General features: G+C 37.0%; 10 protein-coding genes, 1 long non-coding RNA gene and 2 pseudogenes across 13 annotated transcripts; 5 read left to right on the forward strand and 8 right to left on the reverse strand.

Annotated features, from left to right (window-relative positions):
• The first annotated feature begins 32,139 nt into the window (after positions 1-32,139).
• LOC106437450 (protein SUPPRESSOR OF FRI 4) lies at positions 32,140-34,914 on the forward strand. 2 transcript variants are annotated; one of them, XM_013878343.3, is made up of 7 exons: positions 32,140-32,442; positions 32,741-32,841; positions 32,947-33,070; positions 33,351-33,661; positions 33,759-33,904; positions 33,980-34,033; positions 34,573-34,914. In XM_013878343.3, exons 1-7 carry the CDS (start codon positions 32,249-32,251, stop codon positions 34,642-34,644), a joined length of 1,002 nt encoding a protein of 333 aa, XP_013733797.2. In that variant the 5' UTR covers positions 32,140-32,248; the 3' UTR covers positions 34,645-34,914. The 2 variants fall into 2 exon arrangements, with proteins under 2 accessions (XP_013733797.2, XP_013733796.2); XM_013878342.3 differs by having other exon boundaries at positions 33,980-34,881.
• A 7,251-nt stretch (positions 34,915-42,165) lies between these two features.
• Positions 42,166-43,506, reverse strand: LOC106437414. Its single transcript, XM_048766783.1, has one exon. The coding sequence runs from the start codon at positions 43,504-43,506 to the stop codon at positions 42,166-42,168; it is 1,341 nt and encodes a 446-aa protein (XP_048622740.1).
• Positions 43,507-44,354: 848 nt separating this feature from the next.
• On the reverse strand, positions 44,355-49,820 carry LOC106437439 (protein UNUSUAL FLORAL ORGANS). The gene has a single exon (XM_013878334.3). The coding sequence runs from the start codon at positions 45,859-45,861 to the stop codon at positions 44,521-44,523; it is 1,341 nt and encodes a 446-aa protein (XP_013733788.2). The 5' UTR covers positions 45,862-49,820; the 3' UTR covers positions 44,355-44,520.
• Positions 49,821-59,560: 9,740 nt separating this feature from the next.
• On the forward strand, positions 59,561-62,054 carry LOC106437415 (meiosis-specific protein ASY2-like). Its single transcript, XM_013878310.2, has 5 exons — positions 59,561-59,774; positions 59,865-59,999; positions 60,069-60,343; positions 60,440-60,919; positions 60,990-62,054. Exons 1-5 carry the CDS (start codon positions 59,561-59,563, stop codon positions 62,052-62,054), a joined length of 2,169 nt encoding a protein of 722 aa, XP_013733764.2.
• A 1,000-nt stretch (positions 62,055-63,054) lies between these two features.
• On the reverse strand, positions 63,055-65,832 carry LOC106437417. Its single transcript, XM_013878311.2, has 2 exons — positions 65,626-65,832; positions 63,055-65,481 (listed from the first exon to the last, which is right to left on the reverse strand). Exons 1-2 carry the CDS (start codon positions 65,830-65,832, stop codon positions 63,055-63,057), a joined length of 2,634 nt encoding a protein of 877 aa, XP_013733765.2.
• Positions 65,833-81,371: 15,539 nt separating this feature from the next.
• Positions 81,372-85,209, reverse strand: LOC106437418 (annotated as a pseudogene).
• A 197-nt stretch (positions 85,210-85,406) lies between these two features.
• On the reverse strand, positions 85,407-87,216 carry LOC111208792. Its single transcript, XR_002660690.2, has 3 exons — positions 86,529-87,216; positions 86,339-86,417; positions 85,407-86,235 (listed from the first exon to the last, which is right to left on the reverse strand). It is a non-coding gene; the product is annotated as an uncharacterized LOC111208792 (long non-coding RNA).
• Positions 87,217-87,368: 152 nt separating this feature from the next.
• On the reverse strand, positions 87,369-89,059 carry LOC106416166 (protein YIF1B). 2 transcript variants are annotated; one of them, XM_013857001.3, is made up of 5 exons: positions 88,938-89,059; positions 88,468-88,643; positions 88,283-88,381; positions 88,049-88,200; positions 87,369-87,968 (listed from the first exon to the last, which is right to left on the reverse strand). In XM_013857001.3, exons 2-5 carry the CDS (start codon positions 88,639-88,641, stop codon positions 87,581-87,583), a joined length of 813 nt encoding a protein of 270 aa, XP_013712455.1. In that variant the 5' UTR covers positions 88,642-88,643; positions 88,938-89,059; the 3' UTR covers positions 87,369-87,580. The 2 variants fall into 2 exon arrangements, with proteins under 2 accessions (XP_013712455.1, XP_013712454.1); XM_013857000.2 differs by having other exon boundaries at positions 88,468-88,647; positions 88,938-89,054.
• Positions 89,060-89,135: 76 nt separating this feature from the next.
• Positions 89,136-90,198, forward strand: BNAC08G09400D. Its single transcript, XM_013857003.3, has 2 exons — positions 89,136-89,444; positions 89,893-90,198. The coding sequence occupies exons 1-2, from the start codon at positions 89,219-89,221 to the stop codon at positions 90,018-90,020; spliced, it is 354 nt and encodes a 117-aa protein (XP_013712457.1). The 5' UTR covers positions 89,136-89,218; the 3' UTR covers positions 90,021-90,198.
• Positions 90,199-90,475: 277 nt separating this feature from the next.
• LOC106412365 (uncharacterized protein At3g43530-like) lies at positions 90,476-94,506 on the forward strand. The gene is made up of 6 exons (XM_013853289.3): positions 90,476-91,260; positions 92,078-92,833; positions 92,908-93,069; positions 93,157-93,622; positions 93,697-94,056; positions 94,122-94,506. Exons 1-6 carry the CDS (start codon positions 90,751-90,753, stop codon positions 94,331-94,333), a joined length of 2,466 nt encoding a protein of 821 aa, XP_013708743.2. The 5' UTR covers positions 90,476-90,750; the 3' UTR covers positions 94,334-94,506.
• A 4,110-nt stretch (positions 94,507-98,616) lies between these two features.
• Positions 98,617-101,584, reverse strand: LOC106414500 (annotated as a pseudogene).
• Positions 101,585-103,255: 1,671 nt separating this feature from the next.
• Positions 103,256-106,422, forward strand: LOC106412392. Its single transcript, XM_013853311.3, has 5 exons — positions 103,256-104,473; positions 104,591-104,715; positions 104,783-105,385; positions 105,470-105,791; positions 105,890-106,422. The coding sequence occupies exons 1-5, from the start codon at positions 103,694-103,696 to the stop codon at positions 106,193-106,195; spliced, it is 2,136 nt and encodes a 711-aa protein (XP_013708765.2). The 5' UTR covers positions 103,256-103,693; the 3' UTR covers positions 106,196-106,422.
• A 5,488-nt stretch (positions 106,423-111,910) lies between these two features.
• On the reverse strand, positions 111,911-112,762 carry LOC125591781. Its single transcript, XM_048766626.1, is given in 1 exon segment — positions 111,911-112,762. A coding segment is annotated over 1 exon segment (852 nt).
• Between the last annotated feature and the right edge of the window lie 9,134 nt (positions 112,763-121,896).

Genomic DNA, 121,896 nt, shown 5'->3' on the forward strand with positions numbered 1-121,896 from the left:
CTTTTAAAATTAATGCACCAGAAGATTTCCTGGTAGTCTTCTAGCAAAGTCTTTTCTCATGTCAAGTGGAGTCCAAGCTTGTTTTTGTGGAGGAATGATCATAATCGTTTTGTTTATGGTCTATTTGTGATTTGTGGGTATACTCTTTTAGTTATGAATTCTTTTGTAAATTTGAAAACATATTAATGAAAATTTTTGGTAAACATGTTCATGTCTACAATATTATCTTTCCAAAAGTATTTGACATTATTGAAGTTATTGATACAACTTCAATAGCAAAACACAGTAACACAAAAAATTAGTCAAATTTACTACAATTAAGAGAGAAAAATTCTCAAGAAAACTTAGTCAAATTCACAAAAGATCAAACATTGCATTAGTTCAAACATATAAAAATATCACTATAAATCTTCTCAGAAGTTTTCCGGAAGACTTCTGGGATTTCTTCTGGAAGAATTCTTCTCAGAAGACTTCTCGTAAGACTTAAATTCCAATTGAAAAATTAAAATATAAGGGAGAAATTTAATCGGGAAATTAAAATTTAAGCGAAAAACTCAAATTTTAAGTGAAAATTAAAATTTTAAATCTCATGAAAGTTAAAAAAGTTTATCTTATGATCTAAGAAAACACATTAAACCATATGACTTGATATTCTTGAAGTTACTTAACACTTTTGAAAGTTAGAAAATATATCTTAAAGTTGAAAATACAAGTTTTACAAAAACTAACGTATAAGACTTCTGGGGAAGTCTTCTCCCATTAGCTAGAAACATTAATAAGTATGAATATTTTTAACCTCATAATTATCACCAATTAAGTTGTGAATTTTATTTCAGGAGCCCTAATATTGACTTATATACATGAATTAACAAGAAAATATTTAAAAAGCTTTATAATTTTAGAGAAAATGAAAGTTTATTAAACAATGACGTAGAAGACTTCCATAGAAGCCGTCCACCAGACGATTTCTAGGAAGTCGTCCGCCAGATGACTTCTAGGAAGTTTTCCATTTAGGTCATTTTTGCAATTGAAAACTTACAAAGGAATGCATCCAGAGAAGTATACTCTACAGCAGACTTCTTTGTAAATCTTTCTTTCTAAATATGGCTTACTTTTGTATTTGAAAAAATCTCGAAAATACCAGAAAAGACTTCCCGGTAATTCGTCTACGATAAACATGTTAGTTTTGCAATAGATTGGATTATGTTAGAAATTTGACTTTGTCTATACGACTTACAAAGAAGTCTTCTACCAGAAAAATAAAACTTAAATATTTAATTTTAATTAGACGACTTTCATGTAAGTCGTCTCAAGTTAATTTTGCAATTAAAAACAAAACTTAAATATTTAATATTAATTAGACGACTTCCATTTAAGTCTTCCGGTAGACGACTTCCATGTAAGTCTTCCGGTAGACAACTTACACGAAAGTCTTCTGTGATAAACAAGGTTTGACCAGAATCTCGGAAGAAAATTCTGGAAGATTTTCAGGTAAGTCATCTCCCGGAAACTTACATGGAAGTCATCTAATTAAAACTAAATATTTAAGTTTTATTTTTCAGTTGCAAAAGTAACCTGAGACAACTTTCATCGACAGTGAGACGACTTGCACCGAGAGTTCGGAAGACTTACATGGAAGTCTTCTGGCAGACGACTTTCCTGTAAGTCGTCTAGAGAAAGTCAAATTTCTGACACAATCCGGTCAATTACAAAACTAACATGTTTATCATAGACGACTTACCTGGAAGTCTTCTTTGGTATTTTCGATATTTTTTGTTAACACAGAAAAGTAGGAAGACTTCCAGCAAAGTCTTCTCTAAAAACACACAGAAATTCAATTGCAAAACTAACATATGCATTGACCAAAAGATTTCTGTGTAAATCTTCTCGTCGGAAAAGGCTTACATGGAAGTCTTCTGACGGACAGATCTGGAAAAAAAAATTGATTTTATAGCTTCAACGAGTGAGATAACTTTCTTAGCTTCTCCAACCACACAAAACTTCACCACCAAAGGGACCCACTTATTAATGATCTAGAATCATGAGCTTGATTGGCTCTATGAACCTTTAAAAGTTTAGAATCAAAATCTTGAAGTTTTTGGATGAGTATAAAAAGAAAGTGAACGAGATGTTGTTTTAGTGCATAAGAATATGAGATAGGAGGAGTGAAAAATGATTTTTAGGTGCACTAAGAGCTTCAAATTGGTTGTTCATGGTAGTTGTGTATTCATGGCAATGTTAATATTGTAAATACTTGATGAAGATGAGGATGATAAAGTAAAATAATTATTTTCGGAAAAAATAAAAAAATAATGATATTTTCGTGAATAATCCAAAATATTAGAGTGAATACGGCAAATGAAAATTTCTGAAAAATCAAGGGTTAGTTTTGTATTTTACTTTGAGTTTTGAGTCATATTTACAAAAAAACCTTTAAAACTTTTAGGATCTAGATGAATAATTAACTTATTTTTAAAAGATGGTTTATGAATAATTAACTCTCGTTATTTATTAATGAGTGAGGCATAAGGGACAAGGCAGAGAGATGGGTTCCCATTCAGACTCTCTCAAGTCCATGCCACTTCACTCATCACGTTTCCTTTTTTAAAATAAAATATTGTAGAATATAAAATTTTTTCTATTCCCAATAGATAAATATTTTTTAAAACTGTTTTCAAATGTAATTTTGAGAATTTTGATGTGTTATATTTTTGATGATAAAATATTGTAAGAGCTTTAAAATTGAGTTTATTTAATTATTATTAGTTTATAATTTTAAAAGTGATTAATCATAAAATTATTTATAGTCACGTTTTAATTATTTATTTTAGTATATGAAAATCTAAATATATATTAATTTATATTAAGAGAATATAACTTATTATATAATATTTTACGCCAACATTCATAGCTTATCATATTTTTATTGAAGATATCATTTTATCATGTAGTTGGTATGCTATTTGGTAAAATGCAAAATATTTTCTATTCTAAAAATCACTAGAAATATTTCAAATATATTATCTTTATTTATGCGGTGTTAAAACCATTTTTAATAAATTAAATATTATTAAATTGTTTTGTTTAGGTGTTTAGTTAGAAAATTATGTCAGACGTAATTAAAATATCAGTTTTAATAACATATCTAATTAAATTACCTATTTTATGTTTTCCATATATACCACAGTTTTGTAGAAACTAGGGTATTATATATATATGTTTTTAACGTATATTTTTATTTATTTCCGAGAAGATATTATAACCGACTTGTCTCCTTAATGATCGATGAGGCCTACTCACCTTTTTTTGAATGGCTGCAGATCCTTTCATGAAACTCAAAATGAGGAAAATCATATCGGATCTGGACTCAAGACTAGTCTCTGGTGTGAACCTTGGATCCTCAACACTCACGTCCATCCAGCAACACCTTCTACCCAAATAGATTTAGACACCCCAACTGCTTGTCGATTTCTTCATCAAACAGGGTATAAATGAGTAAAACATTCCACTCGTTAGTGAATACTTCTAACCAGAGGATATCCCTGTTCCTCGAGTTGAAACCTAGTTAAAAATTATTACTGGATGGATAAGGTTTAAACTATATTAAATCAGGAAAATATACTATTAAATAAACTGGTTGTGATTTGATTACATATTCAAACTAGATTCAAGAGTTTGCCATTGTCGACGAATGAAGTATTACATGTATAAAGAGCCAAGTAGCCTAGGGTGGATCCACCAAAGATCATTTGGGAGAAGAACTATTCAGTATCCAAGGCTATCGCATGAATCTCTCGGCATTCTACACAAATGAAGGGTCTAGTATGGGTTATGACATGTCTAAGATCGATAGATGTCCTCTCAATACATATTGAGACTGTATATATTAATTTAGTGGATATAATTAAGAATTTGATAGACAAGCTAGTTTTTTCTTAAACATTAGATAATTTCATCTTTTATAAGTAAGTTTTGAAAGTTATAATTTATTACATATATCTCGTGGGTTAAATATCTGTGTTAGGGCAACGTGCAAGCCCGCCCAGTACTTTCTATTTTATTTGACGTATACTTGATATTTGATTTGCTTTATGCGAGTAATGAGTTTTTGAATTTGTACTTGACTTGTCGAAACAAATACATGTTATTTCGAGTATTTATCAAAAAATATGTTACTTGCAAATTACTTGTCTCACTCGATTACTTGTTTCTTGCGAGTTCTTGTGAATTATTTGAAAATATTTCTAAGTTTATAAAAATTAATGCTAGATGATATTTTATCAGAGAGAGATAGAAAAGCTGATTTTGCTTATTCGGCTTGGAAAAAACAAGAGAGTTACTCCAAACATAATATTTTTACCTCTTATAAAAAAGAAATTATGATATGAAAATATTATCTACTTCTTATAGAAATATCATTTTTATAAAAAAGAAATTATGATATGAAAATATTATCTACTTCTTATAGAAATATCATTTTTATTTTAAGGTTTCCGGTCTTATAGTCTAATTATTAACTGCAATTTTGTTTAACTTAATGGATAGTTGAAAAAAGTTAGTGTTGAATGAAAATTTAACAAATATATATATATATATATATATATATATATATATATATATATATATATATATATATATAATATGTTTCCATACACTAATACATTTCTACATATTTATATGACCTTGGATAAGCATCACCTGGACAGTCTGTACTTAAGGCAGAAGAGGTTCGAGGTAGTCGATCAGATTGGAAACAGTAAGGTGTGGGTGTTAGTCATATAGCCTTTAGCTGCAGTCCACTAAGATACCTTTCTCTATCGTCGAAAATATCTATATAAAACGTTATTTAGTTATGCGATAATGTATATATAAGATTCCGTTCGGCCCTCGTCCTACTCTGTACCATACCATCTCCATCCAACGTAACATTAATATTAACGCCAAATTCTTTGTCTTTTCATTTCTTATTGTTGGCATTAACGTCGGACTATTGTAAATAAAATATGCCAAAAGAGGAGAAAATGCAAGAGATAGCAGTTATATTAAGCTTAGGAAAGAATAAAATAAAAAAAATATTAGTTATAAAGCACCGGTTTCCAGGAAGCATACTAAGGCCATGATTAACCCTAATGGGTTTCTTACTTTAAAAAAAAAAAAAAAAAAAAATTAAAAAACAAACTAATCGCGGGCCGCCACGTGTCAGTGGGATCCGCGAACAGTGTAAGAAACTCACTAAGATCGGTTCTTAATTAGTAGTTTTTGTAACCGATCCTTAAAGGTTTTGTAGGGACCCACGTACTAAGAAACCCACTAAGAACCCTGGATAATCATGGTCTAAGGCTTTGATTGTATTGTACTTTTAGAGTAAATATTTATTCTAAATTTACATTTACTCTATGTTCACCCAAAAACATACCAATCAGGTTAACTACTAACTTTTACCTTTTCAGCTACTCTCTGTGCATTCAGTAAAATGCTCTCTAATTTTTACTCTAGAATTTATAAAAGAAAATATGATTTGTGCTGGATTTTATTCTCTCTCCACTTTCCACTTTTTTTTATATTACTCTCTTTTCAACCATTTCATTTACTCTATTTTACTCTCACTTTTACCATTCACTCTCTAAGTAAACAATTTGGTTTGATCTCCAAGTTATATTCCTTGGATATTATTCGAGAAATGATTTGTCATTTGTCATCAGAACAATGATTTTGAAACAAAATTAATGACATGACATACTAACAATAATGATATGACTTGAATCTAATTGTAATATGAATATTTACATTTAATAAATATTTATATTTTTGGCAATTTTTTAAAAATATGATCATAACTCATAAATCATCATTAATATAATAATAAATAATATAATAGTAGAAATAGAAATATAATAATATCTTACAATTTTCGAAATATTATTTAATTCTATTTTATAATTTTATTACTAAAAAAATCTTTAAAATTTTATGAATTTTTTTTAAAAAATTGTAATTTTTAGTACCAATACCATTAGTTTTATTTTAATATCTACAAATTTTAGAAATATTATTTGTTTTGGGTATTGGTAGTTATATACCTAACAAAATTTTCTCTTATTTTTACAGATTTTTTTAACAAAAAAATAGAAACAAAATCTTTCCAAGATTATAATTTTAAATATATAGATATATACTATACATATAAATTTAAATATAAATTATTTTTATCTTGACTTTTACATATAATTAAAATAAAATAAAATATTGTAAGGAAATAATAAAATCTAATTAAAAAATATTTTCAAATATAATTAAAATTCTAAAAAATTATTTCTGCACATGGTGCATGAAAACATCTAGTTAAGCATTAGTTGTAAAGTTTAATTTCCGTTGGAAATAATATATTTTTCTACAAAGAGTTAATTTAACATGCTTTAGATTCTTTTTTATGTAGAATTTTCAGTACATTTTCTAAAATCAATGATTTAGTAATTCTTCAACACTATATAATGTAATCAACGAATGCAAAACTTTCCTATAAAAGCGTAAGTACTAAGAATTATTGCAGTGGAATGCATGAATAAAAATGTATACACAATAAAATGTTATAAAGGTAAAATTTAAAAATGTTGGTCGCACTTGAAAACATCAAAGATTTCAAAAAAATTTGACAACAAAAATCAAGATAAAAGTAGCCTGATTCCACCTAGACACCATTTTAAAAACTTATGTAGGTGTTATAAAACCCACAAAGTACACAATTGAGTGGGAACACCGACTACTATGTACAAGTTTGTCCTCCATTGTATTTGTCGCTATTGAAATATGTTGGATAGTGAACTGAGGAATGAACGTCTTGAATCATGGGATTTCTTCTATATTAGACGCAAAAGCTAACCCTTCTTTCGTCGTTGACACCTTCTTCACTAATTGACAATAGTAAGTTGCAAACATAACATCCGTTAATTGTAGGGTTATCATGCACTATATGGCTCAAATTAAAGTTTCACATTCTGTATGTAAAGGCGATTGATTCCGTTGTATATTCATCGATTACATGATCTTGGGAGTTGAATTCTTTGTGAATAAAAACCATCATTGTCCAGAAAACTTATCACTTTACACCACACAATCTGTTTATTATTGTCCATTTGGCGCCACATTCCCCTCACCTATTAACAAGATAAATGTTTGCTTGTTGAGGAATTTTGTATCAACCTGCTTAAATCAAATCTTTATAACGGTAATAGGGTTTTGATTATAAACAACTATAGCTATGAGTTTCATTTTGGAATATTTGTTCCACAAGAAAGTGAGATAGAGTTAAGGCATATGATATGATATAAGGTTTTGACCATTTACTCAATCATTAATGTAAATGGAACCTACATGATGTCGATATGATGTCGATTTTTGTAATGTGTAGGCTTCACTCTCTTACAGACCCACGTAATTATATAGGCTATGAATGGGGTGCAGAACGTACACAGATAAAATGCAAATATTTAGTTTGCAGATAAAACTGCATTTTATTGTCCATTCATGATTTTTATTTAATGCAGAACTAAAAAAAAATAATAATAATGACTGAACTGCTCACAGATTATCTTTGGTCTTCAAAATGATGTGTCCTTCGAGTGCAAGAGAAAAGGTGCGGGAGGGAGTAAAGGCCCAATAAATACTTTGTTCTTTTTTTCGACAATGCTTTGTTTTCTTTTAAAATTTATTTGCAATGAATAGTCTTATGTCATGTGACTTTATTAATTCAAGCATCTCTCGAAACTAAAGTTAGTACTTTTTCATTTTGTAATAGTTTTAGATGATTTTTATATTTTTATACAATAGTATGTATCTTGTGTTTAATTAGTTTTTATATTTTAAAAAGTATTATTTAATATTTTCATTTCTTATTTTTATGTAACTATTATTTTAGATCAATTAATTTCTAATAAGTGATATATATATATAATTGTATCCTTTAAAAATAATATTAGTAAGAATCATGTATAACATTTTTAAAGAGTTATTGATATTTTTATATAAATTAGTTTAATTAATTCATGCATATACTTTCATATTATTACTTATACTTATATATATTTAACGGTTATTTATAAAGCTGACAAAAAAACGGCTATTTATAATTACGTATTTATAATCAGTTGTATTCTGTTTAGATATTTAATTTTTATTGAAAAAATCATCATTTATTTAAATATAATAATTTATTAAAATAGTTTGATCTGCATTTGTTTTGCATTATCTGCATTTGTTCCGTTTGATCTGCATTTCTGTTTGATCTGCATTTTGTTGAACTACTTTGCCCATTCCAAACCATAGAGAAAAATAGTAAATCAATGAGCAATTCAAAATATTTTTATTTATTTTATCGAGGTTTTTGATTTTATCGAGTTTTCTTAGGATGTCCCCTCTATGCGCATGACACTGACTATCCACCTTAGTTATAAATGTGAAAAACCCCTGTTTTTGAGATACAATAAGATATACAAAAAGCTCCGATGAAGAAAGCAAACTTACTTCAAGGAGATAACAATTGCAAACGGAAATAAAGGGATTTATGTCAACAAGGGAAACATGCATATACAAGACTTAAAAATTCACTTCTGAAATCTCTTTCCGTAAATTTAATCAATATTATATTTTGATGTATATAAAAAAGAACTCCGGAAGCATATAATTCATGAGACTTAAAAAGAATCTAATAGTCATTTTCTCTATATATACGTATGATATGTTTGAGCTTATATGTAAAATATACTCTTATAATATGTACAAAATCTTGTTGATGTTTTAATTTTCTAGAATAGTGCTGAAAAGTTCATTTCCATACTAATTTTAAAGAAATGTATGGTTTTATAAATTTCCCATAGGTAATTGCAAGGAGTAGTTCCTCTTTTTTAATAATTTTTATAGAGGCAAATAGTAATATAAGGAAGAAAAATGTGGTGGCGCAGAGAGGCCATAGAAAGAAAAATTAGCTGGCCATTTACTCCCTGCAGAATCTGGCAATCTATTAGCCTTTCTTTTCTAGATGGGACCTTCTGAGAGAGAGAGAGAGAGAGAGAGAGAGAGAGAGAGAGAGAGAGAGAGAGAGAGAGAGAGAGAGAGAGAGAGAGAGAGAGAGAGAGAGAGAGAGAGAGAGAGAGAGAGAGAGAGAGAGAGAGAGAGAGAGAGAGAGAGAGAGAGAGAGAGAGAGAGAGAGAGAGAGTAGTGTTATGCATTTGATGGATCTGACTCACTGCTCTAAAAGATCACTCTCATTATTGATAACACTTGTCAGTCCTTTTGGCCTTTTACCGATCTTGTTTTGTCTTCTTGATTATAGAGTTCAAAGGTTTAAATGGTGATAGTGTTCTTGATTTAATTATCAGAAAGTTTATAGAGATTCATCTACATATCTGTTAAATTTATCAGACTGAGGACAGTTAATTTCGAAGGATTATTGAAACAGTTAGTTTCGGAGGATTATTAAGAACCTTCACAATAAATCATCACAATCAAGTAGAAGACAAACTGAGTGTATAATTATTTTATCAAATATATTTGTGGAATGACATAATCTTATGTGATATGACAACACATAGGATGGTATCTTCAATCTTAATTGCTATAAGAGTATAATGTAATTGTGTGAAAATGACATAGAAATATATATATATATATATATAATATGTAACGGAAACAAATATAACATTATTGACGCATGTAGGTTACTTTCTTTATTTGTTTCGATTCAAACTGAATCTGAATTTTCGTAGCTTTACGAATTAAATCAAATAATAATATACAACATCCGTAAAAAAATGAATCAGATTATAAATACTAATATTTAAAAAAAAATATTCCAATCCGATCTGTTATATAAAATAAAAATTATATATACATATAAATGTTATAAATGTTATATTTTATATAATTTTATAATTTGTTTATTTATTATATTTATTATATTACTATTAGAATTTTTAAAAGTAAATATTTTAATTTTTGTAGTAAAATATTATTATTTTATATTATCTTTAGATTTTTTATTTATTTTTAATTTCAATTTTATTTGTATGAATCAAATCGAATATCTAATTCAAACATAAAAATATTCGGATATCGAGAACACCGAATATCCAAATGGTTACGAATAGATTCAGATAATAATTAATTATTCGGACCAAATCTAGTCATAAATACTTCCAACAATCTCTATATTTGATTCATGTTTGTTTACCCCTCTAATTGCCAACTTTTCTTTTACCATATGTGATACAACTCATCCGCAATTCCACCAATAGAAGGAGCATTGCAAATTCACATGATATCTATATGACTATAACTTTAGCAAAAAAAAAGAAGAAAATCTATAACAAACATAGAACTACTCAGAAGTTAAGAAAGCCATCCTGAATTATTATTATTTTGCGTTTCATAAATAGTTACATAACGGTATACAATTTATCACATAATTTATCATTTAGATATCAAGTTCATATGTAAGCATAACTATGGATCCTGTTTTTGCTATGAATAGCAAAAAAAAATGAAAAAAAAAAAGAGAGATGAGATTTGGAAAATTAAAAGAGACTGAGATAAAAAAAAAGTACTGAAGGAACAAAAGAGGGCCGAATCATTGTCCTTCTCCATTGACCATTCCCCACCTTCTTCTTATCGCTCTCAACCCATTTATTTTCATTTTTATTGTTTAAGATAATAATAATGCAATTTTTTACACCATCTTCAATGTTTTAGCTATTTTTTTTCCAAAAGAAAATATAATAATTCTATAATATAGGTTTACTCCAATATTTATTTCTCTTTTTAAATATACACAAATGGTAATGATTAGTTTCATAAACTGTTGTAAGTTGACATATGGTTTCCGACTTTCCTTTATATAATGTTTTACCAGAAACTTGAAAACCACACACTAAGCAAAACGTGAAAAATAGTGATGCAAGGGCTTTTTTTTTTGTTTTTTAGCAATGGGCATTTTTTGTTTAAGAAGAAATATTTGATAATCAAATGCTAAGAAATACTATATAAGTTTTTTTATTTAAAAAGAATAAGACACTATTCCTAATTTCCTTTTATCTATCAGTCAATAATTCAATAATATTTTTTGTCAAAAAAAAAAATAATTCAATAATATTAATATCACTATTAATCTAAAATTTGCATTTTTTTTTTGTTTTCCTTAATTTGGTACTCTCCAATCATAAGTGTTACGATACAAAGATAGCCCGGACAAAAGAATAAAACAGAAACATGAGTTTGCATATAAAATATATGTTCTCATTGATGAATGATTGTTAGTCTCTGTATGAAGCTGTAAAAACCGTGTGTACAATACCGGTCAAATCCTGTCCTACTCGTTATCTAACTCCCTTTGTAGTTTGTTGTATATACATATTTGTTTTCTTCACTTCAGTACTAATTTTTATGAAGTGTCCTTTTCGGTTAAACCTTGATTCGGTTCAGCCAAATGCGAGGCCCCCACTTGTTGATGAGCAGCCCGACTCTGTTACTTTGGGCCATTCTAATTTGGTCCAGTGCTTTCATATTTTCCATAAACCAAAGAAACTCGAACACTGAATTGCAAAAGAGAACAAGGATTCTCTTTGTGATGTTAGACATTTTAGAGATACGAGGGTGTTTTTGGTGATGTTGAGCACCAGAGCCGATTCGGCTGTAGTTGATGACTCTATTAGCAATTATCGAGAGAAAGAAAAGGTATTTTGAGAAGACAGATGTAAACTGTGTATTTCCTTGGTAGTCAATATACATATTTATACAAGAGTTTGTTACAGATTATCCAACTATAACTACATAGGATAATTACAACATAGTTATAATCATCCTAGATAGGTATAATTTAGAGATAATCATTATCTACTCCAATAGATGGATGAGTTTAATAATATACAACATAAAATCATGTAAGATTGATTGATAAATAAGTGCTACGAGTCTCCTGTAGATATGTTCCATGATACTCCTCAGCTTTATTACATCTGTGCCTACAGCTCTGCTTTCTTCGTGCCACCTTTGAAGAACTGAATTGTTGGCTCCATTAATATCAATCACCATACTGCTCCATTAGATGGATCTCATATACAATATTGATAATTCGAGCTCGTACCAAATTCAAAATTTAGTTTCATGCTTGAGTAGAACAGAAGTTTTTTACAACAACGTAGATATTTAACTCCCCAATCGCATTTAAAAGACCGTCCTACAAATACGCAAGAAGAGATATCTTCATCAACGAAGCTTACAATGACACTCAGAGGAAGATGAGATACAAAGAAAAAGCTTATTTTATGCTTGGCTCAACCACAAAAAAACAAGACTTATGCCGCTTCAAAGGATGTAACATGAGTAAACCAGTTACAACAAGTAGGAGTGTATCAATATTTTTTTATGCCAGACTTTTCATCAGTTGAGACATCCCTTTGGTATACCCGATAACAGAAGGATTTCTTCATTAAAAGTTTCCAATCACAAAACAGAAAAAAAACCATAATAGTGGCATAGGCCGCATGTCTGCCATAACCCTAGGTAGGATGCTGACTGATGCTCCTGTGTCGCACAAAGCATGTGGAAACTCAATACTCTTCACCGTGCATGGTATTGCGAATTGCCCAGGATCACTCTTCTTCTTCAATGTAACCCTCTTCCTCATTTTTTCTCTAGCTTCACGGAACATTCTCTTGATGTCTTCTTCTTTCTCCCTTGTCTCTCTGAAGAACATCCACAATCTGTGAGTATAATAAGCCTCCTCGAACGGCTTATCTATAGGAATCATGAAGACTCTTTTTCGGAAACTTTCCTTTTCATTATCATTGGTCCCCCTCTTCAGATGCTTCTCCACTTTTTCCTTTCTTTTCCTTAGGGTTCTTCCCATAGAAACCCTATCGACGTCCATCGAATCTTCTCCATCATCTGAAGGTATCCTGACGGTCTCTAGTGGGTTGTCTGAAGGTTTAGGTTTGGCCCTAAGTGCATTAAGATGTGCAACATCTATCTTTGACATCTGCACTCGGTACGTAATAGGTGCTCGTCGATCGATGGACGATGTCGGTTGTCGATCGATGTCGACATCTGTTTGTCGATCGATGGGGGTAGCGGCATGTCGAGCGATTCTTACGTTATCAGGGTTGGGCGGATGTGGGTGTTTTGTTGCGAACTCCTCGTGAGTTAGAATCCTCACGATATTGCAAGATGCGGTTGACTTCGTAGGTGTCATCGATCGATGCTCTGGAGATCCTATCGATCGATTTGGATTGGGGACTGTCGATCGATGTTCATGGTCTGGCGTCGATCGACACCAGTGCGATCCGCCGAAGCTCATCAGACTTTCTACTTCGAAATCTCCTTCTTGCAGCTTCTCTTCTTCACCACTTGCCATAAATCATCCTTAATGATGGCATTCACGTGGTATTTCATCACATCATCTCCTACCCCTCTTGTCAAGGCTTCCTGCCACTTAACAACTTCTCTTGTCTGAACAACCTGCATCTCCAGCTTCTTCAGATGAGTGCTCAAAGTTTCAAGCTTTGTGTTCAGGTTGGTGTAGACAGAATCAATCTTCCCATTGAAGTCCACTGTCATGCACTTCTGTGCCTCAAGAACCCTATCAAGTATCTCTTCAATCTTGCTCTCTTTAGTAGGCGGCGGCTTTTGGTAGTAGGAATTTTTATAACTCCTGTTGTTGCTGTAGGGTTTCTGGTACTGCGAACTCTGGTTGAAATTACCCCTATTTCCATAAGAATTTCTGTTTCCACCCTGATTTCCAGAACCTTGGAATCCAGTTCCACCAATGAAGTTCACATCTTCTTCTTCCTCTGCTCTACCCTCTGTGTCTACAGCTTCTGCATCTTCAACCAAGCAGACCTGCTTCCTAAGAAGCTTGTGAACACTGTTCAGCTTTGCCTTGACCTCATCCATCTGATCATTCCCAAGGATGGTGGCAGACTTTTCCTCTAAAAATCAGTGTTTTTGGTGATGTTGTTAGATGCTAGGTTTTCAATGACCTTCACTGCCTCCTCTGGATTCCTGGTGTTGAAGTTCCCATTGCTGGAAGCATCAAGAGCCATCTGGTACTGCACCGTGATGCCTCTGTAAAAAGTACTGAGCAGTTGTACTTTATTGAATCAATGGTGTGGACATCTCTGATAAGACTTGAATCTGATCCAAGAGCCTCTGGATGATTCTGCAGGCTCCTGAGTGAATGTAGCAATCTTGCTCCTCAAATCTTCAGCACGTGCTTCATCAAAGAAATTGCATAAGAATGCATTCTTGATGTCGCTCCAGGATGTGAGAGATCCTGGTGGTAACTGCTTAAGCCAATGCGAAGCTTCTCCATCAAGTGAGAACTTGAAGAGCTTGCATAGGAGATAATCCTCAGGGACTCCCTTGACTTTAATAGCAGATATCAGATCCTCGAACCTCTCAAGATGGTCCATTGGATGCTCGTGAGATAATCCATGGTAGGGTATCTGTCCCACGAGTGTGTAGTACTGCGCCTTCAACTCGAAATCCCTCTGAATAGTGGGAGGATGAATGGCTGATCTGTTGGTGTAGAACTGATCTGGATGGTTGTAGTCAGCCAATGTTTTGGGTCGCGCAGCCTCATCTACAGGTAGAGTAGTTCCTGTAGCATTAGCATCAGACTCAGGGATTGCAGCCCCCTGAGAATCTATCCTCTGACCTGCTGCATTACGCAGATGACCTTCCTGGTCATGCAGGTTTCCTCTCTCATCTCGTACAAGTATCAAAGTCGCAACCATGTCTCGTGGCTCAGTATCGGTCGATGTCCGGGATGGAGTATCGATCGATGTCGGATGGACGATGTCGGTTGATGGAAGATGAGTGTCTTCGGTCGACGGTTGTGAGCGAGTATCGGTCGACGGGACTAGTGTCTGGTTCAACGGTGATTGAACGAAATCGAGCGACAAACAGCTGTTGTTGTCGATCGATGAGGAGCGCGCTTCTTTGCGGATTGAACGCTCCAAACTTGCAGGATCTGGTGAGAATAGCAGTTGAGTTTCCTTGTTACTTCTAGTATTGCTGGGCATGTACCTGAAAGTCCAAGAAAAGATTTTGTGTCAGAAACTTAACAAAAATTAGATTGAATAGGCGATCAAAGCTCCCCGGCAACGGCGCCAAATTTGACACCACTCAAATTACCCTAAGGAGTGATTTATACTCTCTCAAATAAGAGGTCGAGTTTTAGTACTTAGGGATCAAATTAACAGGGAGCTAGAGAACCTAAGAAATTTAATATGATTTGTTAAGCAGGATGTTTTAATGATTTAAATGTAAATTGCAGTTTTTATCAAGCAAGTGTTTGCTCAATTGATTGGTTGAGGTTTTGGTGCTTAAAAAGTAATAGCTAGACTTAGGGGTTTTATTCAGGAAACTTGAGATTATAATCCTACAGATGCCTAATGAGTTGCATGCATGATAATGTAAAGCTCAACTACTTAGTCAACAATTCTACCAGCTTTCGCATGTTTGGACTTGTCTATTAACTAGATCTAATGATCTCAACTATCGTTTTTCGATCAATTAGAAAGTGTCGATCGATGATCCTTTAGGGATATCGATCGATTCACCATTCGCTCCGTCGATCGATTATTCAATAATGATATCGATCGACGCGCCTCTAGTTAAGCTTTATGCATGGGTTGAATGGTAGCTTACTAAGCTCACTAGATCAGCTCTCGCCTTACTCATAGCAAGAAACTTAGCTCAGTTAGAATGTTTTCAGGATGAGAATGAAGCTCTCGCTTTTATCTATCAATCCTAGGGCAAGTTCTAGGTAGCTAATTTAGAAACATGCATTAATGAACAATCCTAATGACAATTACCACAACTCAGTAATCTATAGTTGAGACTAATCCCTCCTAACCTATTTAAACCCTAAAATCTAACAATAAAACTACTCAGACATGGCTAAGCAATTCATAACAGCAATTAGGTAAGAAAACTTCATTAGAATAGTAAATAGATATTAATGGAGTTCCAATCACAAATTATAACTTTAGATCTTCTCTCCAATCAATCAAAATCCTAGAAAACCTTGCTGTAAAAGTAATAAAACAAGAAAGCACACTTTGCCTCTAACATGGTGGCAAAGCTTATATAATTTGGTTAAAACTCGTCAGGGGTAATCTTGTAAATTGGTGAAGACTTGGGCTTCAAGTCGGTTGTGACCAAAAAGACTTTCTGCGCGCTTCGCTGTCGATCGATGTCAAGACATGAACATCGATCGATTATTCCTCTTCAATATCGACCGATGGTCGAGCTCGATGGTCGAGCTCGATGGTCATCTCGGGTGCTTACTCCAAATATTTCCAAAATGCTCCAAAATCGTCAATTATCTCCAAATCACTTCTGATCCTATAAATATTCTAAATAGACTCTATAATATAATAATTAGTAGTTAAACCACTTATAAACCATGGATAAAAGTGGATCAAATCCATGGTTTATCCGGCGGAGCTACACTACCGAAGAAACCATGAACACTATCACCACCGTTTGATGGAAGGGAAGAAGTGGAGCCCGCCAAAAGCTCGAGAGCTAATAGGTAGACACCTCTCCATAAGTTGACTTCTCTACTTTTCAAAGAAGAAAAGCACTAGCTGTTAAAGACCATTATCATTATATTTATATAATGATAAAACGGTTCTCCACCATGGATATGTTCAACGAGAACAAGAAATGTCATTTGTTTATGATTAATTCCTAAAACGATTGGGTCTTTTCATTGGTCAAAACCGAGGATCTTCCCCACTTTCCAGAAAAGAAGAACTTGTACCCACGAGCTCTAAACCACGACTATCTCGACCGACATGCGATTAACCAAATTGGTTAACGTATTTTGATATGAGGATAATTATTCTTCCGTCGACCAAATCACGAACATGATCAAGCCGCCAAGGAGCTCCAGATGCTCCCAAATTTACCATTTCCAGATCCGAACGTTTCAAGACCGGAGAGACATCCAAGAACCACCTTGATCAGGATCAATCAACTGCAGCCTGAGTATCGGCGGACTGGACAAAGTTGGACCAGGCAACTCAAACGCGAAAACCCCTCGAGCTTTAGAGCTCCCAATAACGAGATTCCAAAGACCTTTAGGATGTTCCTTGCAATCTTCTAGCCTGAACCCAGAAGCAATCAAGTTACAAAATATTATCGATGTGAAATTTTCAAGAGTTACGCTGAAAAGAATGAACTCTAAAGGAAGATATCGGTGAATATGATGTTTATAAGACACATATTCCGCCGGCAATAGACAACAACAGACCGCACATCTGTACTAAGCGAAAGGAAAAAAACAAACAAACTCATATTTGGAGAGCTCGAGAAATGCAAAAGGTCGGTAAGTCGTCCTTCTCATGGAACTAAGTTCGATCTCCATCGATCTCGAATAGCTCAAGGAACACACTGAGAATATGTATTCCAGTAAGCGACGAGTCCGATCCCCACATAGCTCGATCTTTGCATCGAATTCAATCTCCAATGAGCTCTAGAAACTCGAGGAGCCAACACCGCATCTTCTCCCTAAAAACGATGTGCCATATCTCCAAAGAGCCTTAGAAGCTCAGTTACCGATAGAGCTTCATGCTTCAGAACGATAGCAAGCCCGATATCAAGAAGATCAAGAGGAAAATACCGAAGAGGCACAAAGAAAGCTCAAACACTGTTTTCCGCACTCCTTAAGCAATAGTCTGCGCACTTCGTTATGAAAAAGAACCATTCGCTGCAGAAGTAGCCCGACCTCAAACAATGTCAACCTACTTCGATCCCTTCCTTAGAAGAAGTGAATAGATTTATCTATATCATATCAAAGAAGCTCACGACCATGGAATCATTTCCTGAAAAAGAAAATAGCAAATCTGGACAAGCCATGCAGAAGTATTTAGAGATTGCTAATGATATTTCCAAGATAAAAAACAAAACTGAAAAGGACGGGAAGCGCGATGTGCTTCGCGACGGCGAACTACGAGTTGTACACGGATATCAAGTCAATAATTCACACCCACCTCAACCTCTCATCAACTACACAAAGTACACATGATCAAACATGTGTGTGTGAATGAATGTGAGAGTTGGCTAAAGAAGTTGTTAGTTGAATGGCAATGTAACTTGTGTAGAGATAAAAGACTCTTTATAGGTCTTGAAAAGCTAGAATGCACTAAAAAAGTTGCTCATGCTATTTGCTATGTTTTTTTTTAGGATGTTAGATATAATTCTAGAAATTATTTCTTTTGGTTAATAAGTTCCATTTTTAAACTTCTCCAACTTGAGTTCTTGAAAGTTTACTTGTGGACAAGTAAAGGACTAGTGTAGTGGAGTTGATATCTCAAGATTTTAATAGATTTTAGATTCATATTTTAGCTTATTATGATCATTTTAGATTGCATCTAGGTGTATATATTGCATATTTTTAAACTTCTCCAACTTGAGTTCTTGAAAGTTTACTTGTGGACAAGTAAATGACTAGTGTAGGGGAGTTGATATCTCAAGATTTTAATAGATTTTAGATTCATATTTTAGCTTATTATGATCATTTTAGATTGCATCTAGGTGTATATATTGCATATGTTTATTCATTCATGTGCATTAAGGTTTGGAATGTCAAATTGGAAGTTTTGGGCTACACCGGAAGGTTATTGTTGCAAATCAGATACTTATGGGGCAAAAACGAAAGGCCACGAGAATGCAGGGACCAAGATTGCAAATCCTGAATATTTGTTGGGTTTTGATTGCACAATCTGAAGTCTATGGGTCAATTCGTGAGGTCATTTCTACACATTCCAAAGTATTGGGCCGAATTGTAAGCAACTAGAAATTGAGGGACCTGTTCTGCAAATACTTCAAAATACACCATTGGAGAGATCGATTGTTTCTCGATCCTTCTCCTCGCCGGTTCTGGTTGCTGACGACGGCGAGCCTGTTTGGTTGCGAGCACGGCACGGACGGAGCAGAGAAGCGACGACCCCGGAGCTTCAGGACATGCTTTCACGGCTCGAGCTGAGGTCACGGCGGCGACTCTGAGCACAGCCGCGATTTATTGATGACGACGACGGCGTGAATCGGGGAGGAGAGACTACGGCACGAGCTATCACGGTTCGTCGGAGCTTAATCAAATGGCCGGAGCTTCGTGGTTCGAGCTTGGCTGATTCCGGTGACCACGAGAACGGAACAAGACGGAGATGCCGGTTGCAAAGCAAGAACGCACCGAAGAAGCTTCATATGGAGCAAATGCTATCGTGTTGTGGTCTGGTCACGAACTCAGCGATGGATTTTGATGGATGAGAGCTCCGACGTGACGACGATGGCGAGACCGGGAGCCACTTTGGAGAGCCTTCACGGGTCACTGGAATCTCGATGTGGAGAAGTCAAGCTTGGATTTTGTGCAGGTTCGGAGCGGTTCGATGTTGCGGGAAGACGTACCCGCTCGGTAACTTCGAAGTGCTGGAGCGAGTTCATAAGAGCGAGGTTCTTTGGTCGCTGCATCTTGGGCGCACTCTAGAGCGAGCTTGTAGAGCGACTTCATCAACCCGTTCGCACCATCGCTTGAACCTTAGACCATCACAAGTACCGCAGCGGGTGAGTCAGAGCGAGACGTCAAGACCGCTGCGCTTCACACGACCATGGAGCGGCTTGGTGGATCGGGGTGCAAAGGCCGCTCGCTTTGTGATCGTTCTGTGAAACCAAAATGTTGATCCGGTTTAGTTCGGTTTGACTTTGGTTTATTGGGTTAAACCAATTTGAGTTTTAGCTTTCTATAAATAGTTTTAAACCTAAAATTTGGGGAGATCTTGTTTCTATCTAATCAAAAACCACTTTTTGGGTGAAAGATCTAATCTTGATCATAATTTCTTATTTTTGCTTGATTACTTTGATCATTAATCATGTTTAGATTTGGATCAACTAATGATCTAGTGTCTACCATGATTATAAGTGATTAGTCATATTTGGATTCATGGGCTAGGGTGATTTAGGATGATTAAGTGATGATCTAGAATGTTTAGAGTAGATTAATGTGTTTCCTTGCTTGATTGAGTGATCTTAATGCTAAGCTTGAGTTGGTCATTCTGGTTTAGAACTCTAGACATTTCATTGCCCGGAAGGTGTTCGATAAAATGTCTGAGCCAACTCATCAAGCTCTTAGGTTACCCTACCAAAAGGATTTGATGTTAGGGGAGTTAGGAAAGTTGAATGATCTATCCTTATTGATTGCTTGATTGACACAAACCAAAGGAATTTGATGTTTGATCATGAGAGTAAATGAGCTTTTATCTTTGAAGAGAACTTGCTTAGAATTGATATCTAGATTTAGGGGAATGTGTTGATTGAAACCTTGCCATTTTAGATTTAATCTTAGTCATCTGAAATCAAAATCCTATGCCCATGATTCCTCCTTATTCCAATTGATTGAAAGTTGCTGTTTAGTTGCTTTAGAAACCTGTTAGTCTAATCAAACCACTTCATTGAACTGAATGCACCTAGATTAAGTTTGAACCTGCATTCTCTTTGATTCAAAACTCTTAGAAATGGATTGACATCTTAATTACTATGATGATCTGATTATTGGACCCTTGAAAAGTCCATTTCATATCACTTCATAAATAAACTTATACAACCGCAAAATGTTTTATACACTCTTCTTGCTCGAGCTCGAACTCTTAGCGAGTTTTACCACGCGGTCTCAAACGACCCAAGCCCTTATCGACCTAAATCACCCTCCATATCAAAAATAACATCAATAAACAGCGCCCTTAGGCCACTACTGGTCCGCGAGTTGGATTCCTGATCAGCTTCCATCTCGCAAAACATTTTGAGGACGAGCGATATAAATTGCTCCTATAGCCGAACCTAAATAAACGTCTGCTCTCTATGTGTACCCAATCATTTTGCATTGACTTAATGATTCGTTGGGACTATATACATCTCCAACACCTTTGCACAAATACAAAAGTATTAACACAAACCCGAGTCGATGTGGAATAAGCGACTAGACGCACATCAAAATTTCTTAAGCAGAAACAGACTCTATAAACATGTTTGTCATTCGAGTCCAACCTACCACGAGAGGTCAAGGGAACTCCTCATATTGCTCAAATCAGCGACTCTGTTGACGAGCTCGACCCATATCTGTAAAACCCCGAGCTCGATCCAACCATCATCCTCGGCGCAAGATTTACTACAGGCTACCTTGAACTCTTCTTTTAGCCTACAAACATGAACGACACTGATCACTAAATGATCAAACGAACCTTGAAGAGACTTAAAATGATTCATCAACCGGCGCAGGATTAACTCACACTCCGATCATGAAGAAACCAAGATCGAACACTCAATGCAATTGTTTTTGCACGATCTCGCCGTCGAATGGCGAACGACTCTGCGAACTTATGAAAGAAGAAAATGGCTCGGAGCCATGTTGTCTCAATTGATAAACGGCTTCTCAGTTCTCCAACCTCATCGCCTCACTTGAAGAACTGGGGGGACAAATGTTGGACCAGGATTTAGTACTAAATCCTTTCCGCCAAAAAGATAAGAAATCGATTAACGACTACCTCGGGTTAAGCTTAAACGGACCGAGGAGAACTCATAACACGAGGTCGGCCCATAGAGCCCGATGTCCTTCGGATAATTAACGAGTCCGAAATCAAGAGGATTATTGTCCGCATATCTTGGAACCAATAATTATAAAGAATGAGTAAAAGCTAAACAAGAGCAGCATGTGCAAGAGCTTCTTGCAACAGCCTTAATTATTCTCATATAAAAGAAGCCTTGAGGCTAACAAGAAAAGGGGATCCTTCGATCTGGAAAGGGACAAAAAGTATGTAAATAAAATAATACAAGAGCACATGACCTAAAAGACGAAGAAGGGGACACGTAGCATCGTCCATGATGATCCCACTTCTTCAACAGAGCACGATTATCACTTTTCTATATACCCATCACTACGTCATTGGAATAAATCACACACGCACACAGCGATCACTCATGCTCTTTGAGTAGAAGAGGAGATATTCATTTATCTATGTTTATTACGTGGAGTGGAGACAACATCTCCGTATGTGACGAGGATGAGCTCGTACTTCAGTTACGACGAGAAATAAGGACACTGCCTCTCCTACATACAGTGTTCGACCTAACGAGGTCACGATGTCTATTAACAAGTCTACGGACTTAGTTATCTGAACCCGAGCCGATGTCTTACTTGAGACCGATGAAACTGACGTCTCTTTCGAGATGTTGATAACCGAACTACATTTAGACTTGATCTCTTGACGGGTACGTAGGCAGCTCGATCCCGAGTTCAGTAACGATCCTTCCTATCGATATTCGACCTGCGAATATAGACCATTTTCGCCGACTCAGACCTGATTACATCGTTGTGTTTTGAGGATATCGTTGCCTACATTCTTTTCATTCCCCAGTTTACATCTCAAACACTATCAAATACTTAGTGCAGATTTTAGGATCTACAATTAAGATCAAGTCCGATATGTTCACGAAACACCCTAACATCTACTTTCGCTAGTTAGGGATGCAAGGCTCATTCATAACAGATCTAGCAACCTATTACACAGTTAATGAATAGGTTAAACCTAGGATCTAACAATGACTAGCCAGTTTAATGCAAGCAATAAGAACAGTTATGACTGAAGACAATTGAATGATTAACTTATTTATGTTTAGCTCACCGATCTAACACCCTAACACCCTAGACTAAGCAAGCTGCCTACTCAGCCATGAAGCAAGAAAACACAGAGACAGAGACTGAATAAAACATGTGTAGATAAAAATATAATAAGGCTTCAGAGGGTTTTTCTCTATGGTGAGAGAGATGGAGTCTTCTCCCTTTACAAAGTTTCAAATCACAAATCTCTAAAAGCTCAAGTCTGGTTCATTGTCTCAAAAATAGCGTAGAATGTAAAAAGAAAGAGAAAAAGAAGATATATCAAAGCCACAGGCGGCTGGGAGAGAAAAATAGGGAGATTAGGGCAAATCCCAAAATAAGTTGTAGTTTCCTTAAAAATTTATGCCGCTGGAACAGGCACTCGGGGTGTTCCGCACGATCGGGAACAACAATCAAGACTGTTCTGCGTGAAAATCACCAAATTGCACTCTTTTCCGCCTCTTTTGTTCCAGCTGGTCCATCTTCCATCCAATGCAACTCTAGACCTGTAATGACTCGAAAAGGACTAGAAAGACTCAATAAAGACTCAAAAAACTTTACAAGACATTGTTAGAATGTGCCAAAAACACAACATATCAAAGGTTTTCAATCACATTTTGGCTATGACAATTTGGTCACAGTGGATCCAAATGGGAGAAGTGGGGGGGGGGGGGGGTTAGCCCTCTTTTATAAAACAATGAGTATCAAATTAAGATTCTTTATTCCAGTAACAAAATGATAGACGTGGAAGTGGTGGCTCTGGGGAAAAAAGTGGTTATTACTTTTGTATACTGAGATCCGGTCCAAAAGTTAAGAGAACAGGTCTGGGAACGCTTAACTCGGTTTGGGTTATGGCGATCTGAGCCATGGTGTATTATCGGAGATCTGAATGAAATTATCGGAAATCATGAGAAAGAGGGTGGAACTTTAAAAAGCGCAAAATCTTTTGTTCCTTTCAACGATATGATATAGAACAGTGGCTTAGTAGAGTTTTCGCCTCGAGGGAACAAAATGTCGTGGCAAGGAAGACGAGGTAAAGGAAAAGGGGTTGTGATGATTAGATGTCGGCTTGATCGTGCTTTAGCGAATGAAGATTGGCATACATTTTTTCTTTGTTCTTATACAGAATATTTAGGAATGGTAGGGTCAGACCACCGTCCAGTGGTGGCTTTTATGGAGGATAAGGTTCCTAAAAGGAGAGGTCAATTAAATTTTGATAAGAGATTGGGCAAGAAGGCCTTTTGGAATCCATTTCTACTGGCTGGACGGAACATAACGAATGACAATCAAGGGATATAGTTACAAAGATCATTAATTGCCGTCACGAAATAGCTACATGGAGGAAAAATAATCCACCATATGGAAAGGAAAAAATTGCAGATCTTCAGCGAGCTCTGGAAGAGGTACAAACGGATAACAACAGATCACAAGAGGATATAATTGAGGTTTCTCGGAAATTACAGGAAGCATATAAGGATGAGGAAGATTATTGGCACCAGAAAAGTCGGAATATGTGTTATTCATCTGGGGATCTAAATACCAAATTTTATCATGCGTTAACAAAGCAACGATGGGTTTGTAACAGGATTTTGGGACTTTACGATGAAGCGGGTAACTGGATAACAGAAGAAAAGGGGGTGGAAAAGGTGGCGGTGGACTATTTTGGGATTTATTTAATACGACTTCCACATCGGATTTTGATAGCTTCCAGGATGAGGTTGCTCCGGTTATTACTCCGCAGGTGAACCAACGACTACTGTGAGCAGCAATGGAAACCCAGAAAAAACCCCAGGACCAGATGGAATGACGGCTTTCTTTTTCCAACATCCTGGCATATTATTAAAATAGATGTGGTTCAGATGGTGAATAATTTTCTGGTTACAGGAAACATGGATTTAAGGTTAAATATTACCAATATTTGCATGATCCCAAAGACGGAGAGACCTACAAGGATGACTGAATTAAGGCCAATAAGTTTATGTAATGTAGGATACAAGATTATTTCGAAGGTTTTACGCCAGAGATTGAAAATTTGTCTCCTAGGACTTATATCGGAAACTCAATCGGCTTTTGTGTCGGGAAGGTTGATATCAGATAATATTCTTATTGCCCAGGAAATGTTTCATGGATTGAGGACTAATAAATCTTGTCAAAACAAGTATATGGCAATCAAGACAGATATGAGCAAATCATATGATAGAGTGGAGTGGGCATTTATACAAGCTATTCTTCACAAATTGGGGTTTGATTCTCATTAATGATGATGGATTAAATTAATGATGGAATGCATATCTTCTGTTCAGTATCAGGTATAACTAAATGGTCAACCATGAGGGCTCATCACCCCACATAGAGGTCTACGTCAAGGAGATCCATTATCTTCCTATTTATTCATTTTGTGCACTGAGGCTCTAATTGTAAATATTAAAAACGCTGAACGAGGAAAACAATTAACAGTAATGAAGGTAGCCAGAGCTTGCCCATCGATCTCTCATTTGCTTTTTGCGGATGATAGTCTCTTCTTTTGTAAAGCACAGAAAGATGAGTGTGAAACCATTTTTAGAATTTTAAAGGAATATAAGGCGGTATCGGGTCAACTAATTAACTTTCAAAAATCTTCCATTCAATTCAAACACAAGATTGAGAAATCTAGATGACAGGAGATGAGAGATATTTTGGGAATACAAATTTTAGGAGGGATGAGAACTTATCTGGGGCTGCCTGAGAGTTTAGGTGGGTCCAAGATACAAGTGTTTGGGTTTGTACAAAGATCGTTTGAATAATAGGGTCAATGGGTGGACTTTTAAATTTTTCACCAAAGGAGGAAAATAAGTAATTATCAAGTCAGTGGTTACGGCTTTACCAAACCATGTTATGTCTTGTTATCGTCTGCCAAAGGCGACTGCAAAAAAGTTAACGAGGGCTGTAGCGCAGTTTTGGTTGAGTCCGGGGGGGGGGGGGGAGTACAAAAGGAATGCACTGGAAATCATGGGACAAAGTATGCATACACAAAGATGAAGGAGGCATGGGTTTTAAAGATATTAATGATCTTAACACGACAATGCTTGGAAAGTAATTATGGCGGCTGATAGAAAAGCCAAATACTTTATTTTCTCGAGTTTTTAAAGGATGGTACTATATGAATACCTCACCCCTGGAACCGATCCGTTCATATTCTTCGTCATATGGCTGGAGGAGTATTGTATCAGCTAGATCTCTGGTTAGCAAAGGACTAATCAAAAGGGTGGGAACATGTTCATCTATATCTGTATGGAATGATCTATGGCTCCCAACCACTCGCCCGAGACCATCAAATAAAAATCAACATAACTTATTATCGGAACTTACAGTGGACGCTCTTATTAATCCTGATTTGAGATCTTGGAACTCGTAGGCAATTCGGGCTCTAGTGGATCCCTAGGATGCAAAAATTATTGAAAGTATACCACTGAGTATGATACAAATGGTAGATAGGGACATATGGCATTTTACTAATAATGGGAAATACTCAGTTAAATCAGGGTATCAGGTCTAAAGGGTATACCCGGAGAAAGACAAACCACAAGAGTTTTTTGGACCCACAGTGGATAGTCTGAAAGCGTTTTGCTGGAAGGTATGGTGTCCCCCGAAGATAAAACATTTTTTATGGCAGCTGGTATCAGGGTGCATAGCTGTAAAGAAAAATTTGCAAGCGAGAGGGCTCCAATGGTATATATGTTGTGCCAAATGTGGAGACTCAGAGGAATCAATCAACCATGTGTTTTTTAAATGTCCTCCAGCGCGTCAAGTGTGGGCACTTTCAAAAATACCATCGAATTCCGATACTTTTCCAACCGGTTCACTTTATACAAACATGGATCAATTTGCATGTATATTATGGTACATCTGGAAAGGGAGAGATAACAAAGTGTTTAGTAATTTGGATGTGGACCCTAGGGATACACTCAAACTAGCAGAGATAGAATCAACACTTTGGGCCGAGGCACACAATCTGAACGTACAGAGGACATCACACCAAGTAGGGATCAGGACCCTTCCGACAATTCCAGGAAGATGGTGCTTCATAGATGGTTTGTGGAAAGATAAGGATATTCGTTCAGGACAAGGTTGGTATAGCACTTTGGAGGGTTTCGATGGATTGATGGGGGCAAGGAATACTATAGCAAGTCTTTCACCTCTCCATGCGGAGGTGGAAGCTTTAATATGGGTAATGGAGTGTATGAGGAATTTACGTCAGTTTCAGGTTAAATTTGCAATGGATTGTTCTCAGTTGGTGAAGATGGTTTCGGAACCAGAGGAATGGCCAGCGTTTGCAAATTATTTAGAAGATATCAAGTTCTTACAAGGAAGTTTTCTGAATTCAGAAATTATTCATGTACCTCAGACGGAAAATAAAAGGACGGATAGTCTAGCACGCAGTGTCAGGCAACTATTGTCTTTCGTCGTTCACATGGATGCAGAGTTACCAGGTTGGTTTACAGAGTCTATATGAGTCTGTATATGTTGCTGACAAAAAAAAGAGACTAAAACTGATGTTTGACAGCCTTTCTAAAATGGATTGGGCCACAAACCAAAAAAAACCATTTTCTCTCTAAAAAATTACTTCCATCCATCTCTAAAACCAAGTGATGGAACCTAACTCCGGCTTGGCGGCCACCGATGCCGGAGACTTTCCTTACTCTGATCATCTTTTCCTTTTTCTCTCTCCTCCACTGACTTCCCTTTAGTTTCTAGTTCTGGTTGGATTTATCGATGAAAAATCGGCGCTTTGTTCTCGATGTCAACCTTTGCCTCTATCTGGAACGGCGGCGAGACTCATGTGGTCACAAAAGAGGAGAAAGTCGGCTTTTAAAGCTAGAAGAGTAACATGATCTGATTTTCCCTTTACATATCTTCAGTAACTCTTCGACGGTGGTGGCGTCTGGCTTGGAGAGACGACGCCCCCATCCTGGAACTACCTTCCTTCATGTAGGTGAGAAAATCAATGGAGACCTTTGAAGATAATGAAAAGTGGGCTGACCTCCGGTTCTTGGAGACAACATGTACCAAGGTGGCGATGAAGGAGTGGTTAACTGGAGAAGCTTAACCGGCTTGATTTAGATCGGAAAAACGTACGGTTTATGAAACCATGTGCTATGGCTCGAATTTGTACTCAATCTTATTTCCGATAGGAGTAGTTGACAATTGAATCCAATTTTTTCCATTATTTTCATTTCATACCGATAATAGTGCGAAAGAAAAGCTCGACTCCAATCCAAGTTGTTCAAGAATAGTGGCCTTGAGTTTGTTGACCCTTTGACTTAGGATTAGTCAGTTCTATTTCTTGATGGGGAAAGGGAAATAACTCAGCGGTAGAGTATCACCTTGACGTGGTGGAAGTCATCAGTTCGAGCCTGATTATCCCTAAACCCAATGAATGTGAGTTTTTCAATTTTGACTTGCTCCCTCGCTGTGATCGAATAAGAATGGATAAGATGCTCATGAGATTGACGTAAGTGGATAGGGGTAGCTATATCTCTGGAAGCGAACTCCAAGCGAATATGTTGCATTGGCTCTTTCCTTAACTGATGGAAAGATCAATTAGTCTACCATATTTTTTCTTAAAAATAAAGATAAGGAATGGCTCCAAGTACTCTGATTGATTATTTTTTTAATTCTAATACAATACAGAAGAACTACCAAAGTGTTATAAACAAGGTTTGAGTTCTCTTGACGTAGGTTTGCTTTTGTGTAGATCAACTTAAGTTTCTAACATCCTGATTAAAAATCAAAATATGAAACTTGATACACCTTAAGATTCATTGGACGAAAATATCATTTTTGAGTTCCTTATACTCATTCTGCCTAGCATTAAGTAGACTGGGTACTCACCCTATCAATATCTCAAATCAATGATGAGTTCTATTAATTCCCTATCTAAATGGGATACTTTAATAGGGGCATGTATGAAAATGCGCCGCCCAGGGCCGCATAGTCGCCAAAAAAACATTCCACGGCCACCGAACGTGGCCATTTGATGCTATTCGGTTACTTAATCGGTGAAAATTTTAAATTTCATCATTTTGTATATTTGAAACTCAAAATGACATGTTCTATTGCAAATCAGTTATATTTAAGTTAAAACTAACAAGATTAAGAAGAAGAAACAGAGAAATCGCAAAAAAAAAGAAGAAGAGGAAAACGGCTATGGGATTTGCAGGCGGATTGTTAAAGACGAAGAAATTTTAGTCATTTGACTTCATTAAACCTAAAAAAATAAAATAAAGTACCAAATGGCTACAACTCACTTCGAATCGTGGTAACCAAATACAACTGCTGGAATAATTCACATATTTAATATATTTCATGTGAAATGAGATAACTGCCCTAAAACTACTCCCCGATTAATCCACGTATAATTTCCGAATAATAGATTCGGCGCTAGGCGCTACCTCACCGCACGTGTTACGCCTAGCATAATTTTGAACAGGGATAGGACATAATGTCAGGCTATCGTTCTCTTTTTTTTTCCTAAAAAAATCATAGAGTAAGACATCGATGTATTAATAAGATAAATCATTTGGTTTGATTGCATGATAGACTCCTCTGAAAACTTTTGGCGCAAGTGTAAACGAGGTGCTCTAAATTTTTTCTCTAATAAAAAGGTGGCAATTTATAATTTAGAGGGGGTAGCGGAAATCTAACCCGCATCGTTAACGTAGAAAGCTAAGGGTTATAGTCTACGTGGATTTATCAGTTGTATATTTTTAATGTCTCTAATTCAAAACCGAACATGAGACTTTGGCTTCATTCGGCTTTTTTATGATGGATGACGAAATTTCCAAATAAAAGAAGATGAGAACGAAATCAAAATTATATGTCAATTGGCTGAAAAAAATGATCAAAAAACGAACGAAAAATTAAAAGAAAAGAATGATTCACAAAAAAAATGCAAAAAGAGACAAATGACTGATCTTTGAATAGGAAAAAGACTGGATCTGCAGGGTCCCAAATGAATTGGCCTGCGACGGTACGTGGTGGAGGTTCAATATCCCATCACCAGAGAAGACTGTGTTATTTGAACCGGTGGTATGAGCCTAACACCTCTAGAAGCTTGGATATATGGTTACGGTCCGTGTCTGCAACCTGAGACACTGAGTGCCGGTGGGATGCGTCTAACATAGGAATGCGCCTCTGGTGAAGATGTTGTTGGGACAAGAAGCTCACGCCAATCATTTGGTCCCAAGAGTTTGAGTATAAACTGTATCTCGTTTTTAGAATTTTTCTCATTAGGTTAGTTAGTGTTTTCGTATCTTGAAGTCTAATTAGGTGGTTGAAAGAGACGACTGCATATCAGATTGTGGAGTACTTTCGTTCTTAGTGGGGTTGAATGTACAATGAGAGTTTAATTTGGTGACGTTGGGTCCAAGTTCGTGACTCTGAGTGATATTATAGATCAGCTCTTTATTTTTGTGGTTGATCTCTTTTGAGGTTGATTCTATTAGGGGGTTAGTGGAAAATGAATTTAGGTAGAGTTGATTGATTTTAAGAATCAAGAGATTTGTTAAATTTATAAAAAGTTTTAATGAGTTTTACATATTTAAGAAGTCTATGAAACTATTTTACTACAATGATTTTGAGAATTTGAATATATATATGCAACATTATGAGTTAAAACGTTAAGAATCCAAATTCGTATAAAACTAGATTTTGATAGAATTAAGAATCTTTAAAATCCAAATATTTTGTATAACAATGGATTATATATGTCATTAAAGAATCATCAAACCAATAACATTTGATTTTATAAGAATGTTAGTATCCATTAGCCAATAACTATAGACTTTTAAAATTCTAACAATCATTATAAACATAACTCCCACTAACACCCATAGGAGTGTCAAAATGAGCTATAGCTCATGAGCTGGCTCAGCTCAGCTCAATTTTTCACGAGCACGAGCTCTATTTTTTAGATTCATTCAATAAATGAACTTAATGATCGAGCTTAAATTAAATCATGAGTTATTTGAACGATCTTTGATGAACATGAGCTAACTCATGAGATTGATCGTTTTTATACGTTATATATATATATATATATATATATATATCAATATATGTGTGTAGATGAATTCTATTTTTCTTATGTAAGAAAAGATAGTTTTTATATTAATCATATTTATCTTCTAAAATTAAAATGTAAAACCAAAAAGTTTTAATATATATAACAATGTAAAAGAATATGATATCAATCTTCGTATCATATATCTTTAGAATTAAAATGTAAAACAAAATATTCCTCAAACTCTCATGCGGAATATATATCGTTATGATTTGAATAGATGAAGACTTTGAAGATGAATCACCTTAAGACTCGTATGTGGAATATATTTTTGGATCACTAATTTATCTTTTATTTAATTTATTATTAGGTTTTGATTTTATTCAGTATCAATACTATTAAATCAGGATCATGACCAATAGATCGAAGTTTAGTCCAACAATAACTATCTTATACATATTTATAACAACTTCTTTGATTCCAAATTAATAGGAACCCACTTCTTCCTAGCCTACTAAAAAAATGTCGACAACCTTTTAATATTAGAATCAACTTTTGCATTTTACTCAACTTTGTAACAACTACAACTGAATAATCATATTATATTCACTATTCATATTATATATTTATAAATATTAATTCCAATTTTAAAAACAAAATCAAATTATATAAGTAAATTTTAACAAATGGTATCAAAAAGGTTTAAAGCATAAAAATGATTTTAATACAAAATGGGTTATAATTTAAATATTTTATTTTAATCTATTATATTAAGACAACATCAAGATCTATTGACATAAGTGTGGTACAATTATTAAAACCTCTTATTAATCATATAATAAATATATTATACAAAGAAAAACACAAATATTAATAAAACATAAATATAAAAATTAAATTTCTAAAAAAATGTAAAACAAAAAAATAAGGACGGGTCAGAATCTAGTTTAATATTAATGTTTTGGATTTCTAATATTCAAAATTTTGAATTATATTATGAAAATTATTTTATTTTATATTATATAATTTATTTTTTTATATTTAATCGCGAGTTAGCTCATTTAACTAGATGATCTGAGTTCGAGTTTACATATGAAATTTCATATAATAAATGAACTGAGTTGAGTTAGCTCATGAAATATATGAACTCACTATGAGCTAAGCTGAGTTGAACGAGTTGTCAGCTCATTTTTGACACCCCTAAACACCACCTTGTCCTCAATTTTGGTGAATATAAAGTTTGTTGATGAGTTAAAAGAAAGAAAAAAAACTGATGTTCAAGTTAGAACTAAAATAGTAGAATTACAATTTGGCCCTACATAAAAAGGTGAAATTTCCAAATGAGCACCGTAAAAATAATCTTATCATGACACGTCTTCTAAATAAAAGAAAAGAAGAAGAATCTAGAGATCGCAGAAGCAAATAGATTGTGGGAACAGAAACCCTAGCGAGCGGAAGGAGAGGGAGGGAAGCGATCAATCGTGAGATAAACAGACAGGGTGATGGGGAAGAAGAAGAAGAGAGCGACGGAGAAGGTGTGGTGCTATTACTGCGACAGAGAGTTCGAGGACGAGAAGATACTAGTGCAGCACCAGAAAGCGAAACACTTCAAGTGCCATGCCTGCCACAAGAAGCTCTCTACAGCTAGCGGAATGGTCATTCATGTCCTTCAGGTTCATAAAGAGAACGTTACAAAGTATGTGCCTGATCATCTTTTGATTTCTATTTAAAAAATTGAATCTTTATTGCATTATCGGAAAGGACCACTCTTTTGATTGTTTGATAGGGAGATTTCAAGGGGGTTCAATGTGTTTGCATATCGAATTTTAAGTCTTGGTTTGGTTGGGTGTATTAAAAAGGGTAATTGATCCTTTTAGTAGCTGTTCTTGCTTGGGCTTGGGCTTGTAGCTAGAGATGATGCATAATGTTATAGTTCTCACATCACATCTTCTGATTTCATACACTGCTCTAACTTTGATATGTTTTCCCATTAGGGTTCCTAATGCTAAAGACGGTCGAGATTCAACTGATATTGAAATATACGGAATGCAAGGAATCCCACCTCATCTCTTGGCTGCTCACTACGGAGAAGAAGGTAAATGGACTTGACAACTTGACATGTATTATTGTTTGCATTATTGTTCATGTCATCTTCTTTATTTTGCATTAGTTAGTGTACTGACGCTGTGTTTTCTGCCAGAGGAAGAGTCTCTAGCCAAAATTGCAAAAGTTGAGATTCCTTCCGTCCCTATTGGTGCCGCAGTTCCTAGACCTTACGGAATGGTATATCAACCTCAACAAGTGCCTGGTGCTGTGCGACCTATGTATGTACACTATATTCTCTGTTTTGCTGTGACTTGTAGGATCTTAGGATGTTGTCTCTGTTTTCTTCATAATTTGATCCATAGCTACTTTTTTCGTTTCCTGGTCCTAAAATTTGACCAAATATGATCCACAAGGTTCTTTTTTTTTCCTTAGTTCGCTCTTAAGATTGTACAATATAGAACTATGGCTTAGAATAACTGTTCCACTATTGTTTTCTTATCTAAGATATTTTTTATATTTTATCACTTTTGATCATGTTATATTATTTTCTGTCAATAGGTACTATCCCGGTGCTTCTATTCGGCCTCCTGGTCCTGCATGGCCTATGCCTCCTCCACCGCAACAATGGTATCCACATAATCCAGCGGTTTCTGTTCATCCACCTGCCCATTTAGGGTATCATCCACAACAACTCTTTCCCGTTCATGGTATGGGGATGACTGTGCCAACATCATCTAATGTAGCCAATGGAGTCACTCCTTCATCATCTCCCGCAATGCCGGTTTCTCAACCTCTGTTCCCTGTTGTGAATAGCATCACTCCTTCCCAAGCTTCAGTGAATGCATATCCGCCTAATAACTCTTTTCCAGGTTTAGTCTTTTGTTCTCAGAATCGATTGCTTAGATTTAGCTCAGCTTGTTTTGGTTTTGAAACTTAATCTCTCTCTCTCTTATGTTTTTTTTGCAGTGGGTGGGACTAATCCTCATTCGTATGCTTCTGGTCCAGACACTAGTGGTCCTTCAATCGGTCCACCTCCTGTGATTGCAAACAAAGCTCCTACCTCTCAGCCTAATGAGGTCTATCTTGTATGGGATGATGAAGCAATGTCGATGGTTAGCTTCCTCCTGTACGTGTTGTATTGATGTCATTTAACGAATCAATTTGATCTGACTCGACTGTATTTGCAGGAGGAAAGAAGAATGTTCTTACCGAAATACAAGGTGCATGATGAAACTAGCCAGGTAAGTTCTGAAATTTCCCTTTTAAAGTTAAAGGTGCGTTTGCTTTGCACGTCTAACCCATTCGGTAGGCTTTATTTATGCCTTTTTCTTTAACTCCAGAGGCTATTGATTCTGTGCTAAGAGGTACCTTTACTATTTCAGTTTATTGTTTCTTCGCTTAGAATAAGAGAATTAAGGACATAGACAACAATAGTAAAGCATGTTTGATCATTGGTTTCTTTAGTAGCTTGCGATAGTACTTGCAAAAAGTAGTAAAGAAAAATGTGTTTGTATCTGCTTGCTCTCTTCATTGTGTATCCTCTTTCCTCTTGTATTGTATTAAAAAATAATTGGTGATTTGGTCCACAAGATCATACTCAACAGGTTTGGTTTCAAACCAGGTCAGCTCCTTTTTTTTTTATTTCATTAAAGTATGCAAAGTTTGGTACCTTTGCACAATCACTGTCTCGAGGAACAAGAAAAGAAAACTCTTTTTAGCCTTTCGACGAACTTTTTTATTTACTGAGAACCGGGCTTTGCTGTTTCTGAAATGGTTGCAGATGAACTCGATAAATGAAGCCATAGACAGACGAATCTCAGAGAGTAGGCTTGCTGGGCGGATGGCATTTTAAAAGTTTTGGCACCAAACCTGTGAGTCGAAGAAACCATCCAAGAAGATGATGATGGGCTTTTGTTACAACTCATCACTCACATTTATTCAGGTTTTTCAGAGGCTGAACTTGTATTCTGAATTTAAGTTATTACAATCTATATATGATGTAGTCTTTAGACTGGTGAGTTAGTTACCATTTCATTACTTTAGAGATCTCAGGGATTTTTTTCGAAGGTTTTTTTTTTTGTTTTGACTATCGTTTACTATATAAAAACAGATTCGCTCGAAATGTTTGCATCATGTTTATAGTATTTAGGCCAAAGTAAAAAAAGTGACATCCTTTACATCAACCATACATGCAGCAGCTATTACTCTGTCTCAACTAAAGTGAATTTTATTTGTGTATCCTACTCATTGGAACCAAGAAATTGCTAATGTGGGTCAAATGGAACGAATGCAAAGTTAGATATGTAAAGTGGATTTTGTTGAAACAAACGTGGTAATCTGTAATATTTAGGTGACGATTGTTTTCATAGTTTCTAGTTTTAGTTTTTTGTTTTAAGATTTTAGTTTTGGTTTTTGGTTTTCAGCTTTTGGTTTTTGGTTTTGCTGTATTTTTTTTATTTTTCAAAACTTAATTAATACATTACTTTAAAACTAGATGTTTTGTCCGCACATGCGGACATAATTATCTTATGAATACTTATTATTTTATGTGTTATTAATCCAAAAATCGGTATTATAAAACTCTAATTGGTGAACATGTTGAAGGAAAAAAATTATGGTGAATTCTTTGTTCCTCAAAATTTATACCAGTTATGTTGAAATTTTAGTCAAATTATTGAATGGTATATCCCACTTTTTTTCTTCTAAATTTTCCATGGAAGAATGAGTTTATAAGAAAAAAATTTCCTATGCAATTTTGATAAGGAACAAATTGAACAAAAATTCATATTTATTTTATTTTTTCAATTCTTCGAATGAAATTTTATTTTTTATTTTTTTCATTCTTTCAGTGGTCACTAACCGAAGCTATAGTGTTTCACGGATTAAACTGGTTTAAAATAAAAACAAGAAAATTTGTTTTGAACTCAGTCACAAGTTAAATTATTATTTATGATTTTAAATAGTTAAATCAAACGTCAAATTATTTATATATGTCAAAAAACGTTCATCAAACTATGTACTTATTATTGTGTTAAAAGTTTTAAAACACTCATATATTAGAAATAGTTTAGAAAATATTTTTATATAAATATTTTTGTTTGACTAATATTTAATTATAAACTGTTTTATATCTTATTTTTTTAACTTTATAATAAAAATATTGTTTTCAGATAGCAACACAATATATATAAGAATTCTCTTAATTTTTAAATATATTTTCACAATTTTATTATATTAGTTTATAATTAATTATTTAATATAACATATAAATTTAATATTATTAAAATAAAATACGTGTTTTTTTATATATAAAATTAATTACGGGTTTTGTGAAAATTAATAAATACTCAGTTAAAACCTAATAATAAATCAATGACCTATATAAAAGCTTAAAACCTAATAAAATACGACAAATAAGAAAATAAGAATTTTAATATAACATATAAATTTAAATATTATTAAATCAGAATTTGTTTTAGTTATATATAATACTCATTACGGATATTATTTTAAATTAATAAATTAGTGATTCAGCTAAAAATTATTAATAAATCAATGACTAAGCTAGAATCTAATAAAAACATGACAAATAAGCAAAATTGACTAAAATTATGGAAAACATGACAAATAAGCAAAATCAAAATAATTATATATCTAATTACATATTTTATAGTTATATTATTTAAATTAATAAATTATGGACTCAACTAAAAACTATTGATAAATTAATGACTCAGCTTAAACCTAATTAAAACATGACAAATAAGCAAAACTACCTAAAATCATGGAAATTATAGATAATAAGCTAAATCACTTCGTAAATAATAATATAGATATATATGGACTCAACTAAAAACTATTAATAAATTAATGACTCAGCTTAAACCTAATTAAAACATGACAAATAACTAAAATTACCTAAAGTCATGGATTCATGACAAATAAGCTAAATCACTTCATAAATAATAGTATAGATAATACAATAAAATAGCAATAAATATTTATATTTACAATTAAAATTTATCAAAATATTGTGATTATTATTTAAAATAAAATACAAAAACATATTTTAGTGATTATATTAAAAATTATATTATAGAAAATATAAATAAAATATATATAAAATTACACAAAAATAAAATTACTTAAAAGTTTGAAACTACTTAGAAATTTTTCTTATATAAATTATTTATAATTTGTAAAAACTTGAATAGCAATAGTTTTCTTATATAAATATTATAAATTATACAAAAATAAAAATACTCAAATTTTGAAAATAATTATAATTTTTTAAATTATTTGTATTTTCTTAAAGATGAATGACCATTTTTATTTTTCAAGATTAATACAATATATTTTATGAATAAGCCATATTATGTTTTCTAATTTTTAGTTATTTTTAATGTGACTAATAATTATTAAAAATATTCAATTATTTTATTTATAGAAATTAATAGCTAATTTTAAAATTAATTAATATTATTTATAAAATATATAAATTTATTTTAGAGATATAAAACACAAATAAAGTATTTCAGATTATTATTTAAATGATATCTAAAGTACAAAAATTGTATGATAATTTTATCTTTATGAAAATATTAATTATTAATTATTAATTATTAATTAATTAAAATATAGTAGTTTCTTCAAAAAAAAATTCGTTTTTTTTCATAAAAGCTAACAAAAATTGGTTTTTGGTTTTTTTTCATAAATTGGTTAAATTTTTCAAAAACTATTTTCCCTAAATTTTAGGAAATCTATTTGTTAAAAAGCTTGATTAACAAATGAAATGGTTTTTACAAAAACAAAAACTAAAAGCTAAAATTTGATTGGAGAAAAAATGTTTTTTGAGAAAATAAAAACCAAAAATTAGTCTAAAAACTACAAACAATCGAATTACTTTCTCTGGCACACTCACTCCGTCACTCGTCTACCCCAAAAAATATTTGGAGTAAATCCTAAACAAATAGATTGATCGGAAAGGGTTGTAAAAATCGTGGACATGCATTTTTTCTATGAAACAATCGATTTAGCTTTTTTTTTTTTTATAACACCTGATTATTATTAATAAACTTGTTCCGAACTTACAAAGTCACTGTGTAAGTAATGAGTTACACAAGAAAGAACATAATTGTAATAATAAAATCTATCATTTCCTAGTAGCGATTGTTTGGCCAACAAGTCAGCCACTTGGTTAGCATCTCGGTGAGTCCATACAAATCTGACTTCCTCAAACTGGTTTTTCCACCAGTTGATATCACGCATCCAGTTATAGGTATCAAACTGCAGAGTTTTTTTATTTAAAATATCAATTGCCTTCTTGCAATCTCCTTCTATTATCAAAAGCTTCACTCCTCTTGTCCACGCGTGCTGCATTGCAATTAAAATACCTTGTAGTTCACTCTCAAGAGCGTTGTTAACTCTATTCCCAATGGCTTGGCCTGCGCCACAGTATTGACCTCGATGATCTCTAAAAATCCAACCAGCTTTACTTTCAATTAGATTATTGACGAAAGAGCCATCAGTATTACATTTTATCCATCATGCCCTGGGTCTCTTCCATATTTTCCTGCGAGAATGATTCACATTGCTCTGTTGTCCCGGAGTTAATTCTTGAGTATGGACATTGTTATCTCGCCATTCTTTTGCATCTTTTTTTGCTTGCTGCAGCAGAACTCTCCACGGTACGTGTTTTGTCTGAAATATAAGGAGATTTCTACTCTTCCATAGTCTCCACAGAATCCAAATGGGTAAATCGTGTAGGTGAGTCAAAGTTGTAGATGCACTACATCTGATACATTCTTCGATCTTCTCCTCAAACGAAGTCGTGGAGCTATTGATTATTAAATTTGACACTCCTGAGGCTCTCCACATGGCTTTCGCATAGGTGCAATCAAAGAAAATGTGTTGTTCTGTTTCTTCTCCCTGACAGCATCTTTTGCATTGTGCATCATTGATTATATGTCGTCTTTTGAGATTATAGCTTGTAGCTAAACTTTGTGAAGTCATTTTCCATAGAAAGTGTTGTAGCTTGGACGGGATCCTTGTCTTCCATATCTTCTGTTTGAGTAGTGTATTTCCAGGTATTAGCTGAATTATCGGATTAGTTGGTAAGTGTGTACTAAGCCAATATCCAGATTTCACCGAGTATAATCCATCTCCATTGTATTGCCATCCCAACAAGTCTAAATTTGCTCTGGAACTGACCTTGAGATTTAGAATCTTTTGAACATCTTCATCAACGATAACCATACGAAGCTTGTTTTCATCCCATCGACTTCCATCTGTTGTCAAAAGTTGATCCACTGTGGAGAATCCAAAACCATTTCCATTAGATCTCGGGGGTCGTGGTGGATGACATGGTATCCAAGGGTCAATCCAAGTGCTGACCGTTGATCCATTACCAATAATAACCCGCAACCCTTGCTTGACTAAATCTCTTCCATGTAAAAGTGATTTCCAAGCATACGATGCCTTCTTTTTGAGTACCGCAGTAAGTATGTTTCCGTCTGGAAAATACCGAGCCTTCAACACTCTAGCCATTAAACACTCAGGATGCTGCATGATCCTCCAAACTTGCTTTCCCAGTAAAGCTTGATTGAAATTTGCTAAATCGCGAAAGCCCAGCCCCCCTTCTTTCTTTGGTAGACAAATCCGATCCCAGGAGAACCAGTGAATGCTCTTCTTATCTCCTGAACTCCACCAGAAGCGAGCTAATATTCCATTAATTTCCTCACAAATTTCTTTAGTCAATCTAAAGACATTCATGGAATAGATAGGCATAGCTAGAGCGATTGCTTTAAGTAAAACTTCTTTTCCTCCATGTGATAGATATCTCTGATGCCATCCTTGTGTTACTTTCTTGACTTTGTCTATAATGTATGCAAACATTTCACTCTTTTTTCTACCAAATTGCTCAGGTAGTCCAAGATACTTGCCCATTCCACCATCATTGTGTATCCCTAGGATGTTTCTCATTTGCGTCTTGACACCTTGTGAAACCTTACTCCCAAAAGTAATAGATGACTTCGTAAGGTTAATAGCCTGACCAGATACTTGTTCATATAACTCTAATATCTTTTTAAGTTGCGTCCCTGATCTTGCATTAGCCAAAGAGAAGAACAAAGAATCATCTGCAAAGAGCAGGTGGTTGATGGCTGGCGCTTGATTTGATATTTTTACGCCTAGGAGTCTCCGACTGAACTGAGCCTGATTCATTAGGTGTGATAAAACTTCAGCACACAAAATAAACAGATACGGTGATAGAGGATCTCCTTGTCGTATGCCCCTTTGCGGTGTGATAAAACCCTCTGGTGATCCATTGATGAGCACAGAAAAAGTAACTGAACTTATACACTTCATAATCCAGGTAATCCACTTATCATGAAATCCCATTCGCCTCATTGTTTCTTCCAGGAAATTCCATTCAAGCCTATCATAAGCTTTAGTAATATCTGTTTTCACAGCCATATATGATTTAGATTGTCTCTTTCTGACCTTTAGACTGTGGAACACCTCATGAGCAAGAATGATATTATCAGTAATCATTCTTCCCGGAATGAAAGCGGCTTGATTCTCTGTAATAAGGCCAGACAGATGCTTCTTCAACCTATTCACCAGGACCTTAGAAATGATTTTATAGGCCACATTACATAATGCAATAGGCCTAAACTCAGTCATACCAGTCAGAGGATATACTTTTGGAATTAAGCAAAGATGTGTGTGATTCAGTCGACTATCAAGATTGCCATTATCAAAAAACTGAATAATCTCGGAAATTACGTCCGACTTAATCTCCTCCCAATAGTTATGGTAGAAAATAGCAGAAAAACCATCAGGCCCTGGGGCTCTATGCCCTCCAATGTCAAACATAGCAGCTTGGATCTCTTCCTCTGTCACTCTAGCAATTAGTTCTGTATTTACTTCATCTGTTACTCTTGCCTGGAAACCTTGAAACACTTTAGAAAAGTGTGTTGAAGGATCCGCTGTTGATGAATAAAGTCTCTGGAAATAGTCTTCCGCCACTTTAGCTATGTTTTTGTGGCCTCTCTGTATAACTCCATGATCATCTTGTATAAAGGTGAGATTCATTCTAATTCGCCTGGCTTTTGTAATTGAGTGAAAGTAGGACGTGTTGCGGTCACCAGCTCTTAACCACATAACTCTGCTCTTTTGTTTCCAATACATTTCTTCTTCTACATATGCTTGGTTGAGGTCTTCCATAATGAGGTTTTTCTCCTGTGCAGTTGTAGCTGCCGAGCAGACTGCTCTATCTAGTTTACCCCGAAGCAACTGTATACGTTCTTCTGCATTAACACGGTTTAATCTTTTCCATGTAGAAATTTGAGATCGACATTTAATCAGACGTTGAGCAAGAGGGAGGTTCATCAGTTGTGATTGCACGGATCCTTTCCAGCCTCTTGATATTGTCTCTTTAAACCCCTCCTTCTGACACAAACGATTATCAAAGCGAAACAGTCTCCTTGGTTCTTCTATATCATGAGAAACAAAAGTCACCAAAGACCTATGATCTGATTCTCCTATTTCCAAGAATTCAGTTTCTGATGCAGGAAAATCATTAAGCCATTCACCATTAGCCATTGTTCTGTCAAGACAACATTGCACATGATGATCTCCTCTTTTTCCTACCCAAGAAAATCTGTTTCCCACCGACTTAAGATCCACAAGATCAAGACTGCGTACTAAAGTTCGAAATGTCTGGAAAGATGCAGCCGGTCTGAGACGACCTCCAATCTTCTCATGGTTACCAAGAATTTCATTCCAATCACCAAGAAGTAACCAGGGTTTATTTCTTCTATTTATTCCCCATCGGTCAAGTCTCTCCCATGTGTAATGGCGTAGTGAGGAAACCGGATGACCATATACAAACGTGAAATAGAAAGAAGAAACTTCATTGAAACTGACTTTACAGTCGATGAGATTAGGTGATTGACTTAAAACAGAAAGCTGAACATTGGGTTCCAAAAGATAACAAGACCACCGCTACTACCATTAGGAGGAACTGAAACATAATTTTGGAAACCTAATTGTGCCCCAACATCTCGCACTAGATCGTTTCCTTGCTTTGTCTCTGAAAGGCAGATGATGTCCAAGAGATACTTTTTATGTATCTCTTTAAGGCGTCGAACTGTCGAGTCATTGCCTAGACCTCGACAGTTCCAACAGGCTGTCCTCATGGCGGCAGTGGTGGTTCAGGGCCCACTGTGCCTCCCAATATGTTGCCATCAGTCTGCGCTTCTGCAGTTCCTTCTTGTACTCTCTCCTCCGTCATAGTCTCTTTCCTTCCACCATGCGCAGCACTTGATTCCCCTTTCTCAATACGCCTGAACTTGGTGTTATTCCCATTTGCTTATTCCAACCATGTCTTTCTCTTCAGAGAAGCACGACCATCAGAGCATTCTGCAAACGGAGAAATAGAGAACATCTCTTCTGAGTTGATATCGTCGGAATACATGTTAGGCATAGCTACACCAGCCCACAGCCAATCATCATCATGTGGCTCTTCTTCTGGACTCATTACTTCTTCAGTCACTTCATCTTCAGGACTTTGAATCTCAGCAGGCTGGTGCTCTTCTTGTACTTCACGTAAATGATCTTGATCTCCCTCGTTCGCCTCCTCCTCGTTGATTTCTTCAATATGTACTCCAGGGTTGCCCTGATGTTCAGCCTCATTCATATGATCATCTGCTCCATCATCTCCATCGTCTGGCCCTTCCTCAGGTCCTCCATTCGGATTTAAGCAGCGACCCGAATCATGTGTGATAAGACCGCAAACTTCACAGAAACCTCTCAATCGCTCATACTGAAAACGAAGGAGAGTATTGATACCAGGAGTAAACTGGAAGTTTCTCTGAAACTTGAGTGGTTGTGTGATGTCCCAGTTAAGACGAAACCGCACAAACTCCATCTGTCCTCCTGTTTCTTCATTATACTCCATCTGGATATATTGATGACCCATAGCACGAGCAATATGCAGAATCACTTCCCGGTTCATGTACTGGAGCGGAATACCCCTCACTTGGATCCAGAACGGGATAAAATTGAGCAACGCCATGTCCATCAGAGGTGTCCACCGTTGAAGGACAATCATCCTATCTGCATACGCCCAAGGCCCACGTCGAACCACCGTATCCATCGCTTCCTCGGAAGGGAAAAAAAATTGGAATCTTCTCCCCTCTATAACACGACCACGAGCAAGTCCTTCCAATCCCCAAACCCGAGGCATGGTGGCAACAAGGTTGCGCAAATTTTGTCGACGAGGCATAGAGGGACGTCCAATAAGGATGAAACGGTTCTCTGCCGCTGCTTGTCTCACCACTTCAGGGGGAAGAACAAAGGGAGCGTCCTCACTTCCTAAGTCGATGTCTTGCATGGCACGTCTGAGATTGTCTGTCATCGTGTTTTGCGTATTTTGCTTGAAAAGATAATGTAGATATTCTGAAAGGAATTCATCAATAGTACGAAGAAGATAGAAGTTCCATTCTCTTTTATAGGCACTTCTACTAAATCTCTTACTTAATACGTCATCATGTTGAGAAGTTATTCTGAACATGGGGAAACAGGGCATCGTGTGGGTAGAACATGGGTTGTTGTGCCACTCATCGCCATCAGAATCATGCTCAACCAACATGATCGTGGTGAGCCATTGCATGAATTGTAACCGTTTTCCAATCGCCTCTAGAATCGCCATAACCGTTCGCTCCGGCAGTTTTCTATTAACATTTGAAGAAAGATCTCTATCGATTTAGCTTTTAAAAATGAATTTAGAGCTAAAAATTTAAAATATATTAGGAAATCAATTTTTCAAAAACATTTATTTACTAGTTTGGATATCTTTGAAAATAAATGACCAAAACAGAAAAAATTAAAGTCAGCCAAAATATCTCTGTCTAAACGAAAGCAAAAAAACTAAAGTCACAGCATTAACCAATCGAACCCAAAAACACATTTTATGTATGAATAAAGTTGATTTGGTTGAGACGGAAGATCTGTTTAAGGTTGCTGAGGAGTTCCAAAATATTCCAGGATATGAAAGGTACGTAAGAAGATAGAGTCAGTTTCAAAACAACGAACGGGGATCTCTTAAATTGCAACTAAAAACAAATTCTTTCTGCTTGGTGTTCTAGGTACTTTCATGATATTAGGACTCGAGGGATCTGGAGTTAAAGATTTCAGCCACTATTTAATGGACCAAGCAGTTAAGAAACCATGGGAGGTAGATCCAATTCACCATGAATGAAGAAGTCATGAAGAACATCTCTCTTGAGGTTGTTAGGGAGAGATTGCTAGACCATGTTAATCAGTTTAATAATAATCTAACCTCTACTTTTATGATGTTTTTTTTTAACACTCATTCAAATTTCAAAAGAGCACTAACAAACACTCACCATTGTATAAATAAGCTTAAACGAGTAAAAAGGAATTAGTTCATATTAGAAAATATTAAACTATAAGTAAACCAGATATAGGAGGTACCGTATGGTATGAAGCACCGTCTAGTGGATTGGAGGAGAGACCAGTGAGAAGTTGTCAAAGATTAGACATTAGAAATATAATCTTACTACAAGGGCTACAAACAGAGGATACAAAGCAATAAGATAAAGCAACATAGTTTTTTTAATGCAACACAATTTTCTAAAAGCAACAAGTAGTCTTAACGCTAGAAATGGAAACGGCACGTAGTTTCTTGACAAAAGCCTAAAAACTAACAGGCTCCAGGAAATGGAAGTGCTAACTGATCAAGAAGACTAACCACGGGTGTAGTAAGTACCGGGTCATAAGCAAAACCCTGCAGCACCTCTCCCTCTGAACCACCTGAGCCAACACCGCCACTGCTGCCACGGGAGTATGGACACGGTGGGACCCACAACCAACTCTTTCTCACCATATCAAACAGCAACTGAAGTGAAGCCCTTCTTAACACAATCATTACAAACTCTTGGTTTCCGACACACTCGAACCCTTTTCCGCCTTCTTCCACTGCAAACTGTGTGTAGAGCGGCTGAGGCATCCTTTCGATCTCGACCCACGTGGCGTTATCTTGCTGCAAACTCCAAAGCCTAAGGCTTTTGGGAACGTTAAGCTTGCTTTTCTCAACGGCCGCCACGAGAACGAGCCTTCCTTTGCTCTCTAACAAGCTTGGAGACCGGAGAAATCTCCTCATCGGAGCTTGGATCTTGATCCAACGGTTTCCCGTAACCTCATAGCACAAAACGCTAAAAGGGCTATAGTTCATACAATAAAACTTGCCTCCCACGTAAACCATCTTACCTGATTCCAAGCTACAAAGCCGCGGCAGAGAAGAAACCATCGCCCAAAGGGAGAAGAACCCTCCGGCGTCAACGTGGAAACTCTCCGAGGAGAGGTTTTTCACGGCGTAAGGAGATATGAGGTCGTCTCCGGCGACGGTAACATCAATGGAAGTTGGAGTTACTGAGAGACCTATCGAAGGGAACAGCCTTGGCCTTGACATTGGTGGCAACTGACTCACGGATCCAACAAGAGGGTTACATAATAGAATGGTTTTGAGACCAGCTTCTTCAGAGACCCAACTCACCAACCCTCCAGATGAACCTGAAGGATAAAACCCTGAAGGGATGTAAGGAAAAGAGAGACGATACCATCTGATTTCATTAGGGTCAAACAAGAAGCCTTCAGCTTTATTGGAACCATCATCGTTTGCTCCTCCTCCACCTCCTCTCTTGTAGATGTAGCTTTTGAGGGTTTTGTGTTTGAAGAAGAGGAAACAGTTGTGTCGGGGAGGAAGTAGTTGTAGATATATCTCGAGGAAAGTGTTGGAGAAAAGTAGACCGTAGAATCTCTTGCAGACGCAACGTGACCGGAAAAACGCTGGAGGTGGAAGAAAAGCGATGATACGGTCAAGAAGCGAAGGAGGTAGCTTGCTCCAAATCCGACCGTCCATCCACTGACCGGAGGTTGAATCTGTGGTTGTGCTAGTGGTTGTGCTACTGTTGCTGCTACTGGTGAAGGTGTAAGAGAACGGTAAGTGTGCAGATGGGTTAGTGATGAACATATTTCTTTCCATTTTGATGTTTAGGCTTTGGCATGTGAAAGATACGGTGAAAAAGGGATTTGAGATTTTCTCTGTCTGAAATGGATTTGGAGTTTTCTTCTTTGGTTGGGAAAAAAAGGAAGATTTAGCTTTTAGTGATTTTTTGGGGAAGTTTTTGTGAAAGTTATGCAAAACTCATCGTAGGTAAAAGAGGCGGAGATTGTATGTATATAGCTTTTGAAGAAGTAACAAAGAGAAGACAAAGTAGTTCTCTAGTCACTCTCTACTTCTTGCATGGGTTTTTGATATTCAACAGAGTAAAGTGGCATATATTTATATATAAAAGAATAACTTATATATAGGCAGAGTAAATGAAATATGTTAAAAGCAAAAACCAAGGTAAACTGAATTTATACAAAGCACATAACTTCTTTATATTGAAGAATAAAAAGAAAACGTGTTTCTTTATTGTTAAAAAGGTACAGTGTGACACACCAATAAGTATAGAAATAATAGGGAACTTTTTGTATCTAAATTAATATTTATTTTTTAATGTATGATGAGCTATAAATTATTTCAAATAAGTTAGTATACGTTATTTATATTTTCTAGTGTGCTAACTAAACCAGTCAAGAAGCCCATTTCCAAAAAAAAAAAAAAAAAAAACTAAACCAGTCAAATGCAGAAGACAAGAAAAATGTTAACTCCAAAACAACTAAAATTTCTCAAGGAGTTTGAATTTCTTTTATTAATAAATTGTAAAGTAGTATGTATTCAATATATATACCGGATGAATTTGGTATCATTCGAACAGTTTTAACTAGACCAAACTTCCACAAGCACAACTATCCAAAAAACCTTGTTATAACAACAGTTTGTTTATATCAATTGACTAACAAATTTTTGTTTGTATATGTGTGGGTAAACGTGAAAATGGTGGCAGAGGAAGTGATGGTTCTTAATGTTGAGAGCTACAGAGTTATCTTGTCATGCCCAGCATCGACATTATTAATTCAGAGACTACTCCAATACTTTTCACACTTGATCACATCTTCGTCTTCTTTTTCAACTCTAGTTTTATCGTAATCTACATGCACGCTCCTCTTCTTCTTTTTCTTTTTGATAATAGCCAGACAAATTGTACTCATTGAAGATCAAATCAGAGAATACTTGAAGAATATTGTGCAAGTTATTCTAGATTTAATTTTATTAACTCAAACAACCCAATTATATCATTTCCTTTCTTTTAAATGTGTTTATTCAAATTTTTAAAAGTTTTTATTTAAAGTTAGACAGTTAGTTCTCTAAATTCTTAGAAATGGAAACCAGTCAATTGCTACTAGTCTACTACAAGTTTGAAGAAGAAATATATGTATATGCCCCTTAATTTAACGACTTTTGTTGGAGGAAATCACATATATTATATTTGGATTAGAAACGAAAATTTTACATATATAATAGGATTTAATACAGTCCACTAATTAAAGTTTCATCAAGAAAAGATGGGAAACTTGTGCAACATGGAAGAACGCTTTGAGTTACTAAAAAAACAAAGAAGAACGCTTTTACCAAAAAAATACATAGAAAAACCGGATTGTAGAAGGTACACAATGAGATCAGAAATGGAAGAGCTACTTCACGTAAAGGTGAAAAATCTTTTAAAATCTACATTTTGATACAATATATTTGGTATAAAAATATAGATAAATCTGATCTAGCGTTGAAACCATGGAAACCACCATGGAAAAAACAACATTACATGATGAAAGATGTTTTCTCTTTGTTGTATGGCGACATTCTTACTGTCGTTAAAAGTTGGTCATCTTAGACCATCTGCAATCCACCTCTATTTTTATCTCTATATTTTCCCCTAAAATAGAGAAACTCTATTATAAAGGTGAAAATGCTTCAATGTATGCCTCTATAATAGAGTTCCTCTATTTATAGGAAAAAATATAGAGATATGTTATTTCCACCTCTAAATATAGAGGCAAAAAGTAACTTTCCTCTGTATTTTCATCTAAAATAAAGAAACTCTATTATAGAGACATACATTGGAGCATTTTTACCTCTATAATAGAGATCTCTATTTTAGAGAAAAATATAGAGGTGTACATTGGAGATGCTCTTAGACTTTATTCTTCACGGTTGAATCAATGCATTGAATTCTTTACCAGAGAATATTTATACCTCTAATTTGGGTCAAGGCTAACATAATACAACAAAGGAAGTTGATGTTAATGATGCGACGAAGATCTAATGTTCGTAAGAAGAATATTAGAGTTAATACTCTACAAATAAAGAAGATCGATGCTTTATATCACTTGATCTATTATTGTCTTCTAATCATTTTACTATATTTTTTGTTGTTTTTTATTTCATTTGAATTATGTATTTGTATCAAGTTCTAATAATATAATAAATTTCGGTTGTTAAAAAAAAATAAGAACGTTAGTTTTAAAAAGAAATATATGAACGTAGTTTTGGAAAAACGAAAGTAGTTTCTCTTTTTTTTGGTCAAAAGAAAGTAGTTTCTAAACAGAAGATTATAAAGAAAAAAAATAAGAAGTAGACGTTCATAAAAGTGAGAATTAGAAATAGGAAATATGTTTAGCAAATAAAAATAAATAAATATGCGAATACTTTTTTATAATCAAGATACATGTGATGTGATCGAGCGGTTTGTCATAACGTTTCTTTTTTTTGTGGACAGAAAATAAGAATTTGCGCCCATAATGTTATAGCAGAAATAGGCTATATACCTAATTGACGTTGTTAATTGTAAACGAATAAACTGTGTCACCCGTATTCAATGTTGTTTTCATGTTGTTGTATGAAACATGTCACTAATATATAGTTATCGATTTAAATCATGAATAGCAACTCGGCCTCGTTAAAACAAAACATATTCAATGTTCAAAGATGTGAGAAAATGCAACACACAAAGGGTGAAGTAGAAAGACGTTAAGGGTTAGAGAGACATGATGACTGAAAATAAAGAAATAGAAAGAGTGAAGTAGAGTCAGATCAAAAGTCCAATCAGGGTTTCTTATTTAAGGCTTTGTTTACCGTGAAAATAATATGTACATGTGAGAAGAATATCTGAAAACTGACAAGTCGCAAAAGAGTAATAATATTCTCTATTTGCAGTAACTCAAGAGGCTTCGCTTTTGATTGTGTTTTGATGCTTAAAGGAAGTCTCTGAAACCAAACAGTGTCTTGTGTTTGTCAAATCATCTCGCTTCCCATTTCCCAACTAGGTTATAACTTTTAATCACGCCTACAAGTCGTACCCATAGTAAATTGTCCATTTTAATTAACCGGGTAGAATATAGTAAATTAAAAGTTATCCTGAATAAAACTCTACTTCCTCCATTTTCTTTTATCTGACACTTTAAATTTGTGAATACAAACTAAGAAAATATTTAATTTTACATATTTCTAAATAAAACATCATAAATATATAACTAATCATAATTTAATTAATAGAACAATATTTTGTATAATTTAGAAGGACATACAACATAAAAATCAATAAATTTTACATAATAAATTAAAAACTTTATCTAATTTGAAAGAAAAAAATCTTCAAAATATCATCTACTAAAAACAGTAGAAACATTTATTTAAGATTTCAGTCCAACTACCACCATATTGTAATATTATGCAGTGTTTATATACACGTGTTTTGACAGTTTAGTCACACACAAAAAAATAGTTTGTCACAAATCTCCTGCCAAATAGAATTTTTAATACAGTAATTGCTGATTTTCTGGAGAAAATATTTTAATAATCATTCAATCGAATATTAAGACTTATTAGAAAGGTTATTGAGAGAGTGATTTATGTAGATTTTGTTGATTTCAAAAGTTGACAGATTTTTAAAAAGCTGAAAAAGATTTCCTGGCCTTTAACAAATTGTAACATCCCGAGTTGTGATATGTGAAAAGGTTCAAGAGAATTGATTTGTTAACCTATGTCACCAAAGTTGACTTATCTTTTCCGGAGCACATCCTGAAAGAACTCCAGAGTTAAGCGTGCTTGAGCTGGAGTAGTGGAAAGATGGGTGACCTATCAAGAAGTGATTCGCGATAGCGTGCGAGTGAGACCAAAGCACGGGGAAAGGTCGGGTGGTGATTGCAGGGTCAGTAAACAATGATTTCGAGCCTTAAAAAAATTAACGGACCGACCGTCAGATGGGATGGAACCCACGGACCGAGAGAGCGGACGTGGATGGCCCATTAGCCGTGGGCGGGCAGGGCGTTATAATTAGTATCAGAGCTGGTTAGCCATCTCAGTTCTGACCTGAGAGGCGTCTTGAGACCTGTCGTGGGGCGCAACGAAAACGTTGCGTTCTTTGAGAGGGGGTGAATTATAACATCCCGAGTTGTGATATGTGAAAAGACTTAAGAGAATTGATTTGTCTACCTATGTCACCAAAGTTAACTTACCTTTTCCGGAGCACGTCCTAAAAGAACTTCAGAGTTAAGTGTGCTTCAGCTGGAGTAGTGGAAGAATGGGTGACCTATCGGGAAGTGATTTGCGATAGCGTGCGAGTGAAGCCAAAGCACAGAAAAAGGTCGGGTGGTGATTGCAGGGTCAGTAAACAATGATTTCGAACCTTGAAAAAATTAACAGACCGACCGTCAGATGGGATGGAACCCACGGACCGAGAGAGCGGGCGTGGATGGCCCATTAGCCGTGGGCGGTCAGGCGTTATACAAATATCCATCCATATTTATAGAATCTATACAATTTTTATAGATTGTCATGGATTTTCATAGATTCATATTAATTTTTTTTTATTTTTTATGTAATGTATTATTCCATATAACTAGTATGTAAATGATGTGTTGGAAGGTCTATGTGAACAGTAAGATATGTCAATAAAAATATATTTCCGTGGTCTTAGCTTTTTTGAAAGACATGTTACATGTATTCGAAAAGTCTGGGCTTTGTCATTTTAGATGTGCTATAGTGTCATCGTTCAATTTGATTTCCTATATAAATATGCTTTTCCTTATTTATTTTTTTTGGCAAGAACTGATCAATGTGTATTCATCAAAAAAATATGCTAAATAGTATAACATTTCTTGTCTTGGTAGAAATTGAAAAATAAGCGTAAGAATGTTTATTTAACAAAGATTGAATTACAAAATCATTACACCAATAACAAAAAATTTAAGAAAAGTTAAAATCATCACACCAACAACAATTAAGACTTCAAGAATCATGAATGTTCTTATATGGGTAACTGTTAGGTCAAAAATTAAATGCTACTAAGTAACTAATAATAATTATGCAAATTTAAAATATTTAGAATTTGATTTTATACCAATTCAGGTAATTTCTTTCTCATATGTTTTCTATAGTAAGATAAATAGATACATATGCTTGCATGTACGTGAATGTTCATTTATTGCGTGTTCACTCAAAATTCACTTCTCTCTAGCCCTAAAATCTATGGAAAAGAGGGGATAGAAAATTGTAAATGTATGAAATTCTGGAACTCAAAGTAAATATTAACCTTCAAGAAATCGCCATTTATGGAAAATGTTAAAAACTTTTTTGAACTTCGTAATTTCGAGTTGTATTCACTTTTGAAGCAACCTTATTTTGTTTTTCACCTTTTGACACTTAAATTTAACTTTTCACATAGATCAGTAAGCCCATTGAGTCATTGACCCGTATATTTACTATGAGAGTTAAGTTATGAATGAATAATTTCTTTTTAGAATATTAAATAATAACATCCCACCAGTATATTATCTAGGAGGGGTGTGATATGTGCCCCATTCTAATATTTTCTACTAATTATTAGTACTAAGTTTATTCAAATACATCTGTACTAAACTTTGAGTTATAAGAAAATGGTTATGTGTCTTATACAAAAAACTGTTTTGGATCCGGTTTATAGATAATAAAAAAATAAATCGATTGAATAAACAAAGTTAAATATAATTTTTCTTCTTGAGCTATAATAAATGTAAGATACATTCACAAAATAACCTAATTCTGTGCAGTATTTAGATAAATGACTTGATCTTTCTATATTTATACTTACAATAGAGATTTTCTTCTATATGAATATAAGTTAATAAATTTAAATATATAATAAATATAGTTATTTATATTTAATAGTAAGATATATTAAATTATTAATATAAAACTAATCAATTAATGTTTAGTAAATTCAATGTAAAATTATATATTTAAAATTAATTAGTTCATTTATTAATAAAACTCTGATTATCAGATAACATAATTTATTTGGTCTTAACATATACAAAATTCAAACAAACATTTAAGTTTATAAATAATACTAGACAAGTAAAAACAAATTACATTTTCATGCTTTTAATGGTGAAACAAATATACAAATTCGAAGGAAATAATAAAAAGTAAAAGTTGTAGTAAGAAATAATTAATTATTTAAATTTGATAATAAATTTTAAAATATATTTATATTATTTTATTTATTTATTTATCCACCATTAGAACAATTAAGCTGTAGTACGTATATAAAAGCTTAAGTGGGTGGGTGTAAAATTAGTACTTCATTAACATAAGAACATCCTAAATTTAGTAAATAACTATCAAAACTATTTTAATATTTTTTATACAATCTATAGTGTATATGTTTATACTTTTAATTATTCACGCACTACAAAATAAAAACAATTATATACACTGTTTTAATAATATTTATTAAATTATAACCAAATTTACTATTATATGGGCATTTTCAGATTCAGAATTTAATTATTTATATTAATATTTTTATGGTAGAAAAAATATTTAAGAAAGACTTTTTTTTTTTACATTTTGTAATCATATTCCATGAAGTTATTTAGCTCTATTTAACAAGTGATCCCTGAAAAACCCTCCACATATTTTCAATACTATTTGACCATGTTATATATTCGTATTGTTTTCTTCAGTTACATTTTTCTGTTTTATGATAATTCATTCCATGGTGCTTCACTATTTTTTCTTCCTGTACTATGCAATATATATCTTCCAACACACCTTTTAATTTATAAGATAATATTATTTTGCAAATTAACCCATGAACTTATGATTTGTATTAATTAAAAATAATTACATATATTTAGACAATTAATAAAATAACCTTATATGTACCTATTTTATGCTTTAACTTTTTATATATTTGAAATTCATATCGTCTCAAAAATAATTAGCATGAATATTATCACATACATTTAATCATCATGAAAATTGTCCACGTCTCTTATTGGCCATGACTAAATCCTCTACTCGTCCACGTCTCTTATTGGCCCTCCGGCCACCGAAATCCATATTCTGCTTATCGACCATCGGAATAACGGCTTCTACGATCGTCTGCCATGGTTGTATTCTAAAATTCGATATTCGTACAGTTTCGCTCACTACAGAGTAAATATTCAGAGTTAAAGGAAAAAAATTGTATCTCGACTCCATATCCGTTTCTGAAAATGGTTGTCTTCTCGGTTTCTATTCGAGTTTTACAATCATTTATTTCCTTAATATCATTTTATTAATTATTTTTATTTCAATTCGGTTTCCGGTTTCTACAATCTTAACTCTGAATCGATTCTGTTCATAAGCTTTATCGGATTGAAAAAATAATTTTATGAAACGGTTTATTCAAGGAATTGTAAATGGTTTTGGAACGGTGTTTGCTTAATATCGCTTTATTAATTATTTTTGTTTCAATTTGGTTTCCGGCTTCTACAATCTTAACTCTGAATCGCTTCTGTTCATAAGCTTTATCAGATTGAAAAAATATTTATATGAAACGGTTTATTCAAGGAATTGTAAACGGTTTTGGAACGGTGTTTGCGATTTGCTTTATAGCACTTCCGCGAAATGTTTATTATCTATCTCATAACGATTTGAAGATTGCTCTATAGCATTATCGCAAAACGTTTTTGATACATGATTCTTAAAACGTTATTAAAATGATTCGTTTACACGAACGCTTATAAAGCGAGTTTGTGAAATAATCTAAAAGTCTACGCAAAACGGTGCATGCGAACGCTTCTAAGCGAGTTTGCAAAACGTTTTCTCAGACTGATATCGATATGATTTTGCTCAAACACCAAAAGGACCATCGATTTAGACTATTATTTTTGCTTAAAATGGAGTACTGATCCGTTTTTCATGTTTTTTCAACAGAAAAATGACAAATTCTAACAACACCCTCATTGACGCCACCATTGATTCGCAAACTCCACTCAATGTTGCAGCAACTTGTGCAACCGGTGTGACAACCGTTGGAAACATCACAGCGTCAACCGCTGCAGCTACAACAAGCACTATCCTTCCTGCGGGAAATGTTGCTGATGAAACTACTCGTTGTAGCCTCTTCGGTGCTGGTCTTTATCAAACGGGTTCGGTTCAAGGAACCACAAGTGGTCTGGTGGCAGTTCAGACTCCTCCAACTATACTTAGCATGTTCAGTCAAGGATTGATGCCATACAAGTTTGATGGCAAAGGCTTCAAAACATGGCATAAGAAGATGATGTTCTTCCTGTCAACCATGAGACTGGACAACTTCATCCAGGAGGACACACCCCTTTTTCCTTACAAGATTGATGATGTGCACACTCTCTCAAGTGTTGACATATGGGTGCATTCCGACTTCATCTGCAAAGGAAACATTTTGGGTCGCCTCATTGACCCATTGTACTGAGTCTACTGTGAGATTCCCACGGAAAAATAGCTCTGGAGATCAGTGGACAAGAAGTACAGAGGTGAGGACGCTGGCTGCCAGAAGTATGTGTTGCAAAATTCCATGACTTCAAAATGCTGGATTCAAAACCCATCATAGATCAGGTGGAAGATTTTCAGGTTATCTGCCATGAAATCGCTGCTGAAGGAATGTCCATCTGCGAGACATTCACAACTCTGGGCTTCATTGAAAAGCTTTCTCCAAACTATGTAGATTTCAAAAACTACCTGAAGCACAAGAAGAAGAAGATGGAGCTCGAGGAGCTCATCATAAGGCTTCAGATGGAATCCAGAAACCGAATTACTGACAAGGTCACTGCTAAGGAACATAGTGTCAACATGGCTGAGCACAAAAGAAAAGGAAAGGCACACGCACACTCTCCTGCCAAGCCTTCCAAAACCGATGCAGTCCTAAAGGCTTCTTGAAAAAACTTCAAGAATAAAGAATAAAGGCATTGAAATCAATGCGAATGTGGAGAGATTCAAGGGGAAATGCCATTACTGCCACAAAGTGGGACACAAGACCGCTGAGTGTCGCAGCAAGATCAGAGATGAGAAGACTCAGGCGAATCTCACAGAGGAGGATCTCGTTGCAGTGGTGACTGAGGCCAACATGGTTGAAAGAAATAATCCCAAGGAATGGTGGTATGACACTGGGGCAACCACCAACATTTGCACTGATATGGCGATGTTCAACACCTATCAGAAGAGCAAAACTCAGGAGAAGCTATTCATGGGGAACACTGCAGTCTCTAAGATTAAAGGCCGCGGCAATGTGGTTTTGAAGATGACATATGGACGTGAAGTCACTCTGACGAATGTAAAGCATGTGCCCATGTAGAAGCCGGAAACCGAATTGAAATAACAATAATTAATAAAGCGATATTAAGAAAATAAACGATTGTAAAACTCAAATAGAAACCGAGAAGGCAACCGTTTTCAGAAACAGACATGAAGTCGAGATACAATCTCTTTCCTTAACTCTGAATATTCGCTCTGTATTGAGACGAAACTATACGAATATCGATTCCCAGGATACAACCATGACAGACGATTCACGCTTCACTCTGATCTCACTCAAATTACCCTAAGGAGTGAATTACTCTCTCAGATAAGAGGTTCAGCTGTAGTACTTAGAGATCAAATTCACAGGGAGCTAGGGAACCTAATAAATCTAATCAGATTGATTAAGCTAGGTTGATTATGATTAAATGTAAAAGCAGGTTTGTGAGCAAGGCAGTTACTCGATTGATTTGATTGGGGGGGGGGGGGGTTTGGTACTTAGATGAAAATAGCTAGACTTAGGGTTTTTATTCATGTAATCAGGATTATAATCCTACAGATGCCTAACAAGTTGTATGCATGATACTATAGAGCTCAACACTTATGAACAAACCGATAGGCTCTAGCTTTCTAGGTTTGTCTATTGACCAGATATAAGTGTCGATCGATGATTCTATAGGAATATCGATCGATGCACTTGTTGAACCGTCGACCAATTATTCGATTAAAATATCGATCGACGTGTTTGGCCAAGCGTTAACGCGCGGTTTGAATGTGCTCACTAAGCTTCCTAAATCAGCTCTCGCTTTACTCTAGAAATCTTAGCTCAATTAGGATGGATTAAGGGTAAGAGATGCAAGTGATGACCTTTACCTCAAACTCCTAGATCAAGTTCTAGCTAGCTAAACTAGAAACATGCTTTAATGACAATCCTAATGATGAATATCACAACTTAGCAATCTATAGTTTGGGCTAGTCCCTCATAACCTATTTAAACCCTAAACCTAACAAGAGAACTACTCAGATATGACTAAGTAATTCATAACAGTAATTAGGTATAAAAACTGCATAGATAAATAGATAGATATCAATGGAGTTCCAATCACAAATCTCTTTGGATCTTCTCTCCAATCTACTAAAAATCCTATAAAACCTTTTGCTGTGAAAATAGTAAAACAAGAAAGCACACTTTGCCTCTAACATATTGGCAACAAAAGACCTGGGAAAATACTTGGGGATGCTGATTCTACAAAAAAGAATTAATAAAGATACATTTGGGGAGGTTCTTGAGAAAGTGGCTTCACGGTTATCAGGCTGGAAGAAGCAAACTCTAAGTCTTGCAGGAAGGGTAACACTGACGAAGGCAGTACTATCATCAATACCGGTGCATTCGATGAGCACGATCCACCTGCCTAGATAAACAGATAGATATCAATGGAGTTCCAATCACAAATCTCTTTGGATCTTCTCTCCAATCTACTAAAAATCCTATAAAACCTTTTGCTGTGAAAATAGTAAAACAAGAAAGCACACTTTTCCTCTAACATGTTGGCAACAAAAGACCTGGGAAAATACTTGGGGATGCCGATTCTACAAAAAAGAATTAATAAAGATACATTTGGGGAGGTTCTTGAGAAAGTGGCTTCACGGTTATCAGGCTGGAAGAAGCAAACTCTTAACTCTTGCAAGAAGGGTAACACTGACGAAGGCAGTACTATCATCAATACCGGTGCATTCGATGAGCACGATCCACCTGCCTGTTAGCACTCTTGATAAACTAGATAGCCTCTCGCGAAGCTTTGTGTGGGGCAGTGGCCAACACTTGGTCTCTTGGGATAAAATATGCAGACCAAAAACGGCTGGAGGTTTGGGGATCAGAGTATCGAGAGATATGAACAAAGCATTGATCGCCAAAGTGGGATGGTGTCTGTTGCACGACAAGGAGAGCTTATGGGCCAGAATCTTACGCAGCAAGTATGTGATAGGTGACATTCATGATCCATCTTGGTTGATAGCAGGCAAGAGGATTTCTTCTACTTGGAGGAGTGTGGTAATGGGGATTAGGGAAGTAATCACTGATGGGCATCAATGGGTTATTGGTAATGGGAAAAGAATAAAATTTTGGACAGATAGGTGGTTGTCAGGTCATACACTTACGGAGGTTGCGATCGCAGATCTTCTAGAGGGGTATGAGAATATAACAGCTAGAGAGTTATGGTTGGACGGTGGGGGTTGGGATCAAACCATAATCGCTCTTTTGTCACTGATGAGATAAGGCTTGACCTTGCGGCTGTGGTGGTGGATACTGTGTCTGGTGTGCAGGACCGTTTAGCTTGGGGAGAGACACCAAATGGTCAGTTTACAGTAAAAACCACATATAATCTGATCACACGTGATGACATGCCAAGGCCACATATGGGGAGTTTCTTTAGGAGTATGTGGCGTGTGGTCGCCCCAGAGAGAGTGAGAATGTTTCTCTGGCTAGTGGGAAATCAAGCAATAATGACAAATGCAGAGAGATACAGAAGACACCTGAGCGGGACTGATGTTTGTCAGGTATGTAGAGGAGGAATCGAAACGATATTGCACGTGCTTAGAGACTGTCCTGCGATGACAGGAATTTGGAATAGAGTTATCCCTCCTGCGAAAATACGTGCTTTCTTTTCGATGTCGTTGCTCGAGTGGCTTTACCAGAACTTAGGTGATATGTATGTAGGGTGTGGAGTTCCTTGGGCCACGATGTTTGCTTTGGCTGTTTGGTGGGGGTGGAAGTGGAGATGTGGGAATGTGTTTGGGGAGAATCGGCTTTGGAAAGATAGAGTAAAATTCTTAAGAAACTTGGCCAAAGAAGTGATGTTAGCGAAGGAGGCGGAGAAGGGAAGCTTGGACATTGGATAGACGCCTCCTCGGGTGGGGTGGGTGAAGCTTAATACTGACGAGGTATCGCAAGGTAACCCGGGAACGACATCTGCAGGAGGTGTGATGCGTGATGGTGATGGTGAGTGGTGTGTTGGGTTTGCAGTCAACATAGGAAGGTGCTCTGCTCCTTTGGCGGATTTGTGGGGAGTCTATTACAGACTGGTGATTTCATGGGAGAAACGTATTAGTAGACTAGAGGTGGATGTAGATTCTAAAATGGTGGTGGAGTTTCTCACAACAGGGATTGGAGATGCTCATCCGCTGTCTTTCCTGGTGCGATTGTGCCATGGCTTCTTAACGAGGGACTGGCTGGTCTGAATAGTTCATGTGTATAGGGAAGCAAACCGCTTAGCTTATGGTTTGGCTAACCTTGCATTTTCTCTTCTGTTTGGTTTTCATAGTTTTGATAATGTACCGCTTGATGTTGCTAGTGTATTGCGTGAGGATGTTGATGGACCTTTAAGGCCACGACAGATTCGTGTGTAGACTGGAGTTTGTTATTGAATAAACCTTGGGAGTCTTCTCTCCCAATTTCCTATAAAAAAAAAACACATGCTGGCAAAGCTTATATAATTAGGTTAAAACTCGTCAGGGGTAATCTTGTAAATTGGTGAAGACTTGGGCTTTAAGTCGGCTGGGACCAAACGAGCTTCTGCGCGCTTCACCGTCGATCGATGTTACAATGTGAACATCGATCGATTATTTATCTTCAATGTCGACCGATGGTCGTGCTCGATGGTCAGCTCGGGTGTTTTCTCCAAATATATCCAAAATTCTCCAAAATCATCATTTTCTTCCAAATCACTCATGATCCTACAAATATACTAAATAGACTCTAGAATATATTCCCTTTGTTCGTAAATATAAGATGTTTAGGTAGAAACACACATATTAAGGAAACTACTTTTTGTCTAGAAAGCATCATTAAAACTATAAGTTAATAGTATTCAATCAATTATAAAATAGACTATTAAAATATGATTGGGTACACAGTTTTTAATAAAGTAAAAGTTATCTAGGAAAATGAAAACATCTTATATATTGGAACATCAAAATTCTGTAAAACATCCTACATTTAGGAACAGATGGAGTAATAAATAGTAGTTAAAACACTTATAAACCATGGGTAAAAGTGGGTCAAATCCATGGTCTATCAACTCCCCCAGACTTACCATTTTGTTTGTCCTCAAGCAAAACATACAGGTAGTCTCTCTAAAAGAGGTTTGAAAACAGCAGTGAGTCAGCGATAACTCAGTTCTTAAATGGTTCGTTTCGTCTCCCGGTAGCATTGTTAGTGATGGCGGCTGAGATCGACGTGTCGATAAATGTTCGAGCCTTCGAGGAGTTGACGTATCTTAAGTCGATGGGGGAAGGGTTGTACTCGATCCAGATGAGGCCGAACTACAACATTATCGTCGGGCATCCCAACAGGACGAACAACTGGCAGCGTTTTTATTTCTACGTCAAGTCGGATGAGTTTGCTTTCGAGGAGCCTCCCGGCGACACCTTTCGTTTTTATGGAACTCTGAACTTGGTAGATTGTTGCTGATAACTCGCAATTGATTGCTTCCCTGATCTTACTAGTTTTCTTTTGAATGCAGTTGATCATCCGGATACGGCGGCTTATCCCGAAGAATTTAGGGAGAACGCTCGGGCTGTCGCACTGCTCGCTCAAGAAAGTTGGGATAATATTACTGTGGAAAGGATTCGGCGAGTCATCGACAGGATCTCGCGAAGTGAGTTTTCTCTTATTTCACTCGCGTTTCTTTGTTATTTCATTGTTCTTACTTGTCGATCTTTCGCAGAGGATTGGAGATCTGATCTTTTGCCACTAGTGACTGGTCGCAAACGTCGGTTTTCATTATTAACGAGAGCGGAACAGGGAAAGATCACCACTGCAAGAGAGATGAAGGCCCTTCCAGACTTAAGTGCAATCATCGGGAAAAGATTGAGTGGCTCGTCTAGTGACGTGCCGTCAAGGACTCCTCACGGAGTTGATCGCAGGGAGTCTCCTCCAGCGGTCATTCGACCATCGCCGGTTCCCGACTCTGTCGGTTCCGAACCTTCAAGGGAAATTTTGGTGCCAGAAGTCGACGAGTCGGCGCGGACTAAGAAGAAAGGATAGAAGAGACTGGCTCCTAACGCATCTATCACTGTGGTTCAGGGGGGTTCATAGGAAATTGCTGCCGAGGTTCGTCAGAATGAACCTCCCCAAAAGAAGAAGAAGAAGCATGCTGAAAAGGACCCGGTACCGAGTGTCGGGGCAGAGAATCGAGAGCTCGTGGTTCACGAAGAGTCGAGTCGTGGTAACGCGGCTTCGCCTTCTGGGCCATCTGTTGATCGAGGTTCTGACGGCCGAGACCATTCTAAGACGCCCGAAGGGAGGCGCGAAGCAGGAGTTTCTCAATCGATCACTGCCACCACTCCTCGTTCTACACCGTCGGCCCCCGGAGGCAGCTCTACTCGAAAGAAAGGTCCCGTCAAGTTCCCTGATCACGTGGAGTTCAAATACGACGGTGACACGCCGCTCGCCTACGACCCGGAGGAATGCGCCGAGTTAGTTCACCAAATCCGAGGAGGTGCAAAAGATATGCCGCCGGTTAAAGACCTTATCTTCAAGGATGCTTATGTCGATGCGGCAAGGACCAAGGTTCTGGTAAGGGTTGCTTTCCTCCTTCTGTCTTTTTAATGCTTCTGGTCCTGACTCTCAATCTTTGTTTACGCAGAGTGATGGTAGCTTGAATTACGTCGTTGAGCTGTACGACACGGCCTTGAAAGGAACTATCTCCAAGTTGAAGAACACTGAAAGGCTCGTGCGAGTGAATAACTCAGCTCTTGACCTTAAAACGAGTGAGTTCAAAGCAGTGATCGAGAAGGCTGAGACAGAGCATAGTCGATTACTCGCAGAGAAGAAGGCCCAGAAGGCGAAGTTCACGGAGAAGTTTGGAGAGCTGAAGGGCAAATTCAAGACTGCTGGCGAGAAGATCAGAGTTCTTGAGCGAGAAAAAGCCTCTCTTGAGGAAGAGAAGGCCGCTTGGGAGAAGGAGAAGGCCGCTACAGCCTTAAGGCATCTGAAGGAGATTAATCGGTTGAGGGACTCCCGAAGCTACGAGGTTACCCTTGAGAGGGTCCGCGTCCAGACTGAGATGATCGCAAAGTGCAATAGGCACTTCAACAACATTCGCGAGCGGGAGGCTCATCGTGATGATTTAGACACCGCGAGGTGTCTCTACAGTCAAGCATTCGGGACGAAGAAATGTCTTGAGGCGCTTAAGGAGAAAGGGATCGACATCCCTCAGGAATCGATCGATCTGTTCGCCGGGCAGGAAAAAGAGTATGGTGAAGAAGCCGCTCGCCCTGATGTGGGTGAAATTCCTGAAGAGTATCTCTGCATGTCTTCTCTCGCTCTAGCGTCTAAGTTCCTCAACGAGAACGACCTGGCGGCGATCGATCCGTATGGGTCGAACGCTGGTTTGATCAATGCCGGAACCGCTGTTATCCTTCAGACTCCATGCAGCTCGCAAGGCGAGCCGTCAGCTGAGAGGTCGGCGGTTCCGTTGGTCGAGGGATCGACAGCTCCTCCCGTACTTCCCTCGAGTGATCCTGGTTCAGCTCCCTTAGGAGCAAGCTCTATGGTTGATGAAGAGGCACCAGATCCGGTCCTCCCCGCTGAAGGAAGAGAAACGAGACCCGGTCTTGATGACCTGGTCGAGTTGTCTGATTCTTCGATCGAAAGAAGCGGCCAGAACGAGTCCAGCGACGGAGCACCTCCCGGAGTAGGGGAAGATTAGAATGCATCATCAGTTGAGAGGGGGAGAGAGGGAGCAAGGACGCGATTGCCCAAGTCCCCGAAGAACCTGAAAGCATGTCACTGGAGGCTGACCCACTCATTTCCGACGCGGGAGTTGTCGAGAATGCTCTTGATCCGGTTCCTCGACTTTCAGTGGACGACCCTGGCCGTGTTGAGGGCTGATTCTTTATGTTTGTTGTAATCTTTCTTAGTTGTTTTGTCTTTTGGCCCTTCGAGGTCTTGTGTTGTTGTAACTCTTAACCTCTTTGTTTCGTGGCTTTGTTTTTTGTTTTGAACCTTCAGTAAGCCGTATGATTGTTTTTGGACTTAGAAATTTTTCAAACGAAGTTTGCCTTAGTCGTGAAACGAGGCTTCTTGGACTCGGAACTGCCAAAGGTCTTTCGATGAGTCGTCGAATTTTTTTTCTGACTTTAGATTTTAACGATTTTAATCTGGCAATATGGTCAACATGTCGAAGTAACACTCAAGGCTGATCAGATGGTTTATCGAGTTTTGGCGCGTTGTGCCGTCAGTTCGAGTCATCGAAAAGTTAAAATTTCCGATTTCGAAGAGGATCGTTTGTTTTTAGGTTGGCCAAACCTGACTTTAAAGGATCGTAAGATGATTGAAAGCCGTCGTCTCGATCGTATCGGCTGGGACCGTGATACGACCGGGAGTCCCCCGAGCACGTGTCTGATCAGGACATGCTCGTTAGTGGGTGCGAGTGCTAGTACGTTCGTCCGAGAGACAGGGTCGTGCTCGTGCGTAAGCATCTCCAAAACAATTCGCACTTCCTCTCGTCGAGGGAATTTGTTTTGATTTTTTGGTTATAGCTTGACCGGTTAAGGCTGCCTACGTACCTCTGGGAGAGGATCAAGCCATTCGTAGTTTCTTTAGGCGAGTGAAAGTGACTGATTGTCATTCACTTGTTGGTTTTGAGGTCTGATCGAGCTAAACTGGCAGTCGCTCGATCATTAGATACGTTCTCAAGAGTAGTATCTTCAGAGATGCATGGAGTTCCATGCTCTGGGAACAGGTTCGCCTGTTGATGTCTCGAGTGAATAGACTCCTGGTTTAATGACTTGGGCGATCTTGTACGGTCCTTCCCAGTTAGTTCCAAGCTTGCCTGCGTTCAGCTCCTTAGTATTTTCGAACACTTTGCGGAGTACAATATCGCCCAGTTCGAGAGGTCGAGACTTGACCTTCTTGTTGTAGTAGATTTCGATCTGATGCTGATAGTTCTGGATGCGGAGCAAGGCTTGGTCGCGTCGTTCTTCGATAGCGTCCAAAGCATCGAATAGCAAGTCGCAGTTAAGCTCGACGTTCTGCGGCATTTTTGACCGACGTAGACTGGTTACGTTTACTTCAGCGGGGGCCATAGCTTCGACTCCGTGGGCCATTGAAAAATGAGTTGATTTTTTTGCTCCTCGAGGAGTCGTTCTATGCGACCAGAGAACACCGTCGAGTTCATCGGCCCAGCATCCTTTTTTCAAGTCGAGGCGTTTCTTTAACCCGTCGATTATGATCATGTTGGATGCCTCAGCTTGACCGTTGCTCTGCGGGTACCACAAACTCGATGTGTTGAGTCGGATTCTCCATCTTTCGCAAAACTCTCGAAACTTGTTCGATATGAACTGGGAGCCATTGTCAGTCACTATTTCGTAAGGTAGGCCGTGGCGACAGATGATGTTTTTCCACACGAACCGTTGAACTTCTTTTTCTGTTATGCTGGCGAAAGCTTTTGCCTCGATCCACTTTGTGAAGTAGTCAGTTAGGATTAAGACAAAGCACTTCTGTCGAGAGCTCGGCATAGGGCCGATTATGTCCATTCCCCATCGCATAAAAGGGTATGGTGCCATCATCGTCCATAGCAGCTCTGTCGGGGAATGGATTGTCGAAGCGTGTCGCTGGCATTGGTCGCACCGTTGAGTGTATGCTTCGCAATCCGCGTTCATCGTTGGCCAGTAAAAGCCAACGCTTTTGACTTTTAGAGCGAGTGCTTGACCTCCAGAGTGATTTCCTGCAGCGCCTTCATGTGTTTCGGCCATGACAAGATGTGTTTCTTCGCCGTTGATGCATTTTAAGAGTACTTTAGTTGCGGTCCATCGATGGAGCTCTCCATCCAAGATGATATAGTGGGCACTCCGTGTCTTGAGTCGTCTTGCAATCCACTTCTCGGGAGGTAGATTTCCATCGACCAGATAGTTGATGAATTCTGTCCTCCAGTCCGCGGCTTCAGTTTTTTCCGCTGCGGGGTCTTCGTCCATGGGAGTGGCTTCGATTATGGGTGCTACAACGGTCAATTCGCTAGGCGAGAGCTCGATGCTTGGGTTGTCGATCTTGTGGATGGGAATGGTCCGTTTCACCTGATCGCGCAGCCTGCTCCCCAAGGCAGCGAGGGCGTCGACGCACACGTTCTCTCCTCTGGGGACTTTGGTGAGTTCGAAGAACTCGAAGTCTTTAGCGAGTGTTTGAACGACTTTAAGGTATGCTTCCATTCGTTCATTGCGAGCATCGTAGTGGCCGCTAAACTGACTGGTAACGAGTTGTGAGTCGCAGTATGCACTGAGGCGTTTTGCTTTGACTGCCTTAGCGAGTCGTAGTCCTGCGATCAACGACTCGTATTCCGCTTCATTGTTTGAAGCGGTGAAGCCGAAACTGAACGACTGTCTGATTAGCTCGCCTATTGGGGACTGCAGCTGGACTCCTGCTCCTGACCCTTTGTTTGTTGACGATCCGTTGACGTGGAGTATCCTATTTTGACTTGAAAGGATTAGGTCTTGCTCTAGCTCTGGCGCGAGCTCGATCAGGAAGTCAGCAAGGACTTGGGATTTTGCTGTTGTTCGATTTTTGAACACAATGTCGTGCTCGCTGAGCTCGATAGCCCACTTCGAAAATCGTCTGGATTGATTAGTGTTATGCATTACTGTGCGGAGTGGTTGATTCGTCAGTACTTCGACCGTGTGCGATTGGAAGTAAGGACGCAGCTTCCTTGCTGACGTGATGACAGCAAGAGCCATTTTCTCGAGGGTGGGGTATCTAGTTTCTGGGTCGGTCATTCGTTTGCTCGTGTAGAAGATGGGCTTCTGATCTCCTCGATCTTTTCGGATGAGGACGCTGCTGACCGCGGTAGAGGATACTGCGATATAGAGAGAAAGTGTATCACCGGCTTCGGGTTTGGATAACACGGGAGGAGTCGTAAGACACTGTTTGAGCTGTCTGAACACCTCATCACACTTCGCGTCCGAGACGAAACGTTTATTTCCGCGCAGTACCTCGTAAAAGGGGAGGCATTTATCCGTGGACCTAGAGATGAAGCGGTTCAATACTTCAATCCTTCCCGTGAGTCGCTGAACTTCTCTGATGTTCTTTGGACTAGGGAGATCAAGTATGGCTGTGATCTGCTTAGGATTCGCCTCGATTCCTCGCTGGGTGACGATGTATCCCAAGAACTCGCCTCAGGTGACGCCGAAGGTGCATTTTGTCGGGTTGAGTTTCATTCCGTACTCATTCAGCGTTTTGAAGCATTCTTTTAGATGATTTAGATGGTCCGCCGCGCGGAGTGACTTAACCAGCATATCGTCGATGTAGACCTCCATCGTGTTCCCCAATTTGTCGGCGAACATTCGATTGACGAGTCGTTGGTAAGTCGCACCGGCGTTCTTAAGGCCGAATGGCATCACTTTGTAACAATATGTCCCTTTATCGGTGATGAATGATGTCTTCTCTCGATCGTCTGGGTGCATCATGATTTGATTGTATCCTGAGAAGGCGTCCATGAAAGTCAAGAGCTTGTTTCCAGTGGTCGACTCGACCAGTCGATTGATATGTGGAAGTGGGTAGCTGTCTTGGGACATGCCTTGTTTAGATCGGTAAAGTCGACACAGACACGCCACATTCCGTTCTTCTTCTTGATGACAACCGGGTTTGCCAACCACTCCGGGTATCGTACTTCGGCGATTGAACCAGCTGCGAGGAGTCGCTCGACTTCTTCGTTGACGGCCTTGCTTCGTTCGGGGCCAAGCTTGCGTCTCTTTTGGCGAAGATGCTTGATGGTTGGATCTATATTCAACTCATGGGACGTTATGGCGGGATTTATTCCCCTCATATCTGACGTCACCCAAGCGAACGTTGATGCGTTCTGATTCAGAAAGTCGATCATCGCGCGTTGCATTTCTTCGGAGAGGAAAGCGCCGACTCGGACTACTTTGCTTTGGTCTGAGTCGTCGATCGCGACTTCTAGAATTTCATCTTTTGGATGTTGGATTTGCTTTGCTATTGCGTTGATGTGAGGAGTCGATTGTTGCATCCTCACCGTTGCAATCAGTAGATCACGTGCCGCCTGCTGGTCCCCGCGAAGTGTTTGCACTTGACCGTTCGGTCCTGGGAACTTAACGCAATGATGATACGTCGATGATATTGCCTTCATCAAATGTAACCAGGGGATCCCGAGGATTGCGTTATATGGACCTTTTGTTCGGATAACAGAAAACTTGACTGTGCGTGTTACTCCACACGCGTAGACTGGGAGCTTGATCGTTCTGATCATCATCTCGGAAGCTCCGTTGAATCCGGTGAGGGAGCGAGACGATGGTTTCATATCGCGCAAATCGACTCCCATCTTATCGAGTGTATCGCGAAAGATCAGATCAACCGAACTGCCAGTATCGACTAGAACTTTGGCGACGTCGCACTTCGCGATTCCTACTTCGACGAGTAGGGGGTCGTTATGAGGTAGGTGAACGCCGATGGCATCGCCAGATGAGAAAGTGATCGAGGGATCATTTTCTGGTTTCGATGGCCATTTCTTCGAGTTTACTGCATGTCGTCGATGGTCCTTGACTGACCGAACCGAGTCGCCGCAAGGTGGCGAGCCTCCCATAATCACGTTTAAGAAGGGGACGCGCTCGGCCCGTCTATTTTGTAGATGAACCCTTAGGTCGTTAGACGAGTCCTCGACAATAGGTTCGTGTCTGTCACCGTTCTTGGCTTTTGTCACCTCCAGCTTTCGTCGTAAGTCGGAACGTTTAGGTCGGTTGAGCTTGATCCGGAGGTCTTCTGATTTCGAGTTGAGCTGATCGCGCTGGTCGATGACTCGTGGCTTGAGGTGGGGTCGAACACTGGAGTCTTCGACTCTTTTAGCCTTGGACTCTTCGATGATTGAGCGAAGATCGTCCTTAGAGTTGTGCATGCGGTCGGTTGTATGCGATTTTTGCCTGAGCTTGTTTCTCAAATCACTCGACTCTTCCGGTACGCCGTTCTCACTTGGTCGGTTGTTAGAGTGTTCGTGCGAGTCGCGGACTTCGTTGTCCTCTTCTTCGTCCGAGGAGGAACTCGGTCGTGCGAGGATGACTTGGACATGTCGACGGTTACGAGGTTGCTCTTCTTCGATTTGTGCTTCGCCCTCGTCTTCGTCCTGCTCCTCTAGTTTTTCATCTTCTGCACGTTTGGGTCGGGCTCCGGCCTTGTCTTGATTTTTATGAGCATTCTTCTCTTTGTTCTTGCTCCAGCTCTTGGCGTTGTTCTGCCTAGGCTTGGGAAGCTCGACGTTGGTTGTTCCGTTTTCGTAAGATGAGAAGAGGGCGTCGACCAGATGCATGCAGTTCCTCGTATCGTGCGCCTTGGACTTATGGTAGCTACACCATAGGCTTGGCTCAGTCGGGCCAGGATTCGAAGTTGAAGGCGCCGAAGAGGTATGCGGCTTCTCGTCGTTCTCCCAGACGTTCCAACCCTTCTCGCGCACGACGACAGTCGATCCTAGGGGCGGGTTTTTATCTTCGACGACATAGACGAAGCTTTTCTGCTGATTAGACTTGTTGCATGTGGCATGCTGTCGGGGTTCTTGGCGTGCCTCAGGAGCTTTTGGAGCAGTCGTCAGTTTAGCGGCCGCATTCATTTTCTTGAGTATCGCTGTTGTGTCTTCTTCCGTTCGGATGAAGTTGTTCGACCTTGCGATAGCGTCTTGAAGCGACTTGGTGGGGTTTCTGTAGAGATACTCGCGAAACAGGGACTTGAAGTAGAGGGTATTCATCAACGCGTCAACATCGATGCTGTCCAGGATATGCACCTTCGAAGCGACAGCTTTGAACTTCTCCATGAAGTCGCGGAGGCTTTGGTTCGCTCCCTGAGATAGGTTCCAAAGGTCGGATAGGGTCGCTCCCTGTCTCGTAAACATAATGTACTGCTTGAGGAACGCGGACGTTAGGTCGTGAAAGTTGTTGATGGAATCTGGTTCCAATCCAGTGAACCATCCAAGGGCTGGTCCTTGAAGACTCTCGACGAAGAGCCGACAATAGCCAGCGTCTCTTTCCTCATCGGAAAAGTTAGTCGACCTATCGCGATGTTGAATGCGGTGATATGGTCAGTCGGTTCTGCTTTTCCGGCGAAAGTCGGAAGGCGGATTTTCTCGACTGGTCGGTACCGTACGTCGGTGATTCACCGAGAAAAGGGGGTTTTTAGGGTTTCGGCGAGGACGTGTTCGATTAACGGCGCCAAAGTAGGTCCTTCAAGCATTCGGTCTTTCATGTCAAGGAACGACTGCTTAAGCTCGGCGAGTTCCCGGACGGTAACGAGATCTACGCCACCGGGTGTTTGAACCTGGGCGGCTTTTGTGTTCATCGTGTTTTCTGCGCCGGCTATTCGGTAAGTGTCGAACAGTTGTTTTCGGACCGTCGAGGCCGGATCTCCTGAGTTTCCGGCCAAAGGAGCCAAGATGGCGGCGAGTTGCTCGTTCGTCGCCTTCTGGATGGCGTCTTGCTGCGCCATCCTCTCGAGTATGGTGTGTGCGAAGGCCGCTGCTGTCGGAGCGCCTTCAGTCGTAGGTGACTCGTCATCGGACGGCGAGTCAGATCGAGCCATGATCTTTGCTGACGCTACTTTGTCTGTCCCACGGTGGGCGCCAACTGTTTGAACCGAGACTGTCGATAAACTAGTAAAGAGAAAAAAGACGAGTTCTCGTCGGTGGGTCAAGACAAAGACGTGTTTTATGAGATCAAGGAGTCGAAAAGGAGTTACAAAGAGGGAAAGGAGAGTGATCAGAATTAGTCCGGCGAAAGCTAGTTTGTCGAACCGTACAAGTCGGCGAGATGATAAGATATGAAACCCTAGATCTAGCCGAAAGTGAGTGTAGTAATTTTCGGATCCCCTCATCGTTGTCTCTCCTCCTCCCTTTATAGACGACCTTTTGTTGACCTAATTCGACTTGACCTAACCGGCCTTCTCGACGATTGGGCCGAGGTGTCGGGCCGCTGAACCGAGTCGTCGAGCCGAAGACTTACGGTCGTTCGCTCCGCCGGCTAAAAGTAGTCCAAAGTCGAGTCGACTACTGGCTCGCGAGTCGACGAGCCGAGCTCATCTGTTTTGATCATGTGTCAGGACAATCATCATGTGGGCCTTTTGGGAGGGTCAGACACATACCCAACAATGAAGTTGAATGAAGTCCTAATAATAACTATCAACGATTGGGATAATTAGTGGCTTTAATGAAAAAATGAAAAAAATCCAAAAATTGCGGTTTTGATTATTAAATTGGAGAGGTTTTGGCAGCGTACGCAAGGGAAATGAAGAATAGAGCTGTTCGCTCTAATTTTAGAAGAGACGGTATAATAATTCACAAGTAACTTTCGAGTGATTGCTCGTTGAAGATGTACCGGCCTTAGAGAGAAAAAAAAAGAAGAATAGTTTTTTGTTCCCATAAATATTTGCCTTTGAACATTGGTAAAAAAGTTGTCCAAAAAAAAAGAACATTGGTAAAAAATATATATCAGAATTAAATAAAACATTTTTTTGCCAATAAATAATCTATTTACCTTTAAAGTATAGTAACTGATTTTATATAACAAATAAATAATAGCTTTACAGCAATTAAAAATTACTTTATATTTGGTTGACAAAAAAAAGGACAAATTACTTTATATTTTCTCCATCTAAAATAGTTTGAGCATATAATAATATCAAGTTATACTACCTAAAAATAAAATCCTACAAAGTTATTATTTGTTTAGATAATGACTACCTAATAAACCATTATTATATAAATTATACTATCCAAACTAAATGCAATATTATGGTCGTAAAATATATATATATATATATATATATATATATATATATATATATATACAATCCCACGGCATAGCGCGGGTATTAACCTAATATAGGCAATTATTGCAAACCATATTTTAGCAATATAGCTTTAATATTTTCCTCTGGAATGTTTGGTGATCGTTTTAGGTAAGATATTTGGCTAATTCAGTGTATGCGAACTAGAGTTTAGGAATTACAATAATTACATTTAGTAATCGTAAGTGCTAAGTAGGAGTTATTGGTTGTTGTATCTTAATGGATTTGAAAATCCGAACTAAATCTAGTGTGATTGGTTTTATGATTTTAAAATCTGTATTAAAATCATGTGTTATTGGTTTAATGATTCATAAATTCTATATCAAATCAAGTGTTATTCAATCGTACGGATTTACTAATATATTTGATTTTATAATGGATTTGAATGGATTTGTTTGGATTTTTTAGTTAAAAATACAAAGAATCAAATCCGAGGAAAAACCTGCGGATTTGCATATTTTACTTGGATTTAGGAGGTGTTATTGGTTTATATATCTATATTATTAAAAGAGAAGTATCCATTTGAAAATGTTCTTACTTCATTAATTAAACTCCCTATTTTTTTGCTTGTCTTTTTCAGTTGCATTTATTAAATATCCTAAAACGAATAAAACTGCCTAATTTATTACTTGTTTTTCAGTTACATTAATTAAATATGTTTAAATGAATTTAAACTTCCTATTTTATTGTTTGTCTTTTTCAGTTACCTTAATGAAATATCCTTAAATAAATTGGGACATAATGTCATTTAATCAACAAAAAAAAACTCATGAATTATCCTTACGTGCATAATTTTAATAAAGGAGATTTAAAAAAACGTGCATCATTAAAATGTTACCTAAAACATACAGCACTAATATATAACATGCATCAATAAAAGTAGAATTTGACTCACACAATTGTACTGATATTATTTTCAGTTGATTAAATTAAAAAATATTTAAGAATGGCTATGTTTTTAAAAATTATTTGGTATTATTTGCTCATAACTCATTTGTCATTTGCTAAATTGTTAGAAATAAAATTTTAGCATAATATAACTCAGTTGTCATTTGCTAAATTTATGGTTTTTATTTATATTTTTTATTATTTAATTATAATATTTTCATTTTATATTTGAAAGAGAAATGAATTTTTTTCAAACAATATTTTTGTAACTGATTTTTTTTAAAAAATAATCAATTTAAATTGTTATTATCATTGAATATAATTATTTTTGACATAATTTGAGTTTTCGTTTACATCAAAACTTATCATATTTTAGGATAATTTTAATTTAAAATGTAATTTTCGTATTTTTCAAAAAAATTCTAAAAATATTTTTTAAATATTTTGTTATAAGTTTTAAAAAAATATTGAGTTGCATTTCAAATAAAAAGGTAAAGATATTAAAAAAATTCTAATTAAAATATGTAAAATTTAATATAGTTTTAAGGAAATGGTCAAAATAAAAAAAAATTACACATAAAAAAAATCATGATTTTTGTTAACAGGGCGGATCATTATTTATATGATATCGCAAACGAAAGAGAAATTTATGTTTTTACAATTATCTAATTAACTATGTATACTCATTTTTCTATATTTTTTATATGATATCACATATTCGTAAAAAAATAGATAGTTTAAGATGCAAAAAAAAAAATATTTACTTAATGAATATAATATGAATGAATTTTACAAATACATCATTTAATAAAATAAATAATTAAAAACTGAAAATTCATATCCACGCTGGCGCGCGGGTCAGGATCTAGTTTTGATTGATTTAGAAATCCATATAGTATTTATAAATCCAAGTAAAATATGCAAATCCAGAGGTTTTCCCTCGGATTTGAGTCTTTGTATTTTTAACTAAAAAATCCAAACAAATCTATTCAAATCCATTATAAAATCAAATATATTAGTAAATCCATACGATTGAATAACACTTGATTTGATACAGAATTTATGAATCATTAAACCAATAACACATGATTTTAATACAGATTTGAAAATCATAGAACCAATAACACTAGATTTAGTTCGGATTTTCAAATCCATTAAAATACAACAACCAATAACCCCTACTAAATACTATATGAATTTCTAAATCAATCAAAATATATAAACCAATAACACCTCCTAAAGATTTTTGTGAGATAACATTAGATTTTTGCTAAAATAGATCACAATAAATGATATTTTGAATTTAATACTTTTACTTTCTCTAACGGTCAAACAAATCTACATAGTATTACTTGTTTGATGTACTTATTGTTATAAATCATTGAGTGGATTACCATTAACCAGACCCGGTACAAGACCGGCCCAATACCTAGAAGATGGAGGGACGGCCGAAGCCTAGAGAGAGGAGAGAGAGAGCCGACTTCAGGAGAGAGAAAGACGGCCACAAAGCTTAGAGAAAAGGAAACCCTTTACTTTTCTTAGTAGATGTAATCTTTCCATTATTATGTTTTAATAGTTTTCCAATTCCCTGTTGGATTAGGATATGTACACTTTCTTTTTATCTTCATCTTGTAATCCTTATATAAAGGAACCCCCTTGATCATTAATAAGAACACAGAAATATTCAGTCTCTAAACTCTCTAATTACAACACGTTATCAACACGATAGACTCCAAAACCCTGAGACAAAACCTAACCTAAAATCTGTCACACATAAACCTTAATCCAGGCGCAACTTAAGATCGATCTATCTCTCAAACCCTGAGGAACCAGACGACGAGCCACATATCAAATTGAAGCTCTTGACGAGACAAATCCATCAGCGAAAACCGTTCATCGATACGATCTCAGACGCGCCCACACTCGCAGAAACAATACACGGCGCCGTCTTGGTCTTTTGGAAACCCTAATTCCGGAAAAATCCCAAATTGTTCTTGCTTGCGTTCCGGCTTACAAACACCCGATCAGCTCCAGCCCTAAGGTGTTCCTGATTCTAGACGACCTCAGTTTCCAGTTCACATCACAGCCAGCTTGAGTTCCCAATCAACCCGCTCGCGAACTCAAGAAGAAGACGCGTCCGACGTCATCAGCGCACATCCACGACTAGACGCCAAACCATCTGATCCCGATCAGACGCGTCTCGCCTCAGCATGCGACCGTTCCAGCTCGTCCCATCTCGTGTCCGTTCGAGGTTCTCTTGGTGGTCCGGGTTCTACAATCTGCAAAACAAAGGTAATCCTAATTCTGAGAACATGAATTGAACATGGTTGTTTTGTAAAGATTGAAACCCTAAAATAAGAACTCTAAAGATGAAAGCCATAGGAAAAATAGATCAAACCCTAAAGAGTAAATCGGAGCTCGAATAAGTCTGATCTCCTAAACCATAAATCGAGATTGATCCATTGATCAATTAAAATCAAAGTCTTAATGATTTTGAATCTCAAATCAAATCCCCTTGATCAAAGATCAAAGTTTTTCGAAATCCCCTAAAAATCCTAATTTTGGAAAATCGGTTTTAAATTGTTTGATTTGAACTTTGATTGTTTGATCACCTAGAGCTATTGATAGGATTGTTTAAATTCGAATCTAAATCACTCAAACTGAAACCCTAAAAAGTTTAAATTCGGTTTTTAAAATGTCTTTGTTTGATGATTGATGATCTGGGATGTTAGGATTGATAGATTGATTAATAGATCTAATCTCAAGATTCGAAATCCTTAAGGCCTTGAAACCCTTAATCTTGATTGATATTCCTAAAGGCCTTGAAACCTTAAATCTCTCATTACTTAAAAGATTGAAAGATTGATTTAAAGAATTTACATATTGAATGAGAGTTAGGTTGCTAGATCGTTTAATTCTAAAAACTTAATAGATATACAACTAAGAAATAGAATTGAATCTAGATCATGTTTAGTATATGGCCGTGTGACCTAATGCATTGCTCACACTTGCGGCCTTGTGCCCTTGATTGATTAAAATCCGTGAGGCTTAGTGAATATCAAAGTGACCGTGTGGTCTAGTAGCCGAATGGTTATATAAACCAGATTGCATTATGATCTGATCCTTAAGATCGTTGTATCACATAATAGTCGTGAGGTACAAACATCACAATGCAAAGCCATATGGCCTAAGCATCATATTGCAAAGCCGTGTAGCCTATAGTATTATAGATAAGACTTATGAAATCATATGCACTGATTGGTTGCAAGAATTCTAAATCATGAATTTATTGATGATTTCAGATGTCGAGATTTGAGCCTTCGGATTATGCTGCCCTAGATATCTCTGGAGATAATTATCCAGAATGGGAAATGAACACTTCAATTTCCCTGAAGTCTAGAGGACTCGGGAAATGTATCATTGAAAGAAATGATGAAATTGAAAGTGAAAAGCATAGAGCCATAACAATTATGCGCTATCATCTCACTGAGGAACTAAGAAATAAGTATGAAGATATTGAGGATCCTTATGATCTTTGGATAAAACTAAAATCCATATACTCAATGGAATTATGGCGAAAAGCCATGAATGATTGGAAGATACTCAGGTTCCAGGATTTTAAATCCGTGGAAGAATACGATTCTGCTCTAATGAAAATCGCCCATAGTCTTGAACTATGTGATGAAGTGGTTACAGATAATGATCTACTGTATAAAACATATTCCACATTCCATCCAAAGGATCGGTTGCTATCATATACAGCTAAGGTTTTCACAACCTATAATGACCTATTGTCATACCTATTGGCAACTGAGCAAAGAAAGCAGAAAGTTAAAGATACCATTGACAGATTTGAGAAACTTCAGAAAAGATGCATTGAGCAACAAAACAGTGAGATGAGATATCCTGAGGCATTGGATCAAGATGAATCCAAGAAAGCCGTGTGGAGTAATATAGATTGTGAGGCCGGCTTATACATTGACTAAAGAAAGATCTCGACATGATAATTTTATTTTAAGTCTATGATTTTGTGATTTGCTTTTGACCTACTTGATGATTCACGATTTTTATATATATATATATAAAAGAGTTTGCTTTGATTTCATTATATCTTGCCTGATCTTACTTGAACATATGAATGTTTTTACTGATAAAGAATTGCCTAAAGGGCATAATATCCAAGTAAGAAATCGTGAAAGTAGTATAGTGAGCCTAGTAAAGAAACTATGGCTAAGGCATTGTCTAAAGGACATTAGATACACCCAATAATATGTGACCCATCGAGTTATGATAATATGGTTTCTAAATAGAAACAATGGGCAAACAAAAGGAAACAAGTTCCTTCAGATTTTGAAAGAAAAATCGCCTAAGACCTTATAAGAAAGTGGTCGAAACTATACCTAATGATCTCTACTGATTTAAACTATGCTATAAGACCAGTATGATGAGAGGCAAGAACCGTGGTGACCATATTGAGATACACCACGAAATTTTACACTATATGGCATGATAGGATTAGCCATCCTAAAGTCTAAACTTGATGCAAAGATTGAAAAGGCACAGAGTTATCCCGTAAAAGATCTCACGTTGTGAACACATGTACACAAAGGGAAACTCATTAGGCTTAATTGTCCCAAGCACCACGACCTTATAGTATGGTCATGAGGGGGAGAGAGGATAAACCCATGATCAGTACTACAAGTTCGTGTACCACTATGGTTATAAATGGCTCGGCCATAAAAGGCCAGTCCTCGGTAGAGGCCATGTTTTAAAAATGGCCAAACCATAAGGCCATTACTCGGCCAAATAAACCATGTTATGAACAGGTCGGCCGCAAGGGCCATAACCGGCCAGAGAGGCCATTACCCATAAAAGGTTCGGCCAAGTAAGCCATTATCTATAAGACTAATATTCTAAAGTCTATAAGCTTGGAACATTATGATTTTACATGTATAGAATGATAATATGACCATATGCATCAGGCCATATAAGTGAGCATAGATATTCCCATCTCATATTGAATACGGGTCATAAAACCAGACATACACCATCTTAAGAGATTTTGAATAAACCACCACATACATATATGTGCCGTCTAAAGATGGAACCTCAGAATAGGATTGGAAATATATGTTGGATAGGAGTATTACTTTCTCCCACGATTTATAAAGAAAACTTGAGCCAAACATGGGTGATCATATTGTGGCCAAGTATACGGATTGCATCCGTCTATCCAAACATTAAAGGAGAAAGATTATAAGTTGGATAAAGAATGATAAGAATGGTTTTAAACCATCATTGTCTTGGCAAGATCCTCGGACTAGAGATTATGATTAAAGACGTCCAAAGAAAGATTATATAAAGCTAGCTAATTGAGAAGCTAATCGAAATTCCAGACACTGACCCGAGAAATGACTAACCAGCTTAGCACCAAATGAATGTCCTAGAAGAGACATAATCAAGTTGCTATAGAGTCTATACAAGATAGACTAAGTGTTCCATAAGATAAAGGGATCTCGGATAGAAAGGAATGGTGCATGGGATGATAGATCCGAGATCATACTAGAAACCAAACAGACATTGAGAAAAGGCTGCGCAGCTACACATCTAAGGTACCAAACCATGTGACTTGGGACGCCAAGCTACTAGGTAACAAAGGTCCTGGATAATAAGATCTCAAATCTATAGATCATGTCTGGAACATAATGGAACCACATATGAAGGTGTCGACACACACATGAATGTTATATAAAAGATGCATAAAAGAATAGCACTTGAACACAAAGATATAAACGAGGATCAGAACCCACGTAAGTATGAGAATGCATTCGTAAGACTAAACTGAGTCAAGAAGAAAATGTGAGGGTTTTAAAGTATCTAAAAGAGAGATGGGCGTATTGGTCATATACATATACAGAAACGCCATCTGATAAACCAGTGAAATAGATGGATCTTGTGAGGTAAAGAAACCGTGAGAAAAGGCACATGATCACGAGGTCTAGAGTGTTCATGTTTCCTAATAACAGCATTAGATCATAGCTTGTTACACAAGGTACTCACAGAGATCAAAGGAACAGATTATAAGGAGATAAACTCCTATGTGGTGGATGCTGCTACAGATTTTCGAAATTGAAAATGGTCTGGTCATAAGAAAGAAATTAGATACAAATGATGTAGTAAGCAGCATATGGATCACTGGATAAGATGAAAGAACAGCTTCGTTCCTAAGCTGATTCATGGACTGAAACCTAAAGCGGCTGCATATAGTATGTAAAAGAAATTGATCACGCATGATCATTGATCTTGGAGTTGTATAAAAGACAATCCAATACAGTCCATATACTTGAAATTCCTTGTGATTATACTAAACCTAAAAGAGGCATAGAATAAATCTATATGGGTGCCCGGCTAAAGGCGTCCGACCCTCTGGCTAAAGGCGTCCAACACTCCGACTAAAAACGTCCGGCCCATCGGCTAAAAGGCATCCGGTCCTTATCCCTTGATCACAGACTAGTAGAAACAAAAGATCAACCATCAGGTTGCAATCCGACATCAGATCCCCTAAGTAAGGATCCGGCATAGCAGAACGGTCTGCTGCCGTATAAACTCCACAAGGCAAGTAGTGGACACTAATAGACGAGGTCTATGACCCGGTCATGATTCGGCCAGATTGATACATGGTCGATGGTAACCATAAATCGCCAAAGTAAAGAGCAGTTGATAGTAAACGATCACGTCTAGACTATGGACATATGCAAACACAATTTGCAAAGACCCAATAGTGATCTCCGAGGACAATGTGATTCACATTGCTTAGCACATATGCTTTACCGGGACACTCGATGTCAAAGGACATGAGAAACGACCTAAGAAGTCGAAATGGTCTAATTACGGTTCAGTAATGAAACTGGCCGATTACTCCCATCCTATACATACAGGAAATATCACGCACCAAGATGCGTAGAATGTAGAACCTACAGTGAGGTTCACATCAGGGGGAGTAGTGCGTGTTGTACTCTTTTTCCTTCATCATGGTTTTGTCCCACTGGGTTTTCCTGATAAGGTTTTAAGGAGGTAACATGAAGCGTACTACGAATCCTGTATGGTTATGGTATCCAAGAGGGAATGTTATAAATCATGGAGTGGATTGCCATTAACCAGGCCCGGTCCAAGACCGGCCCAATACCTAGAAGATGGAGGGACGGCCGAAGCCTAGAGAGAGGAGAGAGAGAGCCGACTTTAGGAGAGAGAAAGACGGTCACAAAGCTTAGAGAAAAGGAAACCCTTTCCTTTTCTTAGTAGATGTAATCTTTCCATTATTATGTTTTAATAGTTTTCCTATTTTCTGTAGGATTAGAATATGTACACTTTCCTTTTATCTTCATCTTGTAATCCTTATATAAAAGAACCCCCTTGATCATTAATAAGAACACAGAAATATTCAGTCTCTAAACTCTCTAATTACAACACTTATAAAATATTTTATTTCTTAATTTAGTTAACACTGTACTTATAAGGCAATTCTGCTAATAACTCTTGTCGAAGTTAGCCCTTTTTTCAAAAAAAAAAACTCTTCTCGAAGTTCGAGTATTTATAACGTTGGTATAATCTTATACTTGGATCTGATTGACCAGTTCAAACTTCAAAGCAAGGTACTCCTTATGAATTTATATATTTATACTGTATATAGCATCTTTATAAATACATGATGGATGATTGGTTAGACTACGATGGATGATTGGTTAGACTGTAACCATAAATATATTATTGTATAATTAAATTTGTTAGATTTTTAATGTATATGTAATTGATGTACATGTAATAATTAAATGAGAAAAATAGAAGAAATTCTTTCAACTTAATTTTTATACTACTTTCTAAATAGTGGTTTAAAAAACAAGGTTGTTACGATTATTATTTTTATTTAACTTTGAAAACTAAATAAAGCATAACTGGTAATTGAGAAGTCATTTTATTGACTTATTCTAATGTGTCATTCATAGATGTTTAAGAAAATTCTAAAGATAATAATATCATAACTAACCAAAATTCATCGGCAAACTTAGACTTGTAATTTGCAAAAGGAAAAACTTAGACTTGTAACCTAATAAGTAACAATTATGTACTGTATTCTTTTTTATTTTTGTCGAGAAACAGGAATGGCTGAAATATGTTTATATTTTGGGAGAAAAATCACCTTTTGGTCCTAGTAATAATCTCATTGTCAGAATGACTGCTACATGTGAATACTGTTTTCTCGGGAAAACTATGATGAACAGTTTTATGTTTTCTACTTTAACCTCAAAATTAGAGCACGTCCATCGGTTGCTTTTACATAAAGTTCTAAAAAATTTAAATATTAAAATAATAAAAGAAGGAGAGAGAAGGTTAGAGAAGCTCTATACATAGTACTTTTAGGAATGGTTCTAAAATTTGTGTTGCTATGTGTCAATATTAGTGGCTTATCATTTACCAACAAAATTAATTTTAATCAAATTTTTTTATTATGTTATAATATTATTCTTTAGTGGTTTGTATACTGATTTTTAGAACTTCACGGATGGTGGTGCTCTTAGGAACACTCTCCAACGTGTTGAAATTCAAGGTTTGGATAACTACAATGGCGTTGAAGTCTTTGTAGATCTTGTAGGGGATCTGGATATTAACGATGCAAAGCAATTCAAGTCAGCGTAAAATCTAAATATCGTTAAAAATAGGCCAAAACCACTAAAAACGTGATGAACATGCTTCATATATATTTGAAGAAGGTGCTTGTTTTTGTTGCTGGCTAATATGATCTTCGAAGCCAAGCCAAATTCGTGTGAGCTTTATCATTCTGTTGACCTGGCTAATTTGTTTCTTTCTGGTTATCATGTTCATGTCCTACGGTCATCCCAGTACCTTCTTGGCCTCTTGGTTGACTAGGTAGACCGTGTCCCTTCTCTTTTGCAGGTTCTGATGGTCGAGGCTTGGTGTTGCTTCCTGCCAGCCCGTGTTCCTGAAGGCGTGGTGTTCATGTAGTCGGCTGCTGGGTTGGTGGTGTGCAGCGGTTCTTGGACTCTCCTCCTTCTGAATAAAGCTCGATCTTCGTCTGGTACGGGTGTTACTGGTCTCGGACCTTGCTGTTTGTGCATGTTGGAAGCGGATTAGGAGGTCATACACAAGCTGTTCTTGGTTGGGCCTTATCACAAAGAGCTGTTAATCGGGTACGCCAATTTCTACTCGGCTCAGACTCTCGTATTCACTGTGGTCCCCCCTTTTGCGGCAAGCGTGTTGTGCCGATTTTGTTGCGGTCCTCTGTACGGCTGTAATGTCTGTTGTATCTGTCCGTGTATAGCTTAGTTAGAGTTTTGTTTAGTTGCATTTCAATTCTCTGATTCTTGTCTCCTATGTAATTCTGTCAAAAATTCTTAAAATTGGTAATGAATCTTAACATTTTTACCAAAAAAAAAAAAAATGTTCATGTTAGTTGGGCGGCACAAACTAATGTTTTTATCCACATTAATTGGGTTGTAATTAATTTTAACAATCATCCCTTAAACATTATTTGTGAAGTGATTTCACACATGTCATTTCCACAATTATTTTTACCAAAAAATATGACATGGAATATAATAATTAATGACATGGCTTATTGCTAAATGTGATATAGACAACTATATTTAATGTTAAATTCAATTTTTGCCAACTTTTAATAATATGGTAATAACTCATAAATCATCATTAAAAAAAATCTATTCAGTTGACAAAAAAAAAATCTATTCAAATATATCATTAAATAATATGATAATAGAAATATAAATATTTTAAAAATTTCGAAATATTATTGAAATATACTTTTATAATCAAATTTTTTTTATTATTAAACAAGATTTTCAAAATTTAATACAATCTTTGTAAACAAAATTTAATACACGCATTTTAAATTAAATTTTTAATCGTAATATCATTTATTTCTTTTGATATCTACAAATTTTAAAAATTCTGTTTAATTTTATATTTTGATAATTATAAAAATTTATATCAATTTTATGTTATACAAGTTAATTTAATATATTTTAACCAAAATAAATAAATGAAAATTATCTAAATTAAGATTTTAAATGTAAATTAAATACATTTTTAAATAAATCAAATTATTTATTTTATCTTAATTTTATGCTTAACTAAATTAGTATTTAGTATTTATAATAAAATATTTGGTTAAAATAATAAAATCTAATATTAACAAATTTTATTTTTAAATATAATTTAAAATTTTATTGTTGTAGATGGTGCAGGAAAACACCTAGTTATGTATATATATCGATATAAAACCAAATAGCCTAGGAATTTCGAATTCCAAATCTTGATATCACATTAAATCTTCTTTAGCTCTTTATAAGACTTTCCCTGAGGTTAATACAACAACAAATTCTGTATTACACAAAAGTGAAATTAAATTTACGCTGCAGAAGTTAGTCTCAGCTGTTGCTGTTGAGGTTCACCAGTCATTGGATCGTTTGTGTTTTGGCTATCCAAGGGCATGTACTGCGACATAATCGTCATGATCTCTGAATCCATATAAGACTGCACATTGGTTTTGACACAATAAATAACTATCGTTAGAGATACTCATAATGATGAATGTGAAGGTTTGTAAAGAGAAGCAAACGTGTAAGAAAACATACCCTGAGACGATACTTGTAGAACACGTAACCAGCTACACAAATGCCTGCAACTGCAGGTAGAATAACAAATGTGAAGAACCACCCGATTCTTGATCCGCTTCTCTCTGCAGAAACAAAAACATATAAATGAGAATATGATAAAGTTCTTGTCTTAACTATTTTTCTGGACATTTACCGATACAAGTGTCTTGGTCTTTCATATAGAGACGATTGCAGAGCATTTGCATTTAAAACTACCCCATTTGTTCTTACACTTGCATCCATCACATTGACAAGCTGATTTCTCCTTGCATTCATCAATGTCTAGTATACAGAAATGAACCAGTTTAAGATAAACTAGATTGGAGAATTTGAAATTTTTAGTGAAGAAAAGGTTTCACCTTCACATTTAAGACCATCCCCTTTGAAACCTGGAGGGCGACGACCTCCGGATGCCTCTGAGTTCTGAATTCAAAAATTTGGAGAAAATCATTAGAAACAATATGAAATTTGGATGAAAATTTCAAACCTTATGGCATTAATACTGAATAAAAAAACAGAGAAAACAAGTTGAGTCACTGACCAAGCAAGCTAAGAAAGTTTCACCCTTTCTTATTTCAGACCAGCAGCCTCCTTGATTGATCGAACATATCGCAGGTCCATAAGGGCTGTTAATAACATTCAAGTCAAGCAAAGATAACTTCATTTTTCAAACCAGAACACAAAATGTTTCTAGTGAAGTTTTCCAAAAAATAAAGAAATTTAAGAACATACGCTCACATGAAGTATAGCCATCTCCTTTATAAACATACGCACACCATTCACAACAGGGCATTTACAAACTCTTCCCCTAAATGTGTCCTGATAGAATCCAATATAGGTGAAAAACCTATCAGTATTATGAGATAATTTTATTAAATATTCCGGTTACACTAACGTTTTGTTGTTATTAGTCAAGTACCTTGCAGGCTGTTACATTAGATTTCTTGTCTTGCCAACATCCTCCATTTGCTTCAAGACATTCATTTGTGTTCAATATCTGTTTCAAAAGTGTGAGAATGTTTATTGAGTATTCTAGTACCACAAGAAGATCAGGTTACTTGAGGAATTGGTTTAACCTCCACTTTGACAGATCCCAGGTTAGGTTCTTTCCTTGAAGCCTGAACATATAGCCTTTAATACCGCATTTCTCTCGAGTTTACCTGAGCAATGAATCAGATTAACAGCTTAAGAATCCTTAACATTCCAGTAACACATTCAAAGCAAAAATGTTACAGTGAGAAGGAATGAGTCAAACCGCGGTACTGAGCATTGTTGATGATCAATGTTGGCAAGATTGTGACATCCCCACGGTCTCCTTGTCCTAACCGAAGAGCTTGCTCGGCTTTCAAAACCTCATTTTCCACATCAACTGCAGGATCACCCATACATTTCTTGATCTTTTCAAGTGGCAAACCTGAGAATATGAAAATTCTTAAGTCCCGGAATGTAAAGAAAAAGGATATGAAAACGAGTGTGATGTCTCTTACCGAGAGATTTCACAACACTCTCTGCACATTCTGTGCTATACTTCTTCTCCTTCATTGAACACCTGATGTGAAAGTCAGTCACATAGTCCCACGGTGGGACTCCCACCAAACCCAAGACCTACTATTCTCTTTCGCTACTCTATGAACACACAACTGTCTCAAGTTCTCGAAAACAATGTCTTTCCCGTCGTACCCATCTCCAAAGTCTTGTTCAGGGTCAGGAGCACAATACCTCCCTCGGTTTATACACTGAGACTTGCACTGATTGCTCGAAACATACTCTTTAGGACAAAACCATTTGATTATTATTTTTACACTGAGACTTACACTGGTTGCTTACAATTTAATTATTATTTTTACAATAAATAAATCAAATATATTTATTGATAAATTTTAGCTGATTTCTTATTTAAAACTATCCAATATATTTTATGAACTTGCATAAAAAAGTAGATAGAAAGGAGTAGGTAATAATTTTTGGCAAAATTTTGAAAATCGGATCGGACATTGATTCGGCCTAAGTCAATGGTCGGACAGGTCTAATGGTTCAACCGGGTTCTAAATTTTAATTTAATTTTAGATTAAATAATTATTTATATGTATAAATATAAAATTATTTTTATAAAATTTTATATCACTGTTAGAATTTAAAAATGATATGAAATAAAATGAAAACTTTAAAAATAATATAAAATATAATGAAAAACAATTTATTTAGATAGATATTTTAAAAGTAATATGATTTTTTATGAAATTTTTATAAAATTTACAGTTTTTAATATTTTTTTACTTGAATTTGAAAAAACCGGATTTTGATATCGAACAGGGTCACCGGTTTTACCGAGTTTCACCAATTTTGTAACCGGATTTTTCGGTTTTTAGTACAACTCGGAACCGGTTAGAAAATTTAATAACGGTCCGACCGGCCGGTCCGGTCTGATTTTTAGAACACTGCTTTTTGGTAAAAAATCATAAATACATCCTACTATATAAAAGAGACTAAATTCAAGGCTTTTGAGACTATCCACCTCAGCCAAAATATTCTCATCCAAAAAGAATTAGAAATAAATGTCATTTAGAAGATAATTAACTAATATACGACTTTTGATATTTCTAGAAATTTCAAATTTGTAACTGCTAATTTATTAATAGAATCATATATCTATATTGAATTATGTTCTATTTTTAATCGTTAGACTTCAAGGGTAAATAAATTATTAATTTATAATATATATAGTTTATAACTTTATATTGTAGTTATAAATAAAGAGAAAATAACCGGGGAGGGTGAAGAAGCTCATGTAAAATTATGTAATTAAAATGGTAAAATGGTGAGTATGATGAGGTGAATCTAAGAAAAATTGTTGTATAAATTATGGTGCTTTATTTGTCCATTATAATGATTTAAAATAAAATATATATTCACATAAATAAGTCAATATTTGTTGTTTTTTTTTTTGGTAAGATGTTAAGATTATCATTTTCTGAAAGGTTACACTGTTGTTTTTAAACAACTTATTACATCAAGGAAACAAAAACAATCAACAACAACTCAGAGTAAAAAAAGCCTTAAGGAGGTCTTATACAAGAAAGATAAAAAGAAGTAGAGAAGAAGAGAAAGAAGAACTTGCCGGGTAAGAGAGGAGACGGTCACGCATCATACGGTCGAGAGAGGCAAGGATGACTAATGAAGGTGAGGAGACAGCTGTGAACACACGAGCATTACGCTCTTTCCACAGCAGGTAGATGGCTGACTGAAAGTAGAGCTTGATGACTGGAGTAGCATGCGCATCTGCGTTGACGCGAGGTTGATTGATTCAGGCTGCAACAGAGTGTAGATCAGCCTGAGGAAAAATCCAAACTTCAGTAGCAAAAGGCTCCTATATCAAGCGAGAGAAAGAGCACTCAAAGAAGAGATGATGGTGAGTCTCTATTTCCAGATTACAAAGGATGCACGTTCCGAAGACATTTAACCCCCAACGCCTCAAGCGATCCTTGGTTGGCAGTCTTCTCCGCAAAGCCAACCATGATATAAACGCATTACGTGGAATATGTTCCTTGAACCAAATAGTCTTGTATTTATAAGAGTCACAACTTCTAAAGCTTTTGATACCAATCAAGTTTTTAAATTTTTTAAAGTAACAGTTACAATTTTTAAAGCCAAAATCTATACAGCGACAAGTCTAAAGACCGTAAGTCTCTTCTCATTTGCTTGAATCTCATGCCATTTTTTCATTATTATTAGTAGTTTCTACAATCACATACAAATAATGGAGATAAAAGATAATTAATGAACAAAAATAGAAATATAATTCATAAACTAGTATTACCCCCGTACTACTACGTACGGGCACTAATATAAAATATGTTTATTTTGAACATACTATTAGAATTTATAATTAAGATAACATTAAAATTTTGATGTTTATAATTTACAACAGTTCAATATAGACACAAAATATATAATGTTAATATTGTTTCAAAACCAATATAATCAGTAAATATGATCGAACAACAAAAGTATATATCTTACAACAGTACAATTTGTCAACTTAGTTTTGAGGTTATTATATTTTGTAGTCATTTTCTTATTCTCTCACTCATGTTTATTTTTTTGGTCATATTCTTTTATATTTCTTTTTATACAATGATGCTATTTGCTTCGGCATTTCTTTTTATGAGGGAATCTACAAATTCAATAAAACTATTTAAGAAAAAAAAAATCAGAAGTGTATATTGAATAAAAAAATAAGATATCACCACATTTTATAGATTATAAACAGTTAAACACACACAAGAAAAATATGGAATACTTACCGAATCTAGATAATAGACATAAGTCTTCTTTCTCCTACAACCCGAATTTCTTATGCCCTATTTTTTTATTTCTAATTATCACAACATTTTTCCTTTCTTCTTTTCTTCTTGTTGTACTTCTCAAGTTTTATAGGGGCCATGGAAGTGTGATTTAAGGTGAGCCTCTTACTCTCCTTCCCTGAATTATCACCAAAACAAATAAACGTGTTCCATAAATTGATAATTAGTTTAGTCTAGTTTAGTCCATTATGAAAATTAATTGACCTATTGTGTTTACGTACCTTCTTCTCATGTTCTTCAGCATCTAAAATAATAAAAGAAAAGAAATATATAATATCGGTGCTTTTTTCCTTTGAAATGCTAAAATAGATGAAAAAAAGCAAAGCGAGAAATTTTCTAAAATTAAACCATAGAAACAGATTTGTAAAATACCTGTTTTTGTATAACATAGTTAGGGATGGTTATTGTTACCTTTGTTGCTGAAAAAACTTTGATTTGTCATTTATTTATTGGAGAATTAAGCTTTCGAAAGCTTTGAAACATAAACCATGGCTGTAACTGGTGAATCAAAAAAAGAATAAATGGAATAGGAGGAATGAAATAACATGAATGGAATGCAGTAGAAAAATGGAATAGATCCATTCAATTTATTCTTTAACAAAATTGTTATGGAATTGTTTGTTTTGTATTTTGTTTATTTTTTTAAAAAATTGATGGAATGAACATTTCATTCCATTCACGTTAAATGGTAAAACGAATTCATGAAACTAATCGAATTGATCATTCCAAAGTTTTCTATTCCAAAAAAAGGTAATCCAATTTCAGCCCATATGTTTTTTTTTTTTATAGTCAAGGACTCAATAATCGTAAAAAAGAAGAATATGATACAATAGAAAAGCAAAAGGAGAGAAGAAGGAGAGAGAAGGAGCTTAATAGAAAGTAAAACTGTTTTGTCAAACTTATATAAGAACAAAACAGTTTTAAATCGTAACTGTTATTTTAGAACGTGGAATTTTTTTTGTCAAGAAGTGGAAGTGATAATGTGAGAAATTTTAGGGTTTAGTTATTTCGAATTTTAGAAATTTTAGGATCTAACATTATTTTTTGTTGCATTTTAATTTTAATTTTTTAAACAGATGCCATGTGTCAAATTTTGATTCGCTAGGTGATTTGTATTTTAGTATATAAGGATGCGTGTACACCAGAAAATTTGGAATTTGTGTCCAAAAAATGTGATCGATTTATGTAAAAAGTTGCATGAATCTATAACATTGCATGGTATGGATTTTCTTATAAACGGTTCGGTGCTAATCAAACAAAAACGTAAATCTGTTATAAAATGGTAATATAACAAATCAGTGTTAATAACGTAAATAGAAAGAGACTAATACAATGATGTTGAAGAATAACATTTTCTTCACCACATACAATGTCAAGAATGTTCAAACTTCTGCTACGAAGTACCAATAAGAAGAATTCACAACAAAAATCGTTTATTGGAAAAACAAAAAAAAAAACACTTTTCAGAAAAGCCAATTAACACTGATGTTACCAAGCCATATCAAAAGAGGGAACTGGACCAAGGCCAAAAACAGGAGGAGGTAATGATGTCTGCTTGAATCGTAACTCCTAACCTCAGCAAACAGAACACGTTTCATCGTCTTCACCAAGAAAACCCCAGTGCATAAACACGTGCATGGCATCAGCGCATAATACGAGTATCCCCACATGATCTTAGCAAAACCGGCAAGGCATAGACCCGCAAAAGCATAGCCTCCATAAGCCGCAATGTCTAGCAAAGGCGCCTCTGCGCTACCAAGTGATAGAAGCGTTACTTTCAAGAGCATCACTTGCAAAAACCAACCAACCAATCCTTTCACAAACAGCCAATTCAAAGCTTCCGGTGAAAACCTACATGAATTCAGGTTTGAATCATTGAACCATTAAGACTCAAAACGCTGAGAGAGAAGCATAGGGTCATAAGAACATACTTTCCGTCAAGTCCCAGTGAAAGGCCAGCAAGAACAACGTACGTACCAAATGCCATAAAGGGAATGTACAAGTCTGGCGCATTGATATCATAGATGGGAGGCTTGTATGAGAGCCTGCCCCCAACAGGTTCAGAGATTCTAGCCCAGTGTCCCTGATCGTTTGAAGCAGAAGAACCAACACTAGTTTTAAATCAAAGGTTTCAAACAGAAGGAGAAAAGAGAAGACAAGCTTACCCGGTGAAGGAAAGGAAAGAGAACAACCTTGAGTTTGTTCCTAACATACTGGTCATTCACTTGGAAGTAGTATTGGGGATCAGAGAAGTAACGAGTAATCTGTTCCAATGTTCAAGAAGAAGAGAAACAAGTAAAAAAAGTGAGGTTAAGAGCGACGTGGAATCACCAAAAGAAGTAACACTTACATTGCTCTGCACATACTCAGAGCTTGATCCAAGAATCCTCTCCCCGTAGGCACCCAAACCGCCACGGATAAAACCAGAGGCAGGTCCAGTGAAGGGATTCCCAAACGGACCAGGCTGAGGGTTTCCAGGAGGTCTTGGCATCCCTGGTTGAGGTCCCATGTTATTATTGTACATCCCTGCCTATCAAAACCATTACCACAATTCTCTTCTAATGCCAAATTTCAATATTGTGAGACTAAAATCGATCATCACATGATTCAATCCCCAGATTCTTATATCGACGCAGTCAATAGTCTAGATCACGACAATGCATAACCAATTCAACCCTAGATCTACAACAGTAGAATCCAAATGATCTCGTCTCACAATCTCAATAACACAGGCAATCAAATCCACCGGATCGTAACAGAAGAATACAAAAGAGAAGTAAGAAGTGTGACAACAAATACACACAAAGCAAGAAAACTAACCCGAAGGTGAGGGGAAAGAGATGAAAGCGTCGAATCTGAAATCAGAGCTTTCTTCTACGGGAAACAATGGAACCGCCGAAATGATCTGCGCCGGGTGGGTCGAAGAAAAAGAAGGCCTGTGAAATGTATTCTTAAGTTGGGCCTATAAATATCCTTAATGGGCCTTAATATTCTTGTAACCAAACAAAACGCGAGCAATTCTCCTCAATTAGGTTTAAACGATCCGAGAAACGGAATCTTAAAACCCCCTTTGCCCGTGGAAACCCTAATTTCGCATAAGGATGGCGAAATCGATGAGATGCAAGAGGGTGAAGAGATTGAGAGCTATAAGAAGAGAAATTGTTCAGAAGGAATCATTCACTCTCACTAGAGAAGATGCCAAATCCGCCGCCATTGAAGCCGCACTCGCCGCGCCTAAATTACCTGTTCGTCTACCACCACCTTCCCCGTTCATGGAAGTCGCGACGCCCACCTCCGAGTCAGCCTCTGTCTCCGCCAACGTTATGGGTATAAGTTTCGATTTCTACAAATAAATTAGATTTGTATAGTTTGTTTTGTGTTGGTTATGCTCTTAGATTATGTAATGCTTGAAGAAGCAACGTTTCTGCTTAATTTTAATATCTGAAATTCTATCAGAATCACTTTAAGTTACTTGTTTGATATCTTTGACGCATTTAGATTCACTATTCTTTGATATCATATCTAATGCTTTGTCTATTGTGAATTGAGAAGATTTTTCTGACCTAATGTGCCAAAAGTTTGTTCCTTGTCTCATTGTTTTGAATTTTGTCGCATTTTCATCAAACAAGTATACTGGTTTCGTGCACGCTTATTCTTTGTTTGGGTGGGGGTGGGTCTTTTCGAAACAATCATTTTGACTTGATACTTGCTACCTCTTATTAAGTGTCGGTTAATTTCGGATATGTTCTGTTTTGAATATTATTGTTGTTTGCAGATGTGGAAATGGATGATGAGAAGCATAACAAGTCTCTTAAACCTATCGGGAGGAAGTTAAAGAAGAAGTTTAAGTTGGGGATGAAGAATCGTCGCAGTAAGGGTTTCCTTCGAGGCAAGCGTGTCTAAGTTCCCAAGTTTGGTGTTTACTCCTTGTTCTGTTTAACCTCTTTCATATCTAGATTCCCTAATTGTCTTAGAAAGTGTCTTACGTCGTACTGTTATTTTTTGGGGAGCTTCAGTATTATAGAGAACCTGAAAAAAAAAAATGTGATTTTGAACCTAAGAAGTCTGTTTACGCCTCCAATGTTTCATTTTCTTGCACCAAAACCTATCAACCTTTAGATATGATGGACCCATAATAATCATGCATTGTCTTGATCAGATATGATACGAAATGTACATATAAATAATTCAGTTTGAGCCAGATGTATATAAAGATTTGTAAGTTGTAACAAAAAAAAAATATATTTTTCAATTTTCAGTATAAATCAAGATTCACATTTTTGTTGTTGTTCGGACAACGAGTAACAAAATTACAATTGAAACCAAACAAAAAACCATTTCAAGAAAGATTCTTTTATAAACGGATCAAATTCTGTCACATGGATTTCAAAAATTCTCTCGTGACCCTGTTTTTAGTTTTCATTAAAATTTAAATACAAAACAAGGGGAAATAGCTAAAAGCCCAAACGATTTTGATTTATTTACAATTCATGCCCTTACTAGCTCCACCCATAAACCCGACCCATCTAAAACTTGGATCCTAAATCCCTAAATCGTAACACAACTTCCCCACTTTCTTCATTTCACGATCTCTGAACATTTTGTTCTTCACTCATCAATTCCACCAGCGAAAATGACATCTAAACTAAGATTCACCAAGAAAAAGAAAGAATCCCCACCAAAGAAGAAAAAGAAATCCTCACCGACAAAGAAGAAGGAGGTTGAACCGGCTAAGAAGGAGATGACTTTGTCCACGGGAAAGAAGAAACGGGGTAGATCGTCTTCAGCAGAGGAACACGAAGCAGACGACGGCGGGTCGTCGTCTCAACCCACGAAGCGGCCGCGTCTTACTTCAAACCGTAACCCTAAAAATCTTCAACCTAATCTGGCTGCTGCCTCTGCTTCTCCTACTCAACCTGACAATGAGGAGACACCCTTAGGACCACCAGCCACATCAGAAGATCCTCCACCAACGAAGAGACAAAATCCGTCACACCAACAAGATCCTCCGGATGCATCTATTTCCCGGTCTTCCACGAAGGGCGGGACACCTTATTCGGAGCAAGGAGACAATGAGGAAATGGGATCGCATGGTGAGCCTCCCAGATCACGAGAACCTAATGCTACAGAAGAGCAAATAATGGTAAGAAATCATTTTGAAGTCAGTTTTTGTAATATGTTAGAACGTAGATATATTGTATATAGATGTACTAGTAAACCTAGTAGTACTTAAAGATAAGTGTGACTTGTACAAATGAAGAAGTTTAAATTGTTTTACTAATACAATATGAAATGAAATGTAAAATTGTATAACATGTACAACTTCTTAAAAATTTAACTAACTAGAACATGACAATTTTACTCGTTTTATTAATACAACTGTAATATGTAAAACAAGTATCACTCATACATCTTGTAATTATCTAACTAGAACATGACAATTTTACTCGTTTTATTAATACAACTGTAATATGTAAAACAAGTATCACTCATACATCTTGTAATTATCTAACTAGTGAAACTTGTACAACTGTTATTTGTATAACTAGTATTACTCGTACAACTAGAACCTATCTAATAAGTAATATTTGTACAACTATTATATGTATAACTTGTAGAACATATGTAACTAGTATAACTCGTACAACTTTCCTACGCTTACTTGTATAACTCGTACAACTAGAACATATGTAGCTACAAGTAAAACAAATCTAAGTAGTATAACTTGTACTACTGTTTTTTGTATTACTTGTATAACTCGTACCACTTAAACAAATTTAAGTATACAACTTGTAATACTCGTACAACTACGACTGTAGCAGAACTTGTGTATTACTAGTATAACTCGTATATGAATAACTTGTGTTACTCATACAACTAGAAGTTGTGTAACCAATATAACTTGTATTACCAGCACAACTCCTTAGTTTTCAGTTGTATTAATGTTTTTTATTGTGTAGGTAAAGGAGATGGCTGGAGGAGCAATCAAACCACACAAGTTTTACTTCAAACCAGCTGAATATGGGAAACCCTGTAAGCTCTCCTCAAGGTGTCATCAAACGAAGTTCATCAAGTTGATTGACAATTTTCATGCAACCGAGAAGAAGTGGTTTTACGCGCACCCACAGTTCAAGCATATTATCCATATGGAGTGCTCCTCAAGGAGAAAGGTGATGGGATTGTGGATGTTACTGATTCGCACCATAAAAGTCGACAAGAAGAGACAGACTTGGTTTGTGGTAAATGGGGTTCCCATTCGTTACTCCATCAGAGAACATGGTCTCATATCAGGACTATACTGCCACACATATCCAGAAAACTATGAGAGCATTGGGAGTTTGAAGTTTGCTAAGAAGTACTTTCAGCAACCACCAAAGAAGAAGGGTGACGATCCTCCTGAACTAAAAGTGACTGCAGCTGATGTCCTAAAGAAGCTAAAGAAGATGAAATATGATGGTAGTCATGAACGGTTGAGGATGGCTGTGCTTTATTTCTTGGCCACAGTCATTTTTCAAAGATCAAGGTATGGAACCCCTATAGACCATTTTCTTCTCCGAATGGTTAATGATCTTCGGGTGTGCCACACGTTTCCATGGGGGCGTTACACCTTTGATGACTCCTTGAAGGAGATAAAGCATATGGTGAAGCATTTTCGAGGAAAGATCCCAACTGTAAAGGCTTCTTGGACATTTCATGGGTTTATCAACCCACTGGAGGTAATAATTGTTAACTGAATGGCATATAACATGTATAATTTGTTACTAATATGTTAGTTTAAAATGGTGTGCAGATATTGGCATTTGAAAGTATACAAGTGCTGAAGGAAAATTTTAGAGAAGATATTGAAGAATTTGATGATAGCTGTCCAAGAATGTGCAAGTCGAGATTCCTAGCGAATGGGTCGTCAGGATATGCGTTGAGCGAGATATATGAGAAGCTCGGAGAAACAAAGGTGATACACTTGAAGTGAATTTCTGTGTCATTTTTTCAAGTCTTCATATTTTTACCTTAATGTGTGATATTTTGGTTAATTTTTCAGGAAATTTCTAATATTTTGAAACCAACTGGAAGCAAGTCAGATCTATCAGTTGAGATCTTTGATGATGGGTTATGGGATGATGTTGAGCTGGGAGATGATGGGGATATAGATGACCCAATTGTTGATGGTTGGAACAAGATTATTATCCATGACCAAGTAAAAATTCTTTGGGAGGATCTGTACAAGATGGATGTCAAAACTCGAAAGATAGAACACGAGCCTGAGAGGATTTGTGAAGAACTTGAGGGTCCGAGGGTGTGTGAGGAAACTGAGGCAGGATGTGAGAGTTTGGAAACAAGAGTTGCTCAGTTGGAAGCAAGCATGAAGGTGAGAGATGACATAATTGGTCAGTTGGAAGCAAGAATAAAGAGTATGGAAGATGACCGCAACCCGAGGGACAGATATGGGAACATGGAAGACTTGTTTGATCATGATCGTTTTGACACTGGTGGAGGCCAAGAAAATGGTATAAATTATGATTTTATTCATTAGGGTCTGTTTTTAAGACAAATGATTAACCTTTATATATATTTATTTTAGATGATAATGATAAAGATGCCACAAAGGAGGGTGAGACTGAAACCGAGCAAACGGCAGAAGATGATGCTGATAAGGAGGCCACGAAGGATGGAGAGAATGAGCCTGAGAAAGAAAGTAAGGTTGATGCTGATAAGGAGGCCACAAAGGAGGGTGATAATGAACTCGAGGAGATGGCAGAAGATGATGCTGATAAGGAGGCCACAGAGGATGGAGAAAATGAGCATGAGAAAGATAGCCATGTTGATGCTGATAAGGAGGCCACAAAAGAAGGTGAGAATGAACCCGAGCAGATGGCAGAAGATGATACTGATAAGGAGGCCACGAAGGAGGTTGAGAATGACCCTGAGCACACACTGCAAGGTAATGTATTTTATCATAATTTTTATTGTAACTTAGCTGTGATTTGATTTTAATATATTTTGCAGAGGATCTTGAAGTGATGGTGGCGGCTGCAGAGAAGTTTGAGAAAGAAGTTGTGGAGAAGAAAGCTGCAGAGAAAGAAGTTGTGGAGAAGAAAGCTTGGGAGAAGGAATCTACGGATGAAAAGGATGGAGATGCTGAAGAAGATTCACCGAAGAAGACGAAGAGGGTGCCAAAGCCTTCTCGTATGAAGCAGTCTCCATATGTTGAGAAGTAATCTATGTGTTTCTTGTATTTGGAACATATAGCTTTATGTTGCTTTTGGATGTCGGTGTTGCTTTTGCCAAACATAAGACTTGTGTTGCTATTGTGAAACTTAAGACTTGGTGTTGCTTTTGTGAAACATAGAACTTGTGTGTTTCTGATTTAGTAGTGAACTTGTGTTTGTCATACTGTTGTTGAACTTGTTTGAACTTGACAAATTATTGGTATAACTAATACTACCGAGTAAACTATGGCAAAATTTCTCTAACGGATACAACTGGTACAACTAAATAATAAAAGGTACAACTATTGTTCTTAAAATGTGTTGCACATTTAAAACGTGATAATCAGCTAAAACATAATAAGGTTATTAACAAGTAGTCGTACCAGTATTTTAGTTGTACAATCCAATACATAGTTGTACCAGGTTTTGAGTTGTACAAGTTTGTTCATAGTTGTATTTTGGTAGAGAATTTGAATTGTGTAGTTGTACCACAGTTAAAATATATATACCTCAGTTGTACAACCTTTTAATTCTTAAATGCATTGAACCACATACAAATTAACCATTAATTTTCTTAAAATATATTTTGTGTATGTTTTCCAAAAATATAGTGAACAAACTAGTAAACAAACCTTTAAAGAATAAGGTAGATCATTCAAACTTATGTGATTGTGTAATAATTGAATTTTTTTTTGGTAAAACTTCAAAAAATTAGAATGGACTACTCTTATGACACTCCAACTTATATATTCTATTGTTATTTAATTATTGAAAGCCAAATGGAGTTTTAAAATGTCATATTTTAAGAAAGTGTACCAGTTGTACCAGTATTTCCTTCCTCGTGTATATAATGTAGTTGTACTAATTGTACTAGTATTACATTATATAGTTATACTAGTTGTACCAGTACGACAACACATAAACATGATTGTTATGTTATATGAAATTTTACCAGTTGTACCTGTCGTACCTAACAGAAACAACACATTACATAAGTTCCACAACACTTAAATAAGTTCCACAATACATAAATAAGTTCCATAACACATAAGTAAGACTCACAACATATAAGCAAGTTCAATAACACATAAGTTAGAGTCATTCATCATTTCCTTCGTTGTCACCTCTCTCGTCACCACTTCCTTCGCTGTCACTTCCCTCATTGCTGCTTTCTTCGTAATCGATGTCATCGTTGTCATTGTCATCTTTGTCACTGCTGTCACCAAGCCACTCCGAGAATGGTGCATACTTTTTCTTTCTCTTCCTTCGATATTCTCCCGCAGATGGGAATCTAGTAGTTTGTAATCTTCCTTTTTTTTTCTCCACATACGGCGGGAACACAACCTGAGATTGTATTTCCTCAGGAACTTCCCAGGACGAATGATGAGGCACTGGATATATTGTCCTACAATATGCCAATGTCCACTGCTCCATCCAATAATACTTAGAACAATAATTTTCAACCAACTGCTCTAGCGTATCATCTGTTGTAGTTCTGCAATACTTCATGATCGCAGCAAGCGCATGCACACAAGGATACCGGTCAATTTCAAAATGCCGACAGTCACATGTTTTGTTGATCAAATCAACCAAATAACCTTTCCCATCCGTACCAGTAACATTGTACTGACGTTCAAATGTGTTTAGCACCTCCACGTGAAGTGTTCTTGCAATTGGACAGTTCTCATGCAATTCAACATGCACACGTGGGACAAGTAGCTGCCTCTGTGGAACCCCTATAGAAATTTGTCGGTATCTATTAAACCATTCTGTAATCTTGCCCACGATCTCATCAATCATTGGCAGCAGTGCATAATTCCTTTGTTCCTTGAAAACACCATTCATAGATTCAGCAGTGTTGGTTGTATCTATGTTGTACCTTGCTCCTGGAAATTGACATCTTGCCCATTTGCTCTCATGCACACTCTCATCCAGATACTCAGCGGCCTGAGGATACCTTCTTCTGAAATCAATATATTTTCTTTTAAACTCTTTTTCTGTGTAAATACCAGCAATTTTTTTTGAACTCATGGGCAACCACATCTTTCCTAACATGGCTGCATGCTCCTTTCACATTATTAGCCAAGTGATATATGCAATATCCATGGATCGCCAATGGGTAGACCTCGTGTACTGTCTTGATGATGCTTTGGTTTCTATCAGTGCAGAATACAAGTTGGGGATCATCTGGTATCAAGGTTTTCAATGTAGTCAAAAACCAACTCCAACTTGCATTTTTTTCACCATCTACTACAGCAAAAGCGAGGGGATAATGATGATGATCTGGATCTTGAGCAGTGGCAATAAGAAGCACTCCTTTATACACACCTTTCAGATGAGTTCCATCCATAATTATCACTTTCCGCATGGAATTAAACCCTTCAATGCAAGCTCCGAGCGCGAAGAACACATACTTAAACTGGTTCTTCTCATCCACTACTAAGCGGGTGACAGTACGAGGATTCAACATTTCCAACATGTACAAGTAAGACGGCAGTCTAGCAAAGCTCTCTGTTGGGTTCCCACGTAGATCGTTGATAGCTTTGTATTTTCCTCTCCAAGCCGTAGCATATGAAACCCTAACACCCAATTTGTTCTCAACCAAATCTATGAGATCCTTTGGTGCTGGAGTCTTGTATTTTCCTGGATAATCAGCTTGCAACACAGATGCGACCAAGCTTGGTGTGCCTCTTTTCCCCTTCTTGGTTGCACTTTCCTCTATCCTAACGCAAGTATGCATCTTCCGATACGTCCTTATAGTGAAAAAATCTGAGTTTTTCAGCTTTGCAGCTCGTAAATACCATTTGCAACCAACCCCACGACACTTTAATACGTAAAGTCGAGGCATCGACTTCACTATATCAACCTCAAAACAATTCTTATGCACAGCTTTGTCCACTAAATCTCTCACTTCATGCTTAGTTTCAAATTCTTGGTGCAAAGCCATGTCAATACCGTCATCCCACTCGAAATGTACAACTGGTGTTTCAGCTGGTGTAACAACCGCCAACTTCTCCATATCATCTCTTTCAGTACCCACTTCATCGCCTTTCTCATTCTCATCCTCTTGAATATGAGGAATAGTCGTCAACTCCTTAAGACCAATCATATCATCATTTGCTCTTGCATCACTAATAATTTCCTCATCCCTAGAAAACATCTCGTTACTTTGGTTTTGTGAGACATATTCTATGAGCTCCACGTGCAAGACAGTACGCCTCTGATTTTTTTCGACTTCCAATAAATATCCTAAAACATCTTCATCATCGAAGATGTAACATGGCCTCTTATCATCCATTCCAAACGGAAAGTAACTCAGCTGAATATTGGACGAAGCTACATCAATCTTCATTTTCATGCATACTCTATCAACCAACTGAGAGTAAGTCACCTCCTCATCACTTCTCATCGTAAACACTAAAGTAGAAATATGTCGGTCTTTCCGCTTCCATCGAACTTCATCTCCCACATCTGAATAACTACCCCCTTGATCAAAATATATCACCACGCGTCTGTTGTTATCCATAGTTACCTGAAAAAGTATAATAAACAACATCACCACTTAGTAGTTGTTCCGGTTATTCTAGTTATACACGTAGCAGTGATGACATTTGTACTAGTTGTACCAGTATCATATTGTATACGTGACTAATAGTTGTACGTGTTTAACTAGTCGTATAGTTCTTATGAACAATCACAGTAACATTAGTTGTACTAGTTATACCATATTATATAAACAATTTTCCTTCCACAATTTCATGATTATAATTAGATTTACATTATATTCAATTTCAAATCACTTTTACTACTGTAATGTCTTTGGTTCAAACATGATTCAACGTACTGTATCTAATTTGGGAGAGAGAGAGAGAGAGAGAGAGAGAGAGAGAGAGAGAGAGAGAGAGAGAGAGAGGAGAGAGACAAAACATTACCCAAGTTCATCTATGGAGGAAGATACACGATTTGTTGTGGATGTTTATGCTGTTCTTCGTCCAATCTCTCAAAAGAGATATTGTTTGGTGTAGAATTGAAGTGAAGAATTGAAGTGATGAAGAATGGTGGTTGTTACGTTAATTGAAGAGAGGAAGAAGAAGGGTGGGTCCCGTGTAAGGAGGAGAGAGAGAAAGGACAAATCGTGTGGCTCATTTTGTTTTGATTCAATGGTGTAGATCATCTATTCATTAAGACCCTTATAGTAATTTTCTTTCATTGGAGTCTTGCCAAAGATGTTAGGTTGTAAGAGAATATAAAAAGTGGGTTATGTCCTATAAGAGAATAATGTCCTTTATAAACTCATCACCAATTTTTCAATCAGTAAGGTCTGGAGTTAGATTTGCTGCAAACCCTCCTGATCTCTCCAATACGATCTTCAGCAGTGATGACACCGACATTGACCAGCTTAGCCATCGACACAGCAAACTGATGTCTGAACATCTGAGCCGGCTGCTCCGGGAAAGCCTGTACAAGCGGAGCGGTCCTCGGGTCCTTCACAAGCTCCTGATCGGTGGTCAAGACTCCCATATTCTTCTGAAGATTGATGTAATACTGATTATCGAATACTACCGGAGTCTCCACGTCTAGGTAAACCGTCTCTGCGGCCCAGCGACACTTGCGCCTCAAGTAATCTGCGAATTTAGGATCAATGGACGGATCAGTTCCATGTGTTGCGTTGAAGTTGTAAAGCCTCGATTGGATGGTTCCACAGTATGCTTTTCCGATGGTGTGGGCCCCGGAAAGGATGACAAGGTCGAGGACGTTGAGTCCGTAAGACTGAAATGTCTCGAGAAGGCCAGTGATGTCACGGCGGCCTGACGTCCGTAGGCGTTGGGCCAGTAAGGACCGCCGAGTTGGTAGGTGGCGGAGCGGGTAGCTGCCGCTAGGATGTCGGCACATGAGACTAATTTGGGGCAGGATTTCTCCATCTCGGACTTGATATCATCGATTAGCTCAAAGCCTCTTAGGGTTTTGCTCGCCGGAGATTTTCTCTCTGATCCTTCGTGGTCTAGAAGAACCGACGCATCACATCCCTGAAAGTTGTGACGCATTCACAAAAGATTTCTTATTTTATCATTTCAAATGTACTATATACACACAAAACAACACGCGACTTATGTTCATCTATACCTCAAAATGAAATGAAATTTGTCACAATAAAGGGATTCCATTTAACCGGGCCTCGTGGTCTGGTGGTCCTCGGCTGAGGTGCCCGCCATCACGACTTCGAGCCCCGGCCACAGCGGATTTAACATCCCTTCCGTTGGGGCGCTGGACCCCCTACGGGGGATAGTTGGGAATGTGGCTGCCCATAGTTGGGAATGTGGCTGCCCAGATACCAGAGTTATCAAAAAAAATAAAATAAAGGGATTCCATGTAAAACAAGTTTTTAGATTAGTTGGTTTTGTTTTTATATATACTCCCTCCGTTCTTCAAATAAAGATTTTCTAGAATATTCATGTATATTAAAAATAAATTTTATTAAATATTATAGATTTTACTATTTTCTTACTAATATTTAATATAGATTTGATATATATTAAATCAATTTGTATAAAACTAATAAAAATGATATAAAATTATATAATTATCAAAAATTTAGTCTAAACAATATTTATAAAATTTGTAGATATATAAAAAACTAATGATCATACGATTAGAAATTTTAATTTTTAAAAAAATTGTAGAAACTTTTGAAAGCTTTAGTAATACAAATTGTATAATTATAGAAAAATAATAATATTTCAAAATTTGAAATGTTATATATGAATATATTTATTTTCTAGATGATGTATGAGCTATTACCATATTTAAAAAAAGTTTACCAAAAAGAAATATCAATATTAAATGTAATATATAAATTATTATCATATTCTTATAAGTTTGCGAGAAATATAAATCATCATTAAATGAAATTATCCATGTCACATGTCATATTTTTCCGGAAGTCATGTCATCAATTTCAGTAGTCATGTCATATATGTTTTGTGAAATTGATTGTACAAAGGACTTGTAGCAAAATCACTTCGCAAATAATGTCTAGGGGATACACAATGAATGTTTTCATCCATTTTATTTTAAATGTCATTTCAGATGTGTGCACACAGATTAAGAAATCATTTAATTTTATATATTTTTAAATAAAAATATCATTACATATACATAACCATAAAATCTAGAAAATTTTATTTTCGAAAATAGAGAGAGTATATGCTATATCTTACTTTGTTGGAATACTGTGTTACCAACACAAACTCTAATGGTCATTAGAAGAACCATCAATTAACATAAAATACTAGGCAATGGAACGATTAGTGGTCAAATAAATATTTTGAAAAGAGCAATACCGTGACTCCGCAATCGTGGAAGAGAAGTCTGAGGAGGGCAGGACCAAGGGAAGGGTCACTCTTTGTCCATTGCCTCACTTTGGTATCGACGATTTTTTCGAAATTTGGGCAACTCTTGTCATAATAATTCAGCGATAATAGATTGTCCAAAGGAAACCATGACTTCGTATCATCCTCCTCCTCCTCGTGTCCGGATCCTCCAGCTGATACCGGCCATGCCACAAAAACCACGACTAGGATGACAGCTGAGACCACGGTCAACTTCATTGTTTTGTCTTCTTTATTTTCTCTCTTTTTCAATTTGATCGAATTTGAATTTGTTTCATATGGTCGAGACCGAGTGTGAGAGTATATTTATACTGGGTTTTACGTGGGAGGCACAACTTTAAGATTTTGATTATACAAATGAGTTGCTTGCATGCATGTCGCGTAGAATAATATATGCTTTGTTAATATAAGACAACACAAGGAATTTATATATTATTTGGATTAGATTATTATTCTATTTCTTAGTCAACTTGGATCGGGGTATTTTATTTGTTTCATTTGTCGGTTATGGTACTGTTATTTCTCTATATATAAGTTTATGGTCGTCCATACACATGCATATCCTCAAACGCCGGATATATGGGCCAGTGATATCTTCAAACCATGATTAGTGATATTTTATTGAGTAACTCTGTAAATTAAAGTAAAACGTCTGATTTTGAAATTAACAATATTCTTTCAACATTCATATATGGGCTTAATCAACCTTAATTATCGATTTATCGTGGTTCAATCTTGGTAAAGAGGCTCATTAAGGAGTCACATCTATGAAGCCTTGTCAATAAAATAAGTTGCAAACTTGCAATAAACCTTTTGGAAAGCAGACCAGTAGTTATTTAAAGAATTATTCACCAATAGGATTTTATTATTTCAAATTTGATATTTAAAAAAAAAAAAAAAAAATATTGTCAAATTATATTATGTTTTAAAAAAAAAAAATAGTAGTTACAGAAAAAAAATTAAAAAAACCCTAAACTCTAAATCCTAATCCCTAAACCCTAAATCCTAAACCCTAAACCCTTGGGTAAATCCCTAAACCCTTGGATAAACCCTAAACTCTAAATAAAAAAACACTAAACACTAAACTCTAAACCCTAAACCCTAAATCCTAAACCCTAAACCCTTAAGTGTTTTAGTGCTTAATGATTTTGATTTAGAGTTTAAGATTTATCCAAGGGTTTATGGTTTATCCAAAGATTTCGGATTTAGGGATTAGGTTTTAGGGTTTAGTGTTTTGCCGACGACGTTAAAAATATATATTTTTTTTAATTACTAATATTTTTTATTTATTTCTTTTTACCTTTTAATTTTAAAAACATAATATAATTTGACAATTTTTTTTTTTTAAAATATATCGAATTTAAAATAATGAAATCGTATTGGTTGGTGAACATATAGGTTCACCTTAGGAGATGGGTGAACCTTTAAATTCACCCTATCATTTAAGACCAATCAAATTGACACATAGATTATTAATTAAAAAAATATTAAATTAAAAAAAAATAGCTACAAAAAATAAAAACGCTAATTTTAACGACGCTAACGCTTGCAACTAAACCCTATACCCTAAATTCTAAACCCAAATCCAAACTCCTAAACCCAAACCCTATATCCTAAACCCTAATCTTAGACCCTAAACCCAAATTATATACCCTAAACCCAAATTATATACCCTAAACCCAAAAAATAGACTATAAACCTAAACTTTATACCCTAAACCCAAGTATTAGACCCTAAACCCAAACCGTAAACCTTAAACCCAAATTATATACCCTAAACCCAAAACCTTAACCATAAATCCAAACGGTAAATCCTAAACCCAAACTGTAAATCTTAAACCCAAAACCTATACCCTAAACCCAAATCCTAGACCCAAAATCCAAACGGTAAACCCTAAACCCAAACCCCATACTTAGATGCTATAGGGTTTGGGTTAAGGTTTACGGTTTGGATTTAGGGTCTAAGACTTGGATTTAGGGTATAAGGTTTAGGTTTATAGTCTATATTTTGGGTTTAAGGTATATAATTTGGGTTTATGGGGTCTAGGATTAGGGTTTAGGGTATAGGGTTTGGGTTTAGCGGTTTGGGTTTAGGTTTAGAATTTAGGGTATAGGGTTTAGAATTTAAGATTTAGGGTTTAGGGTTTCGACGGCATTAGCTTCCTTAAAATTAGTATTTTTATTTTTTTAACTATTTTTTATTTAATTTAATGTTTTTTAATTAATATCTATGTGACATTTTAATTGATCTGTAGGAGGTAGGTGAATTGAAAGGTTGACCCCTAGGTTTTGTTCTTTAAATGGACATTCGTGTACTATAGAAATTGCATTGCATGGTTCCCACTCGCCAACGGCTAAATAATCAAACGGCTCATTTTGACTAGAGCATTAACAGCCAAACAATTAACAATTTAATTAGTAGTAATTAAATGCGTTTACCAAAAAGCGCGACATCTGTGTACAATCACCATTTATTTATAGTTCAAAAACGAAACTATAGGTTTTTAAACTCTTTACCAATTTCACTTTTGGCCACGGAAGTTTTTCTTTCTTGGGAACCTCAACATCTATCATCCTCTGTTTTGACACCTCATTTCTTTATTACCTTATCTTATTACGAGCATGTTCCGAAGTTTAAGGGACAAAACAGAGCGATTTTAGGACTCGCAACATTTTTAGCGGTGGAGACAATAAGGAAAAAACAAATAAAAGTCTTATAGTACTAAACAGATAAGCACATTACTGTTTCATTGGTTTTGTTTCTCCCTTCTTCATCGCTTCTCCACCGCTTCTCGTTCTGTTCTTCTGTTTCTTTTCTCTGTTTTTATTACGAGAAAAATCAGTATCTTCACTAATCCAAAACGATTTCCTCTTCCTTTTTTAGTTCTCGTAGAGACACGGAAAAGAAACAGAGCTCCTTCCATCGATTAAAAAGAGACTCGAATGTGTATTTGATATTGTGTTTGTTGATTTCATTACAAATGGCGTCTTCGCAGGTGGAGATTCCGTCTCCGTCTCAACGGTTCGGTTTTATCCTTAGAGATCGTAATCAAACCCCCATCGTTTACAAGAAAGCTCCGAACCATCATCATCACCAACCTGTCTCGGACGAGAATTCGCAGAACTTGGTCGATTCTTGGATCCAGACTCTTACTAAAAAGAAAGATAACAACAATGGTATCGCCAATGCTAGGTCAACAGAGAAACCAATTGCTCTTGCGTCTCCGGCAGAAACGATGAAGGAGAAATCTGATGAATCGAACAGAAACGGAGCTTCCTCTCTTGTACAGATATGGGAGGCGAGGCTGAACCGATCCAGCGGTGGGAATTCGCCTAGTCATAACCAATCGCCGGTTAATAGCAGCCGGAGCGATTCAGGAGTCAATGTTCAAGATTCCCGTTTTTCAGAATCTCCATCGATAGAATCTGAAGCTGAGATTAGTGACGTGGAGATCGAATCTCGGTCACACGGCGGTTCGGTTTCCGATTCCTGTCGAGTCGCTGACTTGATTCGGAGGCTAAGCAACGAAGCGAAGGTGATCTCCGGCGGTGGACTCTCGACGATCAGAACGCCAAGACCTTGCGTTTCGTCTTGGTCGTCGTCGGAGAAAAGCAGTTTTCCGATGGTAACACCGAGAATCCGTGGACGGCAAGCGTTTACGGATCTGCTTATGCAAATGGAACGCGATCGCCACCGCGAGTTAGATTCGCTTCTTGAACGCAACGCTGTTTCTAGGTTTACTCAACGTGGCCGCCTCCAGGTAATACTATATGTTTTCACTATTTCTCAACTTTTTTTTATAAATCCTCACACGCCAATATTTATTTTTCTGTTACAATGTCATCTCATATATATATGAATTATTGTTTTAAAACAGTCAATGCTAAGGCTAAGGAACCTCAAACGCTGTCAAGCGGTTCAAGAACAAAACCGATCTAACTCAAAATCAACTGGATTGAACCGTATCGGATCTGGAGGTGGCTCTTCAGTTCTGAATTTAAGGTTGAATCTATGTTCTTGAGTTTTAATTCTCAGCATTTTCTTCTTCTGATCGTCAATCTCAACGCAGAGAGAGATTTCGTGCTGATGCGGATAAGAGGAAGGATCATCATTTTATGAATAAGAAAGCCGTAGAAGAAACAGAAGTAACTAGTGATAACAAGACAATGAAAAACCGCGGTATTACACTGGAGGCCTTTTTCAAAGAGAGGTTGAGTCTCCCTAACCCTAACTTAGAGAAAGCAACTTTACGTAAGGGAGAAGGAACTGTTGATGGAACAGTTGGATCAAAAAACAATTGCCTTCAGCTGCAAGAAACAATAGAAGTAGAAGAAGTTTGCTGCAATGACGACGATTCTGACAAGAATGAAGAAGAGAAGACAAGCCCTAGCGCCTGCCTAGAACAAGAAACTCAACCGCAAAGTGTGGTACATGAGAGTATTGAGATTGATCAGTGCCTTGAGCAACAAGAAACGTCTTACCTAAATGGATGGGAAGACGAAGAAGAGTATGAAGAAGATGAGCAATCTTACTACTACGGAGAAACCAACAATGACTGGCTTCACGAAATATCTCGGCCGAGAAGTTACTGGGAGGAACTGAGGAAGAAGCGGTACCTGGAAGTTATGAACACTCGGTCTGAGAAAGAGGACATACGTAGACTACTTGAGCGGTAAGTAACTGATCAAATCAATAAATCCATTTTCTTATTTGTTAACCATTTAACTAAGAAAATGTGTGGTTTTGGATATTACAGAGGACCGGTCACAGACTTTCTCCAGAGCGGGTTAAGGGATCAGATCGATAGGCTTATGATGTCTCGTGTGCAGACACATTCGAACAAACATTCTGAAAAATGGGAATTGCAACAAGAAGAAGAAGAGGAAGAACATAGAAATGAAAATGTGGAGGAAACTGAAGAAGAAGAACCATTTACTGAAGAAGGTGAAGAGCAAGACGATGGAGATGACTCGTCTTCTTCGCCGATCTTTGCATCGTCTCCTGCAGGATCATGGAGTTGTCAAGACACTGAAGTAACTTCAACTCCTGTCTTGTCTGTTCACAACCCTCCTTCACCTGTAAGTGTTTTTAGATTTTATTGTTATCCCCATAGAAACTCGCAAACCGCACTAGTAGTAGTAGAATCATTGAACCGCTTAATTAAAAACGTTTTCAGGAAATGGAGCTGATAAGCGAAATGAAAACACAGATCCAACAACTTCAACAAGAAATGTCGTTACTACGAGATTCTGTGAAAACATGTTTGGATACTAACGCGAGCTTGGTTCACCGAGAAAACCCAATGAAACGCAAATGCTGCGTCTGCGACGAAACGCAGGTGGAAGCGGTTTTGTACAGGTGCGGACATATGTGCACGTGCTTGAAATGTGCCAATGAACTACACTGGAGTGGAGGGAAATGCCCGATTTGCAGAGCTCAGATTATGGACGTTGTTCGTGTCTTCTTCGATACAAGAAACTGATATAACGAGTTCACTAACCTACAACACTTTCTGTTTTACTCTTATCGCATGACGTTGTTCGTTCGCAATGCTGTCTGGTAACGTTTCCAATTATTGTATAACGAAAGGATTTGTCCCGTTTAATCAAGTTTTTCGTCTTCTAAGCCAACCAAAAATATGATATGAAAGTCGGAAACAAAGCTTCGATGAAAACATTATTTTTTTTATTTCACAAAACTTTTCATAGATTTTGATTTCTTAAAGATCGATCAACCATATATATCTCCTCTATGTCTGCTTTCTCGCCGTGAATTCCACCTCATGCAAATTCTGGTGCGTTAATCTTACGAATATAATTTGTAAAAAAATTTATTAGCTCTCTAATTACCACTTGATATTTTTTGGGTCTTTTAGTTTCGGTTACACAATATCACGAATCTTCACACCTCACGATGTTTCCACTTCTCGCCTATCAAAGTTCTATTTTAAAACATGTTCCGAGAATATGTATAGAAAAAATTCCCGTTAAGCAACAGTCTTCCACACCAACTTAATTAGCGTCCAATTCTCATCGTTCTAATTCATGCATGCTTAATTTCGAAGTTTTTTTGACAATGTAAGTGTATTCTGCTTACATAATTAGCAAAATAATAATTTAAAACTAATGTATTATATATAGGTAAGCAGAGAACTAGAGAAAAAGAGAAAGTTGTTTATTTTGCTGAATATTACTGAAGTTTATTCATGTGAAAACTTAGCTTACAACTCTAGGTTTAGCTTGATACTTATACAAAGGGAACAGAACAATCTAGTGACCTCACAGCTGGCTTGACAGCTCACTCATCTTCACCCAGAGAGCATCAAAACGGTTACGCAAGATGAGATGATTAGCTGTATGAACCGTACTGTTTTGATCCTTTGTTATGTTCTGGTCTTTGATGACCGTTGGTGTTGATGTTGACTGGTTGGGCTTGATGAAAGAAGGGCCCAATGTCTTCTTGATTTCTGATCCAGTAATGTTAATACCCCCGCGCAAACTCGAGGTGGGTGAGAGCTCAACTCCGAGTTTGGATCTCACCCACCTCGAGTTTGGAACGCAAGTGATAGAAACTCTGTTGCGGTAGAGACTTGGTGAACACGTCTGCTATTTGCTGTATCGCCGGAATGTATTTGACAAGAAGGGATCCATCAGCAACATTTTCCCGAGCAAAGTGATAATGTGTAGCAAAGTGTTTTGACTTGCAATGAAGAACTGGATTCACAGTTAGATGGACTGCGGAGAGATTGTCACAGTAGACCTCTGCTGCCGTTTGTTGTTTAACACCAATACTCTGTAACATGCCACTGATCCAAGAGAGTTCAGCTGCTGTGTCTGAAAGCGTTCTGTACTCTGCTTCGGTAGATGATCTAGCAATTGAGTCTTGTCGTCTCTTAGCTGACCAGGAGATCAGATTTGATCCAATGAATGTACAGAAACCTCCTGTTGATCTTCTTGTATATTGACATCCAGCCCAGTCACTGTCACAATAAGCATTCAGTTGTGAGTTTGTTTCAGAAGTCAAGTAGTCCCATCTGAATGGTTCCCTTGAGATATCTGAGAATCCGTTTGAGTAGATTGAAATCTGACACCGTCGGCTCATGCATCTTCTGGCACACCAGATTGACAGAGAATTGTATATCTGATCTTGTCAGTGTGAGATACTGCAGTTTACCTGCTAAGCTTATGAAATAAGTAGGATTGGAAAACACTTCATCTTGATGAGGGACTCTGGCTAGTTGAAGCGGAAGTGGTGTAGGCATTGGCGCACAATCAAGCATTCCCGCAGCTACTAACACATCAGAAGCATACTTCTCTTGGTTAAGAAACAAACCCGTCGGCGTGAAGTGAGCTTGAATCCCAATAAAATAACTCAAAGAACCCATATCTTTCATCCTAAACTGCTTCTTCAGAGCATCAAGGAGACTCTGAACCAATGTCATGTTGTTTCTTGTGATCACCATATCATCAACGTAGAGTAGTAAGAAGATCACATCCTTTTCCTTTTTCCTTCTGATACACAAACAGAGATTCATCTTTAACATTGCAGGTGAAGCCAAACTCTGGTAGATAAGAGCTGAATTTATCAAACCAAGCTCTAGGGGCCTGCTTGAGACCATAGATGGCTTTGTGAAGCAAACAAACGTAGTCTGGATGCTCTTTATCTTCATAACGAGGAGGCTGTTTCATATACACTGTCTCATTTAAGTCCCCATGTAGAAAGTCGTTCTTGACGTCCAACTGTCTTATATCCCATCGATTCACAACGGCAAAGTGTAGAACTATCCTTACTGTTGTTGTCCTGGCCACTGGACTGTAAGTCTCCAAGAAGTTAACTCCTTCAGTCTGCTCGTTTCCTCTTGCTACTAGACGAGACCGAAGCTTTTGTAATGTTCCATCAGCGTTGAGTTTCACTTTGTGAACCCATCCAGAACTAATTTGTTTATCTCCTGATGGTAAAGGAACAAGGCTCCATGTGTTCGTCTCATGACAAGTATCAATCTCTTCTCCCATTGATCCGTTCCAACCTGGATGATTTAAATCTTCAGTCACTGTTCTAGGTAGTTGAGGTAGACCTTTTACAGTGACTAGAGCATATCTTGGATTAGGCTTCATTACTCCAGCCTTACCTCTTGTTGTCATCTTATGAGAGTTGGCAGGTGGAGGAACGACCACTGGAGCTTCATCTCCTTGATCATTCTGATCACTCTCGTCTGAAGTTGAACTTTCAGTAGACATACTCTCAGAAGAGCCTGGTGTAGACTGACTAAGAGAGGATATAACTGGTTCTGGTGTTGTCTGAGGTGAGGATACTGGAACAAGAACAGTTTTCCCAATATTTTCTTGAGGCTCCTGAGAAACAGCTTCAGTATTAGCTTGCTCAAGCATTGAATATAGTAACCTCCAAGCAGAACTTAATGGCGTTGTTGGAGTGGGTAGCAAATGCCGATAGACATCAGTGTAAGGAACCCTTGATTCATCAAATAGTACGTGTCTGTTAATGTACACACGTCCAGTAGGAGGATGATAGCATATGTATCCCTTGTACTTCTCATTATATCCAACAAAGACACATAGTAAAGACTTAGGATCAAACTTGTTCTTCGCATAAGGCCACAAATATGGATAGCATGCACACCCAAAGACTCTCAGAGCAGTGTAGATAGGCTTTGTTTTATTCAGTAGCTCAAACAGACTTACCATCTTGTCACTGACAGAAGATGGAAGAAGATTGTTTAGAAAAGACGCAGTATAGAAGGCTTCAACCCACAACGTGTAAGGCATATGACTCTGATACAGCATTGACAATCCCAGCTCTGTAATGTGTCTGTGACGACTCTCAGCTATTCCATTTTGCTCTGGAGTGTGAGGGCAGAAAACAATGTGTTTTATCCCACTAGCAACAAAATGATCGGTGAGAGATTTGTTTATGAATTCACCACCACCACCTGACTGAAATATAGCTATCTTGTTGTTATATTGATTTTCAACTTGTAGTTGGAAGACTTTGAAGACTGAGAAAACATAAGACTTTGATTTAATGGGATAAAACCAACAGAATCTTGAGTAATTGTCAATGAACACAACATAAAATCGAAAACCCTGAACTGAAACAACAGGTGCAGGGCCCCAAACATCACAATATATTCTCTCAAGGACTCTACTTGATCTGAAAACTAAACTAGAGAAAGGTAGCTTGCACGTCTTGCCTACTTGACATGCTTCACACATTGACTGAGACAGCTTACTGAATCAAATGGCCTTTATTGTTCATAGATGCTTCAATACTTGATCGTTCGGATGTCCTAGTCTCAGATCCCACACTCTGTCGCTGGTGATCTGTTGCCTTGACGAGTAGAAATATCGAAACTGAGAATCATCCAATCGATACAAGCCCTTAGTTTTGCTTCCCTGACTGAGCACCATGTTGGTTCGCTTGTCCTTAACACACACAATAGTAACGTCAAACGTAAACTCACATGGGTAATCATCAGTGAGTTTAGATACTGACAGCAACGATTTGGTAATTTCCGGACATACTAACACATCAAGAAGAGGAAGTATACCTACTCCAGTGGAGATAGACGCAGAACCAACGTGAGTGATAGGAAGGAAGTCACTGTTTCCCACCATCACTTGATCAACCCCTTCATACACGTGAGAATAATCGAGATGTTGAGCTGAACTGGTAACATGGTGAGAAGCTTCACTGTCTGGATACCACTCTGCTCCTGAAGCTCTGTGTGAAGCTGGAGTGGTGAGAACGTTAGCTTGATGTGGAGGGTCGTTGACAGCAAAGTGTTCATCAAATATTCTGTAACACTTGTACGTAGGATGCCCATACTTGCCACAGATCTGACATGTTGGACGCTGGTTTTCTGAGGGCCGATTTGGCTGATGACCAAACTGTTGTGGAAACCCTCTTCCTTGCGTAGTGTAAGAGACAGGCCACAATATCCTCCACGGTACTTTCCTCTACCACGTCCAGAGTATCCACCACGGTTGGTATAATAGGCTTGATGAGGAGTGACTTCTTGAACTTGTTCATAAGCCTTTAACTTATCATCAAAGCTGGTGAGTTTATGAACTACATCTTCAAAACACAGACCGGGGTACTGATCCATGGAATGCTCTATCACAGTACTGACTGCTTCATACTCCTTTCCAAGGCCATTGAGAACGCCATAGATCTTTTCATGTTCTGTGATTGGGGCTCCAATAGAGTCGAGCTGGTCACAAAGCGACTTGATTTCCGAAAGATATACTCCCATAGTCTTGCTTCCTTTCACCGTTGTCTGAACTCTTCTTTGGAGATCTAGTTTTCTTGTTGCAGACACACGGTTATACTTCTTTGCTAAAGCTAGCCAGACATCTTGAGAAGTGTGAAGACCGTACACTGATTTGAGGGCATCTTCAAATAAGGTTCCGTACATCCAAGAGAGGAAGAGTTGGTCTTTCTGAACCCATTTGTTGAACTCCGGGTTCACAGCTTCTGTTTCTTCTTCACCATTATGAACTGTGATTGTTGGAGCAGGACGAGGCTGAGCACCGGTGACATATCCGAGAATCGATTGACTAGAGAGAAACTTCTCAAACTGAAGTTTCCAGATGAGATAGTTCCCTTCCTTGAGCTTCAAAGTGACAGCTTGTGTTATCGTGAGAGCAGAAACATCGAGCGGATCTTGATTGACATCCATCGTCTGAGCTCTGATACCATATAGGTAAGCATAGAACTTGAGAGAAAGTTGTTTATTTTGCTGAATATTACTGAAGTTTATTCATGTGAAAACTTAGCTTACAACTCTAGGTTTAGCTTGATACTTATACAAAGGGAACAAAGCAATCTAGTGACTTCACAGCTGGCTTGACAGCTTACTCATCTTCACCCAGGAGAGCATCAAAACGGTTACGCAAGATGAGATGATCAGCTGTATAAACCATACTGTTTTGATCCTTTTTTATGTTCTGGTCTTTGATGACTATTGGTGTTGATGTTAACTGGTTGGCTTGATGAAAGAAGGGCCCAATGTCTTGTTGATTTCTGATCCAGTAATGTTAATATTATGGAATCCAGATGTTTTTTTGTTAAAAAAGAAAAGAAGAGAAATCCAGACGTTAAAGTCTCCGTAGCTTACAAGCATATATGGTATATAAATAACATATTTGATATAAAAACTTTTGTTTTTTTTATCCCTTATTCAAGCGTTTTGAGCAGACAAGGTGTTAAAGTCATCCCTAGCCTTACGCAAGCGTGGGGGGGTATCAGATCGCGGCGACGTAGCACGTAGGGCATGAAACCGACGGTGAAGAAAAAGTTTAAAATCTCACACGGCTTAGCAATGATCACTTTGCGACGACCGTGAGCTCCTCGTCTTTAAAACGCTTGTCACAGCCATAATCTCTGTTTCTCTATCGAACGAGAAACTAGAAGTCGCCGGTTCTTGCATATATCTTCCTCCTTTTCCGCCTCCACGGCTGCAGCACTTCAACAACTCCACCGGTAAATCAAAATACGACCGACCATTATCTTGCGTCAGAGACGTAGTCGATGTCCAAGAATGGGACCATTCGTATTTCTCGACCGAGGTAAAGGAAGACGCTGTGATCATCTTCTTCTTTTCCATCGAGTCTTTGCGTTTTGAAGATCTAACTGGCTTGTGTTTCCCGAGTCCAGGTAGAGACAAGCAGAAGGCGTTACACTTGAAATCTTCTTCCTTGTAAAAGATTTTCTTCGAGTAGAGAGATTTTGTCATAAAAAGAAAGGATTCTTGGTGGCTAAGTTTCTTCCGAGTTCTCGTCGGCTCAGGGAACATAGGAAGCGGAAAGGTTGAGTCCCTAGGCGGAGGCATGGCCGGTGGCAACACCATTCTGAAGCTATCCTCTTTTGCCGAAGAACGGGAGGAAATAGAACCGGTTGATTTCTCACTCTCCACGGTTGCCTTCTTTACCAAGAAATTGAAACTATAGTTAGGGTTAGGGCTAGAGTTTACTTCGGGGAAAACCGTGAAACCCTTCCACTCGTTATCTAAACCATCATCATATGCAGGCATTGCCGGATTGCCGGAGGAGGAATGAAAACTAAAAGGTAAGATTTTGATTTCAGGGTTTTGCAAATTTCCGGGTAAAAAATATGCAGATGAGACGGGAACCGTAACGGATAATTCCCGAACTAGAAACCCTTCTTGAGGATTCGAAGAATGGGGATACACAAGCGTAGAAGAAGATCGTTAAAGTAGAGAGATCTTCTTAGATGAATGTGTTCGTAAGCGTAGCTTTGTAAGAGCTTTGCAAGATAACTTGAGAGATAAGGAAGTTAGGGAAAAATAGTTTATTGATTGAGTTCTCTTAGCTATCGTAAGAGTTACATATATAGTAAAACCAAAATATAGATAAGGCTAAAACTAATCCTTATCCTAATAGAAATCATAAATAAGAACTTGATAATGATAAAACATAACGATAAAGCCGTTAAAACCGTTAGTGACGTGTCCTGTCACAATACTCCCTCCTTCAGAACAGACTTGGCCTCAAGGCTGAAACTCAGGATATTGCGCAATGAAGTCTTGGTAGAACTCCCAAGTCGCCTGTTGAGGAGTAGAACCTTTCCACTGGACGAGAATCTTGGTCACTGGTTTATTTTGCCGATTGACCATTTTCTTTTCCAATATGAGTTCAGGTTCTCTACTTGAACCAATGTCGTTGAGGTATTGTGGCAGAGGAGGCATTGAAGTTGAAGCTGGCGGGTTGGGACACAGTTTCAGTTGACTCACATGGAACACATTATGTATGGAAGTAGTTGGTGGTAGTTCAAGCTTGTAAGCCCGCGAACCAACTCTGTCTTGTACGCGAAACGGACCGTAGTAACGTGGTGAAAGCTTGTGAGGCAAGTTACGACCCTTCAGCGAATGTTGACGATATGGTTGAAGTTTCAAGTACACATAGTCACCAACAGAGAACTCACGATCAGAACGATGAGAATCAGCGTACTGTTTCATTCGATTTTGAGCCCGCAAGAGGTGGAACTTCATCATATCAATGAGTGCTTCCCGTTTCTGAAGCGTTCGGTCAATAGCTTGTGATGAACTTTCTCCAGGCAAGTAAGGCATGTGTATTGGCGGAGGCTGACCGTAGACGATCTCGAACGGTGTACTGTGAATAGCCGAGTGATAGGTTGTGTTATACCACCATTCCGCGAGAGGAAGCCAAGAGCTCCAAGAACGAGGCGAGTCAGAGACCATACATCGTAAGTATGTTTCCAAAGTCTTGTTTGTAACCTCTGTCTGACCGTCGGATTGAGGATGATAGGCTGTTGAGAAGTTGAGATCGACACCATGGACACGGAACATCTCTCGCCATACTTCACTTAAGAAGGTGGGATCCCGGTCGCTAGTAATGTCTTTGGGCATTCCATGGAGGCGGAAGACCTGATCCAAGTAAACTTTGGCGACATCCATAGCAGTGTATGGGTGTGATAGAGCCATAAAGTGGGCGTTTTTACTTAGCCTATCAATGACCACGAGGATGCAATGTTTGCCGGCAGATGGGGGCAGACCTTCTATGAAGTCGAGACTTATTGACTCCCAAACTCCTGCAGGGACCGGAAGTGGGTGCAGCAGACCTGGCTTTGCTGCCAAATCGTATTTGTTCTTCTGACAGGTTGGGCAATTTCGAACATAGTTTTGAGTTTCTAAGCTCATCTTCGGCCAAAAGAACAGAGTTTTGATGCGCTGCAGTGTCGAATCACGACCCGAGTGTCCTCCAATAGCTGAATCGTGTAGCCATTTATATATGTGAAGCTTGACTGTTGGATCATCACCTACTACGAGTTTCCCTCGACGGCGTAGTTCTCCATTCACGAACGTGTATGACGGGTGAAGGGATTTGTTGTCCTGCAGCTCGGAGATGATCTTTTTAAGAGACGGATCAGTGTCCCACAAAGCTTTCAGTTCCTCATAAAACCCATGATGGGCTTGAGATAGCGTGATCTGAAGCAATTGGGAGCCAGAAACGCGAGATAACGCGTCTGCTGCGACGTTCTCCTTGCCTTGTTTGTATTGAATTTCAAACATGTATCCCATTAATTTGGACAGCCACATGTGTTGAAAAGGAGTTGTGATCTTCTGTTCCAGGAGAAATTTGAGGCTCCTCTGATCAGTTCGAATTATAAACTTGTTATGAGCCAAGTAAGCATTCCAAGTTTGGACCGCGTGAACCACTGCAAGAAGTTCCTTTTCGTAGACTGAAAGGTTTTGGTGTCGTGGTCCCAATGCTCTACTAATGTAGCAGATAGGATGGTTATCTTGCATGAGCACGGCGCCTATACCCGTCTTGGATGCGTCCGTTTCTACTATGAATGGCTTAGAGAAATCAGGTAAGGCGAGGACAGGTGCCGTTATTAAGGCCGTTTTTAAATCTTGAAACGCTGAGTTTGCTTCTGTACACCACGAGAATCCATCTTTCCGGAGTAGTAAGGTGAGTGGTCGTGCGATTATACTGTAACCTTGTATAAAACGTCTGTAGTAGTTAGCAAGACCTAAGAAGCTCCTGATCTGCTTTTGGTTACTAGGAATGGGCCAATTTTCGACTGCTTTTATCTTAACTGGATCGGTGCTGACGCCGGCAGAAGATATAAAGTGGCCAAGGTATTCAATCCTTGTTGCTCCGAAGGTGCACTTGGATTGCTTGAGGTAGAGCTGGTGGTGTCGAAGTATTTCGAAAACCATGTCGATATGAATGAGGTGATCTTCCCAGGTGTTGCTGTATATCAGGATATCGTCGAAGAAAACTAGCAGACACTTACGAAGAATCGGTTCAAACACATGATTCATCAGGCCCTGGAAGGTACACGGGGCGTTAGTAAGTCCGAAAGGCATGACGAGGTATTCGTAGTGGCCCGCGTGGGTTTTGAATGCTGTTTTGTACACGTCTTCAGGAGACATGCGTAGCTGATGGAAACCGGCGCGTAAGTCCAGCTTGGAGAAAAATTTGGCACCTCCCAGTTCGTCTAACAGATCTTCCAGTAGGGGAATATGGTATTTATCTTTGATCGTCTGTTTGTTTAAGCCTCTATAATCCACACATAAACGCCATGAACCGTCTTTCTTTTTCACAAGGACTACTGGGGAAGCGTATGGACTGGAGCTGTATTGAATGATTCCTTGAGTTAGCATCTCACGAATCATCTTATCGATCGAGTCTTTCTGCATCGACGAGTATCGGTATGGCCGTAGATTGACAGGGTTAGTTCCTGCTTCGAGTGGGATTTTGTGATTGAAACCGTCTCGGAATGGAGGAAGAGACGAAGGCTCATCAAAGATATCAGAGTAAGAGTCAAGGATTCGTTGGAGTGATCCGTTTTCGTCGAGCTGTGGGTTGCTTGCTTCTATGTGGTAGAAGATAGTCTCGGGGTTAAGTGGTTGCTGCGGTGAAGTAGTGTCGTTGATCTCGCGTAAGTGGAGGAGGGCGAGCTGAGGTTGTTGTAGTAATAACTTGTTTAAGCTGTTTCCTGTGACGACTTTGGGGTTGTTTGGTGTTGCTCCTCGGAGAACATGTTTTAGACCTTTGAAGTTGAATTCCATTCGTAGATTCAGAAAATCCCAAAGGATAGGGCCCAAGTTTGATAGCCATTGAACTCCTAGTACCAAATCACTGCATCCCAGCGCCAAAGTTCTTGTTTCGGTTGTAAAGTCGTAGCCCTGCATCTTCCACGTGAACGGGCTGCATTTGTATTTGGTTATCAAGTCACCGCTGGCTGCGACCACTGCCATTGGTTTGATTGGTGTTAAAGAACAGCCCAAGCTCTTGGCAATTTGTAGGTCGAGGAAGTTATGTGTGCTGCCGGGATCGATCAGAATATGCAGTTTTTTTTTCCGTATTGACCCATTAGGCGCATACAGTTGAACGTCGGACAACCGTTTAATGCGTGTACCGAGATCGTAGGGACCTTATCATCATCTGCAATTGTTGTTTCGCGTATCTGTTCGTCGAAAGCGATTTCTTCGTCGAATTCTGTTTGGTCGGCTTCAAGAAGTAAAAGCTCTGAACGTCGATGTTTCAGTTGATGGCCAGGTGTGAAAGGTTCCTCGCAATACATACACAAACCTTTACGTTTTCGTTCCTGCATCTCGTCGAAAGAAAACCGTTTCTGAGGTGCATTAGGTATTAACGGTTTGTTGTTTTGATTGTCGCTGGTGTTGGACGATGTTGGTGTTGTTGTGCTGTATTGATTCTTGTTTTGTTGAAAGTTTGATCTCTGAGACGTGTTGAAGGTTGGCCATGATGTCTTTGTCGGAGCATGGAGTAGGGATAGCTCGTGGAGTTTCGCGATTCGTGCTGCCTCTGGTACTGTGGAAGCTTTGAACTGGCGGACATGAAAGGCTAGATGCTGATTCATGTTTGTGAGGAAGATACTTAAGGCGTGAGCAGGAGCCAAAGTAATCCTTGTCATAGCACAATCAAACTTTTCCAGATAGATGTCGATGGAGTCGTTTGCTTGTTTAAGACTGACTAATTCAGAGAGAGGATCATCGAAAAGTTCGCTGAAGCGTTCCGATACAGCAGAGACATAGTCGGGCCATAGTGGAAATATGTTGTAGCGGTTGGCTACGTAGGCGTGATGCCATTGAAGAGCCTTGCCGGTCATATGAAGGGAGGCGAGACGAACCTTCAATTCTGGTGGAGTACTATCGATCGAAAAGAATTGTTCGCAACGGTAAATCCATTCACGAAGTGCTGTTCCATCAAACATCGGGAACCCTATTTTTGTTAACCGTGACGAGAGTGTATTGGGGAGCTGTGGAGTAGCGTTTTGGTCGGAGTTCATTGGTGTTGTTTTTGCTGTACTCTGTTCTCCTGTGAAGCGATCTTGTGGGTCTTGTTTCTGGGATTTGTCAGCAGCTGTGAGGCCGGAACTTCCCTCTTGTTGTGTTGACTGCGAATTGCTATTAAGGAATTTTTCCATCATAGCTTTAAGCTCGGCGATTTCTCCTCCAAGATCCTTGCGTATTTCCTCTGATTGTTGAGTTTGTGATAAACGCAAGTCGTCAAGGTTTTTGTTCATCTCGGCCAGCGCGGTGGTTTGCCTTGTGTCCATAGTTTGGTCCTAAGGTATTGAAATGCTCTGATACCACTGAGACGGGAACCGTAACGGATAATTCCCGAACTAGAAACCCTTCTTGAGGATTCGAAGAATGGGGATACACAAGCGTAGAAGAAGATCGTTAAGGTAGAGAGATCTTCTTAGATGAATGTGTTCGTAAGCGTAGCTTTGTAAGAGCTTTGCAAGATAACTTGAGAGATAAGGAAGTTAGGGAAAAATAGTTTATTGATTGAGTTCTCTTAGCTATCGTAAGAGTTACATATATAGTAAAACCAAAATATAGATAAGGCTAAAACTAATCCTTATCCTAATAGAAATCATAAATAAGAACTTGATAATGATAAAACATAACGATAAAGCCGTTAAAACCGTTAGTGACGTGTCCTGTCACAGCAGAAGATAGAGAGATATAAGTAGTAGCAGTAAAAACGAAAAATAAATAGGTAGTAGGAAAAAATATAAAGAAAATGGGAAGCATGTTGTCATGCCCGCGTAGAGGAAAAGTACTGACTTAGACCATGATTATCGGCAATCCTTAATGGGGTTTTAAAGTTAAATGATTGATTTAATTAAATCAAAAATAAATAAAAACCTTTTTACCGATATTTAATTAGTGATTTTGGAGATCGATTTTTAATGAGATTTTTTCTTCTCTCTCTCTTTCTTTTCCTTTTTTTTCGTCTTCTCCGACTGCTTTGATTTCATTGATTTCAAATTGTGTTGATTCTCTGTCTTGGTGACTCCTTCTCGGGACTTTGTGATTACTCGAGATGGAAACAAGGTACATAGATTCTTAATGCAAATTTTTGGCTTTGTTGACTTCACGTAACTGATCACAATCGTGTATTCACTAGGTACCTGTATCGGAACTTGATCGTAATTGGGGGTTTGTGTGGTTCATCCTTTTGAGATTGTGATTTGAAGTTGAGATTTTTTTTTGCTGAAGATTGATCTTTTATCTTATTATTACTGATGGGACGATGAGAAGCAACCAGTTGGGGGTTCGTCTGCTTAGCTATGAGATGAATCGGGGGTACTTTGCTGATACGAAAGAGTTTAAGGAACATGGTGGTAAGGTAATGATTGATGGTAGTAGTCACAATCAAAAGACCTGAGATTCTGGTTTTCTTTGTTCTTAGCTATGCATGATCAATGGGGTTTGTGAAGTTTCTTAACTGATAATTGATGTTGTTGCAGATAACAGCTGCGAATAAGACTGTGATTCATGCTGTGTCAGCTGTGAAATTTCCGGAATTGGCTGTGACTCTTTCTAGTGGAAAAGTGTTGAAGTTGCCTGTTACTTCTGGTAGCAGTGAGGTTAACGCAGAGAGTTTGGTTGTTCCTAAGGTATCATTGGTGTGTCTGTCTTTTTGAGCAAGTTCCCAGGTACAGATAATTCCATACTGTTTTTTTTATTTGGTTGCATACTTCAATTGGAACCAAGAGAATGTTTAGTTAGCCTTTGTTAACAGGTGTGTAGTATTAATGGAAGTGTTTGTTGTTGAGACTAAGCAGTGGTTTTAAGATGAAGTGTTTTATCAGTGTGATTGTTGATAAATATGACCTTGTATTATGGCTTATCTCAATCTCTTATGCTGCTGTGATGTGGTTAATGTGTCTGACAGGAAATGATCAGTTCCTGGAGCAAGCCATTTCTTGAGTCCCAGTTCCTCATTCTGAGACAGTTGACAAGTGCACATGTAACATTATATCTATGTCCATATTACCGTTAGGATGAATTATTATTTTGATGAGGGCATTTTGATTAATAGGTTGAACAGGGAGATGAGAAGTTGTCTGTCCAACGTGCAATGCTGATGGAGAGCCGGTGTTTTACAAGGAAAATCAGATGATGAAGTGTTCTGCTTGTTATGGAAGAGGTTTGAATGCTCTTAAAGATGGATCCGATTCAATGTAAAGTCGCATTCCACCTGGAGAAGAACAAGATACTTGACTACTTTCAAGTCCATGACATGGTTCGCCAAACCCCAGGTCTTGCTCCTTGTGATACTTGAAGTTCGATTCTTGTTTTAGTTTAAGAGTTTGTGATCATCTACTAGTAGAATTTAGTGACTATTTAATAAAAAAAAATTAATTTTTTAAAAAAAAAACCCAAATTAAGAAACTTTCATTGTAGCACAAAAATTAGGTGATTCTTAACTAAGGTCCTTAGCTAAAATTTATTAGAGCATGATTAACGCTAGGAGGGAGCCTGGGTTCTTAGGTTTTTTTTTTTTTTTTTTGTCCAATTAAAAAAAAAAAACTAATCAATCGCGGGCCACCACGTGTCAGTGGGGTTCGCGAACAGTACAAAAACTCTATGAAACTCGCATCTTGCAGAAGAAGAGGAAGAGTTGAGTTTTAAGAAAAATGTGAAGTCCACCTCTTAAGAGCCCACTTGAGAGGTGGGGATAAATGTGCTCTTAAATGTTTGTCGGTTCTATTATGTCCTAACATTTACTATCATGATTCATGTGTGTATATGGATGCAAGGATCTTAACATAAAATGAGAATTGAAGTTTCGACTTTCCAATTTAGGAATGTTTGATGGAGACAGTCAGATAGAAGAAATGGTTTGCCCTTCGTTGTGATCTGATCCTTTGAAGTAAATACTCACATTTGTCATTTACACATGTTTCAACTTCTTGGTAATAATATTAGATAATCTGAGTTATAAGTACACGCCCCTTTGTGAATTGACCGCTGAAAAGAGTTTGTCAACTTGCTAATTATCAAAAAGGCAAAGACACATTCGAAGTAAATACTCACATTTACTATCTTTTACACGCTAGGTGATTTTCACGTGGTATAGATATTTCTAAAATAAATATACTATAATAATTGATTACAATTTACTTTTAATTTTAAATTAATTTATAATATGTATGCATCATTTATATTAATAATATTATATTATTTTAATTATACATATGATTTTATATATGTTATATCTAATCGGTTTTGTTGTTTTTACAGTCGATTAGCTATCATTGGGTAAATTGGATTGCATATCTGAATTCAACTGTAATATTTTTATTCTATATATCAAAATTTTGATTAATTTTTATTTGCATTTAGGTAGTTGTTGTCTTAGATATGTAAATATATTTTATGAAGATTATGTATAACTTAAGATATATTGTGCTTGTAATGAAATAAAAAAATAAACTGAAGTGTCTGATTCCAAATTACATAAATTAATATAACGATAATATTATGAATATTTTACAAAAGAACTAAATTGTATCAGTTGGTTAAATATATGAATTTTACAAAATAACTAAATTGTAACAGTTGATTAAAAATAAACTAAAGTGTAGTATGATTTATATTTATAAAATAAATTACTATTCTTATAAAATTATATATTCTTATCCTAGTTAAATATATGATTTTAGATATAAGTTGGATTAGTTGAGTCACTCATGTAGTGAATATATCGAGTTACATATATTTTTTCAAATTCAAAATGAAGTATAATTATTTTTATTATAATTAAGTCAAATCAAATCAATTTTATTTATCATTTAAATGTGCATGTATTTTCATATCATTTATCAAATTATATATTGATGTTTTTAAAAAATATCAGAATATAAAGTGATGATCAACAATTACATGCATAAGTAGTTGATACATTTTTGGAAGCTCATGAAAACATATTAATATTTACAATAATTAAAATATTTTATAAATTATAAATAACTTTATGCATTTGATTTATGAAATGGAGACTGAAATTTATTTTAAATAATCTTAAAAATGAGAATTCAGATTTGAATTGGTATTTTGATTATGGTTCTATTAAGTTCCACAAACATAAAAACATAAAATTTAAAAGAAAATTTAATATTAAGAAAATATATAGCGTTAATTTTATCAAATGATTTTTTTTTAAATTAGTTTTTTAAATCTCTTAATAATAAACAGTAAACAAAATTGTGATTGTATTTGAAAATAATATTATATAGGTAAAGTATAGTTTATTGATATTTTTTTGATGTAATTGAAAGATATTATAATCATCTAAATATATGAAAAATAAATAAAAAATTCAATATTACTAATTATAAACTATTTTTAGT

The sequence above is a fragment of the Brassica napus genome, chromosome C8 (genome assembly GCF_020379485.1).
Source record: "Brassica napus cultivar Da-Ae chromosome C8, Da-Ae, whole genome shotgun sequence".
NCBI classification, from domain to species: domain Eukaryota; kingdom Viridiplantae; phylum Streptophyta; class Magnoliopsida; order Brassicales; family Brassicaceae; genus Brassica; species Brassica napus.

What these genes read in the sequence shown, in the direction of transcription:
- LOC106416166 (XM_013857001.3), bottom strand. Translation starts at nt 88,641, where the DNA reads ATGTACAATAATAACATGGGACCTCAACCAGGGATGCCAAGACCTCCT. An exon ending in CTGAGTATGTGCAGAGCAAT is followed by an intron (nt 88,382 to 88,467) that starts GTAAGTGTTACT and finishes ACATTGGAACAG; the next exon opens with ATTACTCGTTACTTCTCTGA. An exon ending in TCACTGGGACTTGACGGAAA is followed by an intron (nt 87,969 to 88,048) that starts GTATGTTCTTAT and finishes GAATTCATGTAG; the next exon opens with GTTTTCACCGGAAGCTTTGA.
- LOC106437415 (XM_013878310.2), top strand. Translation starts at nt 59,561, where the DNA reads ATGGCGGCTGAGATCGACGTGTCGATAAATGTTCGAGCCTTCGAGGAG. An exon ending in CATCGACAGGATCTCGCGAA is followed by an intron (nt 60,000 to 60,068) that starts GTGAGTTTTCTC and finishes GATCTTTCGCAG; the next exon opens with AGGATTGGAGATCTGATCTT. An exon ending in AACCTTCAAGGGAAATTTTG is followed by an intron (nt 60,344 to 60,439) that starts GTGCCAGAAGTC and finishes GGGGGTTCATAG; the next exon opens with GAAATTGCTGCCGAGGTTCG.
- LOC106437450 (XM_013878342.3), top strand. Translation starts at nt 32,249, where the DNA reads ATGGGGAAGAAGAAGAAGAGAGCGACGGAGAAGGTGTGGTGCTATTAC. An exon ending in TGCTCACTACGGAGAAGAAG is followed by an intron (nt 32,842 to 32,946) that starts GTAAATGGACTT and finishes GTTTTCTGCCAG; the next exon opens with AGGAAGAGTCTCTAGCCAAA. An exon ending in CCTGGTGCTGTGCGACCTAT is followed by an intron (nt 33,071 to 33,350) that starts GTATGTACACTA and finishes TTCTGTCAATAG; the next exon opens with GTACTATCCCGGTGCTTCTA.
- BNAC08G09400D (XM_013857003.3), top strand. Translation starts at nt 89,219, where the DNA reads ATGGCGAAATCGATGAGATGCAAGAGGGTGAAGAGATTGAGAGCTATA. An exon ending in TGTCTCCGCCAACGTTATGG is followed by an intron (nt 89,445 to 89,892) that starts GTATAAGTTTCG and finishes TGTTGTTTGCAG; the next exon opens with ATGTGGAAATGGATGATGAG.
- LOC106412392 (XM_013853311.3), top strand. Translation starts at nt 103,694, where the DNA reads ATGGCGTCTTCGCAGGTGGAGATTCCGTCTCCGTCTCAACGGTTCGGT. An exon ending in TCTTCAGTTCTGAATTTAAG is followed by an intron (nt 104,716 to 104,782) that starts GTTGAATCTATG and finishes ATCTCAACGCAG; the next exon opens with AGAGAGATTTCGTGCTGATG. An exon ending in TTCACAACCCTCCTTCACCT is followed by an intron (nt 105,792 to 105,889) that starts GTAAGTGTTTTT and finishes AAACGTTTTCAG; the next exon opens with GAAATGGAGCTGATAAGCGA.
- LOC106437414 (XM_048766783.1), bottom strand. Translation starts at nt 43,506, where the DNA reads ATGGCGATTCTAGAGGCGATTGGAAAACGGTTACAATTCATGCAATGG.
- LOC106412365 (XM_013853289.3), top strand. Translation starts at nt 90,751, where the DNA reads ATGACATCTAAACTAAGATTCACCAAGAAAAAGAAAGAATCCCCACCA. An exon ending in GGTTTATCAACCCACTGGAG is followed by an intron (nt 92,834 to 92,907) that starts GTAATAATTGTT and finishes AATGGTGTGCAG; the next exon opens with ATATTGGCATTTGAAAGTAT. An exon ending in TGGTGGAGGCCAAGAAAATG is followed by an intron (nt 93,623 to 93,696) that starts GTATAAATTATG and finishes TATTTATTTTAG; the next exon opens with ATGATAATGATAAAGATGCC.
- LOC106437417 (XM_013878311.2), bottom strand. Translation starts at nt 65,832, where the DNA reads ATGGACGCCTTCTCAGGATACAATCAAATCATGATGCACCCAGACGAT. An exon ending in TCTACATCGACGATATGCTG is followed by an intron (nt 65,482 to 65,625) that starts GTTAAGTCACTC and finishes ATCGTCACCCAG; the next exon opens with CGAGGAATCGAGGCGAATCC.
- LOC106437439 (XM_013878334.3), bottom strand. Translation starts at nt 45,861, where the DNA reads ATGGAAAGAAATATGTTCATCACTAACCCATCTGCACACTTACCGTTC.